This window comes from Bactrocera tryoni, chromosome 1 (genome assembly GCF_016617805.1).
Source record: "Bactrocera tryoni isolate S06 chromosome 1, CSIRO_BtryS06_freeze2, whole genome shotgun sequence".
Taxonomy (NCBI): Eukaryota; Metazoa; Arthropoda; class Insecta; order Diptera; family Tephritidae; genus Bactrocera; species Bactrocera tryoni.
Window position 1 is genome coordinate 79,468,042 of NC_052499.1, and position 144,179 is coordinate 79,612,220.

At 36.3% G+C, this 144,179-nt stretch overlaps 2 protein-coding genes across 6 annotated transcripts; one reads left to right on the forward strand and one right to left on the reverse strand.

Annotated features, from left to right (window-relative positions):
* Positions 1-19,434: 19,434 nt before the first annotated feature.
* Positions 19,435-115,495, reverse strand: LOC120770540 (forkhead box protein O). 5 transcript variants are annotated; one of them, XM_040098118.1, is made up of 11 exons: positions 115,380-115,495; positions 112,240-113,032; positions 91,992-92,358; positions 90,223-90,437; positions 50,629-50,921; positions 46,856-47,077; positions 46,338-46,503; positions 45,988-46,249; positions 44,050-44,168; positions 42,822-43,950; positions 19,435-19,518 (listed from the first exon to the last, which is right to left on the reverse strand). In XM_040098118.1, exons 3-10 carry the CDS (start codon positions 92,203-92,205, stop codon positions 43,591-43,593), a joined length of 1,851 nt encoding a protein of 616 aa, XP_039954052.1. In that variant the 5' UTR covers positions 92,206-92,358; positions 112,240-113,032; positions 115,380-115,495; the 3' UTR covers positions 19,435-19,518; positions 42,822-43,590. The 5 variants fall into 5 exon arrangements, with proteins under 5 accessions (XP_039954052.1, XP_039954059.1, XP_039954042.1 ...); XM_040098125.1 differs by having other exon boundaries at positions 115,418-115,489; XM_040098108.1 differs by lacking the exons at positions 112,240-113,032; positions 115,380-115,495 and adding an exon at positions 112,086-112,174.
* Positions 40,439-41,114, forward strand: LOC120770563 (mitochondrial import receptor subunit TOM20 homolog B-like). Its single transcript, XM_040098145.1, has one exon. It carries the CDS (start codon positions 40,521-40,523, stop codon positions 41,037-41,039), a length of 519 nt encoding a protein of 172 aa, XP_039954079.1. The 5' UTR covers positions 40,439-40,520; the 3' UTR covers positions 41,040-41,114.
* Positions 115,496-144,179: the final 28,684 nt, after the last annotated feature.

Genomic DNA, 144,179 nt, shown 5'->3' on the forward strand with positions numbered 1-144,179 from the left:
CGCGACTGTTTGTACGCCGTTTCAACTGCAACTCACACAAACTTCACTGTTGCTGCAGCAGTTATATTGCTATTACTGCTGCTCGTCCTGTAGCTATTGCTCTGACTCTTGCTGTAGCTTTAGCTGCGGTTTTGGTGCAAAGTTCACACGCGACGTCCACAAGTCCTTGCGGCTCGAGCGTAAGTTACCAACTGAAGTCCGCAGCCATCGCATGCAGTCGTCAAATGCCGTTGCGGCGGCAGCGAACGCCAGCAAGTGCGTGTGGTGAGTTTCACGCATGGTGAATATTTGACTGTGCGAAGCATACTTTTGTGCGTTTACTGCGTACTAAGCGAGCGTACAGGGCGTATGAGTGATATCAGAAGCTGATATCAAATATAACTAGAAAAGAAAAAAAAACACGCAAAAAGCAAAAACAACTACAACTAACGCCAAAATCAGCTTATGCGCTTGCTAAAGATTTTCAGCTGCTTTTATGCCTTCACACGCTCAGCCTTTGGAATATACGCCTATCAACGTACTCCATTGATTGACTGTCAGCTGTGCGCGTATGTGTGTGTGCGCGTGTTATGTTTTGCGACGGGGTATCTTCAGTTAGACACACTTTTGCATTGCAGCTTTTCACCAAAATTGTTGATATGCAAAGCTTTCGTTCACTCTTTAGCGCCGGCTTAGAAATGTGCTCGCGTGTGTGTGTATGTGTGTTTGTGTCTGCGTGAACCCATAAATATGCGCGAACTGCGAGTGAAACTTGCGCTCACGACATTGGCATTGCTTAGTTTGGCTTGACACGCGTTGTTGTTGTGACTCCGTTATTGTTGTCGTTTCATCATTGTTGTTGTGTAAGCAGAGACTGTTGCTTTCTGTGTGGACATAAAGCAACAAATTGTTGCTTCGTGTTAAGAGAAGCAGCACTGATAGCACGGTAGCTGCTATAATGTCGCTGCTTAGTGCTTACCGTAGCACTGTTTAGCACGAGTAGGGGCAATGAAAAAATTGTATGTGTGTTTGTTGTAATTTTGTATAGGTTAAGCAAAATTATTGTGAATTCGAATAAGGATTGAATTTTTTTGAACTTTTTGACTACAAAAAAACTCCATACTTTTTTTTAGTAATATTTTCTAAACAGTAGAAGTATAACTGACTGAAAAATTAATTAAGAATAATTTGGATGTGAGTTCCGTAATACGGTATAATAACTGTAAAAATAAAAACTTCGAATCTGTAAATTATCTTACAAATAAGATTTAATAAAATAATAATTTCAAGTGATCTTCTTAAGCCGATCTTTAAAGCGGTACTAAAGTCCAGAAATTTTGACCAAGTAATTTAAAATTTTTTCGTAATTCGATAGTTTTGATACTCAAATATGCCTTTAAAAGTATTCAAATTATTTCTGTAGTTATATCAGCTTTAGTGACATGTCAGCTGAAGAAGTTATTTAAAATATGGCATGAATATTATCTAAATATTTTTCTCTCTCATGAATCAACAAAAATCGAAATCTTTAATTAAAATAAAAATCGATAAAAAAATCAGTGAAAAATTTACTTCATTTTAAATTTTTTATCAATTGCCAAAAACACACAAAATTCGGATCTCTGGACTTGAACACTCCCAATGTACATACAGTTAAGAATACACACATTTCGAGGTAGCATGTAAATTTGAAAATGCTTTTCAGAGCGCTTGGAAATACAAAGTCAAACCTTAAGGACTTTTTCTCAAAATGGTGTTTTCAAGGTCAGTGACCAACATTATTCGAAAACGTCTAAGCCTCATTGATCGTGTTTTCATTAACAATTTAAGGCCAAAATTTTAGTCAATAATCGATTCTTAGGAACCGCCATTTGGTCAAAATATTTGAATTTGCTTATTCCTACTTTGCTTTACTAGATTTAACATTTCTTTAACGAAATCTGATTGGTTTTTTTCATTTCAGAGGATCCAGTTCTGAGATATAGAGGTCACCGCAAAACATCTTATTTGAGAAGATCTCCCGGAGATTATTTGTAGGTCCTTTCCAAATAAATATTTATACCCTAAACAGGGTATATTAAGTTTGTCACGAAGTTTATAGCACCCAGAAGGAAGCGTCGGAGACCCTATAATGTTTATAAATAAGATTTAATAAAATAATAATTTCAAGTGATCTTCTTAAGCCGATCTTTAAAGCGGTACTAAAGTCCAGAAATTTTGAAGAAATTTAATATTTTTTTCGATAGTTTTGATACTCAAATATGTCTTCAAAAAAATTCATATTTCTGTTGTTATATCAGCTTTAATGACATGTCAGCTGGACTGTTTGAGCCGTGGGCGAAACTCCTCAAGTTCTCATCAGTAGATTTACTTAAAATGTGGCATGAATATTATCTAAGTATCTCTCTCTCTCATACAAATCAACAAAAATCGAAATTTTTAATTAAAATAAAAATCGATTAAAAAATCAGTGAAAAAATTTGCCTTCATTTTTGTATAGCATTCATTTTATGAAACAATTTTTTTTTCAATTTTGCAGCCTCTTCAGATAGCGACATTCCTACTAATCGAGAATCCATTATTGTTTTCTTTTCCAGACGTTCACAAAGGTAGAACTGACTTTTTCCTATCTACTTTAAGGATGTATAACTCAATGAAAAAATAAAATTTTTGTTGAAATTCATTTTATGTGATTTCAATTACAAATAAACAAAAAAGTTTTAAATTCTTTTATCAACTGCCAAAAACACGCAAAATTCGGACCTCTGGACTTAAATACTGCCAATGTACTTATATTTGAGAATACACAGAGGAAATATCATATTGTTCCGCTGAATATTTTCGAGGTATGTAACATGCAAATTTGAAAATGCTTTTCAGAGCGCTTGGAAATACAATGTCAAACCTTAAGCACTTTTTCTCAAAATGGTGTTTTCAGGTCAGTGACCAACATTATTCGAAAACGGCTTAGCCTCACTGATCATTATACCCAGAACAGGGTATATTAAGTTTGTCACGAAGTTTGTAACACCCAGAAGGAAGCGTCGGGGACCCTATAAAGTGTATATATAAATGATAAGTATTTTGAGTTGAGTTGATTTAGCCATGTCCGTCTGTCTGTCTGTCCGTTTGTCTGTATATATACGAACTAGTCTCTCAGTTTTTAAGATATCGTTAAGAAAATTTGCAAACTTCATTTTGTCTTCAAGATGCTGCTCATTTGTCGGAACTGCCGATATCGGACTACTATAACATATAGCTGCCATATAAGCCAAACGATCGGAATCAAGTTCTTGTATTGAAAACTTTTGCATTTGTAAAGATATATTCACGAAATTTGACATGGATGACTGCTTAAGGTAATAATATAATCTTCGAAAAAATTGTTCAGATCGGATTACTATAGCATATAGCTTCCAAACAAACTGAACACATAGTTACTAAAAGAAATGCACCTGCGAAGGGTACACAATCTTCAGTGCAGCCAAGCTATTTCTTGTTTTAGATGAATAAATTTAAAAGTTTCTTCAGAAAAATTCTAGAAAATTAGCTTTTTCGGCCTCTTAACTGTATAAAACCGCTTAAATTTTCTACGATATTTGTAACATCCAAATGGATATATAGGAGGTCCTATAGTGTAAATATACATATAAATGATCTGCGTGAGAAGCTGACTCCATTTAGAAAAAAAGTCGATCTCTCCATCAGTATATTCCCAAACTAATCTTTTAGTTTTTGAGATATCGGCTTGAAATTTCTTACACGTTATTTTCTCATCAAGAAGCTGCTTGTTTGTCGGCTGACATCGGACCTCTATAGCATAGAGCTACCATACAAATTGAACAATCATACACTGGTCATTTTATGAAAAAAATTTTAATTAACAAAAATATGTTCACGAAATTTGCTATAAGTTATTGTCTAAAGAAATGCTACAATACCCGAAAAATTGTTCATATCGCACTAATATATCATATAGTTCTCATACAACTGAAGGATCAAACTCAGGCCACCAATACAATAACAAACTTTCTTACTTGGAAAGGTATTTTTACGAAGTTCTACAGAGATTATTATTCAAGGCAACGGTAGAGCCTCTGAAGTGTTCAAGATCGAATCACAACAGATATGTTTTAAAACATGTTGCTAAAAAACTCGTTTCTATGTATTTATTCAAGCGGTTTTATGATAATTTTGAATATCAAGATTACTTTAACTAGTTTAGGTTAAAAGTATTTTTTTCAAAATAGAAATCAACAAAGCAAAAATATTTTTTTAATAAAAATAAACCTCAGGTTTTAGCCAGATTTTCGAATGCTCTTTAAGGAATATATGTATATTGAAATATTTTAGATATATACATATACAAATATATAAATGTATATCTATTTGATATTATATATTTGTTGGTACGACAAGCTCGTATACACTTTACAGAAGAAAATGCAACTTTCCTAGTTGCTTGTGAGAAACCTGAGTCTAGTTGTACAGTAGTATGAATAGAAGGCAAATAGAATAAGTGCCAACAACAATTCGAATAGAAACAATAATGATATTTGAGATGGAAACGCAACAGCATTAACGCGCTGACTTTCAACTTATTTATTTATTTATTTATTGTTACCAAAGCTACTTTGCTCTATGCGCTTTTGTTGCCACTTACTTAGACTATTGTTTATTTGTGCGAGTATGTGTGTGGTTATGTTTGTGTGGTGTTGTCTGTTGCTGCTGCCGGTTGTCGCACGGGATCCAGTTGCTGCTGTCATACCTGAAATTTATGACAAATTATGGTTGCTTACGCATCTGCACACACATCCAAGATTCATAATCATTTCGTAGAAGCATGTATGTACACAGGCATACATATATGTATGTTTGAATATATAAGGATATAACAAGGTGTTGTAAGTTGAGCGCTAGTTGCCATATCTTCTCTTCTTCCACTTCTTATGCTTGCACATATTGTTGATTCGCATTAGCGCCGTTGCTCCAACATCACAGCCGTGGCCAGCACCGCAACCATTGCCACCGCCACAGTCACAGTAGCGCGCATTAAACTGGACTAGCGAGAAAACATTTTGCTTAAGTAAGTAAGCCGTGACCATGGATTCATGCAAAGGTGGCAAACTCAAAGCAAACACTCTGCTAGTAAATAGGGAATCGCTAAGAAGTCAGCATTAAACGGCCAGTCAGCCTCTGCAATCAGGCGGTGGCAGCAGCAGCATGTGTCGTTGACAGCGTCAGCACCAGGCATTAACATAATCAAGAAGTATGAAAGTTGTTCGGTCTTCCTTTGGCCATTTTATGTGTCACCATGTATACTTATGAGTTGGTATTTGCATATGTATTTGTGTGTTTATATATGTTTTCAGCTACGTGTCTTTTCTTGCACAACGCTTGACGCTCCTCTTAAGCTTAGTCGTTAGTATATACTTCTATGTGTATGTATTGCTAAGGATATCTATTTTGCGCTGCATCGTTTGGATAGTTTTTACTGTTGATTTTCTTGGCACACAGGGTGTTGATACTATGTTATTTGTTAAGAATAGATAAGAAATATTCTGATATTATGAGATTAAAATAGGTGAATCGTTTTATCAAAACATTTTTGAATTAATTCCTTTTTTCTTTTCGATTAAGCCAGTTTAGTGTTCAGAAAAAACTAACTAACTAAATTAAGCAACAATAAAAATAATATCTCTTTTCAGACTTTATTAAGCATATGTACATATCAAACTTACTAATTATGATTATGTTTTGATTTGTCGAGAGGGTCCCGATAGCAACGCTGATTCAAGGAAGGATTCAAGGTGCTCTCGGAAGCAAATTAAAAAACATGACATTCATCTACAAGTAGTACAGTATATAGTATACGTTGGTAGCAACTCACAAACTTTTGTACAATGTAGAAGAGGTAATGGTTTCAACACAAAAATTAGCAATTAATGACTAATAATAAACAAAGTTGTAACAATAACAAAAAATACGTACGTATTTTACAAAATGGTGTTACTGAGAAGTTAGGCGCGATAGTATCCGAGTGCTATCGTGGGTCGAAATGAAAACATTTTCTAGACTGGTCTAACTTTAACATTTATCTTCATTAAAAATAGGAGTGTTTAATAATGGGTTGTCAAGAAAGTCTTGCGGTATTTTTATTGATTTTTTTTTTCAAATTGAAATGAATTTTTGATGACTCATGCCCAGCTCTTGACCGATGCTACGGCTGCTACTATGCGGTCTCTCTCGACCAATTCAGCGACTTTATCGCAATTTTCGACGACAGGCCTTCCGGAGCGTGGCGCATCTTCGGCCACCTCTACACCAGAACGAAAACGTTGAAACCATCGTTGTGTGGTGGAAATGGAAACTGAATTAGGTCCATAAACTGCACAAATTTTATTGGCGGCTTGAGATGCATTTTTGCCTTTATCGTAGTAGTACTGTAAAATATGCCGTATTTTCTCTTTATTTTGCTAAATGATTGCGACGCTTTAACTCACGAACGACTTAAAAGAAACGACAATCAATCAAACACGTGGTAGCGCGTGAAATGATCTTTCCAAAAAGGTATAGCATTACCCGATGCGACGAATAAAACTGGAACTACGCGCTTTCAGCGCCAACTAGCGAAAATACCGCAAGACTTTTTTGACAACCTACTATAATCATATACTACATAAGTAGTTGATACTTTTTATGTTCCTTTCACCCGGAAAAATTGTTGGCCTTAATTTGTAATTCGGTTTATCTCATTCTTTCGCCTAGAAGCTCAAATTTCTGATTTCGAATCGACCATTTAAATCATCAAAATCAAAATCCGTATTGGTTTCAAAGTCGCATTTGCTGAGGCAACAAATATCTGAGACGTAAACATCTCACTGACTTACGCTCAATGTGTATAAGTTATAATAAAGGGTGATACATTTCGAGGCTCTCTACTTAAAAAAAAAACACACAAAAAGTTCAAATTTAATGAGTATTGTTTATTATCAAAATATTCTTTGGCATTTATTTTTTGAAGATTATCTCTTTCAAGTCTTGAACGCATCTACGTCACAAGTGGTCCATTCGTTGAGTCCAATTTTCGATAACTCGTTCGAGCATTTCGACATAACTGGCGAATGGCTTGCGCGATGTTTTGCTCCAAGGCCGGAATCACTAGAAAAAGTCTAACGGTGAGTTATCACACGATCTCGGTGGCCAATCTACAGGCCTAAACCGTGAAATTATCTGCTAACCAAAGTGTTCTCGCAATAAATCCATTGATTGATTCGATGTGTGGAAAGAGGCGCCGTCAGTCTGTCGAATATTATCCAAAAATGAGAGCTGAGTCTCAAGATGGGTGATGGTGTTGCGAATAGTGTGCTCAGTAGGCCGATTATGTACACCATAAGTTGAACGAAGCGCGCGAAACACATTCCTTAGAGAACGTGAATTTTCGTAATAAAGTTGAACAATTTTTAAACGTTGTTCAGGCGTAGATCTTTTCATGATGAAAATGACAAACAATACTGAACAAAAATAACACTCACGCGTGATCAGCCAAAAGAGGCTATTGGAAAAAGTAGTCCTACTGAATCACCCTTTATATCTGACCTCACTTTCAATAATATCTAACTACATCTTTATAAGACTGATATGAGTATCTGGCCACACCTATTCTGAAGCTGATAAAGTTGCAAAGAAAATCACATTTACCTTAATATACGCCGAATGAGCTTGCACAGTCTCTGAAATGAGAGCGCAACAAAGTTTCTTTTTCTCATTTCTATTGATAGTAAGAGGTTATACTTGAATGTACATGTGAAATTCTTTTTTTACTTTCTATCGAATTAGCAAATATTTGAAAATATCCTCCGGAAATTCGAAAATACGATAATATCCCCATCAATTTTTATAATAAATTTTATTGTATTTTGTATTTTAAATAATTTTAAGCAGAAAAAAATGTTAGACTCTTTTTGTGGAGGTTCTACTAGAAATCGAATGCAAATTTTTTCCAAAATAAGTCACTATTTAATGAAGCATACTAAATTTTATAAATGCACATCATTATTCTTTGGTTAGCAAATGAAAATGCATTTCAAGAAAAATTTGAAAAAATATATTTTTACTTGCAAGTTGTTATGCGCAATAACTCATGACCCCTGATTAAAAAGCGGTTAGCAGTTGTAAAAGCTGTTGCAAAAATGGAGTTATAATCTTCACAATTCCTTCCCATCCCTGTGAAATAGTTGGAATCAAGATAATCGCATAAGCAGCTAATAATGGGCTTGCGAGGCTTTTGGATAAATTCGATCCTTAAAGAAATGATCATTCGAAATATATTTACCGTCTCGACAATCGGCCCTAGAGCCGCTAACATACTATAAAAACCAAAAACTGAAATATGTATGCGGAAAATTATTGCTAGCAATTAAAAACCAATTAAGTGTTTCAAAAACCTTTCCTCCACCCTGTATGAGATTATCTAACTTAGCATATACTTAAGTCGATACATAATATTTTCACACTTCCGCACCTACTTTTGCACAGTCATACGCGCACATGATTATTTGTACATAAAGCTGTATAAATTATCAGCAGCAGGAGGAGCAGCAGCAGCTTTCCCATCCTGTTGCTGCATGTGTTTGTGCTTCTGTTACCAACACAAACACATGCCATTACGCAAGTGTCTGTAGTCTTTGCTGCTTACGCTCATATCTGTCTATTTGCCAACGCTGTTCGGCTTTTTTCAACTCCGTCCGTTACTCAAATTATGCAAATTGTCAGCAACAAATGCAGACGCGATTGGGTTAGCCAATGCTGCCGCTCTGCATTAATTCCGACTGCGCTTTCCAACTGGGAATTCCATTACAACGTGGCTGTTGTTGCCATTGTTGTTGTTGACACAAATTAAAATAAAAAACGTGAGTTACATTTACTCCGACTTTGATAGGCATCAGCAGCTGCCCGCAATAGCTATTGGCCAAATGCGACGCAATCTTTATGGCGTTTGATTGAAAAAAGAAAACAAAATAGAAAAGAAGAGAAAGAAGAAGAATTAAAACGTGTCGTTGAGCTTAAGCAGAAAGGGTTTCGTGTGCAGATTGAGACATAATATTAAAGTGTATAAAACGTGCTAACAATGTGTTCACATTCCTTTGAGCTTTTCTGCTGGTAAGCATATCAAACGGAGCATAATAATAACAAGAAGAAACGTGTGCGGCAGTGGCAGTTAGTTATTGAAATATCATGCTCCACTGTGCGTATAATTGCCGTGGCTACCTGCAATTGTATGTATATAGTTTGTAGGCTGATATTGAAATCGAACTTTTCTCCTCTGTTGTTGTTAGGAATGTTTTTCCCACATTTGCAAAATCGCGTGCTCTGGACCATGCTTACCACAAAATAAACTTAATCTGCACCAGCTTTGAGTGCTATAGCATCATTTGTGCTCATACACCAGCAGAAAAAATGTGCTTATGTATTTATCTCGATTTTGAATATGTGAAAACGCTGCGAAAATTCATGCTCGAATTGTAGGCCAAAGCGAAATGGGGGAAAATACCTGTTGCGTGAGGGTTCCAGCGCCGTTGTATGATTATGTGAGCTTAAGTACCATACATGAAGTGTATACAACCGTATGTGTTTGCATTAAGGTGGTTCAAATTATGGTGTCGAATATTTATTTTTTTCGTTTTTTCAACTTCCCCAAATTTAATTTTTTGGTTGAATGTTCTCTCGTCTCTAAAACACAATATGGTATGACATAATGTGTTTGGTAGCACTGGAGATATACGCCTGCAACGACATCTATTGACAAAATGTTAGATTGTCAAAAAAGTCTTGCGGTATTTTCGCTAGTTGGCGCTGAAAGCGCGTAGTTCTAGTTTTATTCGTCGCATCGGGTCATGCTATACCTTTTTAGAAAGCGCATTTCGCGCTAACACGTGTTTGATTGATTGTCGTTTCTTTTAAGTCGTTCGTGAGTTATAGCGTCGCAAACATGGAGCAAAATAAAGAGAAAATACGGCATATTTTACAGTTTTAGATAAAGGCAAAAATGCATCTAAAGCCGCCACTAAATTTTTGCAGTTTATGGACCCGATACAGTTTCCATTTCCACCGCACAACGATGATTTCAACGTTTCCGTTCTTGTGTAGAGGTGGTCGAAAATGCGCCACGCTCCGGAAGGCCTGTCGTCGAAAATTGCGATAAAATCGCTGAATTGGTCAAAAGAGACCGGCATAGTAGCAGCAGTATTATCGGTCAAGAGCAGAGCATGAGTCATCAAAAATTCATTTCAATTTCAATAAAAAAAAATTCAATAAAAATACCGCAAGACTTTTATGACAACTCATTACGAAACCACTTTTTTGACTGCCTAATATAAATACATTACGGCAAAGAAGTACACGTAATTGCAAACTATTTAATTACTCAGAGGAAGACCTCCACTCCGTTGGAAGGACCAAGTGGTTGGAATATCCAATTGGCGCCACGAAGCGTAAATAAGAAACGACTGGCGCGCTGTTGTTAGCTTGGCTATAATCGCGTAAGCGGTGTCTACGCCAATAAAGAAGAAGAAGACTTTGTCGCCTTCAAAGTAGTATCCGCCAGATATAATACACTTATTCCAACGATTTTTCAAGTTCTCGAAAGACTTTTCACTTTTTGGGGTGGCCTTCATGGCCCTCTTTCCATCTCTGTATCACTTGCCTGACTATTTTCAAACACTATCTCTTTCAATATTAATATTTTCATCAATTGAAGAGGTGGTCCCGAACGTGTCATGCCTTCAACGATCTCTTTTGGAAATCATTCGACCATTTTTGGAGGCTTTGTACCATTCGCATGTTTGTGTTTTTGATAAAACTGAATCACCGTAAGTCTTTTCCAAAGGGCTTGTGGCTATTTAGGATGCGTTTCATTGCAATATGGTTACATAAATTATGACCTTGTGCAAAAAAAAAATGTTTTCTTTGTAGTATTAGTATCAAGAAATTATTCTATAAAATTATTGTGTACATAATTTCTTATATATTTACAAATGCTACTTTTCTCAGTAGCATAGTACCAACGCTGTATGGCTCACCCTAATGTACATTCAATAGCATGGAAAAGGTCATAAGTAACCATTATTTTCCGTATTTAGATTTGGTTAAGCCGCTTTAGTGAATAAAAGCCGACAGTTCAACATAAAAAGCAGATTTTCTTTCACAAATGAAAGATAAAGCGATATATTTATTATTTTGCTATATATTTCAGGCAAATTAAATGGGTGTATGATGCGCCTTTTCAGGATGAAAACTTAAAAGTTGCATTAGTGTACACACTGACAAAAGTTTATAAGTATACACTATTGGGGTACTCACAACCCGTCGTAAAGCATCGTAAAATCGCAAAATTATAAATTTTTACACTTGTTTAGAAAAATTGTTGTTGGATTTCATACCAAAATGAGTTTACACATTTACAATTCTCAATGCTATGTTTTCGAATCGTTATAACTTATAACTTTATGAGACTTGTGAAAACCCTATATATATTTACATTGCAGTGAAAATGTAATTTTCTTCACGCTTAGGAATTCAGTATCAAATACTTTTACTATTGTTTATACATATATTTGTTTAAACATCAACCCTTAAAAATTCTTGGCAAAAATTGGTGAACCGGAAGTATTATGTATGTACCCTGCACATACAACACAAAAAGCTCTAAGAAATCACAGCTTTCAACCACTTTTCCGCAAGTTTGCTCAAAGTATAATCGGTTATTGCACGAGAAAAGTAGCTTTTATTCACGCAACTTCGAATTCGAACTCGAAAGCTTCAAGTGATTTACTATAAAAATTAAGATATATGTGCTTGCCATTGGCTGATAATATCATTTGCCATTGGCTAGTTTTATAGCAAAACAATGAACAGCTTCACGCAAACGACGCATAACATTCAAATAGTATTCCTTGTTGAAATTTTGGCCGGTCGGAAGGAGTTCGGAGCGCACCGCATCTCAATAATCGATGAAAACTGTCTACATAACCTTTATTTCTGACCTGCTGTGAAGTAGTTTTTTTTCAAATTCGACTCACCTTCGCCATAGTATTCGGTTAATCGTCTGTTTCCGGGTCTTAAGCACATATTCAATTTCATCGCCACTTATAGTATATTTTGTGAAATCCTGGTAGTTGGAAAGCATCGCTTCACAGACGTGAATGCGACGTGAACTTGGCCCATTTTATGGCAAAATAATTTTTGGAGACATAAAACTTCAGAAGCTCACAAACAATAGTTTCATATAAGGAAATATATAATCTTAACTTATTACATATGTGTATATACACATATATTTTTTATACTCTGGCAACAAAGTTGCTAAGGAGAGTATTATAGTTTTGTTCATATAACATTGTTTGTAAGTCCTAAAACTAAGAGAGTCAGATTATAGAGTTATATATACCAAAGTGAACAGGGTGACGAGTAGAGTTGAAATCCGGATGTCTGTCTGTCCGTCCATCCGTCCGTCCGTGCAAGCTGTAACTTGAGTAAAAATTGAGATATCATGATGAAACTTGGTACACGTATTTCTTGGCTCCATAAGAAGGTCAAGTTCGAAGATGGGCAAAATCGGCCAACTGCCACGCCCACAAAATGGCGAAAACCGAAAACCTATAAAGTGTCATAACTAAGCCATAAATAAAGATGTTAAAGTGAAATTTGGCACAAAGGATCGTATTAGGGAGGGGCATATTTGGACGTAATTACTAAGATTTTTGTACATATCTCGGAAACTACTATAGCTACATATGTCAACCAAACTCTATAGAGTCGTTTCCTTCAGGCATTTCCATATACAGTTCAAAAATCGAAGAAATCGGATAATAACCACGCCCACCTCCCATACAAAGGTTATGTTGAAAATCACTAAAAGTGCGTTAACCGACTAACAAAAAACGTCAGAAACACTAAATTTTACGGAAGAAATTGCAGAAGAAAGCTGCACCCAGGCTTTTTTTAAAAATTGAAAATGGGCGTGGCCTCGCCCACTTATGGACCAAAAACCATATCTCAGGAACTACTCTACCGATTTCAATGAAATTCGGTATATAATATTTTCTTAACACTCTGATGACATGTTTGAAATATGGGTGAAATCGGTTCACAACCACGCCTTCTTTCAATATAACGCTATTTTGAATTCCATCTGATGCCTTTTCTGTATAATATATATGTACATTAGGAACCAATGATGATAGCGGAATAAAACTTTACACAAATACGGTATTTGAAAAATATGTAAATGACGGATAATGAAATCTCGATTATCACTTTATCATGCGAGAGTATAAAATGTTCGGTGACACACGAACTTAGCCCTTCCTTACTTGTTTAATGATGAATTCATAATATTTCTCATCCGATGGGAAAATGATAGAATACCATCTATGGGTCATTATATTGCAGAAATGTGTGGAGTGCGTAAAGTAGAGAATAGGAGCGGAGGAGTAGGAGGACATACAAATTTTGATATTGATTTAAAAAGTAAAGTATATTTTTCTATTCTTTATATACTTATAGTAAATATATACCAACTCTGGATTTTAGTTTTACCTTGAAATTTTACTGGATAGTGATTGTTGATGTGAGTTGCTTCTGTGGTTATGGCTAACAAAGTCTCTCTGGCTTTCATTACCTACCCTCAATTTGTCATGTACAGGTAAGGTTATAAATTTTACTCCGGAAGACTTTAAATATTATGAAGATATTTTTTATCAGCATTATATTTAGCTTTCAAAATGAGACCGCTTTTATAAAAAGCATGTTTTCTGACGGAACATAAAATTGGTCTCAATTTCTTCGCACTTCTAACGTTTGCGCCATTGTAGTTAATATTAAGCAACTTTATCGCTTATATAATCAAAACTTACCATTCAGATAATATTTGTGGACTGTTGAATAAATAACTTACCTGGCTATAGCACTATCTATTTGGCCAGCTAATTGATAAAAACTTTTATACTGCATAAGAGGTAAAAAAAATTAAGCCGGTACAAGTCAAAGTTGCCCTAGAAAAAGTTATGACAACTTCGAAAGTGTATGTTTGATGACATGGATGGTTCAAATTTATTGGTTCCTCTAGTCTTTTAAATGTGTTTGGGTTATTTCAGTCTTTAATGTTTTCTTTTTTGTTTTAAATGAAACCTATGATGATTTGAACAAAACACGCTAACTAAATAGAGAATACTAAGTTTGTCACAACGTTTATAATGAAACGTCGGAAACCTTACAAAGTATATAAACATGTGTAGAAAGAGTGATCCATTTCGAGGTTCCATACCTTTTTACAGGAAAATACATAAACTTCGAATTTTAATTCTTTGGCATCTATATTTTGAATATTATCTCTTTCAAATGATGGTCAGACGATCCGTCTATTGAGTCCAATTTTCGATGAATCGTTCGAGCATTTCTACTGGTAACTGGCAAATTACATGGGTGATGTTTTGCTTCAAAGCCTGAATCAAAACGGGATTGTCCGTATGGGCTTTAGACCCAACATATCCCTACAAAAAAAAAAAGTTGAATGGTGTGATATCACATGATCTTGCTGGTCAATCGACCGGCGAAAAACGTATAATTATCTGCCCACCGAAGTGTTCTCTCATTAAATCCGTTAATTGATGAGATCACGAGCTTAAAAGTCAAATACTTAGTTGGTTATCATGGCGCGATAACGGTCGCCATTGACGGTTTCGTTCTCATTGGCATAATTTTTGAAAAAATATGAACCGATGATTCCACCGGTCCACAAACTACACCTAATCATTGTTTTTTTTTCTGAAATTAATGACAACTCTTGAATCTCTTTAGGTTTCTCTTTGTCCTAAATGCAGCAATTTTGTTCGTTTACATACCCCATGAGTGAGAAATGGGTCTCATCGCTGAACAAAATTTGGCTCGAAAACGTCGGATCTTCTTGGAATTTTTCAAGAGCCCATAGAAGCGATGTCGCTTGCGAAGATCGACTGGCTTCAGTTCTTGCTTAAGCGGGTATTTTGTATGTTTTCAATCTAAAATTTTGAAAAAAATGCGCCAAGTCTTTTCATACGTCAGTCCGAGTTGCTGCGAATGGCGCCGAATCAACTCTCCACGGTTTTTGTATTCACTCAGCTACGGCTACTATATTTTCTTCACTGCGTGCTGAACGTGGTCTATTTGTCACAAGGTGGGTAATGGTGTTGCGAATAGTGTTGACCATAAGTGGACCGAAGCGTAAGCGTTTTCATGCGTAAGTCTCTTCATGATGAAATGCAAAACAATACTGAAGAAAAGTAACTTGAGAGCGTGACATGACTCACACGTGATCCGTCAAACAAAGTGTATTAAAAAATGTACCTATACTATGATCCACCGTTACAACTAAACTTTGGAAGAAACAACTTGCTTCATTAAAGCGGAACAGATTTGCACAGCTAATTGATTGATACTCATTTGTCGGATCCGCTGATATTGATATGGCAAAGATTTTCATTTGACGAGATATTTTCAAGAAATTGGACACAGGGATTAATGTCTAAAAAATGTTGCAATCTCGAAATGAATTATCTTCACAAAACGGCTTAGATAATTATCTATGGCATTGTTAGAATAACCGATATATCCACTATAGTACTGCCAAACAAACTGACCAAACAAAGTCAAGATAAAAATCTTTTTATACCCTTCAGTGCTATTCTAGTTTCGGAGTTTTTCTTGTTTTATTGAAAATACCTCTCATTGTAAGTATGACGATGTTAGTTCTAAGACGACAGTGAATGTCGTAGACTAAACTGGTACATTTTTACTATATATATGTATGTATATCCGTTTCCAAAACTAAAAAAATAAAAATATATTTTTCAAATGTGACTTTTATTGAAATTTCATTTGTATTAATAGGTATATTTTATATGTACAAAATTCTTGCTTGTTTGTCGTTTTACAAAGACTATGCACTTTTAGGAAAAAATTTATTAAAATTAAACTACAAATTTTATATTAGCATACTGCTTGGTTTGAAAACAGAGTAATTATTACTATTTAATCCAACGCTTTTCGGAAATTGTCATAAGGGAGTTGCTGTACATAAGTTAATGTTTTTAAGGAGTTTAAAAAACGATAAGGATGGAAGTAAAATAAGATAATAAATTTAATTATTGCAAATATGGGCACTACATTTTAAAATATTTTTTGAAATATTTAGCAACAAAGCTTTTGATTATTAACTGAACTAAAATCATCACGCGTGTCATTCGCCAGTTACCAGTCAAAAGGCTCGAACGAATCATCGAAAATTGGACTGAACGGAAGCACCAACTGAGACATAGCCGCAGTCAACATTTGATAGTCCTCAAAAAATAAATGCAAACGAATGTTCTACCGAATTATATGTATGATTCACTATTCTGAAATTGTGCTGCACCTGAGATTTCCTCAATTACTTATTGGTTCATAATTGCGGTATAGTTTGTATCTCTATTACGTATACGGGTTCAATTAAAGGTATAACTTTGTTTTTACAGAAAGCCGCACCATTCGGTGAGAAAAATATACAACAAGGGTGGGAGCTTTGTGCTAACTGCAAGACGCCAAAACAAAAGTTATCGGAATTTTATTTTCAGTTTATTAAATTTTTTATAAATTAATATTATCTTTAATTTATCACTAATTTTAGCATAGACAACTTCAAGTGGTCCTCTTTAGAGTTAATTATGGCTTTAGCGACACACATATAACTTTATTGGTTATAGATTTCTTCATAGCTTAATTGTTACTTTTAAAACACACATTCATCGCTTAATTTAACTTAATTGTACATGTATGTGTTTGTAATTGCAGGCAGTTAATTTCTAACTACAAACTCTTTTCCAACTGCTTGCAGGTGCATTGAGAGATATTGTTACTAAGTAAAGTGTCTCAGTGCTTTCCTCTTATTATCTTTATTGGTATATGAATTTGCTTGTTTTTATCTTTTCTTGGTGGGTACTGGTTTATGCTATGGTGTTTTCGTTCTCTTTTTTCTTAAAAATTTTTGGTTTTTGTATTATAAATTCTCAACGATTTCCTTTTACTTACTTTACTTTTAATCTGTCAAAGCAGCTGAAAGGTGCAAAGCTGCAGGATCTTGATCTTGAAAATCTATAATTTTGCCGAGCTCCTAAAGGTATGCTACATTTTTCCAGGCATATTTGTAGCTAATAATAATATTTTTTCATTAAAGTTCGTAAAATATGTTGCAAGTAATTTTCAGTAGAACACGACAAAATTATTTGACACGTCAGTTATCCCTTTGAGGGATATGTCACATGAATTTTTGAAAAACCCACTCCAAAAAAATCTACATATCGTCACCTAAAATGCAAAATAACGTAAAATCACATTTCATAAGTTTACAGGCGAAGGAAAAACGTTATAATGGACACCACTCATATTGAAAAAAAATTTGAGTTTTGGTTATAAAATGGTTATATATTGGTTATATAGTAGTTATACATCGGTTATATATTGGTTATATCTGACGACTGAAACTGAAAATGTTATGCTATATTGATGTAGTGAATGGTAAGCACAAAAAAACTCAATTTCGATTTTTTTGATACGCTGTTTTGCATTTTATGTGACTATATACTCCGCATTGATTAGGCCGCATGAGTTTTTGAGCAAAACCGTGTTTTACAGCTCTTCTAAATTTATATGAAGAAGAAGTTTAAAGGTAATCAATTTGTGTAAATCGCCGTGTTCATATGTGGAGTGGTGTTGTGTCGATCTTCCACATTGAATGGGGCATTTGAATAAAAAAAGCAGAGTTCCAGTTAGTGTTCCTGGACCTAACCTGAGTATTAGGTTAGGAACAATTTCCTGAAAGCTTAAAATCATTCAATCAATATATCTGAAAGAACGAAGCAGAACATTTTCTTTAAAATTAAAAATTTTAAATAAAAGGCAAACAGTAAGGGACACTGCCAGTTTCAATATTAGTGGTATGTCTCTTTGTCCAACTAAGTAGTAACATTATTTCTGTCAAAACTTCGAAGATTTTAGACATCTAAGAGAAAATAGTTGAAACTAATATTCAACAGACTTATTAAGTTGGTGTGGTGATAATTCCTTATGGACTCTAAAATTGTATCTATTTCTGTATACACCATACTCTGCTAACAGATCTCAACTTTAGATTTAAGCTAGCCTACCAATCACGCACTTCTTCTCGCAATATCATAGCCTTAGATTCTGTCTAATATTCAAATTGTAGCAGATATTAAGAAATGGACCCTTAAACGCTTTCATCTCTTCTACTTCTTACCACTTCACGGAATTTTCCGCTCTCTCTCTCTCTCTGCAAATTCTATACAACTACTCACTTTGCTGCGCGCAGCGAAAGCGTTTGAACGCAGCGTGCTGGCGGTTTTTTATAAATTAGACGCGTAAAAAAACAACTAGTATTTAAATTAAATTAAGGTAGGTATGTACCTTCCCAAGCTATGACTACAGTCGCCTGGCTCACTGCACTTCAAAGTAATTAATGTGTAAATATTTTTAAAAAATCTGCTGCTTAACTAAATAACTAAATAAGTTAATAATTTATATTTAATATAAATTTGAATTTCCATTTAAACTAACGCTGCGCATGCGCGCGCTAAGCTCTTGGCTCACAAGTATATATACCTTTTGCTTGTAGTGTAATAAACATTCATCCTTTATTTTTTTGTATATTTGCTTGGCTTACATTTATGCTTACATTTTACAGCTATGACGTGGCCGTTCTACATTTTGTACTACTTAAAGAAAAATTATAAACACTTTTAACCATTTTTTTTATTTTTAACATTTAAATTTATCGCGCTATTTATGCTTACTATTTTATTTTATTTTATCTGAAATATTTTTCTTTTTTATTATTTTGTCACAAATAAAAATATGTTTTTTTTATTTTAGAAATAAGGAAAACACTTTTTTGTTGTTGTAACTTAAACGTATTAACATGTTTTACATTTTATGCTCAGTTTTACTGTTCTACATACTTTGCATTACAGTTATTTTATAAAAAAAAGTTATAAGCAAGACAAAATGAATTATTTCTTTTATTTATGAAATTTTGCTAATTATATTATATTACGTATTACGTTGCTTTCAGGATTCCATTTATCATAATTTTTAGCGTTTTCTTTTCGTTCTATATTTATCATTTATTTTATTTTATTTTATTTAGCACATATTTTAGTACAGCATTTTTGTATTATTTATTTTTAGCTGAGAAATACAAAGTATATTTATTATGTATTAATTTTAGTTTTTGTTTTTGTTACTTAACAAACTAAAGTTGACGCTATAACATGCATATTTACAGAAAATTTATAGTATTGTTGTTGCCTACATTTTACAAACACATTTCTTACTACTACTAGTACTAATCATTATTGTAGCTAATTTCAGTTAATTTTTATATAGATGTCTGTATGTAATTATGTGTATTGTATTGTTTTGCTTCGACCACGGACCAGAAAAATTAGCCTGCAAAGAGAGAAATAAAGAGTGGTTATTAGAAGAGAGTTTCTGAGACTTTGCTTTGAGGTTAAGTATTAATTAAAGGTGGTAATAACGAGGAAAATTGTTTGCATATATTTACTGAATTATAGAATAAGCTGAATACTAAAGAAATAAATCATCATTACATAATAATTATAATATACAGTTTTATAAATATGGAAATATATAAAATTTTTAGGCGATCCCTGCGTATAGGCACTTGAAATTATTTGAGAATATTTTGAGGATATTACTAACCAACAGAAGCTACTCGAAGAGACCTTCTTACAATCTAACACGAGTTCTCATCGAATTATTATGCATATGTGTGATGGATTGGTTTCTACCGTTTCAAAACTGAAAGAGAGAATACCATATTTTCTGTTTTCATTCTAAACAAACTCGAAATGCTATTGTACAACGAGAGAGAAAAGTACGAAAATTGTAAAAACGCCAGATAAGATTTTCTCACGCAAACGCTTCAATCTGGCCAAATGAAACTCTTTATCGAATACCTATCCTTTCTGAACAAATTCATGGTGCACCATACTACGACTAGAACAATGAGCATCACCTCAATTTTCGAGCGGCTTTTGCGTGGTTTTTCTATTCTGCTTTTTCCCCTTCATTCCGATGATTGATGACTTGTTCGATGTCACACTCTTAAACCCATGTATTATCAGTAGTTAAAATGCTCTCCATGTATATGGGATAGGAACTCTCACGATCAAGCATACCCAAAGAGATCTCTTTTTGAGAAAAAAATCAGCTTTATCGGGACGAGTCTAGCAAGACGAATTTCAAGCATCATATCCTTCACTTTTTTAATATTTTCATCAGTTGAAGTGCTCGATGGTCAGACAGAACGAGGGCCTCTTCAACGATCTCTCGACCGACTTTGAGGCTTTGTTACGGTTGTGTTTTTGACAAACCTGAATCACCGTAAGTCTTTTCCAACATTCACAATGATTCCGCATACGAAATTAGGTGAGAAATATAAAACTTGAGACTTTCTCTATATACATATTTGGGTTTCGAGATTTCAAAACTTCTGTGCAATACAAACATTTAAGCCATGCATATAGCATATAGCAAACCAACAACCACAATATATCTGGTCTAGGATTTTGAAAAATCGGTTTTTGCAATTTTGAAAGTTTAGACTTACTATAAAAATGGATGGCAAAAATGTTTTTCATTTTTTTATAATAGTTTAAAATTGCCTAAAAATTCATGCGTCTGTTGCAGGGATCGACTAAAATCATATTCTATACTTACAAGCCGCTAAACTTCACCGCAACTGACAAATCGCGAGCCCCCCTTTTCCAAGCATATCTCCATCTCTCAGCTCAGCTATCACTCGCACTCGCGTTCAAGGGCGCTAATAGCTCGTAACTGCTGCCAAGAAGTACAATTTGTGGCATTTATGGCAGATTTTAAATGCGCAGAATGCGCGACACTTAAGTGTCAACTCGCACATAAAATTCAATTACTTGACAGCGCCGCCGCGTGTCAACCAATGCAGAGCGGCAGGGCGATATGACAAAGAGCAAAGAGCGCTAAGGCAACAAAGGGCAAGTACATATTGAAGTGAAGGGTGATACAGAGGCGTAAAAGTCGCTGAAGTGCTATGATTTTAGACTGGTGGCGGCGGCAATAAAATTGCTTCAACTATTTATAGTACAAATATATAGTTATGTATGTATGAACAGATGTAGGCATAAGCGGCAATAAGACTACTGAATAAGCCGACTCCGCCTCTGCAAACGAATGGGCGGCGCACAGTGGTACTGGAAATTTACGACTATCACCAATTTGCGCGATTTATTATTATTATTGCGCCTAAAAAGCCTTTCAAAATTGTGCTCAACTTTTCATATTTTTATAATTTTATTTGCAGCCATTCAAGCGTGAATATTTTCGCCAGAATTTACTTTAGAATTACGCTTGTGTCAATACTAAATTTTATTGCTACTCATTTCACCCCACCCCATATACGCAGTATTTATGCCGTTATTTGCTGTTAGGCCTATTAAATTTTGTATCGCACGCGCCCAACCGCTTGACAACTTATCTTAAGCGTATTCGCATTTGCATATAAATATTAGAGATTAACTTCTCTTGCGCCAATTTCAACTGAGTCTTCTTTATCGCCAAACACATTTGTGCATAATACCGTACTAGTAGTGTCGTCCACTCCCCATCTCATGCGTTTCTCTAGTCTCTCACTTACTCATCGCTTGTCACTTTATCATTGGCCGCCGCTGTCGGCAGCAGTGGCAAGTGTCAGTCGAATTAATGAATAATTTAGTTGCTGTCCATTTGCGGATTTGTCGCCTAGTTAACTGCCCATTTGCGCTACATTTAGGCTGTTGGCAGTTGTTTTGCGCCTTTGCGTTTATCCTGCGAGGCAAAAAGCCTTTGTTTCCCAAGTTCAATTTGTTACTCTGTTGATAGCGATTTGATGAAGTGCGACAATGCTCATAATTTTGCGCCAAGACGCGATAAGATAACCCATTTTTTATGTAGTGTAGTAATAAAATAGCCTTTGGCGCAAATAAAAAATGGTCCAAATCGTAGGCAGTGCTAGTGGGGGTAGAAATTTCGATACCAGATAGCAATTATGTGGAACACGAGTGGCAAATAGTTTATGAAATATATATGTATGTATATGGTTATTTCAATGTCCAAATTATTTATTTCAAATTTGTAGGTTATGCTCTCTCGTAGCAACAAAAAAAGAGCAAGTCTTTTGAATATGTTGAAAATATTATACGGTTTTTCAATAAGGCACTACAAAAGTAGACCGAAAGGTACGGCAAACGGCGCCATATTTTTCTCGCTCTTTCGACATTTCTCTTCAGTAAAGTTTGAAAGATATACGTTCCAACAACGAGTCGAAATTATGAAAATTTTCTGCCGAAATTCGGAGTCAGTGCTTCAATTTTAAGAGTAATCAATATTTAATAACAATCTAATAACATAATAAAATACTGAAATGATTAAAATATTTTGTAAATGTAATTTTTTTTAAAGGAGAACAATATATGATTGAGTAATATGTCAACGGCTAATGTTGTATAAAAACAACTCAATTACCTAAGACAATTAAGTTGTAATTTTTGCTCAATTTAATTTACAATTAACTAATTTCATTGCACATTTTAATTGCTCACTGGAAAAATTCTTTGTACTCTAACTAAGCATTCTTCATACCGTGTCACAAGGAAATCTGATAAAAAAAAGTTCTTAATTAAGTCAAATGATAATAAAACTGATTTAACAATTTGACATAAAAAGAGGAATTGAACTAATTATACTTAATTCGAAGATGAATTATGAATTTTTTTCTAATTTCACCAAGTGTTGAAGAAAAGCGAATCGAACAAACTATACCAATTATTCAAACATCATCATATGCCAGACCAATTAACGCATTTCATAGGCTTTCCAGCGACAAGTGCTTTCCGAATCATATCAAACAGCGCTGCTGAGGTATTAGCCAGTGTGACGCCGATCAACATCCAGAGAGACGAATTCGCGTGAACACACAACTTATCAGAAACGTCTCCCGCTGCAAAAATAGAGGCGAGAATCAAAAGCTTCGCAATGTGGCAGCAACGATGGTAAACTTCATGCAAAACGTTTTACCCACAGACTGATTCCGGACATACATTTGTCGATAGATAGACAACACGGACTTGGATTATCACCTGATACAAATACTCAGTGACCATGAATGCTATACCTATACAAATCCTACGCAAATGACTTTTGGCCATATTGTCCGACGTGTATAGAGTGTATATACGTGAAGATTCTGAACACGTATTCCATCATTGCCCTCGGTTTTCAAGTATAAGGGGAAAAGCTGAAAACCACACTTGACGGTAATCTCATGATGGAAGATTTGACTGCACTTTTGTGCGAGTTCTCTGTAAGGTGGAAAGCTGTCAGCGAATTGGATGCTGTAATTATGATACGATTGACACATTTACAACATATAAGGCGTCAGCGAGTCCGTACAATAGAAGAGACTACAATGTCTTCTTCTCTCCCATGAACTAGTACTTTGGCCAGTGGTCCCGTGGGAATGACATTAAATGGGAGTTGGTTAGATGTGGCGGATTAAAGTTTAATGTTTGCTCCTACTATAGAAAACAAAAACAATCATTGAAACGAACTCATAGAACTTGCGATGAAACCTTGCGTTAACAAAACATCTGAAACATACGTTATTTTGTGGCACCTATTTCCATAGTGAGGAAATTCTGTTTCTTCCCCACAAAAGAGTTTTAGGAACCCCTTAGTTTAGTTTTATATTAACAAATATAACTGATTTCGTGTCTTAAGTTTTTAAAATCTATAAAAAAAGAACAAATTTTTAATTTCGTATTTCACTTTTCGCATATAATATGTCATTTGAGCTATTCACAATAATGACACTGCGTATAAAATACGCAAACAAAGTTGATGTTAGGACTGAGGATAGCCGTTATACCATTTTGGTGATATGTCTGGATGCTTTCTTAAATCAAGATTTGCAACAAAGTTGAATTTGTTGATAAGATCGCAGCGCCCAAAGATAGTACACAGAAAAAGGTGAATCGAATACAGCTTTTAAAAATAAGTTCTCTTTGGACTGATTTCAATTAATTTTTCTTTAGACAGATAACACTAGATAAAAAGTTATGTTCAGAAAAAACTCAACAGCGACTATCCGGGTTGTACAGTTTATAGCTATCACCAAGCTATGGGAATATAGAGTGTAAGTAAAACTTCATTGCTGACATGAAATATCTTCTCGTTTGATCCTTGAATAAAATCAAGGCATTTGGAAATACGACGAGCAGGATCCGATTTCAAATACTGGGATATTTTTGAATTCGGGGAACAGTGTGACTTTCAGTGAAAAAACAAAGTAGGAAAAAATAAAACTACTTGTCGTATTTAAGGCCGATTTCTCAATGACTGGTTGGCAACCATCTGCCAGTGAATTCCTGGTTAACCAGAACGAAAGGAGTCTTAGTTAAGTTAACCAGAACTTAACTGACAGATGATCAACCTTTTCGAAGGAAGTAGTCTTGGTTAAGTTAATCAGAACTTAACTCACAGATGGCCAACCTTATCGAAGCAAGGAGTCTTGGTTAAGTTAACCAGAACTTAACTGACAGATGGTTAATCTTATCGAAAGAAAGAGTCTTGGTTAAGTTAACCAGTACTTAACTGGCATATGCTTAACTTTATCGAAGCAAGTAGTCTTGGTTAAGTTAACCAGAACTTAACTGACAGATGGTCACCCTTATCGAAGGAAAGAATTTCGGTAAAGTTAAACAGAACTTTACTCTGAAATGGTTACTAACCAGACATTGAGAAAACGGTCCTAAATTCGATTGCCACGTCAAAGATGTAATGCCATCAATCATATAAAATCACGAATACTTCAAAATCTGAGAATTAAAAAGAAATTTCCGCAATTGAAATTGCCAATTAAATATCGCCACAATTTGCAGTCAATAAATTACAAATCAACGCATACAATTACCTAAACAAGAATAATGCAGAGCACAATGAAGCGGAGGATAAGAAAGCGCGTGGAATGAAGAATATAAATTTTTTCTTCGGAAAGTAATGACGGCAAAGTGGCAAAAACGAAGCAGCCACAAATCGTGCATGCGTGTGAGTGTGTGCGTACAAATTGTCGACAATTTAATAACAGTTAAGCTCGAGTGCACGACTAGCGCACAATTGAAAGCATGTGGCTTGGTGGCACGGTACACCACCACCCATAACGTTGCGCAGTCCTTAGCAGAGCGCTTCATCACGCTCTTCATTCACTGTCGCGATGCCTAAGCATGCAACAACAAACATTAAACTGGAGGTAATGTCAATTGTTTGAGATTGTTAAGGTGAGTGTGTGTGTGTGTGTGTGTATGTATGTATGTATGTATGCATGTAGGTGTGTGTGCGTGTTCGTTTGAGTTCAACCACTCATTTGTGTCAACAACCACCGCAAGGGAACACCTCAGCGCGGGCACTTGTTGCCGCTGCCAACACGCAGCAGTGAAAGCAATTACAACAACAACAATAAGCTAGAACAATACTAATAAGAGAGCACGCAAAAAAGGACACACAAGTGGAAACAGAAGGAGCAACATTAAAAACCACAATCACGCCCACTTAATCGCGGTGAAGTGCGCTGAATGGGAGTGCAGTGAGTGGAGACTGGGAGAGCGCTTGCGGCAAGTTGAAGTGGCATTTTGCGACAGGATAGCGAATTGCGTAGACAATGGAAGTGGATAACGATGCACTGCTGGCTTTGTGCATGTGTTTGTGTGGATCTAGGGACTGCGCTTTCCACTTCGCCACTCCATCCGACACAACTGCGTGCTGCCAGCCAGCGACGTTCGCTCTGGAAGCTGCTTAAAGTCCTTAAGGATTTATGTGCAAATGCAATGTAAAATATGTTTGCCAGTATTTATGCGATTATGTCTGTACGTTTTGCTGGCAAAAAAATTCGTTGCGCGATTACCACTTGTTGAATGCGAATCGTGCAGTAAGCATTCACCGCGCCACTCGCTGTCTGTCTGACAGCTTTGCTGAGGAGAAATTGGCATTCGTTGGCTGCTGGCTTCAGCAAAGGGCACAGCAAGCTGGCCAAGTGGAAAATAAATAAGCAAAATAAAACACTTGCACAACAGAATGCGACCTGCTTTTGCCACAAACAACTACAACTACATGGAGCTGTTGCCCCAGCCAGCTGCGCATAATCTGTCTGTCGTTGTTCTAAATACTCGCACAATACAAATGCGAGCGCCAAAGGCGATGAACGTGTTTTTAAGTGTCGTGTCGAAAACAATGGAACAACAAGTACTACAACAAAAGCAACAGCATTATAAGCACAACACTTTGCTTGGTGTGAGAGTTTGAATTGGGATGCTTTGAAATGAAAGTGCGCACTTATGCTCGCATTATGCTGTGCTTGTATGTGTCTGTGTGTGTGAGTAATTCATAGCTCAATGTGTTTGCAGAAGGATATGTGAGCCCTCAAATCAAGTGTGTGTTAAAAAGGTGCTAAGCAAACAAGATAATATGTGTTTCAACCGCTAACGACCTCACTGAACCTCAACAATTGCAAGCGGCATTCAAGTAAACCCTGTAGGAAATACAGAAAATCTTATGAGAGTATGAGAAAACAGTGTAAACTAATTTTTTCAAATTAGAAACGAATAAAAAGTACTCATATATTGATACTTGTCTAACACCCAGACTTTATTATATGATTAATCTTTAATTCCAGTAGTTTTTATGGCAATCAAATAATATATTTTAAGTGTTACATGAGGTTTCAAAAAATCGTTTTTTTTTTTTATTGTCCTTTTAAATTCTACAACACCTCTATAATATTGTCCTTTTCAAGTTGATCCGAGTAACAGTTTCGGAGATACAGCCTTGAGAACTTGTGTGCTCGAGGCTAGCTGGACTAAGTGCGTCATCTTTAATCGCGTTTTTTTCGAAACTGTGTTTTTGAAGCAGGTTGGGAAGATTTCTCTAGAACTATTCAACTGATCTTTATGAAATTTTACACAGGTTTTTGAGATGCGATTCTTAAAGACTTGGATACATTTTTTTTTTCTATTACAACTATTTAAAAAAAATTTAATTTTTTTGTAAAATGTATGCTTTTCGTTGGTTTTTCCTTCGTCCAAGTTCCAAATTAAGATTTTAGCTAAAACACGTATTTTTTCACTTTAGTTGATCCTGTAAGGAGTTATTTTGCCAACGCGGAAGCATCTATTTTCCGAGCGGTCACTGGAAATGGCCTCGCAACGGCGGAGTTTAAAATATTTTTTTCCAAAAATTTCGGAATTTTTTTGTTAATACTAGTGTATGTTTTGTAGCAATAAAAAATTCTAATATTTAATTTTTACATAAGAACATTTTTTTGAAAAAGTGCAGTTTTTTGCCCCTTATGGGGTTACTTGAGTTTCACGGTTTCAAAGATATTATTTTACTATTTTATTAAATTCTGTAACATCTGGAGAATACTATTCTAAGTTCTCAAGTTTATCCGACTAATAGTTTTGAAGATGCAGCCTTGAAAACTTGGATGTCGAAGTCAGCTCTATAGTCACTCAAAACTTTAAAAGCGTTTTTCTTGAAACTATGTTTTCAAAGACGATTATCAAAATTCCTTGCTAACTACTGTACAATTTTTACTTCCAGCTCCTGGTTTATCATATTAATTGAAACAGCTATATTTTCTTTTAACTTGTGATGAACCTGTTCGAAGTTCTGCTGACTGCCCAAAATGACGTAGTAATTAATGTTCGAGTTTTGCATCTTTCCCTTCGATATTCCACAAAAGCTTTGAAAAATATGTGTGTTTGATACAAAAAAAAAGTTGAATAAAATATTTTATTTTTTATATAAAAAAGAAAATTTTGAAAATACTAGGTCGTTTTTTGCACGAGGAAACCCATATTACCCCTTAAGAAATAAATATGCAAATTGATACATTTATGTACTGTTTTTTTTAATAAACATTTAAGCAGTTAGTTTTAAAATATTTTTACTATTATTAAATATTGAGAAAATTAGCCATTTTATTTCGAATAAAGAAAAACTCATTATTATTTTATTAAATTTTTAAAACATACATTTGCCGGCAGGGTCAATATCTCGGAGTAATACATATGTATACATATGTTATGTACCAATTATGTGCCTCGTATGTACCTGATATACATACTATAACTGGTATGTAATTACATTCGCATAACTTGAGTTAACTATTTTCTACGGTAGTTTAAAGAATACTTTTTGTTAAGCCAATTTTTTCTTTCTTCGGACAACACGAGTGCATTTTCATCACTCTTTCCACGGAAGTTGCGTAAATTCCATTCATCTGTTAGTCAAACGCAGTATCGTTTCCTGTTTATCCATTAACTTTCGGCCATTGAAAGAATAGAAGTTTAAGAATAGAAATATAATATCTGACAGAGATTATTCAATACGAACTTTATGTCAGTCATTTACCATCTCGACTCTTAAAGCAGCTATAATTACAGGTGGTATTGAAGGAATAATGTTAATATAAGATGCACGTGTGGCCTTTTTCGACGGTAAATGGGTCAAATATTTTGCAAAAAAAAATATAGATGTCGACCGCACCTACAAGTGGAAATGTCTTCACTGATTGATGAGCTCGATTTATGTACATATGTATTTTTGTGGTCATTAGGAACCTACTAGTATATGTTACACCGAAGTTGAACTGGCCTACACACATTTTTGGGGAAAAAACATAATAGAGACTCGAAATAATGTTAAAAAATTGTCTAAATTATCAACTTTATGAATATTTGTGTACTGTGATTAAAAATTGGTGTCTTAAAATAATGAAATCGAAAAAACGAACTCGATTTCTGCAAATTAGTTTCCAAGAATTTATCTTTTTCTATGAAAGGTCTACTAATTTAATAGGTGTTATCAAGACTGAGTTCAACGTAGTCCAAATGAGTTATAAATTATTCGGGAAAAGATCATAGATCATTGATATAGAGGAAAATGCATATTATGTAATATTTAAAAGTTAAAAATATATGCATTTAGACTCAGATTTTTTTATGTCGTTACAAGGATTGTTTTTGAAAAAGCTACTTTCAAGCTGATTTTCAGTTTGCAAATGGAAAATGCCTTAGATCAGGCGACTACAGAGAATGGTTGCTCAGATAAATCCATTTTCTTTAACAAAAAGCTTTAAATTGTTTGGCCTTCATGTCAAACACTTCTGCCTTTTACTGGAAGTCGAAAAAGTCATTTCGTATTTCTAATCATATTTACCCAATATTTGGTTCAAAATCACCAAATAGTGACTTTATTTATCACTACGTCGTTTTACTAATTTGACGAACTTTTCCCACCAAATCAGCAATTTCACAAGTTTTGAACGACCTGCTTGTGACCATCATTTAAATTCGCAGAACCATTTTTAAATCACGTGTACGACGTATAAACCTGCCGACACAGCATGATTTGGCGTTCCACTTGACAGCTGGTGTCATAATTTGCGGCAGCCACAAATCAGTTGTCAACATGCCACACCAACCAACACACCCCAACTCCAGAACTCCAGAAGCAATGCGCCAACATTTCCCTAGCGGTTATTAATGAGAGAAACTTTGTTGGTGTAGGAATTCCGGAAGCCGCAACGAAGAACAAGGACACAATACAAAAGAATTTCGCGACTCTTTATTATTTTAAAATGAGAAACTCAAAGCCGTCGAACAAGAACAAGCAAAGCACAAAAAGCAAACGACAAAAGCGCGATAAAAATCGAAATTGGCCGTATCCTAGCAGCGTATAATAGCTTTTGTGTGGCAGCGGCAATGAGCGCTTAAAGCAATGGGAAAGCTAAAAATTGAGAAAAACCGCTTAGCGTCCGCGACAAAGTTTGTCGCGGCTTTCAACAAAAAAAAAAAAATAATAATTATTGAAAAAAATTTTTAAAAACTTTCGCTAGCAACCACTGCCAAGTAATTCCCCACTTCATTGCATTTCCCAGCAGAAATGTCGGCACATGGTTTCCTTTTCATGTAGCCCAGTACAATGCCTCTTCCCCACCTTCAATCACAGCGCACGGCAAACGTGGCAACTAAGTGTCAAACACTTCGTCCCTTAGTCATCAACTTGCGACACCCACACCTCTTTCCTTCCTTCCTTCCGTCCGTTCTTCATGCAACACGCGTTGCGGTGAAATTGTGTGGCAAAGTTGGCTTCTTTAATTTTAAGTGGCATGTTGCGAGGTGTGAGCCGGCAAAAAGAAATGAAAATCACATGCAAAAAAAGCAAGTGAGAGAATGAAGTTGTGCTAGAAACAAATTCTTTGGCAACTCGCTGAATAATTCAATCAAATAGAGCACACATAGCTATGGGTACAAAGTTACCGTCATTCTTACAGTCCCTCCATTCACGTACATACATACATATATATTGGTGCGTATGTGTATTTGCGCACGCTGCGCTTCTTTTTTACTACTTCCCATGTGCAGTTCTTTGTCGCTTTTTTTTGTTTTTTGTCCTTTCAGTTGAACCTTCGGGACATCTGATTTAATATTGACAGCGCAGGCGGGTGGTTAATAAAGTTAAATTGTCTCATATAATGTGCAGTGAGCCAAATTGTCGCCCTTTCCATGCGCTCTTGCTGCTATTTTTCTATTCTGCTTTATTCTACTCCTTCCCTAAGCGTTTGCCGTTTTTTGTTGCTTTCTGCTGTCAAGCTCTCCGGTTGGCTTTCGCCTCCAGCCTGTCACAGAGGTTAAGTTGACAACTTTTATGTTCGATTAAATTTTAATACCCAAATTTTTACCTTATTAATAAATTCTGCACGAACTGAGTTAATCAAATGCCGAAAGTTTGAAAGTGTGACAAATAGCGATAGCGCCGGCCAGCTCAGCGATGCCTTATAATTATATTTGTGTGTGTGGGCAGAGATTATAAGAGTAGATCCGCTTTATTATAATATTTTCAAGCAGACTTCGTTCACAGTTAAATCAAGGCAATATAAGGCAACTTATGTTTTTTGCAAATAGTTTTGGTTTTTGAAAAAAAAATTAATTTTAATATTTCTAATAAATTATAGTATATATTCGTACAAAATTGTGGATCTATGTCAGCAGTCGATTGAGATATCTATATTGATTTTTGAACAAGTATTTAGCCCAAAAGAATTTACTCGAATTTTCGAAAAATTACTTTAAGTAAAATAAGTATGCTAAAATTTCATAAACGTATTCGAGAATCTGGTTTGACCGTGAGCTATATAAAAGATTATTAAGATATCAAGCCGATAGTGTAATTGATTTTAAACCCTATCTAAGGAAGAAGCCTCCTTGCTTCATTTGTGCCATTTTTCAATGATGCTACTCACACATAATGACAGCAGAACAATCTAATCACATATAGTGAATCAAGTTTTTTTTTTTACTTAATTTACAAATTATTATTTTTTTTTAAACATTTTTGTACTTTTTATAGTTTTTTCCTTAAAAGACATTTTATTTTTTTTTTGTTCTCTAAAAAAATTATTCTTAATACCCTCACAACTTAAAAAATTACCGATCTAAAAATTTTCAATATTTTACTTAACCCATAAAAATACAATGTGAGCACATTTCCTCTCAAAATTTAATTAATTTGTTGTAACACGGTATAATGGACTCAAGTGGTTTCGTCATGAAGTTTGAAAACTATCTAACAATATAGTATATATGTAGTAGTCGCTAGGAGGCCATTTAACAAAATTCGCTTCATCTATAGCACTGGCGGATTCAGAGGGGGGAAATGTGGGAAATTTTCTCCTCCAAGGGCTAAATAGTTTATTAGTAATTTTACTACTCTGAAAAAATTTAAATATATCGGAAATATTAGCAAGAAATTTGCCATTTTATTTTAGAAACAAAATTAAAGACTGTCTTCGTGTTTGAATATAATAAATAATGCTAAGATACCACAGAAGTTATATGCATATATGTATGCAGAATAAATTGTTAATAAATGCAATCAATTCAGTAACCGAAAGTGCTAAATCTGAAGCGACGGGACTTAATAGAGAACTTGAAATAGATGCTGCATTCAGTCCCATCTGTGATATATTCGATTGATACATTCTCCGCGGTTTATGCTACAAGTTTTCCAAAATAGAAAAATTAGTACCTGGAAAAATAAGGAAATAGCGGGAAAAGCAACGATACTCATCGCTGCCGTCTGCTACTTTCAATTTATAATTGTGTTTTTTTGCCTATGTTATATTCTGTCTCTAACTCTTTCACTTAGCGTAATTCTTCAGAAAAAAACGATCGATTTGACAAAGACATCAAATACACAACAAAAAGCTGAGGAACATTTTCGATCCATATTTTCAGACACGAAAAAAATGGCGGCAGAACTGAAAGTTGACGAAGAAAAACCAAGCCGCAGATTGGCTGACAAACAAAACGAGAAAACTTCTGCGTGAGAACTTACGAAGAATACTACAGGATACTCAGTCTACATACCTCTTTTGGATACAATCGACGAAGATTTAAAGACGGGCTTTTCTAGAGAAGTATTGGATGGATTTCAACTAAGTTTCTTGCTTCCAGAAAAAGTTTTTGCTTTGAAAATCAAAGAAATTGAAAATATTTTTGACTGCTTGATAGATGGATTCAAAGGTCTTCTGGATAATAATAACGTCGTGCGACGTTTAAAACTCAAAGTTGAACTGGATCACTGGCAGTGACATTGGGGCAGATGCAAAAGTTAAAAGACAACAAATTAATACTGCAATGGAAACGTTGAAGACCTGCGATGTAGACAATACACCATAAATCATTGTTTTTTCGCATATTCTTCACAACTCCTGTAACGAATGCGAGCTCTGAACGCTCTTTCTCGACACTTCGCCGCATTGCTGAGGACGAATATGAAAAAATACGTTCGGGTATACATAACCGAAACATACCGGGCTGTTAACCGGTAAAAGACTTGGACAGTCCGGCAGAATTTCCCAAAATTTTTACGAAATAAATTTGAAATTTGTTTAACTTATACAACACCAAAGTTCTCCTGCTTAACTATAAGGCGCACATCTAGTGTCATAGCTTAGAAAAAAAAAAACGATTTGGGGGATTAAAAAAACAAGACAATTTTTATATTAATCGGTTTATTTTGTGTTGGTTTAATTGCGAAATATGTAGTTTTGAGAAAAACGCATTTAAAGATAAACTAATGGAGTTCTAATGAACTGAACGGCTACATTTTAGAAAGCTACGAGTATAACTCACAAATTACTTCAATTATCGATTAAAAAGTTTATCGATTTATAACTTTGTAAAATTGATTTTAAATGTGTGACCTATCGCAATATGAAAAAAATGATTTTTTAAATCAATTTCAAACTAGTTGTGGCCGTTAAGCGCTACAACCCATACCCATAACTACTATATGACATAAACTACGAAAATTTTCCACATTTCTACTATGCAAATCGTCCGCTGAGAAATAAGTACTCTCATAAAGACGCCAGATCTCGTCTCAAATAAAGTTACAAATAAACTGTACAAAAAAAAAAAACAAAAATTAGCTGCCAAATGCAAATTGACTTGCGCAAGTATTCAAATAATTCGCTTAGATAATTCGCTCAAATGAAAGTATGCGAACAAGTTTAAGCGCATTTGGAGTTCCTTTGGCTGCGCTCCCGCTTTTATTTTATTTTCCACTTTTTTTAGCTTTGACTGGACAAGCATGATTTACGTCAAACTTTTGCGACCAAGCAAACACCAATGACGCATCACCGCAACGCCACCAGTCAGAAAACTTTCGATTCTAATTGCCGTATTACACACACACACACACACACACACACACACACACCTACACAAGCGCACAGACAAACAAATAAAAAGCTTGTAAGAATTCAATTTGTCAAGCAAAAAGCGAGAATTACAAAGCGACCAGCAACAAAAAAAGAGCGAACACAAATGAATTGAAATAAATAGCGAGGAAAAAAGTTGGCAGCAAAGTTTTTACAAAGCAAAAATGCGCACTGACAGTTTGAGAAAAGTTCGCAAAGCGCAAATTACTAGCGCCAAGCCAAGGCGAAAAAACCAAAAACAATAAAAAAACACATGCATAGCAGATGGGCAGAAGACACGGCTTTGGACGCTGACAAGTCCAAAGACAGGCAGCGGTGTGCGTAAATGAATTACTGGCGCTTGTCTTAAGCAGCAAAGTGAAATGCCGTTAGGTGCGGGAGGATGAGGAGGAATGTTTGCAGGCGAAAAAATCAAAATCACGGCGCGTTGAAATTGTTTGTCACAAATTAGAGTATAAAAATCTTCATAGAAGTGGCAGAAATGTTGCTGAAATGTGGGAAGGTAGGTTGTGAATTGACTAAGAAGACAGCTGCTGCATAATTTACGCAAGCACATACACACATCTACAAAGAAATATGAAAAAACGCCGCTTTGGCGCACTCAAAGGCCTTTCAGTTGCAGTTCTGACAACAATAACGCCAAAGCCGGCATAAGAGATAAATGGCGGCCAGTCAACCACTTTGAATTCGATCAAATTAAGTAAACGCTTCATTTACGCGCAACAACAACAGCAACATGCAGCGCGAAAAGCAAGTATTTAGTAGATGTGTGTGTGTGTATGTGCAGTTAAGCCATACTTGCACATTCATTGCCCCAAGGATATAATTAAATTTTCAAAAGCTGTCCGCTGACAAGCGCAACAACCGGTAGCCAGCAAGCAGAAGCAGAGCACAAAAAACAAAAAAGTGGCCGAAGTGGCAACAAAGTAGCATAGTCAAGCAGCAGTCAAGTGGCCACCGGCCGTGTGCTCAGTGTTGCATAACATTTTGTAGGCAATCACTTACTTAATTTGCCAAGCAATGCAGAAAATGAGTGCTTCGCGTTGATTGGTGGCTGGTGGTGGCACCCCGCCCTCCACCTCGCTTTTGTCCATTTCGTTGGTAACTCTGAAATTCACCTGCATACCTTTGCTCACACTTCTACTTCTACTCGGCGTCTTGGCCACTTCGCTGCTGGCTACATTTTTAAGTGAATTAGTAGCCAATTACAAATACATACACACTTACAGTCACACACGAACACAATAGCGTAAAGATATTTTTTGTCAAGGAGACAAATTGCCCGTTTGGCGTGTTTTTTATCAGCACTTTCGATACTTTATGCGCGTTGTTGGACTTCAAGTGCGCTTCGGCGTGCTTTTGACGAGCTTCCACATTTCCATACGTTTCGTATTGTGTCGTGTAACGGATCGTTTACATATTTCACTTGCTTGTATAATTTAGCTCACTTACGGCGAGTCGGTAATTGAGTTGCCGATTTAGAGGCTATTTGCGCTCTAATGAGCTCTAATGATGCAGTGATTTGTTTTAAATGCGCTTTTAAATATTTCAGCGAAAGATGATTAGCTGTGACGCAGCTTGATTGAAATGTGTGCTGCAAATTGTGTTAATGTGCTTTAGGAAATTTTAATATTTTAAGCTCAACATGTTTAATGGTACGTTTTGATCTATCTTCGCTGGGTTGAAAAAATCGATTTTTTGAATATTTCTAATAAAGTCATTACTGGAAACATGCCTTACAAGGGATTTCATCGAAAGCATGTTTGTTTACCAGATATCAAGCCTCATATCCAGCATGGCGCTCCTTATTTACATTGTTCTGTCAGCTTTAAACGCGTTTTCCTAAAAGTTTTTTTCAACAGCTTCTGAGAGCTTAAGAGCTTTTAAGCTTTGAAAAATACTTTTTCGATTTTTATTGGTCTTGTTTGCTTGAAAGACATGATCAAAAATTAACATTTTTTAATTCGCTGTCATTTTGTCAGACTTTCAAATAATAAAAAAAACTGGTGTCTGCTATTTTTCCAGTCCATCGTTCAAAATAGACCCAATAGATCGCGAAAGTAGTGGAGCAATACAACGAATTTTAAGATTTCCTATAATTTAAGTGATTATATACCCTTGTGAATTAAATAAACCTAGAGTTTTTATCAATATATTTACATATGTCGAATGTATATGCATTAGAGCGGGCCGATTTTTTTCTATAAAGTCGCGTTTACGAGAAGTATTCTATGGAACATTCTGAAAAACTTTGCATAAGAGACTATGAGTCTCAAACCGGTTTAGAACTGGCGATTTTTAAGGCGAAGTTTACAAAATCTAAATGATCTAAAAGATGAGTTGAAAGCGTGATATTTGATATAGTTATCCAATCTGGCGGATTCCGTCAAGTGATCAATAGAAGATCAAAATGTACTTACGTATTGAATTTCATTCGGATATCTCAAAAACTGAAGAACAAATTTTTAAAAATCCCTTGGAAACTTCGCCTTAAAAATCGCTAGCTGAAAACCAATTTTAAACTCTTAGGCAAAATTATTCAGAATGATGCGTAGAACATACCCCCATATGCGATTTTTTTCGTAAATTTATTTTTTTTTGGCTCCCTGAAAATCGACCCGCTCTAATATAAAAGTATTCGAATATAGTCTCGGAGTTATGATTGTATTTGAGGAAGTTCTTAACTTAGTATAAGATTAATTTAATCGCTTTTATTTTGAAACGCTGTTTTCAGAGAGGGGGAGGAACATTTTTTTGCAACGGTTCGATAAATCGATTTGAAATTTTCATACGATGTTCTGGTATATATTTATCAAGTAGTGATCGGAAGATTTGTAAGATGGAGTCATGTGTAGAAGTTCACATGAGGGGACAGTTCTCTGAGCGCCATTCACTTGGGAGAGTCCAGAAACAATTCTTTTACATATGGCTCAAGCAGCTCAGGACTTCCGATCTTAGATCAAGTATTTTCTGGGTAGCAAAAAAACATCCGCTTGATGTCGAGCTAAGGTGAGTAGGCGAAAGATCCCTCCCCAAGGTTGTATGCAGAGTTTTGAATCCCTCACGTTAAAACACCAACAATGAAAAGCAGAAAACAGCCTCGGATAAAGAAGTGAACGGAAGAATAAGAGAGTTTCTAAGAGATCAGCAAAATACAGAGGCTCAAAAGACAAATTTTTTTTTCTAGGTTTGGTATTTAAATCGCGTTTGCTGTGTTTGCTGCCAAAAAATTTATACCAAAAATATTAACGTTTTTACCTTTAAAACACACAAAAATACTAAAGTCTCCATTTAAATATTAATCTTACGAATTTCTCTTTCTCCAACAGCAAACTTAAATCTTCGAAAGCTAATCTTTTATTAAGTAAAAGCTGCTCTAATGCTTTAAACTCCCCAGCCGCTGCTAGACCAGTACCAACAACTGCGCAGCAAAAGTATGCCAACTTCTCTTCTCGTCTCCACAGAAGTGGCTGCACAAATTTTAAATGACATTTATGCATAAATTATGTTAATAATATAATTTTACAGTGGAAATCTATGAATATGAATGAATGCGCACGCGGCACGAGCGCAAGTGCAGAAGTGAGGCAAAAAAGCAAAAGGAATAAGTGAATGAATGAACCGTAAGAAATTGCTAAGAGATCTTTGGCCAAAATTGAAACTGACTTGCCGACGAGACAGCGGTGCTGGCGACCACTGCAGTGCCCAAAGACACACTTTTAGCACAGACACCCACACAACGCGTACGACTTTGTCTATATACTTGAATATATTTATAGTACTTGTTAGTGTATGAGTGCCGTTATCATATACATCATTACGGTCGTCAACACCGAAGGAAAAAATAATAAAAATGAAAAACCTGCCGCCGTTGGCACAAAATCACGCGTACATTAATGGAGGAAATAAAAAACCAAATTGTCGCAAGCTTACCAACACACATACATACATACATATGTAGATATGTATGTATATACTGCAAAAGACAACCCTGAAAACCACTAGGCGATTTCACCACACTGATTTGTGTGCTTTGCTTTGCTGCGTGTACGACTTTTTGTCTCCACAGCTTGTAAGTTAATGCAATTTCAAAAAATGTCCTTTAAAATCTGTGTGTATGCATGTGTGTGTATACATTACGACTCCAAGCAGCGAACTAAATCACAGCCGCACAAATGTAAGGAGAAAAGCTTACACAAAAAGCAAAAACTGTAAAACGCAGAAAAAAATGTTAACGGTTGTAAAGGAAGACCATTAAACAGGCGCAGGATATGGCAATGAATCTTTTATTCTACGCGTTGAAATGCTTTGAAAGACGGCACACAAATTTATATATTTATATACAAAGCTTCAGATATACTTGTGTACTACATATATACACTATACATATTTTGCACGAGTCAAGAATAATATTAGCTTAAGTAATCATATTATTTTTGGACTTAAATCGAACTAGTCTGAAAAAAATCAAACTCATACCAAATTTTTGGAAATATGGTGTATAACTTGTGGTCCAAGTAGCGTACTATTCGCGACCACATCACCCATCTTGAGACCTAGCATTCATTATTGGATAATGTTCGATCGAATGTACCACGTTCAGCAAGCAGTGAAGAAAATAGAGTAGCCTTAACTGAGAGTGTAAGCGAAGACCGTGGAGAATAGACTCGGGGCCGTTCGCAGTAAATCGAACAGAGCTATAGAAAGGCTTGGCATATTTTATAAGACTTTAAATTGAAAGCGTACAAAATACTTGTGCTTGTGCAAGAACTGAAGCCGCTCGACCTTCCCAAGCAACATCGCTTCGCTCTATGGGCTCTTGAAAAGTTCCAAGAAGATTTGACGTTTTCGAAACAAATTTTGTTCAGCTATGACTGCTATTTCTGGCTCAATTGATATGTAAATAAACAAATTTGCCGCATTTGGGATGAAGAGCAACCTGAAAAGATCAAGAGCTCCCATTTCATTTAGGAAAAACTACGGTTTGGTGTAGTTTGTGGGCCGGAGGCGTCATCGGTTCATATTTCTTTGAAAATAATGCCGGTGAGAACGTAACCGTCAATGGAGACCGTTATCGCGCCATGATAACCGACTATTTAATGCCTGAAATTGAAGTTCTTGATCTCGGTGACATTTGGTTTCAAAAGACGGCGCCACTTCCCACACATCGCATCAATCAGTGTATTTATTTAGAGAAGACTTCAGTGAACTGATAATTTCACGTTTCGGGCCGGTCGATTGGCCACCAAGATCGTGTGGTATCACACCGCCAGACGGAGAAAAACATCACGCGTTCCATTCGCCAGTTACCAGTCGAAATACTCGGACGAGTCATCGAAAATTGGACTCAACGGATGGACCATTATGGATGACTGCGTTAGCCGCGGCCACCATTTGAAAGAGATAATCTTCCAACAATAAATACCAAATAATATATTTTTTCAATGATAATAAACATTGCAAAATAAAGTTGAGGTTTAGTTTAATGTAGGGAACCTCTAAAAGGATCACCCTTTAGTATACTCTTAAGAAAGCATAATTGCTACACCGAATCAGCTTTACCACAATAAACACACATAATCTGAACAAAATCTATCTAAAATGTGTTTCTTTGTAATTAAGTTGAACTAGTCCGTTACAGATCTGTTTGGTCCGTATAAAACCGGCAAATTTCTAACCAAAATCACCATCAGTAGGCAAAAGATATGAATCGTTCGTATCGAAAAAATATGTTCAGAGGAGTAGTTCGGCTTCCGTTTCACACTAGTCGAAAAGTAGTTTGTAATCAGCTGTTTTTACTTCAGGGTTTAAGCATATATATTAAGTTGTCAACGTGAGTTAGTGTGTGTATTTGAAGCCATTCAACGAAAGGAAGAAATCGCAATAAAAATTTGTGGGCAATTATACGCATACAATTATAATAATGCTTTGCGTTCTTAGTAATTCTCATTTTTATTTCATCACCTCCATGCATAATTTGGTTGGAGCAGTCAGCGAGAAGAAAGATTTTCTTTTAAGATAACTGAAGGAATTTTTTTTGTGGAATAAAAACTTTGAAGTGAGAGCTCTATGAAAGCTTCTAACATAAGTTAGATACTCATTTCTTTGACTTTAATATGATATATATCTCCTAAGGTGCTGAATATGTAGACTTCAGTATCTATAGTTGACTTTTGATCGAAAATATCGGCCAATGTATAGCAAATACAATTAAAATTCAATGGAAATCCTTTCGTGAAAATAGTAACTCTGTGTATCAAAAATGTGTTGAATCGGATCAATACTTCTCTTAGCCCTCATATAATCATCCCGAGTCTCAAAAAATTTACTAAAAACTTTCCAACTTATAAGTAACGCAAACTTCACACATTATATACTCAAATGGTGGCAACATCGCATTTCTGTCACCGTACACTGACAAAATTTTTCAAGTAAAAGAAACCACACTTCAAAACAATTTATATCATGAGTCAGAGTAAGCTAGAAGAAGTCAAAATTTTTATTGCCAATCAAATTAATTTCAAAATATTTTTATTTGTATATTTTTATAAAATTGTGAAATCGCTTTCGTATGAATACGCTCAACAAAACGACAGTTGGCATAGCAGCCGGTGTTGCGGGCACACTTTTTCTCGGCTATTGCATCTATTTCGACCGGAAACGACGCGCCGATCCCGAATACAAAATGAAAGTACACGAGCGTCGACGGCGCCAACGTAAATATCAGAATGCGGTACGAAATGCAAGTCTGAATGATTACGAAGCATTGCAGCGCTATTTCGCACAGGAAATCAATTTGGGTGAAACACTAATTGGACGTGGTGAATTCGAGAATGGTGTGGTGCACTTCGTTAATGCTTTGGGTGTGTGCGAACAGCCGACGCGTATACTGGGCTTCTTTCAAGCCACACTTTCGCCGCAAGTATTCGCTATGCTGATTATTAAGCTGCAGGAATTCAGTAATCGCGCCAATGCCGAAATGAATGGCATACCCAAAATAGGTAGCGCCAATTCCATTGACAGTGCGGATAAACCGGTTTGTTATGTTGACGGTTCGCCGAGTACGATTTTGATTGATGATCTGGAATAGTTGTGTCGTCGTATGTGTATGTGTGTATATTTGGTTCGATTATACAATTATAACGCTTGTATATGTTGTTGTGAGAGCATTGTATATACTTTATATTTGTATAAAATTATAATAAATTTTAAAGTAAGACGAAAAACATAATATTTGGAGCTTCAAAGGGATCTGGTATTAGCAGTAAATCCTCCCAGACTAACTATATTTAGATATGGTATAATAGTTGTCTTCTTCTTAACATTTCTCAATACGATATTCTTGAGCGCTGCTTTCTTGTGAAATATTTAAGAGATGGCTACAGCAATGATATTGCGTTCAATACAGAAGAGTAAGCAGATACCTCATATAAGCGGTATAATCACGAAATATCTTCTGTCATCCAAACAAGCAGTCAATGTATTCACGACTTGGCTCGCACGTCACATATTGACAGTCGTAACTTTGAAGTCGTAGATAAATTCGTCTATCTTAGAACCAGCAACAACACCATCAACAATATCAGCATCGAAATCCAACGCAGAATCATTCTTGCCAATGGGCGATACTTTGGACTGAGTAGAAAATTGAAAAGTAAAGTCCTTTCTCGACGAACAAAGACCAAACTCTACAAGTCCCTCATCATTCCCCTTCTGCTATATGGTGCCGAGACATGGACAATGACATCATCTAAAGTGTCGGTTTTAGGAGTGTTCGAGAGAAAGATTTTTGCAGAAGATTTATGGCCGATGGAATGATGAGCTGTACGAGATGTACGGCGATAGACACAGAGTTCAGCGAATCAAGAAACAGCGGCTGCGCTGGCTAGCTTGTGTTGTCCGACTGGAAAAGAATACTCCAGCTTTAAAGGTTTTCGATTCAGTACCCGTTATTCACAGTTAAATATGAAGCGATTTCAGCAAGTGAACTAACTTTATTGCTTGATCGACTTTCAAGCACTTTGAATTAATATTTGACAGCTCCAAGCAAAGTAATAACGTAAGCTGCGCTTTGCATAATGAGAGCTTTAAGGACAAATCCAATGGCGGCTCTTGAATTTGTACAAAAGCTGCCATCTACAGACTTCTTCGCTGAAAACTGCGCAGCAAAATCGACGGGACGACTACTGGCTGCTGCAGAATTTACATATAAAACCTCAGGCATAGCTCGGTGGGTAATGGTGGTTGGGCATGACCCCACTTTTCAACTGAAAAAGGAAAGTTTGCATTAAACGTAGAAAGAGACCATTGTCGTAAACGTATGTTAACTACTCGCAACACATTAAACATTTTTACGGATGACTTGAAAATGGACGATGAGTTTATTCGGGAATATACTGTCCAGGGTTAGGTATAAGTTTACGTAGCCGGACCACTGCAGTACATATATTTCAAGCTGAGGTCTTTGCTATTGCAAAAGCCGCGGAGCTGATTTCTAAGCGCAAGATTGCAAAAGTCATGTACAAAACGGTAGACAGGAAGTACACAAAATTCCTATTGGCAGTCGATAGAAGAGACTGTAGGACCTTGATGGGAATACTAACTAGTCAATGTCTGGTGGTCACGCACGCTCGCAGGATGGTGCTGACAGATCGAGAATACTGTCACACTTGTCCCACATTGGCAAGAGTACGCTCCCCACGGTATGATACACTGGAGGATGAATCGATAGTTAGGCCGAAGAGTCTGTTAAAATTCGCGTCTAGCGCAGGCATACTAAAGCATGACTACTCCTCTTGGAGCTCTTAAAATAACCATATATACAAATATATGTTATCTAAGCTAAAATAATCTAATTTTCTAGAGTACTCACTTTCCATATAAAGTCTGTATGCTATCCGCTCACTGGCAATTATACTAGCAGTTGGTTAGCTCTAATCCGTTTCCAATGTCGCTATTGTCCTTGTTTTGTTTTTGTTTTACTCATATTTTTTTTGTTGTTATCCAACCAATGTTTAAGCTTATTTCATATGACCGTTGTTTTTGTTTTTGCTTTTTGCTGTAATTATTTTTTTCATTTTATTTTTTTATTGTTGTTTTTATATTTATACTCAGTTTTTATTTGTAAACTGATTTTTGTTGTAATGTGGATAGAAGGTAGAAAGCAATTCGTTGGCATTATTTTTACAGTTAGGTTATAGATTAAATCATTTCGTCAACTACCGATTGCTATATGTGTATGTAGTATATATATATATATATATGTATGTATGTATTCAAGTACATAACTCTAGTGTTGAATTGGCATGGCGCTACCAGACTGCCCAACTTGCGGCGCAGATCATTTTACATTAAACGTACATATGTATTTATGTACACTATGTTGCATATTGAATGTCACCTCCACCTCAGCAGTGGGTCATTCGCCATGCTGCACCTCGTTTACACTCGGGTTTGGCGGGCAATCGCTACCAATTACTCGTTATTAGTATGCTCTTTTACTTCTCATTTGCTAGTGTTTACAAAATCCACCGATTAGATTACCACTCTATTTAGCTAATAATGTTGTTGTTGTTATAGTTATAACTAATTTACTCCACATTGCGCGCACTAACAGCCGCTCGCCATGCACACGCACCGCTCTAGTGCACCCAGGATGGTGGCGTCACAACGCTCGCTTGTGAGTATTGTACGCGTGCGTTCAGATTTGTTTGCGTCGGTGTGGCGGTTGGCAACTCTAACATGTTACTATTGTTATTATTGTTGTTGTTGTTATTGCTAGCGATACTATTCAACAGTGATGGCATCAATTGCTGCTGCTGTTGCTGGGGTAACTGAGCCTGCAACTGATTCAGCTGTTGTTGTTGTTGGTGCGTATTATTCGCTCCGCCGAGGGCGCTATTAACCAAATTCGCCGTATCGTTGGCAACACTTGTGGGGTCAGCGGTGAACGGTATATTGATGTCTAACATGCCGTCAATGCTCATCTCCTGCCGGATCAACTGTGGAGGGTAAAATAGAGTGATGGGAAGTTTGAAATATGATGCAAAGCGCTTGACTTTAAAGGAAATTTATTTGGTATTTATTACACTGTTACTCACCTCCTCGAGATTGCAGTCGAGACCAGGTTGAAAGCTGTCCAATGTAAATTCGTCAATTTGTGGCTCATTGTTGAGCGCCTCCATGCACTGACCGATGAGCGTCGATGCGCAGTTATTGTCTGCCGAAACAAAATAAAGCGTATAATTAGGGAAAAGAATATTATTTTAGAGAAGTTTAGTAGTTTGTGTATAAAAATCTTCGAAGTTTGAGGTTTTTGTCGATCGAGTCTTGAATAGTGTAACTTAAGTTGTTAAAATTGTTGTTGTAGCGGTTATCTAGTACCCTTTTGCTTTTAAAAACAGAAAACGTGCTTTTTCGACGGGGTCCAAGGTGGGGGGTGTTGGATGAGTACAGTTCCAGGCATTTTCAGTATCAATTGGCAGTATGGAATGGACACACTATCCACCTGGGTAGTGTTCGAGACCCAACTAATACCTCTGTCGTACTTTGTGTCCGACAACCGGTTGCAATGCAACTCCTCATTCAACTGACAAGGTATCCGTTCTTCCCGCATTTGGGTTTTAACCACATCCACCACGATATTCCCCGAGGGTTCAGTCCGCATGAACAGATTGGAGCAAACTTCAAGGGCGCCTGCTCCCCGTGGTACCAGAAATAAGCCTCCGGTCAGACCTCGTAGCCCAAACTACTACCAGTTAAGCTTCCATACTGCGCTGTACTGGTGACCAGGGGTTGGCTGCTATAGTACGTAGAATGAAATTACGCGAGGGTGGCTCTAGAATCTCGGGGAAACTGGAGCTCTCGGCTGCAGTGGATGGTGGTTTGTCTCCAAATATGCCATTCACATGGAGGGAGTCGATGAAGGTAGCTTCACTGTGAATGACCGTCAGTGTGATTTTAAAGTTTAAGGCGTCCGTAGTCTAATCGGCGTTTTGTTCGATTTCGCCGACGTAATTAAAGAAAGACATCTGGAGTCTCCCAGAACCGGCTCCACTTAAAGCAGACGACTGCAAAGATTTGTGTTCCTTGAGCAAGGCATGTAGGCTTGACTGCGTAGGTATTTGACAGGAGACACCAAGAATTATCGTTTAATGGTACGAAGTGCTGGACTTAAGCACGTCTGAAGCATTTTCGCCCCCGTTTCACTTCATCAAGCCGACCATACCGGTGCAGCACAGTTTTTAAAGTTCAGTCGATTGCCTTGTTTCTTGTCAGCAATGTTTCTCTACACTTTCTCCATGAGCTGCCGGCTAGGGACTTAACGATTTTGTTGCAGCTCGGTATTTAGGCAAGAATCATTATCGTATGAGAAGTGAAGACTGTCATGTGTAAGACCTAAAATTTTAGGCTTTTTGACAGTCGCAATTTTAGCGCCATCGACTGTGATATTAAGATATAGTCTGAGCTCCTTCGTTCAGTTAGTGGATATGGTGACTGTGGACTTAGTGGAGGGAAAGTGTCAAGTTCCTTGCAGGGAAGAAGTGAAAAAAGCGAGCCCCAACAATATCTTTTCTTCTCGGATTTCACGAAAAGAGAGTTCGCCTAGGCTGTGGCAAACGACTAATCTTACCACTGAACTGATATCGAAAAGTTGGAAAATTGTTAAAATCGAAACTTCACCCGCCCTGGCAACTATGCTACATAATGTAATCGAATTGACACCTAAACGTTTATGTTAGGTCTAAAAATAGAAATTACTCAACAAACTTTAATAAAATTTACATTTCAATAGATATACCAGACAGCTTTCGGAGGAAGTGCCAAACTATTAAAGAGTTTGAATAAGCAAAATGTGAGTTAGGCCCGGCGCAACTTTAAACGAACGTTTATCATATGTTAGATATCGTTTAAGAATTGGTATTTTTAAAGTTGCTTATTTATTTAAACTATGTAAATACTGAAATTAACAGTTTCAGACGGTTTCGCCGTTTTCATTTCCTGAAAGACTTCGTTTGATCAAGCAATTAGCGATTTACCTTCCAAATTTGTGTTAAGTGACTGTTGTTGTTGTTGCTGCTGTTGTCGCTGTTGTTGTTGCTGTTGATGTTGTTGTTGTTGCTGCTGTTGCTGTTGTTGCTGTTGCTGCACCATTAAGCTAGCACCGTTATCATTCGCAACGCCAGCGGCATTGGCGGCGTCCAAGACCACATTACTGTAAGTGTTCAAGGAGTCCGACGACGGCTCGCTGTTCGGATAGGCGGGTGACATGGTTGTGGTGACTGAATTTGGCGACAGACCCTGCACGCATAAAGAAACAGGAAAAAAAGTAAATAAAAAGAAATTTTAAGACAACATTTAAGTACTGTAAAATAAAAGGTGGGCTTACGTCGCGTGAGTTGTGCAAGCAGCTGCACGTCAGCGAGCGATGCAACAGGCATTGTTGTGCCTGCAGGCTGTAGCCCTGCGAGACGACCGGTCCGTTCAGGCCGTACGTCTGTGGCGCCTGGTATGGCGGTGGCGGCTGCGTGGGTATGCCGGAGGCAGCGCTAAACCTACTCCAACCGTATGACCGTTTAGTGGTAAAAAGAAGAGACAAAAAATTTCACTTTATTTATCTGCGGACTGAATGGCTTGATAAAAGCTGAAAGTGCAGTAAACACCACTACATATACACACATGCATAACGCACACACACACACATGCTTGCAAGCAACTACTAACGCACACAGAATTCTCAATTCAAATGCAAACTAAAATAGTTTGAGAAACAAAAATTTGCATTTTGCACGCTACTGCAACTCATACACGCACAAAAATACAAAATCAAATAAAAACATACTGAAATAATAAAAATCACATCGGTTTACACAAATAAGAGAGGGAACTGAAAATATGGTCACTGACCCTTGTAGAATATCCTTTGGCAGTTTGACCTCCGCAATTGAGCCAGCGAGTTGCTCCATTGAGGCTGCCTGTGCTGGCGTTATGCTTGTGCTTGTGTAATCGCCGCCAAAACTCCAATCTGGCTCAAGTCCTATGAGTGCTGGTATCGGACTCAGGCGTCCGCAGGAGCTGGCATTCGATGAGGCGCGTTGTCGGAAATCCGGCGACAATTGGAAGTTGCCACTTCAAAATCATCGCAAACAAACCAATAAGAAATCACAGCCGAAATGAAAATATACAAAAAACAGAAATGCAAACAAAAATTGGAGTTAAAAAAAATAATAATTAAATGTGAAGATAATAAGGATAATTTAAAGATAACTTTTTAAAATGTGCAAATAAGGTATGAAGTGCAGTTTAGCTATGAAATGTGGCAACTATTGCTTAAAGATTGTATATATACGATATTTTCAAAATGCGTTCTAAATTTATAATAATGTCGAGAGAATTTCAATTATTGAGTTGAGGGTTTTATGCAAAATTATAAAGATTTTGAAATCCTAAATTTATAATAAAAATTAATAGCAAAAAAAATTATAAATAAATAATTTAAAATATACCACAAACAAATCTATTTTCGACCCACAATCAGTGATCTTAGGCCCAATTTGAAAACGGTTTTTCAAAAATATCTAACAAAATTGTGTATATATTTTCTAATTGTATTTTTCTAATCTCAAATCTCAATGCGATCCAAAATAAAAAGGATAGTTGACCGTTTGCACGGTAAAACGGTATTCCCGCATATTATAACCGGCAGGGGAGTCCGTTATAAAGAAAACTAAGGATAAACCTAATCTTCGAATGAAATATGTAACAATTTATATCATATCATATCATAGAAGCACCGAAGACGACGGACCCAGTAGGGCAGCATGGAGTAACGAGCCCTTGCAGGCGAATATCTCAAGTTGCCGCGAGAATTTAAAGTGAGCGTTGCCCAACTACGTTCTGGAAACTGTAGCAGAATCCTACTTATCCAGAAATGACAGTCCAAATATTGTATATGAACAACGGACTATATTTCATCCTTTTAGTTTGAAGCCATAGAAAGAGCACGCTCCCTAGGCCTGCCGTTAGATGACTTCGATGACAACAAACCCACATCTTACCATTAAAGCGTGGTTTAGATTACCGCTAAGCCACAAACAATACGTCTGTGTTCGCCCGACTTAGCTCAGTTTGACTTCTGGCTGTTCAGCAAACTCAAGTGACCGCTTCGGCAAAAGTTAAATGAAGATATTAAACGTCAATCGCTACGCCCATAAAAAACTATTTCAGAACTTGAATTTAACAATTGTTACGAGGATTGGAAAAATGTTGGCACAAGTGTATTGGAGCTGGACGACTTTTTTTGCAGGATAAATTAAGAATTTTTAATTTATGAACAGAAAATTAAAAACAAAAGAAAAAAACCACATAGTAGTATTGAACTGTTTCTTTAATTATAATATTATAGTTATATAATTATACTAAGAACTTCTGAAATATGTTTCTAGTTAGTTAGCTATTTAAATTGTGCTGCTTTGTATCTAGATAAAACTACTTAAAGGAACATGCTAAATTTTGGTAGAGTTTATAATAAAATAAATAGTTTTTAGAAGGAAACTATACTGATAGCACACAACAAAAAAGCTTAAAATATGCATTTATCAAAAATTCCTTAGTAAAGAAATTATATGTGCATTGTATTTCGAATATAACAGAAACGAGTAAAAATGTTAACTTCGGCTGCAACGAAGCTAATATACCCTGCACAGGTATGTTTCTTTTAGTAACTATGTGTTCAGTTTGTATGGAAGCTACATATATGCTATAGTAAGCCGATCTGAACAATTTCTTCGGAGATTACATTGTTGCCTTAGAAAATAATCTATACCAAATTTGGTGAAGATACATTATCAAATGTGAAAGTTTTCCATACAAGAACTTGATTCCGATCGTTCAGTTTATATGGCAGCTATATGTTATAGTGGTCCGATATCGGCAGTTCCGACAAATGAGCAGCTCTTGAATAGAAAATGACGTTTACAAAATTTCAGAACAATATCTTAAAAACTGAGGGATTAGTTCGTATATATACAGAGAGACGGACAGACAGACAGACAGACATGGCTAAATCGACTCAGCACAACATACTGATCATTTATAGGGTCTCCAACGCTTCCTTCTGGGTGCTACAAACTTCGTGGCAAACTTAATATACCCTATTCAGGGTATAAATATTTATAAATGCACGAGAACCTTTGTCGATTGTGCTTTGTTAGAGATGCGTTAAGAACTAATACCTACCCGATATTAATCTAAAATTAAAAAAAAAATCTAGTAAATTGTTTCGGATCAAGTATGCCGCGAGGAAGAAACCTTTCGGCGCTTGGGCAGGGACGAGCACTAGGTTTGCATGAAAGCGGTATGGAAATAAACGAAATTTGTACATTACTAAACGTTCATAGAAATAAATAAAACCTTCAAAGTATGGTACTAATCAACGCATTGGTAGAAAAAAACAAAGTAGACCCAAACGTCAAATTCAACCCCATGTGCTCGTTTATCGAATGACACGTTCAGAAAATAACGTCATTTGGGTTTAAATGTAACAAGAATGAGAATTTGACAAGTTATACATCAAAAGCTTAACATTAAACACCTTTCTATGGTACCACAACCAGACCTTTTGCCCAGACATATAAGCGCTCGTTTAGTATTTGTATATAAGTACCGATTGTGGTATGAATAGTGGCGAAGCGTGGTGTTCAGCGACGAAAACAGTTAATTTTCGATGGACTAGATGGTTATAAAAAATATTGGCACCATATACAAAACTCTCGGCGTACTTGCCTCTGTCGAGTACACGGCGTGGGTTCTTTTTCGTAGGCAGCTTTTTTTATGAAAGAAAAACTTCAGTATGCTATATATCAACAAAATCAAAAAAAGTGAATGCACCAATGAATTTAGAATTGTTCGATAGTAAATTAATGTAATCTTCGGGGCAATTATACGAGAATAATTGGACTTTCAAGCAAGTCAATGAACCGAACCATATTGCAACTCTTACTAAAAAAATGTTTAGAGTTCAGAAAAATTTCATTTTCGGTGTTGCCAGCAAAAAGTCGGAATTAAAATCCTATCGAGTATCTGTGGGAAATATTATCTGCGCGAGTTTTTAAATATGGACGCAAGTTTACTACATAAAAAGAGTTAAAAACAGCAATACAATGAGAAAGAAGTCAACGCTGAAATCTTTGGTTGCACTGATGTCATCTCGACTGAATAAAGTCAAAATTAATAAAGGTAAGCATATAAATTATTAACAGACTTAATTTATCAAAATATTTGATGAAAATATCTTACTTTTTAACATGCACATATAAATAATTCTATAAAGCACAAGTTTGCTTTTCAATTATGTTGAATATGTTCAAGGAATCAGAATTCATTATTGCTATATAATGTAACTATAAAAATAAATATAAAAACAAACAAACCAAAAAATTGATATTTCCCTTTAATGACTTTGCAGTCGTGCACATACAATTTCTTTACTAAGGCATAAAATATCTAGATAAGAAATGTATCCAAAAGCTATTCTAGAAAGCAACGAAGCGCTTATGAATGCTAAATACTTCTTTGGCAGCTATAGACATACAAATGCTTGTATTTTTTTTACTCTAATATTTGTTATTTTTGTATAAATTAAGTAAAACGCAAGAAGATATTTCGAAGTCAATAGTTACCTGTGCAATGGACTCTCCGAGAAGTGATCTAAACCTTCGCTAACACTACTACTAGGCGACGGTGTGGCATCGTTGAGACCCGTTATGCCCGCCTGACGTAAAGCCTCCACACGCTTTTTGGCGCGCCCCCGACGTTTTTCGTAGCGTGACGTTTCCATAGAGGCGGCACGCCGACGCACCGATTTGCCGGGTTTGGCATCGGGATTCAGCATCCACCAAGAGGATTTGCCAGTGCCTTCGTTTTGTACGCGCATGAAACGATTGTGCAGCGAGAGATTGTGACGTATGGAGTTCTGAAATGAGCAGAAAGCAGGAATAAAGATTATTTATGGCAGAACTATGTAAAAATATATATACAATTCATTATTGTTTTTCAATATTACAGCGTAGATTTGAAAGCATCATATTAAAGTGATGTAAGCGCTGGCATTTTTGAACTTGCCACAATTTAAGTCAAAGAAACCGTTATAAAAATTTGCTATTGTCGCGCAATTATTGCGCAAAAAATCAGTTGGAACAAGCACAATTGTAGCTCCTTCATGCTGTGCTGGCAATCCCCCTCTACATCGGCACATTCATAACATTTGGCGAGACTTTGGTTTGCCCGCCACCCGCCACGGTTAGTTGTCCTCATTTTCATATATCATTGCTGATGTAACAATTTGTAAGCAATTGAAAGCGCTGCGCTGCGACAACATTCCAGTCATTGTCTGCCATTCAGCGATTTCTATTCAACCACCCCAACCAGCCACGCTCTGCCCGCCATGCGACGAAGACATTTCGATAGTCTGCCGACATTTTTATCGCTTTTCTTGCGAGAAACCCCAAGGAACGCCACGCTTCTGCTGCGCTAATTGGACTGTCGTAGCGCACGCAGTGCCATTCAAAGCCATTGTCTCTGCTTCTGCTCATCGCTTCTTTTTGTTGCTGCTCGCATTTGAACATTTGAACTGTCAATTCATATTTTATGACATAAACCATAAATACTGTGCGGCAAGGACCTGTCAGCGCGCGTTGGATGTGGGCTGACAGCAGCAAAGCATATAGGACGCGAGGTGTGGCGCTGGCGTTCGGCGCGTAACCGAGATCAGTTATTGAGCACATACAAATTGAGCATGTAAAAAGCGCCATCATCTAAATACACAAGGTGCGAGGGACTCAAAACAGACTTATATGAAGCATATGCGCCATACATCGCATAAGTATGTGTTTTGTATTATGAAAACGGCGTCACACCAACACCATTTCACCTGCTCAATGAATATGTCGCACAATCACAGTTATACACTCACACACGCATGCATAGATGTTTTGCCAGCCATGCATGACTTACATGTGCGTTTGTATTTCCGCCGACAAGGCAACTAAGCAAATCACGCAGAAAAAAAGCAAGAACGCCAACGCCAACAGGAGCAACGTGTAAGAAAAAGGTAGTAGAATAACGACAGCTTAGCAAAAAAAAATTGCTGTCAGCAAACGGTGTGCAGAAAAAATTTCTAAAACGACAGTAAAACAAACCAAACTAGCAAACTCGTTGATGACGCGCCAGCAAACACGGCATTGAGCGACGGTCTGGCGCCTTTTATCGCCGTGTTACGAAGGATGCGCCGCCATCGCTCCAGCTTCACTCGTTCACTACATGTATAAATATATATATATGTATATATAGACACCGCGCGCTCCACCCCTTCTTCCCCACTAAATGCGGTGTGGCGCGGAGACGCATCATGCCGCAGACTGCGTGGGCGTATATGCACGTAATTTTCTGTATGTATGTATGCATGTGCATATATATCAATCTGTGTTTATGTATGTATGCGTCACTCTAAAAAAGTAAGTATAACTTAATTTTACTTTTTGCTAAACTTTTTCTTGGCGTCACTGCCAATAGTTGCGTCGGCATCCTTTTTGCACGTTTGCACACCCCTTTATGCCAACTACCTTCTTTACTACCCCCGTACTCCACTTTACCCCTCCTTTTTTGATGTCACGGTTGCCGTGCTCAATTTTTGTTTGTTGCCCAGGTCGTCATGGGGTTGTGCTAATGGTTTAGCCTTTGGGTTTTAGTTTACTTTGGTTTTCCAAAAAATTTTTACACACACACATTTTTTGCGGTTATATCCTTTTCACTTAATATAATCATATTTATTTAAATGCTTAAGTGCCAATCTCACATACATAAATATATAAGCGCCGTTAGTTGCGGTTGTGTGTGAGTTTGTGGGGCAATTTTCGACTTGTGACTTTGGGGAAGTTCGTAGAAATTGAAAAGTGGGTAATGTAATGGATTTGCTGCGTGTTAAAGCTTTAAGTGTCAGGCTGAAACAATGCTGTGAGTGATAGGGAAGGTCAGTTTGTAATGAGGTTGCTGATGTTGTTAAGACTTTGGGACGACAAGGAAAGAAATGTTGTAAAATTTTGTTGCTAAAGATTTCTTTCAAACCGAATTTAACAAAAAAATATATTTCTTCTTTTTCAAATTAATTTTTTAGGCTATTCCCTTGAAAATTGCGCCTCCAATTTCAAATCGATACCTCGAATAGTTTCTGAGTTACAAGCTTCAACGCCGAGTAAACTTTAAAACTAAATCTTTCAAATTTGCTTGAGACATTACTAGAAGATATATCATACGATCACAAATTAAACTTTTCAATGCAATTCTTTCTGCATTTTTTGTATATGTAATGGATGTAGTGCTCCGGGTTTTCGGTCTAATTATAAACCAAAATGTAGGATAAACTAAAATACGCCGCAATTTTTTTCGACCGAAAGTCGGCAATATCTTCTCGAGAATTTTTTTTTTATAAACAACCTGTTTTTAGCGCCATCAGAGATCACGTATAACCTGAAAAAATATTAAATTTTTGTCTTCAAAAAGTGTGGAAGTAGAAAAGTTTGTAATCCTCAAAAATAGGCATTTTTTTTAATAATAAGTACTGCTCTGCTGTATTCCTTGATGTCCACCAAGCATTGGACAAAGTCTGTTACCGGATTTATTATTCAAACTAAAAGAAAAACTACCAATGCCTCATTATTTGCTGCTAAAATCTTACTTGCACAATTGGACGATCCACGTTTGATGCTGTGATGCTGAATCGGATTTGAGACCGGCTCGTGCGCCAACGGGGTATACTCGCCCCTGTGCTCAACATTCTTTATACAGCAAACCTTTCAGTGGTCAACACTGACTCCACAATGACGGCAACCTATGCTGATCATACCGCACTGAAGCATCTAGTGGCAACCCTAGTACTGCTTTCATAAAACTGCGGATATAACTGAATGCTCTAAAATCGTGGCCAAATGGAACATTGGTGTTACAAAAATTTCCCTCAAGTGACTTTATATGGTCAGTTGTTAACAACAAACACTTACCGAAACTGTTTTGGGATTTACAATTGATAAGAGGCGCACTTGGAAAGATCACGTAAAAATAAAAGGAAGTCAGCTAAGATTGTATTTGACGCGGCTATACTGGCTCCTTAGGCTAAGATCCCGCCTTTGTCTAAAGAATTAGTTGCTAATTTATAAGGTAATACTTAGGCCGATCTGGACGTATGACATTCAAATCTGGGGTGGTGCAGCGAATTTAAATTTAAAAGTAATTCAAACTTTTCAAACTAAAGTTCTGCGCACCATAGTGGGGGCTCCTTTCTATGTGAGAAACGATGTCAGGCATCTTAAGTTGTTTACTGTAAAGGAAACAATCGAATCGAATTTAACGTTACCTCTGCCGTTTGGAGATTCATAATGCATTAATAGGTGGACCTTGTATGATTGTTAAGGTTTTGAAGTTTTGCTTCGGAATTATATTTTTAAGGTTGTGTTGTATTAAAGAATGTTTTCAAAGTGTCAGGGCTTTTAATTGAACTTTACAGACGTCAATATATATGTGAGTACAAACAACTAATGGCGAAGGGAATTCATCATTGATTATAATGACGATTTAAAAAAAAATTGCATGTTAATGCAGAAAAAAAGCAAGCAAGTGAAATTTGACATAAAAGAGTATGCGGATAGCTCATTAAAGTAGTATATTTTTGCCTTTCTTCAAGGCATCGATCCTTTGTTTAACTGAGTATAGAGTAGTTTTATGTGAATTTGTTTATTGTGAATGGCTCAAGTGAGATATAACTATTAAAATAACATAAAAAATTGTTGTTATAAAACAGTCAAAAGAATAGAATACGCAAGTGATAAAGTAAATTTGTTCATTTCTTTAAATTTGTAAATAAAAACTCGAATCAAACTGAAATTGTTTATAAAAAACAAGGCAATTAGACCGAAGACCAAATATATTATATAATTTTCGACAGTTATTTTTCGGCGACAGACAGTCTGTTTGAACAGCTTTACAATATGCGCAGTTCACGGCTCCCGTATGAAGTGAATGTAAAACAGCTATGGACAGACTACTTCTTGTACAGAGTTCAGAAGTTTGGCATCCAAGCTATGAGGTTTACTCAGAAGATAACGTCGGCAAAGCCTATCAGGTAAACGTATATGGTATATAAAGGGTCAGTGATGGAGAGCTGACTCGATTCAGCCATTGCCATCTGTCTGCCTGAAAACCGAAAATATCAAATATTATTCTCAAATTTCGCACACGCATTTTTCTCATCAAAAAGCTGCTCATGCTCAGAATAGCCGATATAAACTACTATAGCAGGTGGCTGTCATACAAACTGAATGAACGGAATCAAGTTTATGAAAGTGATTCCTTTTTATTGGTGAAAGGATTTACAGCTGCAGTGCCACCGAGTTAGTTTTTGTTTGTTTGTATAATTCTTGAAAAAAACTTAATTATACTATTGTTAACTAGAAATGCTTAATTCACAGAATTATTAAACATTTTACTGCACATATGAGAATTTTTGTTTAAATTTATAAAAGAAAGTATGACTTTTTTATTATATATTATATTATATTATATTATGTTATGTTATATACTTATTGTCTATATCAATTCATGGCATTTTGACCTCCATTCACACATAAATATATATATACATATATATATATACATATATATATATATATATATATGTATACCCAAACGCACGAATATTTAACTAAACATTTAACTTCGTTGTAATTAAACAAAAATATTTGGTGCCAAATTTATTAATCAAACTATGCGCGCTCAAATCTTTCTACACATATGCCGCTTAAACGTAAATATGTATGCTTAAATATGTGTATATGCCGTCACCCGCATCTATCAAAACTTGTGATGACATCACAATTTGCCAAACAATCAACACACGCAGATCGCCGTAAGCCAAACGTGCGCTACGGATAAGCGCTTACATATGTCTTATTAAGTGAACACACGAGTAAGCGTCTACAAACATACAAACGCGTGTATGCAAATGACTTTCCGTATACATGCGCGTATTGCTGCAAACATTTCTGGTTAAACGTGAGCGCGTTAATATTGCGTATGGCCATAATCAAGCAGCAGAAAAAGCAGAATTGTGCGCGCATTAATAGGCCACAAACGCGCGCAATATTCTAGGAAATTCCCCAAAACCAAATCAAATTTGTTGTTGTACAGCATTCGGCGCTGAAATAATTCAACGCGATTTCTAAGCGCCCTTGAAGCGCAATCGGCCTAAAAGAGTTTTAATATATACTTGCACATGAGCATACATATGTGCGTATATGTATGTACATGCACACCTTATTGAAATATACATACATACATACAACTTTGCCAACAGCTGTCTACAAATACCGCCTGTATGTATGTAAGTAGGCATGTGTGGCTCGCACAAATTACCGCCTCGTCTATTAGTTGCTCATACGCCCTCGCACACGCATCACATACATACACATCGCACGCATTGTTGCCAAGCATTTGAATGCTGGCTAGTTACACGCGCGCAAACAAATTATTGGCCTTTTCGCGTTCGCAATCGCGCTGAACAAACAGATCAGCCGACGGAAAAATGTGCACAAAACACACACACACGCAGACATAGAGACATGCAGGGTGTATGTGGCATATTTATGTGAGCATGTGGACATGTGTGCAATGTAAATAGCTGAGAATTTGTAGAGTAATAAATATAATTGACATGCTTATGCGTACTAGGCTACTAGGCAATGTAGCCGTTATATGCCACACGCTTCATTGCCCCGCAACGCTACACTCGCATGTATGCATACGTGTGCCTATCAATGTCAAGCGACCGGTAGTTAAGCGAACGCAAAAAAAACCGAAAAAAATCATGGATTTGGTTGCTGTGGTGGGCGTGTAATCTTACACATGCATATATTTATTTGTGCGCTTGAGTGATTTGTAGTGAAAAATTCCATACAAATAGATATGTGGCAAGTTTCGCCTGTCGTGTTGTGTATTGTATAAGCGTATGTGTTTGAAAAGTAAGCGAATTTGATATGCGCAGGGTTTGTAAGCAAGTCAGTTGACAGGATAATAGCAGCCGACTAGAATAATCACACATATATACAACAAGAAATATGTCTACTAAGAAATATTTGGACAAACTATTGTGAAGTAAAGCAAAATTTGCCGAGTTGCTTGTATATGTGTGTATCTGCCTGCGTCTTTCGGCAGCTGGTGGCAAGCAGAGACGCTGCCAGTGAATGTTTTCCAAATAATTCCTTCTACAATTAGAGCAATGATACAGGAAACCGGAAAGCCAGTGAATTATACTCAAACTCATGCTTGTACTTTTTTTTTGCATTTTTTTGTGTGTATATGTACTTGCATGTGTGTGCATGTGCGGCATGAATAAAGCGGAAATCTCAAAGTGCAGAAAAATTTTTTTTATAAATCTTTCAGCGACGCTGTAACTGTTACTCAGCTTCAGCTACAGTCACTTACATACAAGCACACACATATTTGTCGTTGGAGAAAGGCGCTGCAAAGGCATGAATGAAATTTGTGATATCTCAATTGCAAGTTTTACATATATATCTATATATTCACATATTTATATATACACTCATTAAAGTATATTTTTGTAAAATTTGCATGAATAAGCCTACATGCGCTCACGGTTTAAGCCGCGCGGCTGTGAGTCAGCTGTAAACCGCAAAAATCATCGCCGTCGGCTTTCAGCGCGATAAAGCCGAAAAAAAACTTTCTTATAAATAGTGGCACCCATTTATATCCAAATCTGCACAATTTTATACATATAGCACTTATATATACAGACATCACCCTTGCTAAAATCACAGACGCCACCAACACCACCAATCCGTTCAACAAAGCTACTGCCAGCTTCTGGGCCTTCCCCAAAAAGTGTTTGCGATAGTTTTCCCACTTTCTTTGGGCGATGCCTTGGCGCTGCCTTTTAATGCCATTAACTTAATTTGTTTGCTTTGCTGCTCTGTAATTCGCTAATTTATTGAAATGACTTTATGGGCCTATTTAAATCTGCATAAAATATATTTATATGGATTACTTACTACACGAAAAGTAAGTAGAGGCGGTCGCCAACGACGTCTAAGGGCTAAGCGCTCTACTCACATTTGGATTTCTACTATATTTAATATAACCAAGAAGCCTGTTGGCCATGCCCACCCACAATAAATGACTACTATATAGATATTTCTTAAGAACGATATCGGATGTTAAAAGAGTGTGGAATGGCGTGGGCAGCGTGCGCTTGGTAACCAACTGTCATATTAATATTTAGTGCGCGTGACATTATTAGCTCGAAATTATGCCAAGCGCAAATAGCAAAGGAAAAGTGAAAGTAGTTAGTTAATGTATGTGCAACTTAAAGTGGCAGGCATTTGATGGGCTTGTGTTGAAATATTTATAAATAATATAAATTTCCAATTTTCTATGAAATTTTTATTATTTATCAGCATATTTGATGTTTTTAAAAATATTTCATCATTTCACAGCTGCTCTTAATATTTCCTCAAAAATTTATCACTCAAACTTTTCCAATAATTATGTGCATTTATTTCGCCATCGCGCACCTGCCATCGTTTATCATTATCTAAATTTGATTCTCTCAATTTTTGTGCTATTTTAAAGTGCTTTGTCTGGAATTAGCGGGCAATTTGTATGCGCTTGCATATTACTGTCCCTGCTGCCTAGCAGCGGCATTGTTTGTCTTGTGTTTTACCGATAAAATCCGATAAAATAAAATAGCCAGCTATTTTCAATTGTATTATGGCATATTCTTGCTATAATGCTTACATTTTATCTGCTGTTTTATTTTAGCCGGCACTTCGCTTGAACACATTGAGCCTATTAGCGCAGTGACCAGCTAAAGACACTTGGATGTGCTTATCTCTTCATGAAAATAAAATACCTGGCATTAGCACAAAATAATCGAAAATATATTTGGATATTCAAAATTGTAAGTGGCAAATATGAGAGACTTATTAGCTTTGTTTTTCTATGAAATTATTGCGAATAAAGGACTTATTTTGGATTAATTCATAAATTGCTTACTAAATTGTAGCTAATGAGAACTGATACACATAAATATAATATTTTCTTTACTACTTTTTTTCTCAAATAATGTGACTATTTCGATTATTTAATATAATTTATAATTTAATTTTTTTTTTTATAATTTATATTTTTTTATAAAACCATGTCGAAAAAGTCTTTTCGTATTTTGTCAATAGATGTGGTTGCAGTCGTATATCTCCAGTGCTATCAATCGCATTGTATTGTAACCATATAGTATTGAAAAGGTGAGATTTTAAGCTTCATTTAACCAAAAAAATTTAATTTCCGGGAAGTTGAAAAAAAGTTACAGCTGTTCAAAAATAAGTGAACATATTGAAGAAATTCGCTATATTTTGAAATTTTTGTATAAAAAAGTGAAGAATGCCACGCAAGCCACCAATGAAATGGGTGATATTTACGGAGTCGATGTTGTATCAGTTCGTGTAGCACTAAAATGGTTCGTTCGCTTCCGTTCTGGAAATTTCGAAATTTCGATATACACTGATGGAATAATGTCTCTAGCGGAAAAATGGCAAAAAGTGGTCGGCCAAAATGGTACATATTTACTTATTTATTTATTATTATAAGTATAAAAAAAAATAAGTTAAAATGTGATTAGAAAAACGAAAAGACTTTTTCGACTACCCAATATAATAATTTGTTTTCTAATTTTTTATCTCAAAATATGGGACCATTTTGACATTGTAACATATTTGATTACAAACGTATATTTTTCTTGTAAAAAAAATAAATATATATTTCTTCATGCTGCTCTAAAACCTTTAATACGTCTGAATAAATTGAGAAAGCCGACTAAAATTAAAAAAATAAAATATATAAAGAACTCCCTTAATTATTACTGCCTAAATCTTAAAGCACTATCATGAACAATTTATAGTACTATATATAATACTATATATAATATCCCTTATTTAAATAAAAGGCATTGCTTTAGCAACGCAGATGGCAAGGCGTAAATATATACCACGTTCTAATTCTTTTGTAAATTGGTCTCACTTAAATAAAAAAAAAATGTTGCAATTTTCCTCTGAAAAAATGGCTTTCATCGCAGTTACCATAGAAAAGCCTTAGTTTCCTTTCTGCAGTATCTTTTTCCGCACTTGCTGCTTTCTCACATTCTTCTGCTTTGTGATAAGAAGTCATTAGGTATGTAGAATCGATGAAATAATGAAATTTATGTTACAGATACACATAAAAAGAATAGAAATTGTAATGTGTTGAATTTTAGCGTCATAAATATTTCTAATTTTTCAATTTATGTGTATTAGCAATATTTAAATTAAAGCAAAGGCAATTAAATTTTGAAATTCAGTATTGGCTAAGGAAGTGTTCACACAAATTGCATCTGCGTATAAAACATTTTAACGCAAACTTTTACTGTTTAAAATATACATAGTATATAATTAATGGTTGGAAGGCATGCCTCGTTCTGGATGATCCTCGACCTATTCAACTGATGAAAATATTAAAAAAGTGAAAGGGGTGGTGCTTGAAAATAGACAGGCAATTTTGGAGAGATAGCAAGTGAGCTCTACATCTCTCGAGATTCCGTTCGAATGATTTTGTTGGATATTTTGGGTATGAAACTCGTTCTTGCTCGACTCGTCTCGATAAAGCTGATTTTTTTTCACAAGGAGTAACTTAAGCAGGTCTATTGATCATGTGATTTCCGATCCCACATTCATGGAGAGTATTATAACTGGCGGTGAGATATATGTAGGTTTAGGAGTCTGACATGGAAACAAGTCAACAGTAATTGGAATGGAGGGGAAAAAACGAGCCGAAAGCAAAAAAAAAATATACCAAAGTCGCTGAAAAATCAAGGCGATGTTCTTTGGTTTTTTCAATATTCGTGATTTGGTGGATCATGATTTTGTTCCGGAGGGCCAGACGGTCAATACGGTGTTCTATTTGGCGATACTAAGGCGTTTGCGTGAGGACTTCTGTCGAAAACGGGCGGAATCGTGGAAAAACCATTCATGGATTTTACACGATGATTATGCACCATCGCATCGAGCCACGATTGTGACCAAATTAAAGCCAAAAACTCAATGAATACCAACGATCAAACACCGCATTCACCAGATTTGACTTCGTGTGAGTTTTTTTGATCCTCAAATTAAAATTACCGCTCCATAAAAACCGTTTTCAGTCGATCGAAGAAGTAAAACAAAATTCGCTGAGGGAACTGATCCCAAAAAGTGCTTATGAAAAGTGTTTCGAGGACTAGAAAAAAACGTTAGGTGTATTACATCTGGTGGGGATTATTTTGAAGGCGATAAAATAAATATTGATGAATAATTAATATATGTGCAGAGGATCACGTTCAAATCATAAAATGATTCTGCCGGTAACAGAAAGCTACTTAGCAAATTTAGCTGTATAAAATTAGTTTTTGGAAGTCCCTATTAACGACATTTGTTCTAGATGCTCCCCTTAGCCAAGAAAGCGTGTGCGAATAAAAATTTGTGTCACCACGCCGGCAATATCTACGTGCAACCAACACAAACTCACGAACCACGAGTACACATTATGTCTTTACATACATATGTGTATGTAATATATATAGCATATTCCGTAGATATGATTATCGGATATAACCCAGCAACACATGACATATTTCTTCAAAAAGAAGCACAAGCACACGCACATACATAAATAGTTGACTAAAAATAGACCGAAGGAGATAATTAGCGCTCAACAGTCAGCCAACAGCTGATAAAAGCATGAAATACACATGAAAAAATACAAAATTACTAACGAATATTAAAGTTAAATATTGAAAAGTAAAAGCAAAAACAAAAATTAAAATTATGATTTGTACAAAAAATTAAGAAAATTGTGTGAAATAATAAAAACAACAAAAAAAAATTACACCGTAAATAATTACTAACTAAAACTGTAATCTACGCAGAAAATGAATGGTTACAACAAAAAATAAGCTTTATGCTAAACCCGAAAAATTTCCCTCAACTTATCTAAAAACAGTTTAATGGCACATAATAATAATTATCGCATTTCGATTAAGTTCAAGCAGAGGCCATTCACATAGCAGTCAACCAAACAGACGGGCAATCAGCGCTTCAACATTGTTGCTTTAATACACATATTTGTATGTGTGTGTAGAGCAACATTTGTTAGTATGTGCTGTGTACTATTTTTAGTATGCGTGTTTGTGTGTGCGCGTTGTCTGATAAGCCAGTCAGTTAGTCGGCAGTAGGCTCTGCGTATCACGACACGTCTGTATCTGTTGTTGTTGTTGTGGGCGACTCGGCGATGATAGGTAAGCGCCACGCGAAAGCTTCGCAAAGCGGTGGTGTAGCATGAGAGGCAGGCGGCTGCAAATATGTATGTATATGTGCGTACGTGTAATCTATGTACATATGTATGTATAATAGTGATATGCAAAAGTTAACTACTATGGTATTGAGGTCAATTATGCGGCACTAGGAGGTACTCGTATAATATTTTAATAAACATTTTATTCGTTTATAGTTGTTGTATGTCTCAATTAGTGCGTTAAAAGCCCGAGAGTTATCAGTGAAATGATAGCAAAGGCGATAAGCGTTTGAATTATTTTGAGTAATTTTTTAAGAAGCGAATTTGAGTTGTATAGCAATGCTATAAATAAATTGTAAGCTAAATTAAATTTAATATGAAAAGTTTTTTTGTTAATTTTAAGATTTTGAGATATTTGAGTATAAGGCTGTCAACGCCATTTGGCGTTTTTGGTTAGTGATTGACCAAAAAGTGTAAAATATGAGCTATTTTTATTTCTGAACGCCAAAATGTAGGCAACTTTACAAGAACAAAATTTTTTTTAGCATAATTTTAGGCTCTCAGTTTACGAATGCACAAAAATTAATATTAATATATGAGAATAGTAATAAATGAGTCCCACTAACTAGGAAAACCACATTTTGTTGAAATATCATTTACCCAACGAATCTAAAGTACAATTTCCGTATACTTTTTTGTCACAATGTTTACTATATTAATATTATATATACAAATTCCCCAGTCCTTTTCACTTCGTTTTAAGCAATTGCTGCTAAAAGTTGGCTTGTGCAGCTTAGTTTGATTTCTAAACGCCTAAATGTAGGCAACTTGAGTTCAATTTTATTTGTGTAGCATACTTTTCGGCTATCGGGATATGACCTCGCGATAACTTATATGGTCTATGGTCACTATATTAAATTAACGTAAAAAAAATTAGACAACTTTGCTCACGCCGAGAAGATAAACATTCATTTAGTATAGGTTTAGGCTGTTGAGCACCCAGGTGTAACGCTACATGCACATTTCTGTTAATTATATGTATAACCAGATACTATTTTTCAGGCAAATTTCTTTTACTGTGAGTTAAAAAATTATATTTAGCAAAGTTTTAGGCTGCTGGACTCATTAAGTTACTTACAGCCTTTAAAATATTTTGCATAAAAATTGCAAAATATTAATAAAAATATAAATAGTAATTTCAGTTTATAAGATAATTAGATATTATTTTTCAGGTAACTTTTGCTAATATGAATTTAAATAATATATTTAGTATACTTTTAGGCTCATTCACTTTTCTAAAGCCTTTAAAATATATTATGCTTTAAATGCATAAAACTCGCGAATTTTTCGGAACATTAATTTAAGTTATTTTCAAAGGAAACTATTTAAACAAGAGAAGAAGAACAAAGGTTAGAACGGATGTTTAAAATTTTGCACTTACGAGTAGTAAGTTAGGATGCAGATAATTTTAAATAATTTTGAATGGAATATTACTCATTATTATTGAGTTTTATCTAATCATTTTTAACCTAATTTTTAAAAAAACTAATAAAATTCTGTCAATGTCAATGAAAACAATAATTTTTTTGTAGTGCCAGGCCACTAATTACAGTTACTGCCACTTTGACGCCTTGCACTGTATGGCGTGCTATGGAATGCATGCGTGCTTAAGGCATACCGCAATTTAAATATTTAGTGGTCAAACACCTTCAAAAGTCTAATTTTAGAACATAACTTGCAGGAAAATCAATAAACTACAAACTGGTTTGCAAATATAAAATAAAACAAAAAAACAAAAATTTAAAATAATTATATGCTGCCTAGAAAACAATGTGCTCAAGTTGAAAATGGAATTTTCCAGCCACTCATTTATATTTGAAATATATACATACATATGTATATACATATGTATGAATGAGTTTTCACGACAAGGTAGCTGCAGTCACACACAAGCATATTCTTGTGTTATTAGTATTTTTTTGTGTATTTGTTGTATTTCTATCTAATCTCATTGAAAAAATCATGCCAACCGCCAAGTGAACAGCTGCAATATTTCTCAGCAATGGACAACTGGCGGACCAGACCGGGCCGCTAACCTCGGCTAAATGCGCGCTGCGCAAAAATGATAAAAAATACAGTAATATAAAACAAATGCGGTGACATTCTTTATATTTATACATTATTTGTCGGTTGAATGAAATGGCAATAGAAAAAATCGCTGCAAAAATAAAACGCATTTAGATTCGAAATAAAGATACACGTCAATTTTAAATCAGATGCTTTGTCAGCGTAAGCTCAGAGGTTGTGGGCGAGCGCTTTAATAACGGTGCAAATGAATACTTGAATGGGAGTGCTTTTGTTGAAAATGAATTTAAAGTGTGGAGTTTGGTTATAGAAGTGAATGAATTTGCAAAAATTTTTATCAAATAATATAAATAAATGTTAATAGAAAATATACATTTAAATTCATATTTTTTATGAAGTATTTTTTTGTATTATTATTTTTTCTCTATTTTTCCTTCCTATTCACAATTTTTGATTGAGTTTCCCGAAAATTCTCTAAATATATTTTTATAAGATATGTAAGCCTTAAGCATTAAAGTGTAACATACCTACCCACACTATATTATATCTGAATTACATTAATCGCTAAGTTTGCAGAAATTGCATTATTTATTTCTCGCTCAAGCATTTTTCTCGCTGTAATCAGTTTAGACCTGTGCTGCGCATTCATTGAACTTGTAATTGGATGCGCGTGCGAGCGCGCTTTTCTATCCGCTACTTCAGCAAAAATACATATTTAGCTTTTCTATAAAATAAATAAATAAATGTGAGGCTAGTATTTTGGTTATTAAACTCGGTTGAAATTATTTATTAATGTCGAAAACTGCTTTTGTAGCAAATTTTCAATAAATATTGACTTTAGCGAGTTAAGCAGCAGACTTTTGCTGACATTGACAATGCAAAAAGTTGAACTTGAGCACTTCCTGCTTGATATTTTTGAAGTGATGTTCCCTTACACCTGTGAGTAATGTGTTAATGACCTAATGTATTTGGAGCAAGCATTTATTTTGTGGATTAGGGATAGTAAAAATTATTCGATTGAAATGTTAGATATATACGAATTTCTCTATATGAAATATACTTATGTAATTTCTCATTGATTTTGAAGGTAACTTAACCTTGTATTTTTCTCAAAGAAACAAAATTTCACAACTCGAGCGTTACTGGTTATCTATAGTCGAATATTATTCAGGAGACTGGGTTAGGTTAGGGTAGTTGGCTGTCTTTTGTGAGGCCATATAACAGAAGACCTTCTGTGTTCGAACTTATAAAATAGCAAAACGCTTAGTAGCCAAGTAGCTCGGTGGGATTTCTCAAGGCTTTTCATAAAGGAAGTATTGAGTTGTTTCCACCTCATCTTCTTCCGATCGACCTTGAGCCAAAAGGCTTTTGCGACAGCACATGCACCGATGTTGGCCCAATGCTGGCCCAGCTTCTGCGAATCCCAGCCATTTAGTAGTAGAACACAAGAAGATGCGAGAGCACTGACCCGCTCCCATTGCACCTATAGCCTTTCTACGGTGTCTTATCTTGTTAGTTCATCAACTTTGCAGTTTCCTGCGATTGCGTTATGGCCTGGTCTATCATAAAGTCTTATCACAAAGTCTTACCAAAAAGTCTTATCACAAAGTCTTTTTACAAAGTCACTCGATGCTATTGATAGCGAGGTTAGGCACTCTATGACCATCCCTGAATGCACTGTTGATGAGTTCAATGCTAGTATCGCTGCTCTGCTATCCAAATGGTAGACCACTTCTCTGAAGGAGACTGCACTCCGGAGCAGTAAATCCACTGCAACCTTAATGGCTGCAAAGTCGGCTTGGAAGACACTACAATAGTCAGGAAGTCTGAAGCTGGAGTTGATAGAGAGCTACTGACAGTAAACCCCTCCACCAACCTTCCCCCCAAGTTTTGACCCATCCGTAAAGAAGCTCACCGACCCTCTTCATCAACAGCTTCTTCCCACCCACAACTCCCTCGCCGATATATGGGTAGAGAAGAATTTTAGTGACTTCTTAAAAGCTCTTTTCAATAATACAAAGTAAGAATATAGTAGTTCCAAAGTAAGTAGTCCTTTTAGAGTCGAATTTGGTTACATTTCCATACAGGTTAGATTAGAATACATACACTGGTTGGCTGCCGTGCCTGTTCTCTGTAATGCCAGATGGAGGTTCATTATTCGTTCCAGTTGAAATTTACGTCGTGCAATACATCAGGACGCTTTTTGCCAAATTTAGTAGAGACTTTATATACACTATAATTCGGATATTTATCCAGTCTCTTGAACTATGAAGCTCCGAGTTCTAGATAAAGCCTGAGATAGGCAAAGGAGGTGTTTCAGCATCGCTCGCGTTTTTACTTGCCTTCTATTGACTATGTGGGTCATCGTCAATAATCCCCATACAACTCACATGTGATGGCAGTAAGTTGTGATCTGTGACTAGGCCGGCAGCCGTCCTGCAGTCCTTACGAGACCGCGTGCTAGAAAGCCTGCATGTCGTCTTTTCATATAACGCTTAATCCGCCTTTACTCCAAAACCATGGATTTCATTAAAATAACAATAAATAATAAATTCATTGAATCCAAATCTAAACGAAACACCAAAGATATGATATTCACTTGTTGCATTCTCCATTCTTTAACATCCAAATAGCTACAATCAATGCAAATGCGGAGCCAAAAAACCACGAAGCCATTTAATAACGCTTCACATAAATCTAAATATGAAAAGCTCGCATTCCTTATCACACGCCATTTAACAACCACAAATTGACACAAGAAATGCACAAGAAATACAAAATATAAACATTCAACAAGAATTGCAAGGAAGAAAACAAGAAGAAGAGGAAGAAAAGAAAAGCCAGAAATAATAGAATGCAGTAAATGAGCACAATTTGAATTAAATGCTGACAACTGGCAAGCAAACTGCGCGCTCAACTAGACAAGTGCACTCGCACGAAGGACATAAAAAAGGATATTCATGTGGCAAGTGTCATATTGATTGTGTTGCCACAAACTTGTCCGACTAATACACACACACATGTATAATCTATATTTGTATATTGCGTGGCCATTGCTGTTGTTTGTGCTGCAAATATCTTCCGGCGCTCGTTTGTTGGTCATTTGCTTGCAGAGGAGACGAACAAGCGCTTGCAAAAATTATATGCCAAAAGGAGATCATCATATACATATACATACATTTGTACATACATACATATATACTGGTGGATATTAAATACTAAAGCGTGCAGAACAAGTTGAATAATACCACTACCGCTGCATGCAAGTATATGTGGACTCGTTTGATGTTCGGCTAAAGACGCTCGCGCAAATGTATGCTATTGGCTTTAAGTGCATTGCCCCAAAAACTATACATTGTAGTACATTTGCAGAAGAATTGGCGTAATGTAAGAGTGACATAAATGTGGCAGCGACTAAACTGAGCCAAGTTCAGTTCAATAGTTGACAAGAGGGGGCATCTCCGCACAATAATTTAAGTCATCAAAGTGGATTTGTAAGTCCATTGAAAAAGTTTTCTGCATTGAATGGAAATGGCGTCGTCGTCTAACCAGCGATGGTCAAACAATCAACACTTCCACGCACACACATGTGTAAGTTTGCTGTTGGTGGACAACGCAATGGATTCACTTGTCTGGTTTGCAGACGATTATGTGGATAAGCGCTTGTCATCGAATAAATACTCATAAATGCTTTGGAGGAATTAGTGGAAAATGCGCATTGCACACATAAGTACATACAAGTACATAGAAATTATTTTGTATATGTATATAAATGTACCCTGCAGAGATTGAAACTAGTTTATAACTGGTTCAGGACTAGCGTGGTATGTTATAGTTCCAGCTTTCACGTTCTTTCTTATGCTAGAAATTATTGGCGAGTTTTAAGAATTTCAGCTTTTTTTCTACGCCCAAGTTCTACGTTAAGGTTTTAACTAAAACACGTATTTTTCACCTTAGATGATCCGGTAAGAAGTTGTCCTGCCAACGCTCCTTTTTTCGGAGGGGTCAACGGAAACGGCGTCTCAATGGCCGACTTTAAAACATTTTTTTCCAAAAATTTCAGAACTTCTCTGTCAATAGCGTATTTTTTTAGAAATAAAAAGTTCTAATAAAATATTTAATTGTTTATATGAAAAAAAAAATTTTGGAAAAATGCTGTTTGCCTTAAGTTGTCACTATCTTACTAGCGAAAGCTAGGTTTACTTCCCTGATGACTTTTTTATACTCTCGCAACAAAGTTGCTAAGGAGAGTATTATAGTTTTGTCCACATAACGGTTGTTTGTAAGTCCTAAAACTAAAAGAGTCAGATATAGGGTTATATATACCAGAGTGATCAGGGTGACGAGTAGAGTTGAAATCCGGATGTCTGTCTGTCCGTCCGTCTGTCCGTCCGTCTGTCCGTCCGTGCAAGCTGTAACTTGAGTAAAAATTGAGATATCATGATGAAACTTGGTACACGCATTTCTTGGCTCCATAAGAAGTTCGAAGATAGGCAAAATCGGCCCACTACCACGCCCACAAAATGGCGAAAACCGAAAACCTATAAAGTGTCATAACTAAGCCATAAATAAAGATATTAAAGTGAAATTTGGCCCAAGGGTCGCATTAGGGAGGGGCATATTTGGACGTAATTTTTTTGGAAAAGTGGGCGTGGCCCCGCCCCCTACTAAGTTTTTTGTACATATCTCAGAAACTACTATAGCTAAGTCAACCAAACTCTACAGAGTCGTTTTCTTCAGGCATTTCTATATACAGTTCAAAAATGGAAGAAATCGGATAATAACCACGCCCACCTCCCATACAAAGGTTATGTTGAAAATCACTAAAAGTGTGTTAACCGACTAACAAAAAACGTCAGAAACACTAAATTGTACGGAAGAAATGGCAAAAGGAAGCTGCACCCAGGATTTTTTTAAGAATTGAAAATGGGCGTGGCGTCGCCCACTTATGGACCAAAAACCATATCTCAGGAACTACTAGACCGATTTCAATGAAATTCGGTATATAATAATTTCTTAACACCCTGATGACATGTACGAAATATGGGTGAAATTGGTTCACAACCACGCCTTCTTCCAATATAACGCTATTTTGAATTCCATCTCATGCCTTCTCTGTATAATATATATATTAGGAACCAATGATGATAGCGGAATAAAACTTTACACAAATACAGTATTTGAAAAATATGTAAATGACGGATAATGAAATCTCGATTATCACTTTATCATGCGAGAGTATAAAATGTTCGGTGACACACGAACTTAGCCCTTCCTTACTTGTTTTAGATTCGTATTAATGCGGTCAGCTCATATCACTCTAGCTCATATTTAAAAATTAGTTAGAGATAAACATTTATATATTCACTGTATCCACTTATAGGCAACCCAAATTTGAATCGTGTTTGAGAAATTGTTTAATTTTGACCAAGTTCACTTAAATATTTGTACTTCGAAGCTTCAAATATCAAAAGAAGGGGCTTATACGAAAAATTATTAACAAGCTTGCAAGCGAAAATAAATTAAATTTAAATATTTCTGTAAAGTATTTTTTTACATGTACTTACATATGAATGGAATGACCTTTTTTCCTATTGGGTATGCATGATTATTCAATGTAACTTGTAATTGCATCATATTAAGACATTCTCAATCTTTAATTCAGTAGGAAAAATTTTTATATGTAAGTACTATTGGCACACTTTTTTCCTCTCGCTCGGCAGTCGCTTATAAAGGGAGAGTTGATTAATTGTATACTGAGGCCACACAGGCAAGTCTTCGGCATATAACATATACCCCAACATACACATATGTATGTATGTAGTTGCGCCTGGGCTATGACAAGTAATGATGATTTTCTCTGTCATTGCGTATTTAGAAATTAATTTATCAAACTGTTCAATATGACGCATGTGAGCTTCCAGCAGGTCTTTAAGCTTCTTCAGCATAAAGAAATCAAATACTGAAAAACCAGTTCTTCCCAACATCTTAAGTAAAATTTATAATGCAGGTGTGAATAAAATTGCTACAAACTATTTTTATACTTTTAATTCTAACATGCAACGATAAATTTTTACACACACAAAAAATATGTATGTATACATTTTTAAAACCCTTCAACGATATTTATTACAGAAAAACAGTTTCACCACTGCAATATGAAATAGTTTTTACATTATTGTCTTTTCCGCTGCTGACAACTTCCATCCGCACACACAAATTCCCGGAATATCCGTATGTCCGCACGTAGTTATCTCGGCGGCAGGACGACATCCCTCATTACGGGGCGCCAAGGCGTCTTTGCGACGCCAATATGCGCGCATTCTCGCGATTAATCGAATTGTTTGCTGCTCGCTGCCGAGCGCTACTTTTATCTGCTATTCAGTTTTATCCCAGGCGAAGAAAAGTAATATAATAATATGTATTTATATAATGTTCGTATGTGTGTGTGTGCTACATAACTGTGCATGAGTAACCAGGAAGTTCAGTACTTTGTATGGATTGAATTCCGCAAAAGTTTTGTAACAATTTGCGCGATACTAATCTGTGCAGTTGACTACCCTCAATGCCCGCCGCATAAGCTGACAGAGCGGAGATATGTATGCGTTACATACGTACAAAGTGACATATGTTCATATGTATATGTATATATAGCGAATCTGCTATGCGGTGGGTGGTGGTGAGTTTCTTAGAATTTGCAATGCTGTAAAGCCCCGTCCAATGTTGATAACAATTTGCAAATATACCCAGTAGGGAATTGAATTGGTTTTCTTTACTCATAAGTTTAAATTTTGTTTGTCATTCTCTTACCGATTCTATTGATTTTGACGCTCTTGCAACATTTTGTAACAGAGTATAATAATTTTGTTCAACTAAGGGTTGTTTGTATCACCTAAAGCTAATGGGGATAGATTTAGGGTTACATGCAAATGATCTGGCTGGCGGTCAGTCGAACTGTCCGTGAAAATGATAACTAGATAAAATATTGAGATATAAGGGGTTTTTATTGCAGATGACCGGAATCGGTTTTTTTCAAGAGCCTTTTTTAACAGATCCCGAATGAGAAGAGTCAAGCTGTGATGTAATTTTTGTTCAGTATTATTTGGCATTTCATTATGGAAAGACTTACGTCTGAACAGCGTTTACAAATCGTTCAACTTTTTAACGAAAATTCACGTTATTTAGAGAATGTGTTTCCCGCGCTGCGCTCAACTTAAGCTCAACATTATCGGCCTGCTGAACGTACTATTCGCAACATCATCACCCTTCTTGAGAGCCAGCATTCATTATTAGATAATATTCGACCGAATAGACCACATCCATGAGGAAAATATGGTAACTGTAGCTGAGAGTATACGCGAAGACCGTGAATAGTCAATGCGGGCCGTCAGAAGTAACTCGGACTGACGTACAGAACGAGGTCTTAAATGGAAAGCGTGTAAATACAGCAAGAACTGAAACAATCTGCTCAAACGACCTGCCCGACCGACTTCGCTTCGCTATATGAACCCTTGAAAGTTCTAAGAAGATCTGACATTTTTTAGACCCACATTTTGTTCAGCGAATGAGACTCATTTCTGGCTCAATGCGTTTTGTAAACAAGCAAAATTGCGGCATTTTGGACGAAGTGAGGTTCAAGAGCTGCCATTTCATCGAGAAAAAAAATGTTCGGGCCGGTGAAATCATTGCTCCATATTTCCTCAAAAATTATGCCGATGAGAACGTAACCGTTAATGTCGACCATTATCACGCCATGATAACCGACTATTTGATTCCTGAAATTGAAGCTCGTGATCTCGGCGATATCCGGTTTCAACAAGATGGCGCCACTTCCCACACAGCGCATCCATCCATGGATTTATTGAGAGAATACTTCGGTGAGCAGATAATTTCACATTTTGGTCCGGTCAATTGGCCACCAAGATCGTCTGATATCACAACGTTAAACCTTTTCCTGTGGCAATAAGTAAAGTCGAAAGTCCATGGGCCATTTTGCTTCGATTCAGGCTTTGGAGCATAACTTCACGTGTGTCTTTCACCAGTTACCTGTCGAAATGCTCGAAAGAGTCATCGAAAATTGGACTCAATGGATGGATCATCTGATGAGAAGCCACAGTTAATATTTGAAAGAAAAAAATAAATTTGAAAGAAAATTCTATTCCATTAAATTTGAAGTTTCTGTGTTTTTCTTTTAAAAAAGCAGAGAACCTCGAACCACGATGGAATCATTAAATCAAAAGATAAATGCATTAGAAAAATAAAATGTTACACCCGTGATCATAGGAGAAAGTTTTATTAGAGCCGCTGTCAAAATTTGCCGACGACCTTGGCACCAAGTACATTTAAGTGACCTGCTCGACCGATTTCAACCTCATTCACACTTAGCATTCTCGTATTTGTTATATTTATATCTGTACTCTAATTGCAAATGCAATTTTATCAATTATTTCACTTAAAGCAACCAGAAAAAGTAGCAACTAGTTGGACAAGGCTGTTGTGCGGATTTCTTGGAATTGTTGTCAAGAAAGTTGGCTGCTTTTGCTATAAAAGCAGTAATCACATATTCCAGGGAAATTTCGCAAAGTTCGAAGGCCATAGAATTCATTAAACAATAAGGAATGGCTGCAAAAGAATGCACCTAGTTTGTAGAGTTGAAAACCGCATTCTCAACGCTGAAACATGTGGAGCTATAAACTATGTGAAAGAACTAGAGGAAAGTATAAATGAGAAAAGTAGCAATGACCTAGCCCAAGTTGACATTAGTTAAAGTGCTTGCTTCGCGCTTTCAAAAGCTAAAAAGAACACGTTCCACTCGCTGACCTTGAGTTAGCTATTTGGTCATTTAACTACATTTTCGTGTATGTATGTATGTATGTATGTTTTTATTATATAATTATATTTGTATTGCTGAATTTTTAGCAACATTTAATAATAAAACAACTCTGTCAATATGCAAATGCGTTGAACCCACTCTTACATAAGCGCTTGTGGAAGAGTTGTTTGAAGAATTCTATTTGTATATAAGAAATTATATTTTTTATGCATGAAATACGCGCAAAGTTGATGTCATAACTAAGAATGAATTGTCTTCATAAATAATCTAGCAAAATTAATCTACGAATTATACAACAATAAAAAGAGCATACGTGCCAGAAGCTAGTATACGTAAGAAGGTGTGTGTACTGAGCTCTAAAAAAGATACAACTTTGATATGCTATTATTATATAACATTCTTTTACTTTTTATAAGCTTAATGGCGAAAAACTGGACCAACATGATGTAGGATAATTTTGATGAACAAGAAATGAGCGCCATAAATTGGCGACAACTGAAATGAGAAAATACTTGTATATATAAAATATTTTTTTTTTTTAAATTCCAAAAACCGATCGTCGTTACGCTGCGTATACATATGTAGTCTTATAAATAATTATTTTTAAGAAAACAAAAGACACTTAAAAATCAAAATTATAGAGCGCCTAATCGCTTATCACTAACATTAATATCTTTTTAATAACGAAAGGAATGTAAGGCTGAACGCACAGTGTGCGCCAAAAGTATGGGTGGCCAACAAGCAGACTCTCTCTCGTTCACAAGAGCTGTCTGCCATTGCTCAAGATAAGTCTGTCATTAAGACGCGGCGGCCACGCCAATAAGCATACAAAGAAAAAACACTTGATATGACACACACACACACCCTTACAAGCATCATACACATGTATCCAGTTGGAGTCAACCATCTGACGGCTCACCGTGAACTCAAATAAAATATCAAAGTTTATTGATAAACTATCTGGCTGGCATAAAAGAGCGCACAACGCGGCACTAAAAGATGAAAGCCAACAATAAATGAAAGAATATCATAAAAACAACAACAACAAGAGCACAATCAAATATACAAAGATATATGGAGCGTATGACGAGTGGCACAAGTGCAAAACCGCAAGTTTAAGTGAGGGCAGTGAACAGCAGCAAGAACAAAAATAACAACAATAGCAACAAAAAAATAAGAAAACAACAACAACGTGAGCAGCCACATAAACTTGGCATATATACACGCGTATGAAGCTCGTAAAATGACAACACTTTTCAGAAAGTAGTAAATGACCAGCCGGCAGACGGACAGACAAACTGCGCGCAATACATGGCATGTGTGTGTGGCGGTGTGCGCATGTATAGTTTTGCACAATTCATGTGTGTATAAGTGTGTGTTTTCGTTTTCTTCATTCTGCGCGCTTATAAAGAATATCAAAAACACATTTTAATGTGCGACAGAAATATTTTTATGAGCCTCTCAACAGTTTAAAGAGCAACAAATACAACAACAACAGCAAGCAAACAATTGTAAATGCACATTTAAGTGCTTTTCGTCAATTTGAAACAAAATAAGAAAGAAAAAAATTATGTTTCTACTTTTGCTTGCAGTGACTGACCACAAGTAGAACAAACGAGCCGTTCGGGGGAGCATATACATACATATGAATGGGTGTGAGTTCGCTTAAGGTCGCGCGCGTAAATGTGTAAACGTGCTTTGCTTCCAAATTTTGGCTTTATGACACAGATTATGTCAGGATAATGCCAAACTGTGCGATAATAAAAAAACTTCTTATTTTAATATTGTGTGTAAAGTTTTGCACTGGAACAATTTTATTACAATTTCTCATATGCTGACGCATTATTATATATTTATAGGAGTTTTTAGTAGACAAACTGCTATTGGTCAAATTATGTCCTAAATATTGTAAATAAAAGTCGCTTTTGGGCGCTGTTATAAAGATATTAAGTTGTGAATTGAAGAGTTCATATAATTTTTTTTTTTGTTTTTACTTAAAATATAAAACACTATAAAAGTTTCGAAATTTTTCTATGCAATACAATTTGTTGTGAAATACAGTAATGTGAAAAATATATGCAATTAGGTCTCTTAGAGGCTTCAACTTAATCATATATTTCTTCAGCAATAAGTCATGCCAAATTCTTGTCAAATTAAAGAGGTTTTCCATACAAAACTGGATTTTGATGAATCAGTTTGTATGTCTGCTGCTATATGTTACAGTCATCCAATTTAATAATTTCTTCGGAGATTGCGCCATTGCTTTGAAAAATAATCCATGCCAAATTTCGTGAAGCTATCTTGTCAAATAAAAAAGTTTTCCATGCAAAGAGAAAATGTTGATCGTTCAGTTTGTATGGCAGCTATATGTTATAGTAGTCCGATCTGAACCGTTTCTTCTGAGATTATGCCGTTGCTTTGGATAATAATCTATGGCAAATTTCGTGAAGCTATCTTGTCAAATAAAAAAGGTTTCCAACAAACACAAGAGTTTAATAGCTAAGTTTCTATGGTAGCTAAATGATAACGTTGTCGGATCTGAGAGATTTTTTGGAAGATTATATTATTGTTTTGGACAATAATACATACCAAATTTTGTGACGATATCCTTTCAAATAAATAAGTTTTCCATACAAGGCTTCAATTTTCATCGTTCAATTTGTATGACAGCTATATGGTATGGTGATCTGATATCGGCGGTTTCAACAAATAAGCAGCTCCTCAGGAAGAGAATGACGTGTACAAAATTTCAAATCAATATCTCAAAAACTGAGGGACTAGTGGACATGAACAGATCGACATGGCTAAACTTGTGCCGCTCATTGCGCTATGGATTTATATATACATATATATTACAAAGTCCCCGACGTTTCCTCCTGTGTTTTAAAAGCTTCGTGGTAGACTGAATCTACCCTGTACAGGGTATAATAATTAATAAAACGCTCTCTTTATTTCATTATACCAGTTTATTTGATATATACCAGCCTTCTGTACGATTTGCCACTCTCCAAAGTCTACCAAATCAAAGAGAGCTAATAAAGTATACAAAATCAGCTGCATATCAGTGAAATGTTTTAATTTTCCACGGAGAATATTAAAACTGCGATAAATATTATTTCGACGCAAAAGTAATAAATGTCACTTATACGCTCAGGTGTACATTTGCGAGCTTATTGTTTTAACTCATTAAATGACTATAAATAAGAAATTTCAATGTAGAACTAAAAAAATATAAGTTAATAAGTACAAAGCTTCAATAAACTATGTTTCCGCTTTACAAGTAGTCACGATTTGATAGTAACAAACTCGCCACTTTGAGAACGTTACAATGAAAAACCTTTCCATTGATCGCTCTGATTTGTTACTGTCATTAATAAATCCCAGCGCTACCCACACACCTTGACTTAATTAGCAAATTAATTTTTTCTACAAATCCTTTTCTCGCTTTAATTGAATGCGCGTGGCGATTATGCGCCATACAAATCAATACAAATTTGAATAAAATGCAAATTCAAGCGATTTATGAAAGTGAGCAGTAATTGATCATATAATTATTTATATGATTATCTAGGCGTCGAGGCGATACTTCGAGTAGTTCGTTTTGCAGTCTCATTTTCTGATTAATATTTATTAATGCATATTTGAGTAAGCGCGTGTTGAATACTGGGAACAATGAGGTATGCAAACTGTACTTGAGAATTATCCGAGCGCACTTTATAAGCATTGCTAATCTAAATAGACTGAGTACTTGGTAAATTTGAACATATTTTCATTATATATGTATACACTAACTTTACTAAGAAAACAATAAATTACAATCGAGTAAATGATTATTTGAAATTATCGATTAATGTTTACACTAACAACTGAAATTTTTTTTTACATTTTTTGTTTATAAAAATCGCAAACCCATTTCATTTGCTACAAAGATAACATTGGCGGCTTTTTTTGTTTTTTTTTTTAAGCAGATGGCAACGCTTTGCCTGAACTAGCTATTTAACAATTTATTTAAATTTTTTGTTTACAAAAATCTGAAACAATTTCATTTGATGCCAGAATTGCATAGGTAGCTTTCTTCATGTTCTAAGCAGGTGGCAACTCTGTGCTTAAATTCAAAATTTCACAATTTTTTTATATTTTTTGTTTACGAAAGTCTGAAACTATTTCATTTGATACCACAATCACATGGGCTCGTTTTTTATTTTTAAATCAGGTGGCAACGCAAAGCAAATAATTTCTTTGAAATCACAAATTTCTTCAAATAATTTTTTAACACCAAAGTCGCAATGACTTTTGATAAAAAGGCAGATGGCAACCCTCTCACGATTTTTTAGCAGCTGGCAATCCTCAGCCAATAATTTCTATGATATTATAATTTATTCACTTTAATTTTATTTGACACCAAAATCGTAATGAATTGTGCTCAAAACAAGATTTAACAGATGGCAACTCTCTCACGATTTTTGAACAGCTGGCAACCCTCAGCCCATCATTTCCATGAAATCATAAATTTTTCATTTGAATTTTACTAGACACCAATATAGCAATTAGTTTTAGTAAAAAAAAATTAACAGATGGCAACCCTGTTCCTAAAATAAAAATTTAACAATATGTTTATATTTTTTGTATACAAAAATCTCAAACTATTGCATTTGATACCAGTATCACATGTGTTCTTTTTTTTAATTTTTTAATCAGGTGACAACCCTGTGCTTAAATTAACAATTTCACCATTTTTTATATTTTTTTTTTAAAAAAAGTTCAAACAGTTTCATTTGATACCACAATCACATGGGTGCCCCTATAAAATTTTTAAACAGGTGGCAACGCTTAGCAAATAATTTCTATGAAATCATAAATTTCTCAAAATAATTTTATTTCAGACACTAAAACCGCAATGACTTTTGATAAAAAAAATGTAACAGTTGGCAACTCTCTCATGAACATTTCTCTTAAATAGGAACAAGGCTGTTATTCGTATTGTAAATTTTAATTTGTTTCAACCATACAATTAAACAAACAATTTAAGCAAGTGGAACCTTTGCTTAAAAAATAACATTTTGTAAACACCTTTAGTTTTAACAGATGGCAACTCTCTCAAGAAAATTTTTTCTTAAACAAGATCAAAACAGATATTCATATTAAAACATTTAATTTGTGCAACAATGCAATAAAAAAACTATTTAAGCAAGTGGCAACTCTGTTAAAAAAAATTAAAATTTTTTAAACACCTTTAGTTTTATAACAAAATTTTAATGAATACAGTAACGATAACGATTTTTCTGTATTACATTTTTTTTAAATAGATGGCAACACTACTAACATTTTAAGAAATTTGAGTTTATTTTATATTTTTGTATGACATTTTCACCATAATTTGAATAAGTTTTCACTTAGAAATGGATTCTGTTATAAACTCAAGCGATCTGGCTACACTGTTATGATTCAAAGGCAATGCAGTGGATATAAATATACATAAGTAATAATTATGTATAATTTCATATTCCGCCACTCATTCACCTCTACCCACACTAGAAACCGTTACAGCAACAAAAGTGTTAAATACAGGGTGCTTTTACAGGGTGCTGGGTGATTAAATTTATTTGATTAATTGAGCGCCAACGCAAGCAAATCTTAATGGCTAATCACAAACTAATACGTACATGTGTGTGTATGTGTAATGCATGCTAATCGATGCAGTTTAGTGGCGCAATACAAAAACAAAAACAAATCACCACAGATAATTGCAATGAAAAATGCAAAATATTGCGGCGCAATTGCAACTACTTGGCGCCTGTCAAAGCCGCAATAATAAATATTTACTACACACCGTTAAGTATTTTGCTACGGTCGCTAGTAAAAAGTGCAACAACACACTAGAGTTGGATGATTATTTCTTAATTTATTTTTATTTTAATTTTTAGTGTTTTTGTCGCCGGCAAGCGCCATTGAGTGAGTAAATGTTTTCATTAAAACAACACCAATTACGTAGTATGTGAAGTAAATACGTAAAGGTAGCATAAACAAAAACAGTATGACGTCATTAAGGTTATGCGACTTTTGAATTCAGAGTGAAGACAAGACGCGGGAAGCAGAAGAAAGAGCAAAAAACAATGCTCATTGCTGTTACAACACGTCAGCAGCGCAACGTGCCCACTATTCGCACACACCTACACACACACACACACACACACACACATCGTCAGCGGTCACACCCCCTTTATGCGACACACATACAACACCACTTGCACGTGTGTTGGTGTGTGTGGTTGTAAATATTTATTTTTCATTTATAAATACTTTGGTTGGTAGCGAGTGCACAAACACACACACATATGCATATATAGTATATATCTGCTGTTGCACTTGCAATTCCGCTATTTTGCAAGGTAAAACAACAACAGCAAGGCTTATGTGAATTGCACAACTATTTGCTATGCGCTCGCTGATGCGAGTGCTATTTAGAAGTTGCGCAGTTCATTGCCGAACGGCATTTACGATGCAGAAAGCCACAACACTCGCGAATATGGAACATAAAAATGCGCAAAATTTAAATTAAACAGAAAAAAACGAACTTCAAATTCTTGTGGTCTGAAAATTGGCACGTGCGGTACCTCTATGTCTATAAAATTATAAAAACGTGTGAACGAACGCTTTGGTAGAATCTAGAGAATCGTACTAGTTCTGAACTGTTTTCTTTGTGACATAAAGAAAACATATTTTCTTGATCGGTTCTCGATTTGCAACTTCTTGACGTGCTAAGTTTGCGCTCTGCTTCCTCTTTGCAAGCCATCTAACTGTTAAGTAACCGGTAAATTACCTATTTCTAACAAGTTTTAACTGTTAAATCAACGGTTAATTACCCATTACTTACCACTTATTTACGTTAAAGTTTCAATGAGTTTATTAAGGCCCAATTGACAATTCTAACCAAAACTCTTGTGTACATATAAGCTCTTATGCCTTTATTAGGCAAAGACCTTATAAGTTGCACCTTGTATAAGTATGGGTTAGTTTCCGCGGTTATTATTTCAGTATTTTCAAGTATCGGTATCCAAGATTTTTTTTTACCGCAATTTCCAAACAAAAGCGAGAATAAGAACAAAGTTGTAATTCTTTACGTTCTGTTTGTGCCAGCCTTTGAATTTAGTTTCGATTCAGCAATGCTCCAAATATTTTCATGAAGAGAAAACTGGAATTGAGTTAGGAACAGACACGTCGCATTTATATGAATAACTGATGTTGAAACCTATTAAAATCCCTCAAATGTTTGTCTTTTGAAAAAAACTGCTAATTTATAGATCCTTTATGACGTTAAAAACGCCTTCAGTAGTTCAAGAATTGTGCTTTCAGGCTACAGTCAATAGAAACAGGATTTGTCAGAAAATTTCCACTTTGTTGTAATCAGTATTTGAACAGAAAGAGTTCATGTGACAAGTAATCATTACTTCCGGTTGCAGCGAACTTCGTAAACTAGTGCAATACTTTGAAATCTCTGGATTTATACGTATATTAAAAATATAAGTCAACAAGCTCCAGAGGCAATAAAAGACTTAGGAAAGGGGTGACAGCCAATATTGCTAAGAAATTTAGTGAATAACATAGGACAATTAAGTTAAATTAGCGACTACTAAATAGCCTCGGCATGAAACTTGATAAAGTCCAATCTTGCGCAACCTTTTCAACAACTAAAAGTTTGATAGCTAGTCCAAATAGGAACTCGATCTTCGTAAAAAGAAAATGATTCGACAAGAAAGTCTACAATGTAACTGAATAAAGTCCACTTGTGACAGAGCTAACTTAGTGGCGATAATGGCTTAAGCATTTCTACTAAATTGACATTAAAAATAAAATGGCTGCTACGAGTCTCGTCCAAACAGTAAATTCTCACGCCACTTCAATTCATTTGCAGCTGCTAAAAAAGCGGTACCTGAGTCCATCGGCTCGCACTTTATTATTTAATTCAGGTTTTGAATGCAAGTGCCGTCGACACATGTACCGACTTAAGTATATATGCATGCATATGTATATATTCACGTCCATTATAAGTATGTATATAATACACGGCATTGCATACAAATTGCAAGCGTTATAAAAAGTCACCTTTCAAACGTGAATGAGGTGTGACCACAAAATAATTCGACGCAATTACTGCACTTGCCTATGATAAAACAGAATTCTTAGCGTTCTCAGACACAATTAACTACCGACTGGTTCATAAATATTCTTGTAAGTACGTAATTACATGTATGTATGTATATATACGACTTGCATTTATGCACTTTAGGAAAATTTAACGGTTTTTGTAGCAAATAAAAGAAAACATTAACTTCGGCTGCACCGAAGCTATAATAATCTTTGCAGCTGCATTGCTTACATCACTAAAGTGCAGTTATATGCCATAGTGGCTTGATATGAACAATTTGTTCGAAAAATGTACCGCTGTCTTAGATAATATTGAAGAAAACTTATCCGAAAGAAAGATTTTCATACCGGACTGTGATTTTAACCTATCAGTTGGAATGGCTGCTACATCCTATGGCTATCCGATGCCGGTGATTTCGATAAATCAGTAGTTTCTTGGTGGAAGTTATCGGATCGATAGCTCAAGAACTGAGGGACTAGTTCGCGTAAATATAGTCAGACCTATAGACCCATGATCACTTTAATATACTTATATAATATGTTAGGCTAGATGACTAATCTAGATCGCACCCGGACTGCTACTTGTATATGTATTTTTTTGGGAAACCATAGAAAAGAAGAACTCTTGTGTTGGAATTTATAAATTGACAAGTAGCCAATAAATTTGATCAGACTTTTAATTTTCATTTCCGCCAGTTAAGTGGGATGTCTGAATGGGGTATGCGCTTCCAAGTATTTAAAGAAGTGTTCAATTGTTTCCAACTCGTTTTCTTCCATACAGCTTCTGGTAAGATTACCAGCCTTACAACATGCACACCAATAGGGTAATGGTCTGTTAAAACCCCACAACTGGAGAGAGGCTAATTTTACTAAGGGCGAAGACCTAGCGTTATCGATTTCGGGGCAAAAGGATTTTGCGCAAGCACATGCACCGATGGTGGCTCAGCGCTGGCCAAGATCGCGCGAAGCCCAGCTATCTAGTAGTAGAACACAAAAGCACACCGGAGCAACGACCTGTTTCCATTCTACTGGCAAGTAGTGCTACTCTGCTATCTGAGTGGACACTTCGTAAAAGAGGCTGCACTCAGCCAACCGTAAAGAAGCTCACTGGAAATTTCCTCCAACGGCTTCTTCCCACCCACAACTCTTTCGCCGGTATATGGATGGAGAAGGAGTTCTGTTTGGCTACTTCGTGATCCGGTATGAAGTCAAAGTGTATGAGGATTTGCGAATGTTCAGACACTTGTTCTTTTAGCATCATTACTTTATATGATCTCCATTATATCTTCATTTAGATTTCACAAGCTTCATGGCAAAATTAATATTCCCAGCTCAGGGTATAAGTATGGCTTTAGATTAAAGCGTTTTGATCACTTCCATGCGATCCAATTTTATATATGTGTGGATATTTGACTTCTTCAGCGCAGTCAATTACTCTTAGAGTAACAGTATATACCAATAATTTCTTAAGGAAGTCTCAATTGATAATTTTAACAACCTAGCACAACCTAAACTGTCCATAGCTATAAGACTATGACTAGACTAAACTCTCTATTGTAACATGAATAGCTTGTTCCTATCTTAACTTGTCAAAATTAATCTTGTTTTACAAATCAATGCGTTCAACAGATGCCGCATTGTAAAACCTACTACCGCCGAAAGTGTAGCCTACATTTCGGGGCGCAGCTTTTTATGCAGTATTTATTACAGTAATGTTTTAAAGCGTAAATTACAGTTGGCTGGGAAATCTATACTTGAACACAGCACTTTGCACACCTACCACATACATATATACATACATATAATACCAAGTGGAATGTACAATTTGCATTTTTCATTGAAATTTCACGCAAAACGTGTTGCCGTCACCATTGATAAATCAATGTTGCGCAATCGTAATAACTGGAAATAGCACTAAGCTATACTATTCAATAAAAATTATTGCGCAGAAGTATAAATAATTGCAAATTAAATGAGCACTTACAGAAATGAGTTATAGTGTGGTTTTAATACAAATCTATTCTAATGAGATGTACAAATTGAGGTTTAACTACTAGAGCGACGCTTATGAGGGGAGAGATTATTGAATTGGTATACTGAATGCGGCAAAATATTATATACTTATGTATGTATAAATACACTTTTGAAAACATCATACATACATACTTATGTAAGTAGCAGTATGATCAAATTTGAAAATAAAAATCTAGTTTAGATCAATACAGACACCTCTTCGCAGCCGAAGCACATCTCCGCTTGTGACTCATTAGTATACGCCTCAACGAAATTAATCTGCGCAATTGAACTGTTAGTCCACATATTTGTTTACCAGAACTAAATTGATTAAATTCCAAAACATTAATACAATACCGTCTGTGAAGTAAACAAGACCCTTTCCTAAGAAACGTTTAAGCATTTCACAAACAAAAACAATATGATTTCATACCTAAAACTGTTTAAGGCATAACCCAAATACCTGGAAAACGCGCGCAGACGATCGATAGCAAAAGTATGCGCAAATAAATATTATAAAACTAAACAGACCTGGGCAAAATACCGGAAGTATGATTATGAAAGTAATGACAATAATAATAGCTTCGCGAATACTTTCCGCTGGAAGTATGCAACTAAGACGGAGCTATAGTATATCTTCAGGAAATAGTACTCAATTTTGATTGATTTAAAAAAAGTTCGTCTAAGGCCAATTACTGATAAGTTTTTTTCCAAGTAAAAATATCGAATGTTATCGAAGGTTAAGCGGACGCGCGAAAAAGAGAGCGATAGTGAGTGCGGCGAGCGGCAGCAAGTACTGAAAGGCGTGCTATCAAGGCTCTTGTAATAAATGATTGTAAATCTTCCCTTTATTTGATAAAGTCCGAAAAGAAATCGAAAGAAAGCGATAATTGATTGACCGTTTGATATTGTAAAAAAAAGAAGAAAAAACTTTCCTAAAGCACTTAGATTAACAGCGCGATAAGATACTAAAGACTTAAGATAACGTGGAAAGTATTAATAGCGCTTCATGGGCACTTGGGTAAAAGTGAAGTGGTCAAAATTATATATCTGCAGGGGATTTTTAGCACTTAAAAGCGATCATGAGGGCATATATATATATACTATCTCCCTCTAGCTTCATTTGATCGAAGATTACGCAGCCAAAATGGTAGACACCGAAAATTTCTTTCACTTTGATTCCTCTACTTGAAGAGGACATTGCTGGGAACAGCTGTTCGTATAGAGACAAACACGTAGCAAAGTCATTAAGATTGGATAAATATATATAATATACTGATACAGTCTATGCATATAGTAGGTCTATAACTACATTCGTACGAAGTTCGTTTGGGCCACTCCATAATCAAGTGATCCGGTATGAAGTCAAAGTGTATGAGGATTCTCGAGTCTTCAGATATGCCTTTTAAGAACACAAATTCTTTGAGTCTGATAGCAATCCATAGTTGGAGTGGACTCTAGAGCACCACACATGCTGATGAGCGACGTCCGTTGAACGCTCTCAAGTTTCTTTGAAAGTGTGGTTTTTTCTAGAGCCTTCTAGCACATAAAGACTCCATAGAATATAGTGGGCTTGACTATGGTGTCGTAGAGCGAAAGGACCACTTTAGGTGAGGGATCCCTCCTTTTGCCAATGACTTCTCTACAGGCAATCAATGCCTGTTTTGCTCTCTCTTCGGCTTCCATGAAAGCTTCCTATTTAGGCTGAGCCCTAGATATATCAACAGATCTGCCAATTGCAGACGGATGTCTCTCATTTGCGGCAGTGGTGCCATCTCGGTTTTACTTGGGTTGTTGGTGAGACCACTTCCAGCAGCCCAATTTGTTACGACGCTGAGATATCCCTGCGTGAACCCGTTTACGGTAATCAGGATCTTTCCTTTGAACATAAGTGCTATACCGTCTGTATAGGCAATTATCCGGCAACCACGATTCTCAAGTTTTTAAGCAGGTCATTAACGACAAGGATCCATAGAAGAGAAGAGAGAACTCCACCTTGTGGTTATTGCTCTGGACGGTTTTGGGGTTGAATCAAACCTCAAACACCTCATTCTCAGTCTTCTGTGTTACAGAGTGATTGAAACGGAATATACCAGTACCACTTCATCAGCCTTTCCAAAATGTTTAGTAAGAAGGAGGAGAGGCTGATGGAGTTAAGGTTCTTGTCCAAAACGTGGAAGCTCCTACCATCCTTTCAGGATGAACGTAACTCTGACTTTGACTCTTTTTGATCACATTAGCGGTATATATGTATAATTGCTATAAGAAATATTCTTGGAACCAGCATTAACACCAACAATAATGTCAGCCCCGAAATCCAACGCAGAATAACTCTTACCAACAGGTGCTACTTCGGACTGAGTAGGCAAATGAGAAGTAAAGTCCTCTCTCGACGAACAAAGACCAAACTACACAAGTCACTCATCATCACCGTCCTGTTATACGGTGAAGAAGCACAGACGATAACAACGTCTGATGAGTCGACGTTAGGAGTTTTCGAGAAAAGGTTCTCCTGGAGATTTATGGTAATTTACGCATTGGGAACGGCAAATGCCACAGTCGATGGGACAATGAGCTATAAGAGATATGCGGCAACATTGACACAATTCAGCGAATTAAAAGACAGTGGCTATGCTGACTATATCATGTCGTCCGAATGGATGAAAACACTCCAACTCTGAAAGTGTTCGACGCAGTACCCACCGGGGAATCAGAGGAAGAGGAAGACCTTCACTCCTTTGGAAAGTTTAGGTGGAGAAGGACCTGGCTACATTAGGAATCTCCGATTGGCGCCAAACAGCGAAAAGAAAGAACGACCGGCGCACTGTTGAAAGCTCGGTCATAACTGCGTAAGCGGTGTCTACGTCAATAAAAAAGAAGATAAGAAATACACCCGTCAAAAACATAATAGTTTCGATGCAGTTGAAGTTCTCGTTGTGTTTTGTTTAGGCTTCTGGTATAATGATCTTTAGTCGGCCTTGCCAAACTGTACTACCAATAATCATCAAATATTGCGAAAATCATCAAGAATTAATTACAGTCCTTCGGAATTTTTCATGGGCACTCTTGACAACACGCTACATCACTGCTCTATATAAAAAAATATGAAATTTTCCACTCCAAACATCAGACTGCCAAAGTGTAGAAATATCAATAGCAACCATCGTAATGCACAATTAAAAAAAATGCAATTCACACTCAAATTGTTCACATTTAATTATCTTTCTAAACAAAGCGCATTTATCACTCCGCTGTTACGTGTTAATGACGCTTGAGTAGCGCACGACTGCAATAAAATTGATGACACGGCTTTAAATAAAATGAATAACAGCAAACATAATTAAAAAGCAATAAAAACAAACAAAGACAAAGAAAAATTATTTATGAATTGTGTGCATAATCGTTGACAGTGGAGCATTTGCTACATTTCAGCCACAAATTACAGCAGCTGCAGAGAGGAGCAGTGACGAAAGCAGCAACCAAAACAAACTAACAATAGCAATAACAACAAAAAATTGGTGGAAATGGCTGGGCGGAAGACAACAAGCGCAGCTGATCAAATAAAGCCGAAGAATAAGAAGAAATGAAATGGAAATTCACCAAGCCGGTGAGTGAACCGAGCTGATCCGCCGTCGAATATGTGACGCTAGCTTGCTTAGTACTTCTTGAAAATGTATAAAAACAACAAAACTGAGAAACAAACAGAAGCAAATAAGCGAAACTAACTAACTAAACCAACAAGCCAGCTATCCAAAAGCAGTGGCCCTGAACTTGACTCGCGCCGCGTAAAAACCCACAAGCCAAACAAATAGTGGCCATAACAGCGGTAATGATGATGTGATACAAACACAAACATAAAACAACAACAAAAACAAAAAAACACTATAAGCTAAATATATAAAAAACAAACAACAACACTTTGTCCGTCCGTCTGTCTGTCTCTGTCTCTGTCTGTGTATGTGTGTGTGTGTCGGTTTGTATGAATGCGCCATAAAGCAACAAACCAAAACAAATCGTAAAACACATAAATGAGTGTAATGCGAAAAATGCAAAAGCCAACAACAACAACAACAGCAATGTCGAAGCAAACAAAGCTCATATTTAACTTTGTTGCTACAAAGTAGTACACTTGAGAGCGCTCGAGTGGCAGATAAAATGCATTGCAAGCAAAACAAAAACAAAAACAAAAATATGAAAAAGCTGAAAAAGTGTAACAAAAAACAACCGAAATAAAAACAACAAGAACAACGCCAAAAACAAATAGCAACAGTTGTGCATAGACAGACGGCAGAAGCGTTGACGCTGGCCAGCGCCAACAAAAACAACAACAAGCGTTTTCGTTGCCGTAATTTGATTTGTTTGCTTAGTCAACAGCTGCTGGTCACATGCAACAGGTACGCATGTATGTGTGTGTGTGTGTAGTGGAATATCAAGTTGATCTAACCTAGCGCTTGGGCTGCAATAGGGGCGGTTGATGGAAGCGCTTATCAGCTTAAATGCTTTGTTTCACTTAACTCTTGAGTGCGCGTTATTGTATGTGTGTGTGTGTAAGTGTACGATTTGCACTACTTTACGTTTACTTAAGTACATACATACATATATGGACAGATGGAAAGTTATCACAGTTACTTTTGAAGTGTTTTAACGACCTTAATGATTTAAATTATAATTTATTATTTCATAATTTATAATAAAAATCTAAAACTTGCTAATTGACTTCAATAAAATACAATTTTAAGAGTAACGTAAAAAAATTAAATTTTCAGAATAATAAAAAATAAATTAAAATTTTGAATGATGAAAATAAAAAAATATTATTTGTTTAAAATTAATATAATTATAAATTGTTAAAAATATGTATATGATTTTATTTTTTTTTATGAAGGTTAAAATATATTATTTCTCCATATAAATTAGAAAATAACATTCCATCAGTTGTATAAATATTGAATTAAAAAAAAGTTTATTTTAACATATTTCTACCCAAACAAAAATAGAAAATAGCGTGTCCCTGTCTCTATTTGAAGCCACACATGGTACATACATATGTATATTAAGTTTGCCACAAAGCTTGTAACAGCTGTTACAAACTAGTACCTAGCCTTACTGGTTTTTGAGATATCGTTCTGAAATTTTACACGCGCCTTGAATCACTATAACATATAGCTGTCATACAAACTAAAGGATCTCAGTTAAGTCCTTGTACGGAAAACCTTTTTAGTTTACAAGATCTTTTCCTGAAATTTGACACAGGCTATTGCTCAAAGCAGCGCTGCAATCAGCCAAGACATCTTCTAGATCGGATAACTATATCATATAGCTGCCATACAAACTGAACGAGCTCAGTCAAGTAATTGTATGGAAAACTTTTTTATATCACAAGTTATCTTCCCGATATTTTCCCATGACAATGGCCAAAATCAAAGTTATAATCTGCAAACATATACTTCAGATCGAACCACTATATCGTATAGCTGACATACAAACTGTACGATCTCAGTCAGGTCCTTGTATGGAAAACTTTCTTATTTCGCAAGATATCTTCCTGAACTTTGGCACAGACTATTGCCTAAAGCAACACTACAATCCCCGAAGATATCTTTTAGATCACATTACTATATCATATAGTTGCTATACAAACTGATCCATCAAAATCAAGACAAAGATCTTTTTATACAATTTTATGCTATAAAAATGCACCAATTAGAGATATAATAGCTTTAATGCATCCGAAGCTTATGTATTCTTGTTTTTGTTTTTGTTTATGGCAAAAAATTTTTTAACACACTACATATTGTATTTAATATGTTCAATATACTTTTTTCCAACAAATTAAAGGCTTTACAAACTTTAGCGTCATACAAAGGATCCAATACAAAAATATAGGGAATAATAAAATGAGAACAAAATCTTAAAAACCAACTTAAAACTCAAAAACCCACCAAAAGATTTAAAAAAATTTAAAAAATGTCAAACATTCTTAAAAAACCTAATCAACAAAATGCTTACGAATTTCTGATGTACTTTGACAGGGCGGAGTTGCAAAATATTATTTCAATTTCAATTTCATGGCTTAGATATATTCTAAAATTAGTTTCAATCTTAATTCCGCCGACTCGACAGTGCTTCACCGAATAAAAAATCCAATTACGTAGATACGACTGTCGTGGGAACGGCTTAATATCGGAATCGAAATCATTTTTGTGTTTAAGACTTTATTTAAATATTTTTGAAAAACATTTTCGGTATGCAAATCGGTTTCAATATGAAAAAAATAATTTCCGAACTCAATAATAAAATCATCGCATCATAACTTAGGTTCCCACGAATATGTTCTCTTCTCATAAAAAAGTGTTAATAACACCACAGCAAATCGAGCACACAATTAAATCACACACAGCGCCATATAAACATACATACATACGCGTTGGACGCTAAATTAATTTTCCTGTTTTGCAACAAATTATGCGCATAATATTTTTCCCGCCAATTTGTTGCAAACATACTCATAATAGTTGTTTACAAACAAACAACGTTTACCCACTTCTTCTCACTTATTTGCGCCATTTGCCTTTGTTTATATTTTGATGCTGTTTTTCATTGCACTGTTATTATTGTTTTTGAGATTCGCGCGGGCTTTATGAGACCTTACTTACGCACACAGCGAGTATTTTTTATTAATTGATGTGCCTTTAAGCAAAACACTCGTGTGCAACAACAAAGCATATTTATAATAGATGTATATGTAAGTATGTAAACGTGGCTTTGTACTCACCTTCCAGCCGGCACTGCTATTCGAGTCGCCTTTATCCTTGAAATACGGCACATTCTGCACCATCCACTCGTAGATTTGGCTCAACGTTAGCCGCTTGTCGGTCGCCGAGCCGATGGCGTGCGTTATCAAATCCGCGTACGACAAATTGCCCCACGCATTACGACGTGACGAGTTCTTTTTCGCTGTATTTATATTCTGTATAGTCTGTTGCGAATCTGCAAAGCAAGCAATGTGAGCCAGTTTTTAATTACAATTGTTGCAAATGGAAAATATTTGATAACAAATATGTTTACGAGTAAATACAGTTATATAAGTGTGCAAGTATGTGTATGAGCGTTATCTGTGTGTTATTCGCATTTTATAAATATAAGTATATGTATGTGAATTACTCTCTATGTAAATATGTTGTTGCCATCTAACACTATTTTTTTAAATTACTGTTTTTTCATACTCAACACACTACTGCTTGAGAAAATAATATACATATTTTGCTTTTAAATTTATATTAACGAGTTCTTCAATAGGAACGCTACAGCAGTAGACCGATCTTTAGCTATTTTTCTTCGGTAAGGTTTGCCATTTCATCTTGGAAAAATATACGATCCAACGAGTCGAAATTATAAAAATTTACTACCGAAATTCGGAGTCAGTGGCCTCAACTTTAAGAGCGCTACCTCCAATTTATGGACGTCATAATCGCCCTGTCAGATCAACGACTGAGCGTGTAGTGGAAAAATTTGAGTCCTCAGGCACAATACCAAATGTTCCCGTGCCAGTGAGACAAAAACGTGCCCGTAGTGTCGAAAATATTGCTGCTGCTAGCGCATTAATTGAGGAAGACCAAAATCAGTGTCTCACACGCCGTTCTCAAGCATTGGGCATCTCTGTGACGTCGTTGTGGCTAGTTTTGCAAAAATATATTGCCATATACCCTTATAAGATCAAATTAATGCACAAACTGAAGCCGCTGGACTACCAGAATCGCTGTACGTTCGTGAATTGGGCTGAGCAACAACTTGAAAATGATCCGGATTTTCATCAAAAAATCATCTTCAGCGATGAGAACCTTTTCTGGCTAAATGGCTTCCTCAATAAGCAAAATATACATTACTGGTCAGGCAGCAATCCACACATATCCCGGAGTCACCATTGCATTTCGAAAAAAATACTGTTTGGTATGATTTATAGACTGGCGGCGTACTTTTTCCGTGATGATCAAGACCGGCATGTTACTATGAATGGGAATCGCTACCGCTCAATGATAATCGAATATTTTTGACCCGAATTAGATAATATGGACTTGGACAATATGTGGTTCCAACAGGACACCGCCACAAGCCACACAGCGAATGTCACAATTTCTTTACTAAGAACCAAGTTTGGTGAACGTGTTATCTCGCGAAATGGACCAGTCAAGCGGCCGCGTGCGATTTGACGACATTAGACTATTTTCTGTGGGGCTACATCAAGTCTATGGTCTATGCCAACAAGCCAGCGCAGATTGAAGAACTTTGTACGAATATCGAACATGAAATTGCAGCAGCATCGGCCGATTTATGCTTGAAAACCGTCGAAAATTGGGTTCCCCGTCTGGACTTCTGCAAGACTGCCCGAGATGGCCGTGCAAAGGAAATGGAATTCCTTTGTAGCGCTCTTATTGAAAACCCCGTTTAATTTTTTCACAATGTACTCTCAACCCTCATTATATGTTATATAACCCAAATATCTTACTACCCAGTTCTAATAATTACTAATTTTCTAGCACTCACCTGCGCTCGCCAGTTGTTGATTACTCGCCTTCGTACTGTCCAAATCATCGGACGGTTCCACAAAGTTCTCTGGTCGCGGACATGGCCAGGTATTCGATCTGGCACGCGTCTGCGGCTCAAAACCGCCATCGCCCTGCAATTCGCTGACTAGATCCATGTGCAGGGGGATGTCTGTGGGCGGTGGCGTGGGCCAATCATGCACGAAGCCCTCCATTATAGTAAACGGATCGTTTATGAGGTGCAGGTTTGCAGTATTTGTGTAACTGGTCGGGTACGAAATTTTTTGCGCAATTTTGGCGAAGTCCTTTCTGCAGAGTGGTATCAACTCGTACCGCGTCTTTTTGGATTCTGGTAACAGAGTGATATTCTGAAATGAAAAAAGTAATAAAATTGTTTTTATAAAGAAATTAGAATGTATCTCTACACATAAGTATACTTGAAGTTTTGCTGATTATTTTGCAAATTATTCAATGAAAATTAGTATTAATTAATATTACACGTTCCAACTAAGTCTAGTAGCACTTTGCTGTCAAACAGAAACACACACAAATTCTGTTGAAATAGAATACTTGTTCATTAGTACCTATTACATACATATGTACTTGTATATACATATGTACATTCAGTATGTATTTAAAATATAAAATAATGTCATGGAAAAATTTACGATTTTGCTGATAAATGAAACGCATATTTTCAAATCGGTAAATATTTGTACTGCCAGTACAAATGTGATCCATAAATAGCTAAGCTAATTCAGTAGTATATTATATGTATATTAACAAGTAGTACTATTTAATCGCTACTCGAGGTAGCATATATAAGCAGTTATTTCAGTTTGAATATCTATGAGTGAGTATAGAGGAGTAAATATGATTAATATTACAAGGTAGTATTTTCTTTCTATAACTCTATATATGCAATATCAGACATATAAAATCTGACCTTGGTAAAACAACTAATTTGACTGCACAAGGTTACCTAGATACATTTAATTTAATATTGTCACAGAAAAATTCAAAATTCGTAAAAATTACGATTAATAAAGTAGTTCCTTTGCAAGGAAATAAAGGGTGTTTTTTTAGAGATGGAGATGACAGGTTGGCTGCGACAAACCAGTTCATAATTGACGCTTGTCATTGCGCCTGTCTACTAAAGGTGACCACCAGTAAACAAACCTGTTCATGGTGGTCTAGTAAACTGACATTGCTAGGCAGTCAATTCGCAGGCTTTTCAACAAAGTCAAACGCAGGGGCAACTGGGAGGAATGAAAGCAGCATCCATCAACCTATAAAAAGGAAGTTCGGTCAGCGAAGACGAACAGATTTAGAAAATTATGTGACTACCTATTTTCGGTCCTAGAGGCAGCCAGACTGCACATGGCTCTGTTTAAATGCAAGACTTATATATTACTATTCATAAAAATACATAATGGAACCTATACGACCACCGCACAGTGTTGCGAAACCGGAATTTTTTGGAAATCATATTGCCTAAACTGTAATTTTAATTGTATCGATGAGAAACTTCTACAGATTGATCAGAATGAAATCCCAAGTAGAATGAGTGAAAAAAAAATTTACACCGAAAAAAATTGTTGGGTCAAATTTTCAACAAAAGTAAAAAAAAAAAGTTGTTCGAAAAATTTACAAAAAAAATGTATTTTAATTCTTTTTTTATTTCTGATAAATACCCTATGATTAGTTTTTTAAATAAAGTATAGGGTGGCCCGAACAAGAATTATAAACGTCAAATTTTCATGATTTTTCGATATTTGTTGAAAAACTCTGAAATTTTATATAAAACCAAAATCTATTTCATTTCTTATTTGAAAGGTGGCAATAAAAGCTTTAATTTGATACCGCTTTGAAGTCAATAGCTTCAGTTTTAAGAGAGTTATGCTCATTTTTGTGGAGTGCTAGAATAAAAGTAGAATAAAAAAAAATAAGTGATTCCGAGAATTTCCGTTCTTTTTCTATGGAATAAATACCAAGAGTGATATACAAAAATCGCTATAACTCCCAGGAGGGCAGGTATGAGCGGCTGTTTTTTTCACAGTTCGTTGAAAACAAATTATGTAACATTTCTGTAGTGGTTTGGAACTGGGACTCTCTGGGACTTTTTAGATATTGATTACCTAACCCAAATTTAAAGGAAAAATGGACCTTTAGTCGGGTTTTCCCTCTAAAAAAGGTGCATAAGAAAATGTCTCAAACAACATTCCTTTGTTTTACAGAAGATAATTGTCCGAAGGCAGATTTTTTTTCCGAATCAAAATATCTGTCACCAAAATCAAATGAGATCATTTGGAATACAGCCCTGAAATCCCCTCTTTTCGTGAAAATTTTGATTATTTGAATTCTAAAATCAATTAAAAATCAACGGGGCAACATAAAAATAAGCTTTATGTGTTTTTAGTTTATTTGGAATGTCTGTGACAAAATTGCATCATTAAAAACACTGAAAAAAATAATCGTAGAAAAGTTACTTTTCCACTAGCCGCAACACAGTGCACCGCGGAAGAAACGTACTTCTCGGAGACTGTTCGGAATGACCGACTATTGCATATAGGCAATATCGCTCGTATTGGACAGCTGACAATTTACTCACTACAGACTCAATTAAGTAGGCATTGGCCGCTTTCTTGAACTATAAGTCACCAGGAATAGTTTTCGACCATTTTTGCAATAATTGGTTCCATTTGTCAGTATTAATTCGAAGAATATTCTCTGCTAAAGACTTAATTAGCTCGGACTTATCTACGCAGACAAACGGCTGATCATCATAGCCCTTCAAAAAATGGTCCAAAGGTGTTAAATCGCACGATCTAAGAGGCAACGCCACAGGTCCACATAGCAAGATAATGTGCTCACTAAAAATGTTCATTCAGTAAATTGATTAGCATCGTCTTGTTGGATCCAAAGATCCTCTACAATAACATACTTCACCTCAGGTCCGAAAAGTCATTAATCGTGGCTCTATAGCGTTCCCAATGACTGCAACATTATGACCACCTTTATTTTTAAAGAAATATGGACCATGGCCATAGAGCACACTCAACAGTGACTTTGAGGATCCAAATGCGATAATTTCGTTTATTAATGTAGCCATTCAATCAAAAGCGAATTCTTGTGATAATCGGTAACGGCGGTCATCTCACTTTGGGCCTATTATAACAAAGTTATGCAGTGGGTTTCAATAAGAGAAACATCCTAAAGTAAAATGGTCTAAAGGTTTGCTCTTCTATCATTTTTTGATTATGCTGTGTAGCTTATGTCTTTTGTTAGTTCTATTCGCTACAATCCGAACCGAACAGAGATAATTTTTGGCATAATTTTGTATTGTTTAGACATAGCTAGAAAGACCATATCAGACACATATGTACATATATCTAACAGCAAGACTGATGAGCCAATGATTTATAATGAGTAGCAAACCAAGATTAAATGAAAGTAAAATGAAATAAAATGAAAATTATTAACATGAAAATTCCATGGAAATGCTTCAAATAATCTCTTTCATTTTTGTTACTCTTAAACAGTAAATTTAACCAGAAGGCCTTCAACGCACACGAGTTCAACAAACTTGAAAAAAAAAATTCCCCAATTATTATACTTTCTCTTGTATGTATATATATACATATATATATTTCAACTGTTTTACGTCATAAAAATTCCCGGATTTCTTTAACGAAACTACATATATGTGTCCAGGAACACATATGCATGTATGTAGCGCTGCTAGTCGTCTCTTTGTCTGCTTGTACAATAGCATTGACGACCAATTAACAAAAATGATAATTTCAGGTCAATATTACTTGCTTCCTTATCGCCGCTATGCATTATCGCTTAATGTAAACGAGACCCGAAACACTTGTAAGCAAAATATGCACTTGTTGCTGGGCTAATGAACTGTAAATTTACACTCGTTCCGTTTACACAAATTAAAATTTTATTGGAAATCAACGCCTTTTTTACTTTCGTATAAAAGATGGGAGAATTGTTGGTTAAACATATAAATATGTATAGTATTTTAAAAGCAATTCTCGAATTAAGGTAGGAGTATCCTATCTAATAGATCTCCTACTTTGAACTTCAAAATTATGTTTTCATTTATCGAAAGAAATTCAGGTTCCATATCTTAAGCTTAACTGCCGACCTTAAGATGCTGTGCCATGATATATATACATATGTTAATATACCTATATACATATATGTAAGTACATTTTTACATGTGAAAAAATATACATATGTATGTACATAGCAAGGCTAGTTTCTTTCTTCCATTCCTAATCCTTATCACAGAGTGCTAAGTTCCGCAGCCTTTTTCTTCCATTTTGCTGCTCTACATTTCAAAGTGCAAAAAGAAAAAAGCTTCAATGATAAGATAAGATTTTGTCAGGCCGCAGGTATAAATATTTGCTTAGAAATATAATTTCTGGAATAAATTGTCGAAATTATCAGACATAAGGCACAGACATGACGGCACTCTGATAATTAATATGGAAAAGTGAGAAAGTAAAAAATAAGAGGGAGTAATAAATTTGCAAAAAAACATATTAACCTATAAATCTTATAATCACATATTAAAATGCATACATGCTTGGGTTCTCTCTCGTTAATCTGTTAAAAAAAACCGCAGAAATACAATAGACCTCTGACCAGACTGAAGTTATTTGACAATTAGCCGGGAAACTTCCGATGTTTGTATACAATTTGCTAAATTTTCGGCAGATACTTTTTAATGGTCAACAGATCGGATAAAAAAGTTCCATTCCATTCGCATTCTATATTAAATAGTAGTTCTCCGATGCGTAAAAAAGGGAAAGTAACAAATAGACCAAGCAACTGGTATAAGTCACAAAAATTGGTATAATAAAATGTAGACAAAATAGATACATACGTACAATTGCAGAGAGGTGAACATCTATATCTTTACTTCACGCTAGAGGAAGACGACGATATGGGTTTCGGTCTCTTCAAAAAAACATCTCAACACTAAAGTCTAGCAAAGTATGTGATTTGTCATAAGGCAAACATTTTCTCAAGACAAAATATAATAATAACAAGCAGACAGCTGTCAGACAAAATCTGTCAAATTTAGACTATTATAAAGGCACTTGTCATTGTTATTTTGAAAATCTAAATTAATTAAATTAAAATAAATTAAGTGCTATTAGCATTAAGTCTTTTGATGCATTTTTAAATTCATATTCCAGAAGTAATTTAATTTTACGATAATTTAATTTAAAAAATTATATAAATTATATGTAGAATAATTTTTTTTTTTAATTTTAAGCCTGTTGAAATGTATAAGTTTCATTTATCTAGTTACATTTCTTAAATTGTTTATATATTTTTACTCTTATTTCGTTAGAAGAAACATTCACACTGTTCATATTTTGTTTGCATTCACGTCATGTTTTTGTTTTTTTTTTTTGTGGCTCTGGCGTCAGAGTTGCACGTGAGTTCCGCTAGTCAAGTGAGTAAGGCGATCACGTTATTATTTCGATTATATATACATATGTACTTCATTTCTTATGAAAACTTATCGGTTTTGCAGATTCAAAACAGTCAACTCATACATTTTCAACAGTATGGCAGCGATCAAACACTGTTTTACCATCATTAGATTAAGATAAACTTCATATTGTGATCGATTGCAAATAATCTTATCTTCATGCTAACTATAATATAACAGTTTGAATATAATGAAGTCACAATCACATTATTGGTCAGACAAACAGACTTCGAAATATCTTAATGATGATTACTAATGCTTCTCCGAGTAGAAGGAAAGAGAGTAGAGGTATGAAAAAGAATGTTAAAAAAATTCCAATTCTTTAATATTTCAATTGGTTGAAAAAATATTTTTTTATACAGAAAACATGATAATTCTTTAATAAAAATTAACACAACAAATCCATTTTTACCAGAAATAACATATTCATAGCAACAGGCCTAATGTAGTTAATATTTTTGCTACAAATCCATGGACTCTCTCTCTAATTAAAGCGCAGCAAATACTTGAGGTTCAAATGTTGAGAAATCAGTGATCTTTCATAATTTTTTTCAAAACCTCATAATTTTTACAAAAAGCCCATTAATCTTTCACGACCTTTTAATGTGGAAAATTGAAAGGAATCTACAACGTTCCTAGTCTTATAAAATAAGTTAAATGGAAAAAAATGTAAATTAAAGGATCTTTCGGCACTAAAGTGACAAAACCCGGTACTATAGCCTACGAAGATCGCACTTGACAAGTTAAAACACCGATTCTTACCGACATTTAAACACTTCGGACCGTTTTCTCAATGTCTGGTTGGCAACCATCTGTCAGTTATGTCCTGCTTAACTTAATCAAGACCCCTTCTTTCGATAAAGAATATTTTTTAACTGAATTAACTGACAGATGGCCGCTAAGGAGGAATTGTGAAAACGGCCGTAATGTTTGGAACAAGTTATCAAAATATTGTTTCCAACCTACTCGTCCGTTGCTATGACATACAGTAGGGTAGTTGGGAAGAATATGTCGAGATATCTTCATTCCGCTTTTTTCTAGATAATTTTGATAATTGACGTCAGTCAAACTTACTCATTGTCATTTGTCATGTCAGCATCCAGTTAAAATAACCACAATTGCGGCAAGATGTATATTGTGACAAAAAAGCACTCGGAAACGTAAGCTTAGGAGTAGTACAAAGTCTTCAAAGACGGTTCAAAGATCGTTGAAGGTTTGCCTCGTTCTGGATGACCTTTGTGTCTTATGAGTTTGACATGCAAACGAGTCAACAATTATTGACGCGGACGGGAATAAATCCAACCGAAACCAAAAAAAAAACACGGCGATGCTCATTGTTTTTGCGATATTCGCCGTTTGGTGCATTATGAACTTGTTTCGGAAGGACAGACGATCAATAAAGAGTTCTATTTGGCCGTATTGAAGAATTTGCGTGAGAACATCCGTCGAAAACGGCCGGAATTCTGGAAGAACAATTCATAGATTTCCACGATGATATTGCTCCATCGCATCCAGCCATGATTCAGACCGAACACAAAGCCGGAAATGCAATACATCAACCACCATATTCACCAGATTTGGCTCCATGTGATGTTTTCTTCTTCTCCAAACTGAAATGGCCACTCCATGGAACTCGTTTTTAGTCAATCGAAGAGATAAAACAAAATTCGCTGAAGGAACTGCAGGCCATCCCAAAAGGTTCTTATGACAAGTGTTTTGAGGACTGGAAAAATCGTTGGAATAAGTGTATCACATCTGGTGGAGATTGAAGGCTACAAGAAAATACTTTTTGTCAGAATGTAAATTGCTTAATTTAAAATTATCATTACTCTTAATATATTATAACAAAAAAATCTTAATCACTCATTAAATACATCGAATCTATGAATTTTTTAAATATCTTCCTTTTCCATCTCCCAAAATACTACTATATGTTGTATATACAATTAACTACATATTCATAGCTTGAAAAATTAAGTGACACAATAAAAAGTCAATAAAGTGGACTTATTTTTACCACAATGTTGTATGTATTTATACATTGAAGGTTCCACGTATAAATACATATGTCTCGTACATAATAATAATGATGTTGAGCGAGGCGTGTAAGTGAGCTAATCTATCTTTGGACACACTGTGACGCAGCACTTATGTAGAAAAGTTTATTAGCAAAAAAGACGCGGATTATCATTCATGACAATTCTGCGAAAGCCTACTCAACAAAACTGTGTGTGTGTAAGGAGCCATAAGTACATAAGAACATACATATGTAAGTATACAGACTTGTAATGCTATTTTATAAGTTCAACTGCTATTTATGCTTAATCAAAATATATGTAAATAATTGAAAATACTGTTAAATATATGCATACAAGTATATGTGTGCATGTATAGAAATATTACCAGGTCCAATTATGAATCCACAGCCCGATTGTATTTGTAAGCCTGTACCCAACCCAACCCAAAGGCCTGTCAGACTAACTCGGACTTTATAACGTGTGTGTGTCATGCGAGTGCTTTAAAAAGTATATAAATAAATACATACTTTCATATAAATATATGTAAATATATTTTATATATTCGTATATAAAACTTTACATTCACAAGCTGAACTATGAGTGTGTCAAAGCAGAATTGTGCGTTAAGTTAATAATATCAAGCAAATGAAGAGAGCGAGAATGTGCTCTTGTTTACATATAAATGCGCATACAAACATAAATTCGTACGTGAAATTATTGTGAAAAGAGATGTATGAATGAAAAACTAATAAAATAAATATTAAAAGAACATTTTTTTTTTTGTCATTTTCAAGAAAATAGAAAACCATGACTAAGAGATTATGTTAATGCCTCAACTGATGATTAGTTTCTTATAAGTAAATATATGTAAATTATACATGATATATAAAATGTAGCGAGTAAATTCTCTTTAGTAAAAATAAATAAGGAACTTTTACAATTGTTTCTGAGATTTTTTAATCAACGCTTAATGATTTTTTTTTTTTGCTAGAATAGCAACAGATCACAAAAAACAGATAAGAGTTTCATAACTAAATCAAGCGCTGTAATTGGAACATTTATGTAAGTTTACCCCCCTGTAGTCCAGAAATTAAAAAAAAAAACGAGTACTATTTTTTTCATAATTCCATGGTCTAGATGTTCAAATATACATATCGCCCTAAAAGGAGTTTTAAAATTTCAAATTATATCTAAAGTTATAGCTGTTTAGGTGGCGTAGCAACTGCAACAGTCCTAAGACTGCATCAATAGGAGAATATTATAAGACCTTAAACGAGTTTTTCTCGAAACTACTTTTCTCGATGCAGTTGCCACAATATCTCACATTCGAATCAGCCAATTCACTTGAGATTTGGTACAAATATGGATAGCTGTCTATCACATGAAGTAACAAAAAATCTAAATTTGTAGTATGTTTCGGTCTGTGGTTGACAAAATTTCTTTAAGTGTTGAAAATAGACTTAAATATACAAAAAAAAAGTTTTCTGCGACAATAATATTTTTGGTCTGATCATGCAACTAACTTGCCTTTCACAGTTCTGTTTCCTATTTTTTAACATAACCGGCGGTAAAGCAAATTAAATAAATTAGATAGGAAACTCTCGAACAATTCAACATTTTTTTCTTAGACTTCACGAACTGACAGGCAAACCAAGGTAGTCGAGCAAACGGGTGATCCGAGTAAAGGCACTTTTTTCAATATCCTTTGTTCATGTTATTTTTGCTCAGTTTTGTTTGGCATTACATCATGAAAAGACTTACGTTCAACTTTATTAAGAAAATTCACGTTCTGTAAAGAATGTGTTTCGCGCGCTTTGCTCAACTTATTGTCAACATAATCGGCCTACTGAGCTCTTATTTTCGGTTTTAGCAGCTCTAAATTAGCAAGAAAAAGCGTCTAACATCAGAGTTGCAAAATGTCTGTAAAGTAGTGTAATTTTTGGAATTTTATATGCGAAAAACCATGACAAAGGAATAAAGTTCAACATATTTACATACTTATAATCAGTAATAAAAAGCTAATTTGAAGATTAGCGATTAGTGATGGATAGATTATGGTGATAAGTGCTCTTCAATTACATATGTATGTACTTACATGAGCACACTTTACAGAAAATACCGTTATCGAATGATCAAACAAATACCACGTTATCAAGAAATCCTTATATCTATGTCATACATACTCGTATATGTATGTACTATATACATATGTATGCATGTACACATACTTATGTATGTGTTACATACTTAAAACAATCTTACAAGGAAGGTCAGTACACGCTGAGGAAATGTGAAAATCCCATTAAAACACACACATACACACATACAGACATTATAAGATAAGAAAACAAATCCTTTGACATTCGTGTGTATAAGTCTATACATAAATACTACTAAATACATATAATAAATATACCTTTGTAATAAATGTTCTCAGTCATACCCGATTGCACTCGATTCTGTCAGTTTTATGTGCATGTATGTATGTTTGTGTGCATTCGAGTATATGTGTGTCATAATTACAACGCTGGCTTTATCTAGCATGCTGTCACTCAACTTAGCGCTGTTTCGTAAATAGCAAAATATGAATAACAAAAACGAAAATTAGAATTGTAACCCGCTCACAGCTGATAAGCGTGCTGATCACGATTATGAAGGCGTTGCAATAGCCGTAAGTACTTACATACAAACATATGTACTTATATACATATGTATGTATGTATCTATACTGCTTATTTTTATTTGTTTGGGTAAATAGTATAATCAGAGTACACACGCGCCCTAAAATATTTATGTGTGTATGGAAGCAAATTCCTTGTCTGAATTTTTAGAGATCAAAAGCTAATTTCGAACAAACACACCCTGCAGACAAATCGGAATAAAATATTCGTCGAACTTGCACTACAAAGCGTCGCTATGTCAAAGGATAGTGGTGTTAATATAAAATCAAAAAGGAATTTTCGTCAAAGGTCAAGTCAAAACACAGTTTGAGATGAGAACAAACTTTCATAGCTTTTGTTTTTAAATTTCCAAACAGGTGGTAACCTTGCTTAAAAAAAGTTCAAAAGCTTTTGTTAAAATAATTTAGTTTAACAGATTAGTCAGACCAACATATAGTTATAATATACGTAAAAACGGTAAAAATTGTTTGAAAAAGTTGCCACCCTTTTACAACTTTATTAACAAAAAAATATATATACATATATTGGCATATGAGCACCGTAATAAGAAATATTACTAGAAATTTTTAGCGCACATTTTTATAACAAGCGTTGCCACCTGTGGCTTTTGTTTAAACAATTTAGTTCAACAAATTGAAAAGACTAACGTAAACCTTAATTTATGTAAAAACAGTTTAAAATTGAATACTGTTAAATTTGTTTTTGAAAAAGTTGCCACCCTTTTACAATTTTACCAAATTAAATTAATAGAAATCAATAAAATATTAAAATGTCAGCTACCAACAACGCAATAAAAAATAATTACCAACATTTTTGGCACATATTTCTCTGAGAAGCGTTGCCACCTGTAGTAAATGACGTATTCTAATAAATTCGATATTATAACGTTAGCTTCAAATAGTAGATATTTGTGACAATTTTCATACACATAGAAATACTTTAAAAAATAACGGTATTTTATGAATCGTATTTCCGTTTTCGAAATTCATTCTTTGAATTTCATAGTCGAAAATATAAATAAAGATATGTAAATAAATGTTATGATATGTAAATAAAACAAAAACAAAAAAAGTTTTTTCAAATGTCTCAAATAATTAAATTTGTACTCATTAAATCCAAGTCACATTAAAATATATTTCGCTTGTGTAGTTGGTATTTACATATGTTGTATATTCGAAATACTTGAAGGAACTTTTGTACTAAGGTTACTAAAATATAAATGAAAAAACTAAAAAAAATTGATTTTCTTTAGAACTCTATTGAAAAACTCTACATTATAACACTAAATTTCTTACAGGGTCTATATAAAGTATTCACTTGAAATTTTTACATGTACATACATATATGTACATATGTATGTATATGTGCATACACATGAATAAGCACATTATACGATTAATACTGAAAATAGTTTTATGCGCCCATTGGCACATAAGTGTGCACGGTCATCAAGGTTGGCAAGTCCAATTAGTGGGCCATACAATATGGCGATGTCGGAATTAAGCGCTGAGCGTAATAGCATTATTTTTGATATGCAGACTCTCTTATAGCTTCACACATGTGCGTGGGTGTGTTTCACTGTCGAAACAGACAAATTTTTTTAGATGAATCGGTAGCCCGGTTAAGACATCGCTAGAGGCAACCGTGGCTGGCTGTTTTGAGATGTCGCAATAAAGCGGCCCGATTCTTGGTACTAGCATAGTTACATAATACTGTAATATGCATAAAAGTCTAAATATTTGGAATAATTTTTCAAGATAGTTTGTGAGATTTCTAGTTCGGTTCTTAGCTCTCAAAACTAGCAGTGAAGCCATGTAAAGTTTCCATGAACGTAATTTAAAAGTCGGAATCTCGGCGCTGTATAACTCCAATATAATCCCTCAACGAATAAAAACTATCCGCTAAAAGTCACTTATCATTCCCGTAGTATAATGTGGCATAAGAAATGCACTGGAGTATTTGAAGAACTGTTCTCCGCATATTTTTAGAGCCGTCCGCGAGAGTGATGAGTACCGAAGAAAAAGGAACCAGAAACTATATGAGCTCTACAGAATTTAAATTAGGTTAGATGGCTGATCTAGAGAGATTGTACGTGGACTGCTATAGGTAGTCCTTTGTTAAGCGATAGAAAAGAAGAACTCCTGTGTTCGAACTTATAAAATAGCTAAAAGCTTAGTAGCCAATACAAATTTGCACAGGCGTTTAAAATCCACTCCCGCCTGTTCGGTGGGATGCGTTCCCAAGTGTTTAAGTCTTGAACTTCCTACGGCGGGAAGTCAAGAAGGAAGTGTTGAGTTGTTTCCACTTCATTTTCTTCCATACAACTGTTTCATCTTGTAAGATTTCCATCTTTACAGCATAGACACCAATTTGCCCTTTTGGCCTGTTAAAAACCCCACAACGAAGGAGGGCGAGGTCAAAGAAATCACTAGATTTCTTGCGATCGATTTTGGTCTAAAAGGCTTTTGCAACAGCACATATACCGATGATGGCCCAAGGTTCCGCGAAGCCCAGCAATCTAGTAAAACATAAGAGGATACAGGAGCACCGACCTGCTTCCATTCTACCGATAGCGGTTGGGTGTCTTTCCTTGCTGATGGGTAGAGAAGGAACCGCCAGAGTCCGGTTTGGCGAATTCATGATCCTAATGATCTGGTATGAAGTCAAAGTGTGTGTAGATATCCGCATATTCAGACAAAGTATGTGAGGAAACCAGGGTGGTCAGACACGTTTTCTTTTAAGATCCCAGAATCTCTGATTCTGATGGCTACTTTCGGAGCTATACACCTGTCGACAATGTTAACGGGCACTATGTGCAAGATGGTGTTAAATGTCAAGGTTGGAATGGACCCATTTTCGTTAAAAATTTGCTAAAACTATTGAACAATCGACGTTTTTCTTCAATATTCATTACATTTTCAATCCTGTAGTTTTTTTTTACTTCTAAGGCAGCTTCTTTATCTCAACCTACCCATTACCACTATCTTTCATTTTTACTCACTTATGCTAAAAGCCTCTATAAATTTAAAGTTTGTACCATCAATTTTCTCAAAAACAAACCTTTAGCTTAATAAGTTGGCTTCAAAACCTTAGAGGAATTTGCCATTTGTTTACATTCCGCTAATTTGTCTCACACCACTTTATTAATAGCAGTAAACTTACTCACTTCCCAGCTGATTCGGCTATGCTGAGCAGCTGTAACCGAAATTGTAAATGTATGTACGACATTTAAGTACGACAGAAATCTGTAAAAGCTTTCAGGTGGGTGTCTTGAGCAAGTACTTGCAAAATGTATGTATGTATGTGTTCACCTAGTCATTTTTAGTCGCGTCAGTTTCTACACCGAAGGTAATGACGTGCAGTGGGGGCGTACCACCAATTTCTGAATATATGTATATATACATATGTGTGTAAAAAATTGCTCAGCATAAATATTTACACAGTATTTTTCCATGCTATTTTTAGACTAACAAAATTTATTCTGATTTGAGGAATTTTTCGAAGCCGCAAGTCTTTCATCTCACCTGCTTTGTTAGCACTCTGCAAAGGCCATAACATTTCTCTATAAGAACATATGTAAGTATGCCTTTATTACAACATTACTACACTCCAAACAGTTGTAATTATTTTCTCTTTTTTTCTGTTTTACTTCACTGCCTTGCTATAAAATTTTCCACGCTGATAATTTATTGCATTAAAAGTTTATTAATATTTAATTAAACAAAAATAAAAGCGCCGTCTACAAAAGAGTTTATTCGCGCTCTCTGCTCTATCATTCCATCATGCGCTCACTTGCCATTAACACACACGCCACTTCAACTATTTTATTGGACAGTCTTCGCTATTTATTAATTTACATGTCTACAGACACATACACATATGTACATATATACATATACATACTATATATATTTATATATTTACATATATCTAGGTATGTATGTCTGCATGTGCTACAACGGCAGTTGAATATTGAATGTTTGATTGAGTTAAATATTAAAATGCTTGACGGAAAAAAATTACATAAAAAACAAATGGCAAACGATTCCGTAAATGCTAAACGTGGCGCTGTCGCGCTGCACGCATACTATGTGCTTTGCTATTTTATTTCATTAAATTTTTCTTTTTTTTATTTATATTTTTTCTATACAGAAATCAACTGCGCAGTAGATACGCCATTAAACAAATTACTCGCTGGCGCTCTCTTTCCTAACGTTATTTCATACTCTTGCTCACGCTAGCAGTCTGACAGACTTTGCGCTCACGTTGGCGTTCAAATCAAAACAGTAAAAATCATTAGACATTTGATTAAATCGTATGATCACTCGCTTACGCTCTTTCGCTCAGCGAATGTCAGACGAAAGAGCCGTGAAAATCAACAAAATAAAAGAAGACTTTTTTTCAGCAGCACACAACGAGAGAAAACAACTAGTCAAACGTGCTTACAAACACCACAAGCAAAGTAAGTCAGCAGCTACACAAAGTACTCATGCACACGCCGCGCGCCACCCTGCGCCCCACTTTACGAACGAAACAAACTGCGCGACTGCGGCAAACAGCCGTGAAATGTGTTCACTCTCAGTCGGTGATTTCGGGTTTGGCCTGGCCGTCATGATCAGCGGTCAAATATACCGACAAACACACAAACATATGTATGTTCTTATATACTGAGCATCACATCATCACTGTCATTCTTGCTTCGTCACTGTGCCCCCGGTGCATCAGAAAAAAAATGCCGCGCATGTGTTAGTATCTGCATATAAGTAAAATATAATATGTGTGGGTCCATTGGACCTCTGCTGCTGTTGCCTGGTATTTTATTTGCTGCGGTGTCATTATTCCCTGTTCTCCGATCACCTGCCCAGCAGTCTGGCTGACTTCTTCGACATTTTGCCGACATGTCTACATACGTGTTCTTCCTCGTCACATGTTTAGGCCTACACATACCACCACACTGACGGTTGGCTCACAGATATTGCCTCAATTTATAAGTACGTACGTACTTCTGTTGCTCGGTATGTCGTTCGCTATCTCCGCATAGGCCTCTGTAATGATAAAGCGAAAATTGAACACGCGATTTTCTTTCTTTGCCTCTTCGCCATTCTTTATGACTTTTCTGCTTTCCAACGAGAGCGCACATAGCATTTTAGCTTTCTTATTTTGCTGTCTTCAAAGTATTACCAGCTCTGTTGGACCCACAGCCATCTGTAGGTATTTATTATATAGAAATTATTTATATTTTTTTGTGTGTGCGATCTGATGCTAAACGACTTGTGGCGGTTTCCCGCGGCTTCTTAATACGATATAGAGAAATTAGTGGACTTTGACGGGAAGTATTTCATGTCAGGCATAACCTCAAAAAATTGTTTCATTAAGTTTTGGAATTTCTTTAGTGGGACCGCAACATATGAGTCAGTGATTGATAGTCACCGAGATAAATAGCAGATATTTCAAAACTGTTTGGAATATAGTTCCAAAATCGCTTTAGTTTAGTACCATGAAGGATCTCATGATACTTATATTCCGAAAACTGTTAACTAAGACTTTCCAATAAGAGCTATGAATCTGCAAAATGTCTTCCAAAATAATTTTTTCGAAGTTAACTATTAGTAGAACCTCCATTAGACCAATTGTCATCCCGCACCAGGTTTCATTAGTCATTTACCTTTTTCGATCACGCCGCAATCATTATATTCCCTCTACACTTTGCGCAAAAATTTCTTTGTAATTTTTTTCAATTTTTTAAATTTTATTTTAGATCGCCGCACGGCATCTGTTGCGGCCAAATTTACGTTTATTACCTTCTGGCTTTTCGCTTGACTTTTTGTTTATCCCGTCATAAGGTTGTTTTTGTTTCATTTTTTTTTTTTACGGACACACACACATTTCTTCCACCACTTTCTGCAATCTTCCACACTTTTGCCACTTTTCTTTGAACACACTTTTACTGGTTTCGTTTCATTTCTATTTCGTTTTTCTTTTTTGCGGCATACATTTTAACACTTTTGCTTCGAAACCTGTTCCCCATCACATTACAAGATCATCAGCTCATCGCAAGCTCCAGCAAACACCGAGGCATACAAAGTTTTTGCTTTTCTCCAACAGCAGACGGTCTCATTCGCCTTTTAGCTCTTATAAAGCAGTTCGCATTCGGTGGCATTTGGCTGATTCGAGCTGCTCGTTTATCATCCCTTCCCGTATACAGCGCACTACAGATGCAAATGATCGTGCTGAGTTCTGGCCCACACACACATGCGCACACGTTCGTGTAGATCTTCAGGGGTAAATGTTTGTGTCTTCCTGTTGTCGTTTAAGTTTCTTCACCGGTTTTGTTTTCGCACATACTGCGCGCCGACAGTCGCGTTCTTCATCATTAAGCAGCGCGGCCATGGTCTTCGGCCTCTGCGCGTTTGACGTAGTCGCAGCTTTTGTAAATTAATCGCCTCTAAATAAGATAATCAAAAACGAGTATGTGTGTATGTATGTACATATGTGTGCAGTGCCTTTTCCCTAGTTCGTCCGTATCAGCAACATGTTTTGCGTCACTTTCGACTTGGATTTGTGCCCCCTTTCGGCGGTGCGCCCGTTGCATTGCGCATTGCTCCGTGGCGGAAGGCCGTTTATTGTTTGTTTACTTATTTGTTTTGTTTTTGTCCGGAAGATTTATTTTCATTTTTATTTTTCTTATCCACAGCACACATGCTTTTCTACAATTTTTCACACTACCGGCTTTTTAACCGCATATACTATGTACATAAGTATGTACATACATATACCTGTTTTTCGTTTTCGCCACTTGATTAACAGTTGATAGTACCGAGTTGTATGAAAGATGTGATTGAGGTTAAGTAGTCGCCGCTTACGACGCTGACCACGTTTTCATTGTATTTTGCTATTTGGTGTGCTTTTCTTTGAGACTTCAAGGTTTTGGCTAAACAAGATGTGGGTCTTTATGGGTATGAATTTATTAAAGTTTTGACGAACTGCAGATTCTTTTTAAAGGGTTTTATTAAAAATAAGATGTACTTCAGTTTATTAATAGTTTTTTTTTACGAAGAATCGATCTAACATACAGCGATTGGCGAGTCGAACACGCTTAAGCTTTTCTGAAAATATTTCTCTACGGATAAAGAAAATCTGAGTAAGGACTTTTACAATTTACGTTTACGAAGTGAACGGTTTAAATTACGGGCATCATTAAATGAAAAAATATTTTCGATTTTGGTCCTTGAACTGAATACCTGCGAATGTTCTGGGAATAATTTTGCAATAATAATTAAATTTAGGATTATTTTCAGCGTTTTTAAACATTTAAATTTGATCTGACTTTTAGAGAGGTTCTTACTGTGATAATATGAGACTAAAAACTATGATCATATTCCAATATAACCAATTTTAAGTTTTTCTATATTTTTCAATTGATTGGCATGGTCTGGGGTCCCCACCGTATGACACACCGGACGAGGTATCAATAGTGAGTGCAAAGAGTCTGTTAAAATTCGCGTCAAGCGCAGGCATCCCAAACGATGACTATTCCTCTTGAACTTAGCGAATGAACTCAATCTGGTATCGCTAAGGACCAAAACTGGTCTATGCGTGGCTGATTGGCATACCAGTTTAACCTAACCTAAATCTCTTTTACAGCATAGCAAACTTCAAACTTTAACTTTCTACTGATGATATGAGAATGTAGTGTCAGATGTACTATACAATGTCCACATTTGTAGGATTTCATTTTATGAAAAAATTGACAAAGCAATTTGAAATTCTAGCATGATAACTACATAATATGATCATCTAGTCACGCTTTGTTAGAAGTCACGGTAACATGAACCGTATGGTCAGTTTATCATATAGAGTTGAGATAAATGTAAAGTTATCAATCTAAGCAAGTTTCTTAAAAATGTCCTTCATGGATTAAATATCTTCCGAAAATCTTCAAATAGATCAAAAAATATATCGAAGATTCGATATAAATAGATATACACACTGTCAAGATTTCGGAATTGTTCGATATACATATAATATTTTGTCTTAAATTCATCAGCTGGCGTATTAAAAAAAAAAACATTTAAACATATTTATTTATTAGCAACCAGTGAAACATTTTCGAAATATTTTTAAAATATATTAAAGAATTTTAATAAGCATATTTGACATAAATTAGACATATTTTTCACAAGAAATGACTTTTTTTGGAAAATAGTGAAATTTTGTCAAAAAACAAAATTTTGACTATTACTTCGATCATTGTAGTAAGACTTGTTTGTTAAAAAAGGGTTCTTTGTTTTGGAATAGTTTTTATTTCATGTCGTATCCCAAATCAACTATCTACTATCAAAAGCTATGAAGCTATGTTGAACGAACGCAAATGCCAAATTGGTTCGCATACTAGAGGGACTCTCGAAGCCGATGTGGGTAAAATAAAGTCGTTGGTCGATGCAGCTCGTCGAATAACAACTCGAGGCATTGGTGAAATATTAAATTTGTCTAACGCGATCATTTACAAGCACAAGAAACATCTAGTGTAAATTTCGAAGCTTGACATATGGTGCCTTCATGTTATTATAAAACGAAATTTGCTTCGTCGCAGTAACGACTGTGATTTGCTTATCAAACGTCAAAAAAGTGATCTATTTTTTAAACGAATTGTTACTGGCGAGGAAAAACGGATTATTTATATGAATATTTACAAGTGAAACACCCAATAGCAATAATTTGTTTGGGTATGAGATAATTTTAAGCAGAAAAATCTTCCTCACCGGCATTCTGTTTTCAGAGGTGATGATTAAAGTACAATAAATTCTGTAAATGTACTTCGTTTTTATTAATTTATTAAATAAAGTTTTCTTGCAAAAAAATGTTTTCTGACTTTCAAGTGATTGGCATTTAGTGTCTAGTACTACACTTCACAAACACTTCAGATCTTCAGATCAATGAAATTCAGGAAATGTTCAGCTAATAATTCACAGAGAGACACAAGTCTCGTTATCAAGTATGAACGACAGTGCTGAGTTCAGCGGAAAGTGATATTCTGGAAATCAATAAAAAGTGTGCTCTGAAATTCACATTCGTCTGTTTCCGGATCCTAAGCATAAACCCAAGACTCACCGCCCATAATAACACGTTTCATGACATCTTGGTAATTGGAAAGCATTGTTATTTTTCAAAAAAAATTAGTCATTTTGGAACCCATCGTGCTTTCACTTTTCTTAGGCGATCTCCGAAAATGGTTTTCACTGAACCTTCCGATATTCCAACGATGCCGGTAAGATCTCTGGCTGTTAAGCGTCAATTCTCAAGCAACAATTATTTAATTGCCGTGTTGCTCATCAGTTGATGTTAATGGCTGTCTTGAAAGTGGTACCAAGCAAAAACACTTACTTGCGACAAAAAATTATCACTGAAGGTCTTTTCAAACATTCTAAACCAGAAATTTGATTCCCAACACAACATTTAATGAATAATGTTGAATAATTTCATTCATCGTAAAAATGGCTGAATGCACTGTATGTGCTTTAGAAGGACAAGCGTATGCTAAACAAAGATCATTATTTTGATTTTACACTTGGCATAGATGTCACTGACAGTTATACGAACATAGCAAAAAATATTTCGACAAATGTTAAATTTAAAAGTCTTACTATTTTTTGCCCATTCGTCTGTTTCCGTAGTAAATACATTTATAAAGAACGTTTTGAAGGTTTTCGGGCTGGAAAATATTGCAGTAGTTGTATTAAAAACTAAAAAAAATTAACAATTGTTTTGAGGAACACATAACGGTAAATGAAGTAATTATGAGTTTTAAGAAGCAATAATCCAATGTAAGCAAAATAATTTTCGTTTACGAATATTTAACACCGACTTGCACCTACATCCAAGCACGCCATGCCGTCCTCTGCGTATTGCCGAGCAATCAATATTCAACACTTTTATTACTATTAGTTAAATAAAAAAACAATAATCGACTGCAACAGTTGCGATCTTCACATTGCATTTCTCACAAATGACAACAGGTAGAATACTTACAGAATATAACCTTCAGCGCTGTCACTTCGTTAAAGTGCTGAACCGCTGTTTTGGTGTTTTGGTGCTCTCTTTTATCGCTGATAAAGCCGTGTTAGTTGTTGTTGCCAAGTATTTTATTTCACTTTTAACGTTAAACAGCAGTTTTGGCCGCTGTTCGGAATTTTAATGCATACAAATATTTATTTTTTTGTTGGTTGGCTTACGCTCGTGCATGCTCTCGCTCTCTGGTGTGTATTATTATTATTTCTTGTTTTGTAACACTGGGCTCCAACTGCGCTCAATTCAATTGTACATTTTCAATAACTAAATTTTGTCTGCACTTTGCCACACTTTTTCACTTTTTATTCAACACGCGCGATCTAACTGCATTTGTACGCACTTTTTACGCTTATTTTCGTTTTTTATCTCATTTACGCGGTTATCATGTTATTACTTAACACTTTTACTTGGCGATCGTTTGTCGATTGTCACTTTTTTGAACGGTTGAACGCAGTACCAAAACACATGTGACGTGACTTTGGGGCTTTCCAATGTGGAAAAAATAATATTATTTAGCAGCGCCGAAACTAAGGGACTGGAATCTCAGCAGCCGTGTTCACTTGGCTATGGCGCGGGAGCTTCTTTTATTTAGTGGTAATATTTATTTTTGGAATTTTTATGTTTAAGCCGTTGGCTTGCGCTTTTGCTTGTATTTTAGGCCGCGTTTACACGTCAAACTTTATTTGAAATTTTTTTTTGTATTTTTTCACACACTTCTATAACATTTGACTAACTCCTTCAGAATCTGCAGCACCTGCAAGCACAACACAATCGTTTACTACTTTTTAACGGTATAACGAAAGAAAGAGTAAGGAAACTGTGCACAACCCTTTGGACTGTTTCTTCACAGCACTGGCAAGTTGTTTCGCAATCACAGTGTATTTATATTTTATTGTTTATACACATTTCAATATTGTCAAAAAAAGTGACACAAAATGCTGCTTGTTTTACAATTTGCTTGTCGAAGACACAGCACTGTTCCAGCACAACATCGCGAATCGACTCCGGCATTAAACTGACACTTCACAGATACAAAAAAAGACACACCGCGAAGAAAGTAAAAGATAAGATGTTGGGAAAAAAGTAAAAACTCGTTTTGAGCGCTATGCCTGTTTTTGCTTTTTGTAGTAGTACGCCACTGACTGGCAGAATTACTAAATAGCGGACGAATGGGCAGCGCAGCAGCGGCCGATCAACTGACCGCGCACACACGGTACTTTGGCTGACTGCGGCTGATTACTTGACCGCCTTTCTGCCTGCCTGACTGACTGACTGCCTGACTGCCTACTATACTTCTATACAAACAGACATAAGCACATACATACGTGCCTACCTCATCGACTAGACTGGACTGGACTGACTGGCAAAGTGCTGTATCTCGCCTCACTGCGGCGCACAAATGATCAGCTACGCGCACCGATATTCAAGCTCGTTTTGTTGTCGTGTAGAAAGGAAACAACGCAGTCAGTTCCAATAAGGCAATGCAGACGCTTTAGCAATCGATGCTGCGCCAAGTAATCAACGACGACGGACGAGTTGTAATGGATATGAGTAATGAATTACTGCAACTATGTGTGACTATATGGTGCGCGTACTGAGGACCGGCTTTGGAAATTGGAAAAATTCGAAATCATAGCGGTTCATTTAAGCGAAATCTGCAATGTGCCTTTGGTGACAAGCTTATGCGAGCTCATAAAGGTATGTCGCGTTCATACATACATATGTACGCCTATGCCGTTTGAGCGCAGCGCTTACAATGTATGACAGCATAATTAAGGCGTGTAAGCGTCACGTCATCAATTCCCAGCAATGCTGCATTGATTTTTTGTACGCGAATTGTGTTACGCGGCATAGCGAAACCACAAAAGCGGGAAGCGCTAATGGCGCGCACAACAGATGCGCCGCGGAACCGCAGAATATTGTTTTATTTCGAAATGTGGTTTGGCGCGGCTATGGTTGGAGCCTATACTAAGTGATATAGGTACATAAATCGAGCTCATCTTTACTTTTAATTGTAAAATATTTGTATTTGAGAGATCACTTGTGCTTTCGTAGCCTATTGCTGCTACCGCTTTCAAGAATTCTTTCAGCGCTTTAGCTCAGAGCCGCCAGCCGCCTTCCTCACGAAACGCCTGCTCTGTAACGTGAACTTTGCGCGTTTCCGCTTTACACCACAAAAAAACACGTAAAAAAAACAAAAGAAAAACAAAAAAAAAAAACAAAAAAAAAACAAAAAAAGAAAAAAACCGAAAAAGAAAAGAAAAAAACAAAAAAATCAAAAAATCGCTTGGGCAGAGGTAGCACGATCGGCAGCAGCCAAATTCACACACGGCAGCGCTTGGTCAGCGCATAGCATTGGCGAAGTGTTTTCTAAAAATATTTTTTATTCTAAAATTATATGATTAGGTGATCGTGTTGGACGCGCAATTTGCCTTTAAATCGGTGAATTTATTGCCTGGCAGCACACAGCGCACTACAAACACACGAGTAAGCAAACATTTGCGGTTTTTTCCACTTTTTTTAGAATAAATAAAAATTAATTTTTTATTTTCATTTAAAAAAAACTCCATTTGTGTGTTTTCCGCTGTACAAATTGTTTTTTTTTTTTTGGGTTTTTCATTCATTTGTTCACCGATATTTTCATTTCACTTCTCGCCATTCGCGCATATTTAAGCCTTTTGCGCTTTTTGCTCGGGCGCGCATAAACATACACACACACAAACACATATATGTACAACTACACAGTCACTTAAATGTATGCTTGTGATTTCCTTCTCTTTCTTTCGTCGTTCCTTCTACTACGTGTTTTTATACAATTTTTCTTTGCCTCTCTTTCTCGATTCACGTTCTATGGCAGAATTTTGCAAATTCTTTGAGTTTTTCCGTAAGTTTTCACACTTGGTATTCACGTATATTAATTATTTTATTAGACCTCTGCTGGGGCCATCATCATCATGCGTCAGTTAGACACTTAGGCAGTCATTAAGTCACTTAATCCGGTCGCTATTCAAATTGCCTTCATCGTTGTTGTGCACACTACTCGTTGTATAGTAGTAACGTGTCGTATCGTATGTGTCGTAATGAAAATAAATATCACTCACAAATTGCTAACGCAGCGAACGACCTCGTGGCTTCTTACCGAAGAAACTCTAGTACAGACCCTACTTGCTTTCTGGTTGGATGCGAACAGACAACTGACTCGTACAGCGGATCCCAAAAGCGTCACAGTACGCCTCGCTACAGCAGCAAAAGCAACAGCATTCACACACCGAGACAACAACGATTATACCGATTCATTTTCACTAGCGTATATGCGAACGACGATGTGGATGCCGCCGTCGCGCAGCCAACAACGCTACGCTTACAAACAGCGACCATGTGGATGGCGAATCGACGTCGTTTCGTATCAACCAACGTCGTCGTCGTCATCGTAATCGTTGTCGTAAGTTTCGTCGGCCAGCGCCATATGGGGCGAAATAGCTCTGTGCTTGCACATGCCACAGACAACCGCACGTACGAGCTGGCCATTCAGGCTCCACCAGCTCGTTAACGATAACTGGCTGTGTGTTTCGGTGGTTGCAAAACCGAGTGCAGCGCCAACAATAGCAAATTGAGCGACGGCAAACTGAGCGACAGCGCCACTACCACCACCAGTCGTCGTCGTCGCCAACAACGACAGTTGCGTCTGCGGCAGCGTTAACGCCATCGGCTACTGCGCCGCCGAGGACAGCGAAAGCGCCTTGCGACCCCATCGCCAGTACACACGCGCACACACACAGACGCGCAAGCACTCGTTGAGCCCCACACGCGTTGTTCCCAAACCAAGCCGATTTGGCGGTGGCGTGTTGGCGCTGCCATACATTGACATACATTCCAAAAGCGTTCATTCTTTAGTATTGGCCGTGGGCGCAAAGCTGCTGGCGATGGCTTAGTGGGCGCTAATGTTTGTGTTCATTTCGCTTTTTGCTCTCTCTGGGTAGTGGGTCGCGCTCTCTTATTTATTTTCTGCTTAGCGCTGAGTGACGCTAATCGCGCGCCTATTTTATACTCAGCAAGCACAGTGGTTCACAGGTGCAGTCCCCATCTTATATGTGGGGTCCATGTATTTTTGACTGAAGCTTTTGAAAAAAGGACCATGAAAATAATTTTCCCTTAGCAGCTCGTCACTTTACTGTTTAGGTCACGCTTCTATATAAGTACTGTCAGAAATCGAAGGTTGTGTCTATGGAAGATTGTTATGGAAAAAATCGGTGTAGAACTGTATGGATTCATTCAAGTTGAAAGAACACTTCTTCCTGAACAGTCCATGAATATTATTCGATAAAAGATACACGGTATAAAAACAGAGTTCAATGGTTTTCGGCATTAAGTAAGGATACTAATTAGATGTTCCCTTTAACATGACGGATAAAGTTTAGTGAATCGATTCTTTCGGGATTAAGATTGCAGATGAAGCTTTAGCTGGATAGTAATCAATCATTAAAGACTCATTAAAAACCATAATATTTTAAACAATTTTAAGAAAGAATGCGGACAAAGAGATGTATTTTATTTAGTACGAGATATGCTCTGGAACTTTAATCTCATGTCATCTCCCTTTTTTATGGCATCCTTTATCTTCCTCAGTTGACTTGCATTAAAATGGTTTATTTTAAAGGTACGTCGTGCTCTTAGCTGAACTCATACTTTTTGCGATTAAAGGGATCTCACGTAGTAGATTATCAGATGTCTCCGCTGCCAATTCGCACGACCGAAAGTAAGAAGATGTCAAAGTTTGTCTTTCAGAGACTGGTTATATGCTTACACCTTTCCAAGTTTTGCCTTCCCAGAAATAGCTTCGCTTCACGAACATTTATTCATGGTGATTATCCATTTTCATTTTTTCTTCGCTTCATGAACATTTATTCATAATGATTGTCCATTTTCATTTTTTCCCGAGCTCTTCCCTTATAGTGTATAGACCCGCTACGAAGTAAAGTTTTAGTTCATTCGATTCGGTTACCGCCGCTATCTTAGCCAAGTCTTCTATCATTTGGAGCTTTACCTCTAAACTAAGCGAATAGAAGAGCTCTCAAAGCCCTTATTATTCAACGTTCTGTCTTGAATGGTGTATCGAGATATTCTGTAAAGAAAGAATTCAAGTATTTATATCTAAATTAAATTTGTTCATTTACGTGGAATTGTTTTCTATAATTTTTAAGAAGAATTGAACCAAAGTAAGAGTGCCAAGTTAAAAAGGTCTTGAGAAAAGCTCATTACTTTCCTCGTATCACAGATAAATTGTAGGGTTATATACAAATCGAACGAAACTTCTTCATTAAGACGATTACCAATAGTTTTGACAGAATTCGTCAATAACTCCTCAGCAACATCTTTAAAGCATCCGCCCCTCAGTTCAGTTCCATGAATACTTTCGAACGCAAATAAAGAAGTTTGCTGTTTTTCTTATGGTTTAATTGAATATGGAAGTGGAATACTACCTTAGACATGTATTGCTTTAAGGCTCCTAAATATTAATCTATAAAGAAATCATAAATTTTCAATAAGTTCAAGATGGATTCAAACGATGAATCAAAACACCAAAAACTAGCTTAAGGGGTAATTTTTACAGTCAAAAAAAACCATGATCCCGTAGCCGATCTCCAGAATGACCGCCAAAAAAGGATGTCGAATCATAAGGAAACCTTTTTTTTAAATTACCGCCAATCCGAAAACTAAAAAAAAATACTATAAATCAGTAACGGTGACGATCAAAGGACTAGTCAAAATTTGAATTTTCGACAAAGTGACGGCCCCCAAAAAATTAGTTTTTGTGAAATATTTTTATTTTAGAGTGCTTTAAAGGGTTACATTGATCTACGAGAAAAAATCGTGTGTTTTTAACTTCTACAACATCTCTAGAATATTTTCCTAACTTTTCAAGTTGATCCGAGTAATAGTTTCGAAAATGCATCCTTGAGAACTCGTGCGCTTGAGGCTAGCTAGGCTAAGTGCGCCATCTTTAAACCCGTTTTTTCGAAACTGTGTTTTTGAAGTCGATTGTCAAGATTTCTCGAGTACTACTCAACCGATCTTCATGAAATTTTACACAGGTCTTTGAGCTAAAATTCTTAAAGACGTGAACGAAGGATTTTTTTTCGATTACAACTATTTGAAAAAAAAATCGGCAAATTTTCTCAGAAATTTTAATTTTTTTGTGAAAATGTCTACCAAAAATCCAATATTCAGTTCTTTTCCTTCGTCCACGTTCCTTTTTTCGCTTCAGATGGAGGTTGGAAGGTATGCTGCTAACGCGGACGCATCTTTTTTTCCGAGGGTCACCGGAAATGGCGCCGCAATGGTCGAGTTTAAAATATTTTTTTGCAAAAATTTTCAGAATTTCTTTGTTAGTATTGTATGTTTGTAAGAATAAAAAATTTTGATAAAATATTTAGTTTTTTATACGAGAAAAAATTGCTGAAAAAATTATCTCTTTTAACCCAAGGAAACCCATGCGCACTTTAAGGTTTTGGGAGTCTTAGTTAGAAGATTCTTACAAATACGTTCCTTTCTCCGAAACTATTGGTCGTACCAATCACAAATCTTCCGAGAATATTATGAAACATACATATATATGCACAAAAATCGATTTTTTTGAAATTCATAAATAAGTTCAACTCCTTAAAAGTTACGTTCTACAAAAGAATTAATTTATTAAAACCTTCCTACCATAAAGTCACCAGACAACTCGTTTATGAAAAGAATCTCGTGAATGCTTCTATTCAACGGACATAATTCAATCATTTTGTTATTTGTTTTTTTTTGTTTCTGCCTTTTAGAATTTTATTTCTTTTATTCAAAAAATAATCCAAGTATAATCCTTCTTTATTTATAAATACCTTTTTTAATTATATTTCACGCGCACGCTTTCTTTCAAAATTATTAGAAATGCTTCCAACAGCTTCTGCGGCTACAAACTACGCACGTCAAGTATGTAGGTGAGAGAGCGAACACGAAAAATGTTTAATATTAACATTTCTATAAGAATTTAATGCGCAAATATTCTCGTTCGAGAAGCAACAAAAATTAAATAAATATAATTAAACACTCAGGCTTTGTTATTGTTGCCTGTTTTTGCCTTCCTCATTTTGTCTACTTTGTGTTCGTGTGTGTGTGTGTGTTTACGAAAGGCCAAAACAGGCAGGTATCGGCATATGTATGTGTGTATATATAGAAAGTGCTTTTTATGCCACACACATATGCATATACATACACACATACATATATGTTTATACATATGTATGTATATACATAGAAGAATATGTGCTTTTAGTGCCAACGGGTTTCATACGCAAAAAATAACTTGACAAAAAAGTAGAGAAGAATTTCGTCTTCTACAACTACTAACACCAAAGCAACGAGAACGAGCCCCTCAATTTTATTTGCTCGATCATCGCCTCTTTAACTGCGAAATAAATACTTGACATTTTTTTTACAGTGTACATGGTAAGTACAAACACGCGAAGGTTATTCAGTTCAGAAAATTATCGCCAACAGTGACGCCTTGAAAATGTTAGCTGTATATAGACACACGTACTTACATATATATGTGTATGTACATATATACATGTATACATGTGTGATTGTGTGCGTATTTGTGCCAATAATTAGATTCTTAAGTGAAGTGAAGCTGCGTGCGCACTCCACAAGCTTTTACTTATTCCAGAAGGTCAATATTTCATCGCTTCGGGCAGAACGCTTCATACGCGCGCCGCAGACACAGTCACCCTCTCCGTTTCGGTCTGGGCTTGCTGTACAAATCGCAAGCGTCGAGAAAAAGCGCAGAAGTAAGTTTGCATAATTAATGAAAGATATGTCAAAGACTGGTTTTGCCACACACATCTGTACTTACATACATATATATTTAGGTATTAGTATATGTGTATAAGTTGAAGCAATTATATTTAGTTATTTATATTCAATAGAGGAATACATACATACATATGTACATAAGTCACATTAGCATACCGGCCGACATAACGGTTGGCTTAGATGCTCCCACTAATTTTCCATAAATTCAAGTATTTTGCTCACCTTTAAACTTCCGTCATTCGCTGCGTCATTTCATTATGCCTGTAAAATTATAACAATAATCATAAATTTAACCTAACTTAACCGGTACTTTCAACACAAATAACAACAACAAAATATCTTTAAAAGACAGCTCTTAATTGTCGTTAATTTAATTTGGCGGGTGCTTAACCCCAAAAGGTCCAAGGTGAGACAAATGTGCCGATCTCTCACGAAAATGTTATAGTTGTTGTCATTACATAGAAGATTAACCCCCGTTAAATATTCTTTTGCTACATAAAAAGTTCAAGGTCGAGGCAAAGATCAAGTCCAAATCCAATCAAAACTGTGAAAGCCTAGGTACCGTATGTGTGGACCCCCGTATCTATAGTTGACTTTTGGCCGAAAATATCGGTCACTGCGAGGAAGCTTAAAGCGAAGAACTTTTTGCTCCGATGGCTTCTATAATACTGTTCTGAGGTGTCTTGCGTGGTCGAAACTAAATATTATGGACTAATGCAGACGCTTTTGAAAATAATGAAACAAGACAGTTATACAGAATTTCCCATCGGAAGCGAAAGATAAAATAACAAACATTAAGGGAAAAGTAATTTAACAGCGATCTGAGGTCCTGAAAAGTAAAGCAAAGGGCGTGGCTGAATATTTAAATGTCGTCCCCCTAAAAGTAATCCTCCAATACACTTGTGTCAATGTTTTTTCCATTTCTCAAAATAGTTGTTGAAGCTAATTTGTGGAATAACCTCCAATTGACTCAAAACGTTTTCCGCGGATCGGTCATTTCCGTTTGCTGAATAGCCAGAAGTCACGATATTGGTTGAAAACTTGGCGAAAAACTCACGAATAATTAATGCAGTAAGCGACGATACATTACCGTGGTGCAAAAGCCTGGAGTTGTCGGCCCATAATTGCGGCTTCCTTTAACTTCTTTGCGTCGGACGGAAGGAATTCGAAGTGTACCTCGATAATCGAAGAAAGCTCTCAACATAACCTTGATTCTTGACCTGTTTTAAAGTTATTTTTTCGGTCGACTCACCTTTGCCACGATATTCGACCGATTGATCGTCAGTTGCCGGAGCGCAAGCATAGATCCAAGACTCATCGCCAATAATAATACGTTTCATGTCATCCGGGTAGTCGGAAAACACTGTTTCTCAGACGTTTACGCGACGCTGTTCTTCGAAAAAATTTAGTGGTTTTGGAACCAACCGCGCTTTCACTTTTTTTTGGCCTAAATTATATAATATTTCAAAGTCTTTTTCGCTGATCCTTCCAATAATCCAACGAAGCCAGTAAGATCTATGACTGTTAATCGTCGATCCTCAAGCACCAAGTACATTATTTTGATCATCCGTTCATGTTGATGGCTCGTGGTTCTTCGTCAACGCGTTCCCGATCCTCTTTGAATAATTTGTTTTAATTAAAAACACTTTCTCGCGAAAAGCAATTATCAGCGAAGGCCTTTGCAAACATTCTGAACGTTTCGGCAGCAGAAATTGGATTTCGCACACAAAATTTAATAGAACATTTTTGTTGAATAATTTTACGCATAGCGGCATATATTTGCTATGCCATTACAATTCAAATATGCTAGTTTATAAGTTTCTTCACTGTTGCATGTTCGATTCACCACTCTCCAAAATTTTTGCAGATTTCTTGCTGAGCAATTTCAATCCAGCTTGTAATGTAGAACACAGCAAAGGAAAATACGATTTCGTCATACTTCGTTAAATACCCAAACACAAGAATGTCGTGTGATCATAAGCTCAGAAGATATATTTATTACAAGACGAAAGCCAAACTCAAATCACTCAATATCAAAAAACTCACAGTTTTAAGCTCGCGCTGTTAATGGCGTAATTGAAATTAGATAAATGTGGGAATGATAAGCGTTGAGCTCAACACTTGCTCGGCCTTCAAACATCGTTGTTTGAATTTGAACAAGCCGTGGAAGTTAAATACTTGCTTATGAACCTCTATTGACACTTTTTGCGTGTACGCAAAAGCGATTTGAAGGATAAGTAATGGTTGGAATTATACATAATATATGTGTTGTATACAGGTAGTATATAAGCATATAGTAATAACTGGCAAGCCAGCTTAATGCAGCCGTATACTGTCTGTAGTCGGGCTTAGTCACGTTTGACACGCGTGCCAGTACTTTATGAATTTTTAATTATTTGCTTTTTTCCATGTTTATGCCTCAACTTTGTTTGTAGGGTTTTGAACTTGCTTAGCATACACTATAGGTAAACATATAAATATGTTTGAGCGTAGAAAAAGTTGTGTGTACCCTAGCATATTTATATGCGCTTCTAAGGCTGGCTCCAACAAGCAGACACACACACACACATAAGTGTGTGACCATAATTATAAAAGCGCCCGTAGAACAGCAAGCAAGCATTCTAGCCCTTTTTGCTTTTTCATCGAGGAAGTCAAAATTGCTAATTTATTTCAGGTTTGGAAATTGAATGAGAAAACCTGTCTCGGATTAAATTATTAGAAATTAATTGCCCCTAGCTGGATTTAATGAAATTGTTTTAATAAAAAAGCTAACTGCTACAAAATCTAAATTACCTGAGTTCGAAGATTTATTACAACGGGTTTTGGGAGTCGAGAAATGTGGACTTTTTAATCGCTACTAATAAATAAAAACGCAATTATAGTAAAGAATCTAAGTTCTATTGTTGCCAACGCGAAGATTTCATTCTTCAAATTTTTGATTCGAAACAAATAGTATACATATCTTCGAAGCATTTCAAGCTTTACATCCATTGAAGCTTTCGAGCTGACGAAATTTCATTAAATTCTGTCATTTTATCCGAAAGTCACATTAAAATCAACTCAAGTTATGGCAGTATATTCATTCCGTTATCGATTCGCCATTTTTCTGCTCGGTATCTTTCTAACTGCGCCCTTGTCAAATATTTGAAACGTATAAGCAAGGAAAAAGCTATCGATTTGAATTCGAATTCTTTACCTGCACAAAGTTGCACCGCAAGTGACGACCGCTCGTTCGCATATTAAGTATAGTTTGATCAATTCGCTTGCTCACTAACGTCTAGCGATTCGGACTGCTGTGAATACTTATCTATTTCTATATTTACTGTACTCCAGACTTGTTCCATAAGCTATTGGCAGCGAAGTCAACTCTTAGGCTAGGGTAATCCCTCCCTATTAGTAACTTGTAATAATAAGCTTTCCAAGGCACTTAGTAAGTACCACTTTCCACACAAGCATGTTTGTAATTCTTTACAATTGAACTTAAATTCGGTCCGACAAATTGCTTTACCTGACAGAGAAAAGTGGCCTTTGGGTGAGGTGGACACATCCACAGTGATATATGGTTGGGTTCAAACTAGATAATGGAGTGGGAATCGCCCTACAACTGCCAGACTATTGCATTGTCATTCAAGCGGAAATCATAGCAATTAAACAAAGCCTTCTTGTTCTAAAGTGTGTTAACAACGAGACAAAAATTTATATATAAAGGTAGTGAATAGGCTTTGAAACTACTAAAGTATCTTAGGGTTTCATATAAGATAGTAAGATAATGATAATCCAACCGCTTATTTCACCATAAATCTTGTCTCTTTGATATTCGTAGCAACTCTAAAGCAGATGCTCTCGCCAAAGCTCGAATAGGAGTTCTAACAGCTCATCGTCTCATTGGCAGACATGTCAGCGGACTGGGAATAACAAAAAATTAACGAAAGAAGTAGAAAAGACTTTAGAACAATTGCGGATATAAAACCTTTGATATTGCTGAAATTCATCAGGTAAACAAGGTGGTTCAGAGAGGACATAATAGAATAAGGAGATTTTAGTTTCAGTGGTTTCACAACGGATCTGATTTATTGATTAAGGTTAACGGTATAAAGTCATATAAAGGAAATACTTGATGACTAAGAAAATATTTCGCAAAATTAACGGGTGGTCCAAGGCAGATCACGACTAAGGCGTGTCAATTTTCATGTTATTTTTATTCAGTATAGTTTGGAATTTTATCATGGAAAGACTTACGCCTGAACAACGTTTACAAATCGTTCAACTTTATTACGAAAATTCATGTTCTGTAAAAAATGTGTTTCGCGCGCTTCGCTCAACTTATGGTCAACATTGGTCCACTGAGCGTACTATTCGCAACACTGTCACCCATCTTGAAACCCAGCATTCATTACTGGGTAATATTTGACCGAATTGACAACCATGGAGAATCGATTCGGCGCCGTTCGCAACAGGAATGACTTGACGCATTTTACGTCGAGATCTTAAAGACTGAACGCGCTCGAACTTTCCAACCGATATCGCTTCGATCTATGGGCTCTTGAAAAGTTCCAAAAAGATCCGACGTTTTCGAGCCAAAGTTTGTGCATCGATAAGGCCCATTTCTTGCTCGATGGGTATGTCAACAAGCAAAATTGTCACAATTAATTAGAATAGTAATCCAAAGAGATTCTAAGGCTGCCATTTCATCCAGAAAAAACAACGGTTTGGTATGGTTTGTGAGCCTGTGGATTCATCGGCCCATATTTCCTCAAAAATGATGATAGTGAGAATGTAACCATCAATGGCGATCGTTATTACGCCATGATAACCGGCTATTTGAGGACTGAAATTGAAGCTCGTGATTTCGGCGGCATTTGATTTCAACAAGATGACGCCATTTCCCACACATCGTATAAATCAATAGATTTATTGAGAGAACACTTCGGCGAGCAGGTAACTTCACGGCTTTAGGCCGATCGATTGGCCACCAAGATCGCGTGATATCACACCCTTACACATTTTCTTGTAGGGTATGAAAAGTATAAAGTCTATGCTTCGATTCAGGCCTTAGAGCAAAATATCACGCGTGTCATTCGCCAGTCGAAATGATCGAACGAGCCAACGAAATTTGGCTTCAACGGATAGATCATGTGAGATGCAGCCGCGGCCAACATTTGAAAGAGATAATCTTCAAAAAATAAATGCCAAAGAATATGCTTTCGAATGATAATAAACATTCCCCATTAAAGTTAAAGTTTTTGTGTTTCTTTTCTTTAAAAAAGTAAGAATCTCAAATGGATCACCCTTTACTTGCCCACATATGTATGTATGTAGCTAAAAAACAAAAAGAAAGCAAGAACTTGATGACTAAGAAAATATTTTGCTAAAATATAATAGTCCATCCCTTAATTGTATCTAAATTTATAATCATTGAAATAAGCACATATTATATATACATATGTATGTATGCATGTACATAAGTATATAAAAACGCGCCAATATCTCATTTTGTAACCACAAACGCCATTTGACAGTTGCATTTTACTATTTGCCACTTTAGCCGCCGAAATGGATCATCGCCAAACAGCCACTTTAATTTTATTTAGTAAACAGAAAACTATTTCAATGTTTACTCAACAGTTTGCGCATACACTTACACACACTTGCCAGCAGCCAGAGTGAGCTTTGTTTTCATTTGCGAAACTGAACACGAAAATAAAACACAAACACACACCTACATAGCTTTAACTACAAGCGCACTGCGTATGCACGAAGAATGTTCGTATTTCTATGTATGTATGAGTGTGTGTGGGCATTCGGGAACGCTAATATGCTAATACAAATGCGCATGATCAAAGTGCGCATTAGCTTGAAAACTTCAAGCGCCAATGTGGAATTCAACTTCCGCTTATGGGCGCTTGCTGGCGCGCCGGCTGCCCACCGCCGTCCGTCTACCACCAACGCCCGCCCATACACTCCGCATACAGTCAGCCGGCAAGCCAGACGATCGCTAATCGAACGAAAGCGATGCGAAATTCCAAGCGAAACGACCAGATAACCTCGACGAGTAGCGACTGGCGATTAACGATAGCGATGACGTCGCAAACCTCATACAATCGATCGACAACGGAACGCCAACGTTCGCTTGTCGATGCCGTTAGTTGGGGGGGTGGTGGGATCGGCATTGAGCGCCAACAAGCGACGCAGCAGCCAAGGTAGGCATAAATCAGCAGCAGCAATACTTAGTTGTCAGTGTATTTGTAGCTGAGTACGGCACTCTCCCGAAACATTGCGAATTCATCGTCCACAATTCATTCGGCGAGTTTTTAACGCTGGCAAAACACGTGGTTTTCAAGTTCACCGCGCAAATTGAAGACAATCTGACAATTGGCTTTCTATTAAAGATTTGTTTTCCTTGCTGTATACTATATTTATGCTAAAAGCGTACACATATTTGCATGTAGGCAGCAGCACAAATATACATGCATACATTAGTATATAAGTATGTACTTTCAAATACTATGTACCTACATACATACATATGTATAGGCGCGCAGCAGGTATTTATATTTTTTATTTCCTTTTTACTCTCTCCCATCGGCCTTACTTTCCGATAGAACTTCAGCGAACTATGTTGTCATAGTAGAACAGAAAAAGCACAACAAAGCAAACATAAATGAAATATATGTGTGCATATACATATGTATACACATCTATATACATACATACATATGTGGTAGTTTAGAAAAATACGCAAATCATTTGCATACAGGTAACCCAGAAGCAGAGAGCATTTACTCACACACACACATATAAGTATATTTATATATTTTGTTATATGCAAATATGCTACATACATACTTGTACTATATAGACATGTACATACATATACATACATACATATTTGTTACTATATATGTATTTAGAGGCCTAATAAATTCAAATAAAATATTTGCTCAACATCCACGTCAACCAACGCAACACAACGGCAACGACCAATTTAGCAAAACACTATTGAAACTTTAAAGCCAATGAAACGGAGCAAATAACAAACAAAATAAATAAAAAATTTTAATAAATTTCAATAACAGCAAACTAAGAGATATTCCCCAACAAAGTATCAATTCACTAGCGTTACTCTTAACTATGTTAGTAAGCAGCTAAAGAGAGTTGTCAATTTCTGCACTTGAAAATGTGTGAAGATATTGTGAATTTCGCCCAATATTTATAATATATTCTTGCTACTTGTTGCTACAGGACATGATAGTATATAAACAAAAAATATATATTGCGAAAAGTACCCAGAATTGTAAATAAAACCCAAAATATTCAATTATTCATTAATATTTATTTTGTCGCCTTCAACGTAATACCCATCAAATGTTATACACTTATACCAACGATTTTTCCAGTCCTCCAAACACTTTTCATAAGCACTTTCTGGGATGTCCTTCAGCTCCTTCAGTGAATTTTGTTTTATCTCTTTGACCGACTGAAGACGGGTTCCAGGAGCGGCACTTTCTGCTTCGGTAACAAGAAAAAATCACAGGGAATAAAATCTGGTGAATACGGTGGTTGATCGATATATTTATTGCGCTCTAGGCTTTTAATTCGGTCACAATCGTGGCACGATACGATGGTGCATTATTGTCGTGTAAAACCCATCTATTTTTCTTCCACAATTTCGGCCGTTTTCGGATATTCTCAATATGCCTAAATACCCTTGTAGAACCAACAGGGGTCATCTCGTGACTGATGTCCAGAACATATTAAAATTATTAATGGAAAACTTCTCCAACGTGCTAAATGGCAGTGAGTGCATAACACCAGGAGATGGTGAACCCGATTCCCCAATCGATGACTTTGGAGCGGACTTTCTACTACCCGACCATGAAGAAGTTCCAGTAGCAATTAGAATATGGTCGGACGAAAGCATGCCCGACGATTGGAATTTAAGTGTGCTCTGCCTAATCCACAAAAAGGGAGACCCCACAATCTACGCCAACTACCGTGGAATAAATGTAAACAACATCACATATAAAGTTCTATCGAGCTTACTGCAATGTCAGTAACTGACCAGATATTCCCCATGCGTCAAACCTTAGAAAATACCCGTGAAAAGAGAATCGACACACACCACCTCTTCGTCGATTTCAAATCTACTTTTGACAGCACTAAAAGGAGCTGCCCCTATGCCGCCATGTCTGAATTTGGTATTCCCGAAAAACTACTACGGCTACGTAAGCTGACGTTGAGCACTACCAAAAGTTCCGTCAGGATCAGGAAGGAAACCTTCGAGCCGTTCGATACCAAACGAGGTTTCAGACAAGGCGATTCTTTATCGGGCGACTTCTTCCATATACTTCTGGAGATTATAGTGCGAGCTGCAAAATGTACAGATGCTGGCGTACGTCGATGATTCTGATATCATTGGCCTCAATAACCGCGACTGGATAAGGAAACGAAACAAAAGAGTCTGATAGTCGACGAGAGCAAGACCAAATATTTCCTGTCATCAAACAAACAGTCGTCTCACTCGCGACTTGGCTCCCACGTCATTATCGACAGTCATAACTTCGAAATCGTAGATAATTTCGTCTACCATATTAACACCAACAACAATGTCAGCCACGAAATCCAACGCAGAATAACTCTTGCCAACAGGTGGTACTTAGGACTAAGTAGGCAATTGAGAAGTAAAGTCCTCTCTCGACGAACAAGGTCAAAACTGTACAAGTCTAAAGATCAAGTTGGCTGCGAAAAGAAATAATAAGATCAGCTGTTGTCATCAAAAGAAATTACTTAAAGAACGAACCACTAATTTTCAGAATAATGCGTTTAAAGAAAAACTGTTGAAGCTGATCGAACCGAGGGGGTTACACTTTAGTAGGCTGTAACTGAAATACTATTTGAGATATCGGAAATTTGAGTATGTTGTTCAAAAGTTATTAACTCGACATATTTTAAGATTCGCACTAGGTTTTTTTTTTGAAAAGATTTTATCTGACGATATAAATCACAATTACCATCATGGTAAATAAAAGCAGTACGAATTAAAACGTATATATCACTTAATAGGTCCAAATCTCTACATTTCAGTACCTAAAGCCATAAACAAATATTTAGTTTACTTTTACTCAACAAATGACTAACCTTTCAGCTTGGAGCATCCACAAAACTAAATTAAGGTGAAATGGAGATTCGAAGATTGGCATGTACAGATAGAATATTTACAGTAGATTTTGGTGTAAAGATTTTAGACTTTTAATTAAACTATATCTAGATGTTTTCATAAGAAATAAGTTTTCACCAGTAAGAAAATCATAGATTTTTCATTTTTCGCAACTCAAAAACTTATAAAATTATAAACTTTTCTAACGAAAGGCGGCGTAATTCTTCCACATCTTCAACTCCCTGCTCACCCAAATGCCACCTTCAAATTTGTCTTTCAAAACCAAATATACATACATATGTATATGTATATAGTACATAAGTTATTCAATGAAATGACATAAAAACCTAACCTAACCTAATACAAGTTTTGAAAGCGACATCACTTACTCAATTGTAAAAGCATACATCCAGCATATGCGGTTATGGCGAAGGTAGAACGCGATGCTCAAATGAGAACAAAGTTCGCAAAGCAATGTTTGATGGTTGACAAGCTCAATACACTGGATGATAAAGCAGAAATAAAAAAGAAAACTCGTAAAATGACAACATAGAACATTTGAAATGATAATGGGAATAAAGAGAGGAAGAGAAAGGCACAGATACTACAAAAAAAAGACAAAATAAATTTGTGGTTGCTTTCAGCTTTTGCATACGGGAATGTAATCAACAACACGTACCTAATAGTATATACATCTGTATATCGTACATATACATACATGTATTTATTTGAATTTATTATCAATGATTATTTAGAACATTGAAAACACAGCCCAGTTAACCAAAAGTTGGTTTAATATCACATTGATTAAAAGAGAGAATCTTATAGTTATTCAGACTAGCATATTATTTTTTTTTAATTTTTATGAGAATTTATAGAATTACAACAAACATATGTTGTATTGTTTTTACAGCATTTACTAATGACGGGGGAGGGATGACGTGATTTTGACAGCTCGTGGCAGTCAGGTTTACTTACGGATATGTGTCAAATTTTCTCAGTATGTTCAGTAAGGTCTAGCAATTCATCATTGTCGATTGGGTTTGGAACAAAGCTTGTAATTCTTCCAGTTTATTATGCAAATTCACGTTTTCCGTTGGCTGCTGTAGAAACCACTTTTTATCGAAAAATCATCTTCTCAGATGAGACAAGTTTTTGCTTTAATAGCTTCGTGAACAAACAAAATTGTCATTATTGGAGTGTATAATCCTCGTGTGGTTCAGGAAACGTATTTGGATCCTCAACAACTAGTACTGTGCTACTTTACTCCCTTGGAAAGACCAGGCGGAGAAGGACATGGCTATACTTGGAATCGCCAATTGGCACCACAGTGAAAAGGAAGAACGACTGGCGCGCTATTGTAAACACGCTAAGAACGACGAAGAAGAAATGCGATTTAACGCCTCTAGATTATTTTCTCTGGCTGTACGTTAAATCAAAGGCTTACGCCAATCAACCAGCAAAGCTCGAGGAGCTTGAAGACAACATTTAGCGCACTATAGCCGAAATTCCGCACCGAGCCATGGAAAATTTACGCAAGTACAGGGTTTGTCCGGAAAGTAGTATTACTGATTTAAAAAAATTTATTGAAAAAATCGTTGCAGTTCTTTGAAAACTTTCATTCTCCGGAATAGCCTTGAGAGCTGTGGTACATGCTGCTTGGATACCCTCTGTCGTCTCAAAATACTTGCCTTTCATCGGCCTTTTCAGACAAGGAAACAAAAAAAGTCCGGAAGTCCACATCTGGGCTGTAGGGCGGATGCGGAAGTGTTGGATTGCCGGCCTTGGTTAGGTAGCTGTTCACAAAAAGACGGTGTGAGCCAGGGCGTTGTCGTGGTACAACTTCTAATCGGCTGCGATGTCTTCTCGGACCCAATTGATATTTCGTTTGAGTCTCTTGAGGACTTTCACGTACAACTTGGCGTTGACGGTTTGTCCAGGAGGAACGGATTCATGATGGACGATGCCCTTGAATTGCTCATTCTTCCGTTTTTTGTGCGAGGAAATGCCGGCGTGTGCCACTCGGAAAATTGCATTTTACTGCTTGCCAAAGCAACATCTCTGTCGCAGATTTACCGAGTTTCGCACAGAATTTAATCGCGCAGCTCTGCTCTAAACAACAGTGTGTTTTCGGCTTGCAATACTTACAGAAACAAGTCGCGCGAAAATGTTTGTCCTGATTCTCCAGGTGCTCGGAGACAGCTGACCTGCCGCTCGTTCGTTAGCTAGGAACGCCTTCTACCGAACCCAATCGGTGCGCGCACGCTCCGAACAAAAGTCGCGACGGAAGAAAATCCTGTATGCAAAGTAAGCTGCGGTGGCCATTGGCCGACATTTTATTCAAATCAAAAATTAAAATTATCTTAAAGTTGATGTAGAGTATAGAAAGTCTGCAGCATTCTTATTTCTCTGGGAAGGTACAATTGATAGATAAATATGATCAGCATAAACGTCTAAAATATGGCTTACTGGGTAATAAAGCAGCTGATGAGAGAATATACGCGCTACCCTTTACTATTCATAATCAAAATAGAAGAACAGTGAAAATAAAAAAGAAAAGCACAAATTTTCAGCCTCGTTGAAAAGAGAATATTTCTCATTTTTTCCATAACTCACATATGTAAATACATACATTCATATGTAATATTTCATAGCGGATGCATTGCGTTAATTGTTATCAGAAACCATAAAACATTAATATAATTCACATTTGTTAGCGGAAATTTGGTATGGAGGCCGCGCACCCACTTGTATGATTCCAGTTGCACGTGCTCGCTCTCTTCACAACGCACACATACCGTTACAGCAGCAGCGCACTCAAGTGCGAGCATCAGCGTAATTGGCAGCGCTGTAGCGGCATTCAAGGCGTTCAACGCAGGCAGCGACGTTCCCATTAACAGTTAGCTGGCGCTGCCTTCGCACACATACTCCACGGTAGAGGGTATGAATATTCTTGATTACCTCTCAATGTGTGTGCTTTTGTTGTTATTTTCTTAACACAAAGCTTTTCGACACTTCGACCGCAAGTTGTTGGCACCGAACGCCGCAGTGGAGGTGGCAAATTTCGCATGGCATGGCATGTGTCAGAACGGTGACGCAGCTGTTGTGTGCGCGCTCTTTCTCACCACTTTGCTCTTACTTGCGCGCTCTTTTTCTCTCTCTACCACTTGGCATACAAGTTGCAAGTAATGCAAGTTTCAAAGCATCTTCAACGACTACCGCAAGTTCGTGCAGTGTCTTCGGCAAACTTCGTCTTTTCCGTTGTTAATGACTTTTGGCTTCCTTTTGCACCTTCGCAGTGCTTCTTCTCGCTTACGCCACTGCACCAACTAACTGCTTGCTACATTGTTCACCGTTATTCCGCGAGGATTTCGGTCCGTTCGTGTTTTGTGGGAGTGACCAATTGCGGCATGGCAGGATTCTGCGCAGCTCATGTCCTTGCATTGCCGACCTGTTATAGGTTGACGTTTATGCTTAATTGTTGGATTTGTTCAATTGGAAAATAGCGCGTTCGGCTCGGTCGAGTCGCCTCCTCAGCGCATACCATCGCTTGACTTTTGGCATTTGGTGCCGCATGGCAAGGCAGGCACAGCCCCTACGCCGCAAGGACATTTTCGGTGTCGGCCGTCGGCTCGGTAGAGGCGCTGCAATCAAACACACCCACACATGTATATACGTCTATTTGTGTGTATGTCCTTCATGCTCTCCGTTATATTTGCGTATCGTTGTGTTGCTACCTGTCGCCACCATCTCCTCCCTCTGCACCCGATAGTTGGCATATTCGTGTGGGTGTGAGTGAGTGTGTGTGTCTGTGATAATGAGAAAGTTTATTTGATTGGATGCATATTTTAAAGCGTCGCCTTTGGTGGTTGCTTATTGATTCGTTTTCTTACTATTTCATCTTCAATTGTTTAGAAACTTTTTACGGAACTCATCAGTGCCGCTATAATTCACTTTGAGGTTCTTAAAAAACTTTTTTGGCACAGCCAAAAGAGCATTACGATAGCTCAAAAGAAGAGGAATATTTTTTCTATTTTTTTTTTTCTTTTTCAAATGGCTGTTCTAACCTTTTGATATGCAGATTTCTCTTTAAGTTCTTACTACAACTTTATTTGCACTATTTTTTTCATAAGTGGAGGTACTGAGCATTTGTGTAAAGATTATTTTCTATTTTTAAGTGAGGAGATATCTCTTAAACTGTCGTTTTAGTTACAAAATTAGAAATAATATCTATTGCAAGAGCATATTTTAGTAGTGAAATTACTTGGGTTTGCTTACAAATTGCTTTAGCGCCTTAATATATGCTACTATTTTTAAATTTATTTAGATTTACATTACATAGATTTCTAAGAAGGGTAGGATAATATTTCGGCGTCTAATTGGTTTTCATAAAGTCCCTAAATTCGATGACTTATTTAGCTGGAACAAAGTTAATTGTCATGGCTGTATACGAACTTTATCTAGGCTATTTGTGTATTATGAATTCAATTCCCTAGGTAAAATTAAAGAACGATATTTTTGCCAATAGCCAATAGATTAATCTCTAGGCATTTTCGATTTGCCAGACGTATTTCTCACTAAGAAAACCTATTCCCAATTCACCAACCTTAAACTTTGTGGGGAATCGTTTTTGTATAACGGGTAATCAAAGTAGAGGTACTTTCTCCAATGGCCTTTTTTCGACAGATCACACGTGAATCATGTCAAGCTGTTAACATATGTATGTTATTTTGTTTTCAATGTTGTTTGGCATTTCATCATGGAAAGATATACACCTTAACAACGTTAACAATTCCTTCAACTTTATTACGAAAATTCACGCTCTATAAAGAATGTGCTTAACGCGCTTCGTTCAACATAATCGGTCTAAGGGCACTATTCGATTCTTTCATTGTTGGATAATATTCGACCAAACAGACGACGTTCAGCACGCAGTGAAGAAAATATAGCAGTCGTAGCTGAGAGTGTAAACGAAGACTGTGAAGAGTCGGTTCGGCACCGTTCACAGCAACTGGGACTGACGTATGGAACAACTTATGTGCAAGAAGTGAAGCCGTTCCACCTTCATTATTTTGCTCTATAAGCTCTTGAAAAGTTCCAAGAAGATCCGAGCCAAATGTTGTTCAACCATGAGGCCCATTTATGATTCAATAGGTATGCAAACAAGCAAAATTGCTGCATTTGGAACGACCGTTATCGCGCCATGATAACCGACTATTTGATGTCTGAAGTAGAAGTACGTAATTTCGGCGACGTTTGGTTTCAACAGGACTGCGCCGCTTCTCACATATCGCATCAGTAAGTGCATTTATTGAGAGAACACTTCGCTTAGCAGATATTTTCACGTTTTAGGCTGGCCACCAAGATCGTGTAATAACACACCGTTAGAGTTTTTTCTGCGGGGATATGTAAAATCTAAAATCGGACAATCCCGCTTCGATCCAGGCCTTGGAGCAAAACATCACACGTGTCATTCGTTAGTTATCTGTTGAAATTCTCGAACGACTGATCGAAAATTGGACTCAATCTTCAAATAAAATATGTCAAAGAATGTTTTTTCGAATGATGGTAAACATTCCGTAATAAATTTAAAGTTTCAATGTTTATTTTTTAAAAAAGAAGGGAACCTCGAAAAAGATCACCAAATCGCCAAGTTTACAACTAGATACTTCTCCTTTCTTCGAAGTAGGTAAGCCTCCGAAATCGCAAAAAAAATCTAATGAAGAGTTTTGCATAACCAGCAGTTAGATGCTTTATCATGAAGAAAGATCTTCTACAATTGCCTAGTGTAAAATTTTGAAAGAATTGATTTTGTTTTCATATTTCGATAGTTTATACCTTAAATATTATTAAAATACATTAAATTCTGTTTTAAATGCCGCCATTTTAAATTTTTGTTTCTTTTTTTTTTTTTTTGTTGATCATGGGCCTTAGGACGGCGAATATCTGCGAGTGTAACAAGATTTTTTTTTTTTGTCATCCACGGAGGAGGTCAGAATCACTGCAGTAACAGTAGAGAACCCTTTTTTTATATAATTTTTTTTTTTAAATTTCACTTTTTAAACTTATATAAAACTTATCGTGAAAATTTCAAAACAATCAATACAATACTTTTTTAATTCCTCTAAGTGGGCCCCTAAACTTTGTGTTGATCGCATCTTGAGACCACGATCTCATAATGAAAACAACCAAATTTCTTGTGTTTGAGAGAAGCTTAGTGGTTCTTATAATAAGAAATATTTTTGTCAAAGAAGAGTTCAAAAATATTTATTAACTTTTTGTAAAGTCTCCTTCGAATTTCTATCTGATCAAAACAGTTAATTTTTTAGCTAAATTACCACCAAAAAGAGATTCCTTAACGGAAATTTCACACAAACACACAAGTATGGTATACTCTCTTGATTCCATTCTTAAGGCCTCTTTTACAACACAAATCAGCCATAATCTGTTAGCAAATTCACAATAATATCAAATCAAATATAAGAATATACTAAAAGAATCACGAATGCAGAAAATGCATTCTGGATTTAGAATATTAGAACAGTTGAGTTATATGTATGTATACCCACATGTACGGTATATACATAGGTATACTACATATATACATATAATCATTCGGTACTTTTTGTCAGAGGTTCAGTGGCTCAGCTGAGGAAATTAAACTGGAATAACATACACACACACACACATTCAAATATATGGATTTTTACGAGTACGAAGAATATGTTCATACATGCTTATATAGAGTACAACAAGTTTGCACTCACAGAAACGGTTCAACAAAATTCAAATCAAATGCAAATTTGCATTCGTGGGTTGCTAATTAAGTTGTGAATTTTGACGGTGAAGTGTGAGTGGCATAATTGTTCGCCCCATACAATAAAATGACTAAAATACATAAAATGCCAAATTCAGTATAGCTTTTAGCATTTCGATAGAAGCGTATTGATAGCAAAAGCATATATAGCTGCCATTGTATGTAGAAGTACGAGTGCGGTTCGACAGGTATTTGATTTTGCAGATTCCAAAAAAAATTTCATAAATTCTCCGGAAATATGACTAACTGTCAGAAAGCCATTCGTCTTCAATACCACTAAAAATAAATTTGATCACATTATTATATTTCGAAAGCAGTTTTGACAGCCCATAGATGATTTATCTTTCAATCACATGGTTTATGTCTTAGCTGTTCGATATCCGGATTTTACATGAAGATAATTTATTAAACTGAAAATTTGTTAAACCCGAAAACTTTAACTCGAGTTTATGAACGTGAATGTACTTTAATCGATTCAATTAACGCATATTGATTGCTGTTTTTAGTATGCGGAATATTGCTATCTGGCTTACAGCAAAAAATCGAGTTATTCTTCCAAATAAATACTGAAAAGAGATCGCAAAATGATAGAATTCTTTCAGCAAACTCAAAGCAAGTCGCTCAATTTCATTCATCTATTACCTACCACAAGTCAAATATTCTCTCGCTAAAAATTCTTACAATATTAATCAATTATTTGAAGGTAAAACTTTTGAATATTTATAATAAAACGAAGGATTCCAATAAAAATGGAAAGATAAGCTAGATCGAACAACTAAAAACGGTGTATTCTGCTGTTTTTGTTGTTGTAACGGGTACCTAATACCCGTTAGGATGGTAAGGATTAGATAAGCTGTCGTCCGAGGCATTCAACGGTTGACCCAGGAAACGTGCTGTTTCGACGGGGCCGAACCAAAGGGAGAGGGGTGTCTGATGAGTGGGGTTGGTGGAGCATGCACAGAGTTGCCCAGTGTCATGTGGACACTCATTGCGCGCAGTGGATATATTGGATATGTCGGGGTCTATTCTGGATAAGTAGGAGTTTAACCTGCTATAGTATACAGAACGAAGTTGCGCAAAGCTCACTCTCGTTTCTCCCAGCAACTCGAGCTCTTCGTCTGCATTGGGTGGTGGTTTGACTCCGAGTACGCCGACGGTGAAGGTTCCACTGTGAACGGCGGTCAGTGCTTGTCGGAAGCTATTTGCGTCCTAACTTTTTGCGAAAGCATCCCAGCAGGAACTGCCTGGAGAGGAGTTCATTATGCTCCTTAACTGGAAGCATGTGGACCCTACTACGTAGATGTTCAGCAGGAGACATCAAAAGGTATCATTTCGTAGTCCGGACTGCAGTATTCTGACAGGTCTGAAGCTTCTTCGTCTGCATGCCACTGCATCCAGGCGACCATATTGGTGCGGCGTAGTTGAGAGCCGGCCGGCCGATTGCCTTATAAGTTCCCAACAATGTTTCTTTGTCCTTTTCCCATGTGTTGCCGGCTAGCGATTTGAGGATTTTGTTGCGGCTCTGTACTTTGGCGATGATCGCGGTCTTATGAGGAGTGACCGAGCATAGACTATTCGGAATTTTGACGCCATCGAAGTTCAAGTCTGTACTCCTTCGTCCAGTTTGTAAATATGGTTACTGTGGATTTAGTGGGGGAGAGTATTAAGATTCGTGTAGAGAAGGAGTGAGAAAGGTCGGAGAGAGGTGTTTACCTTTGAATGCATGCCATCGATTTTATTGCCCGACGTCAATCATCAGCGTACGAGGTTATGGAAACTCCCACAGCCACCAGGGGGAGTTTCCAGATATGGAAGTTAAACAATAAACAATAGGAGATAGGGGAGAAGTTAAACAACAGCGGAGAGAGGACACCCTACGGAAACCCTTGTTTGATGCTTCTCAGTTTTGAATTTTTGATTTTTGATTGACGATCGCTCAGGTAGTTCATGGTCTACCTCATCAGCCCTGGAGGAAGCGTAGTTTTTTCGATGTTCTGCAGTAGTATTTTGTGACTGACTGTGTCAAAGGTTTTCGAGAATTCCAACGCTACGAGGATCGTTCTCTCACAGAGTAGTTTCTGGTTAAGGACGCGAACTATCTAGGCGTTTATGACACTAATTGATGTGGTGGTACTGTGCACTTTTCGGCAGCCATGCTGATTATTTACTAAGCTCAGGTGGTGAGTAAAGGTTGGGAGTAGCAAGGCCTCAAGTGTCTTCACTGTTAGGGAGAGGAGAGTTATCCGACGATACGACTCCCCTTTGTTGGCTGGTTTACCAGGTTTCAGTAGTGGGACCACTCTTCCGACTTCCCGCACGTCAGGTATTTGAAGAGTGGTCAGCGACAGGTTGAAGACCTTGGTTAGGTAACTTACTCCCGTCAAGATTAGATGCTTTAGCATATATGTATATGTGTAGCATATAATCCTAATCGGCTTGGACACTTAGTTTAAATAGATTAGTCAGGGTCAGATTTGATCGTGTCATGATGGTATTATCTTTCAAGGCATCAATTCTAAATTTTTAAGTTTAAGTACCCGATAAAAAGGGTAGCTCTTTCATTCAAAAATGAAACTTCTTTGCCGTAAGCTAAATTATTTTTTTAAAAATGTACTGATTCATCAATACACCTTTGTATAAATGAGTGTGAGTGTGTGTGTGTATGGGTATACATACATATGTATATGTATATGCATTAACTTGGCAACGGCCTTGAACCTAATGGAATGTAGTGCGTATGCCTATGCATATAGTGCATATACACACATACATATAGTACAACTGATATGCATACATTGTACTATATGCGTATGTATGTGTGTGCATAATGTAAGTGAATGAGTGTACTTAACAAGAGACTTTATACTATGCTAGAAATGGATATGTTAATAATAGGTACAAATAGGCTTATCAATTACCGTTGCACACAACCAAACGCACATATAGTATACCCAACTATGTATCAATGTGTGTATGTGTGTACTTTGGCATTTTAGAAATTACACTTCATATTCGAAAAGTTGATTATCATAACAGATAATCTTTGTTGGCCAAATATGAGTGTATGTGTGTGTGCCGTACGAATTTCGCACTTTATTGTCTATACTTTTTCGACTTGCTTTGTTGTTTTGTTGCTGCCTCTTTTGGGACTTCTTGTTGTGTGGGCGTGTGTCAAATAGATTTTGATATTCAACATCGACAGCAGATGGCTTTTGTCACTAAATGGCATTCAAACAAGTTACTGTGTCAGTATGTCGAATGTGGAAACAATGGCAATAACAAGAATGGCCTATCAATAGTGGATCAAGCTATGAATAGCGTAAAAGTTTGTCGATTACAAGTAGACGACACACGCACACATACGCGTGCATATGGAAATTCTATACAAAGGATTGTAAGGGATAAACCGTGAAAGGATAACAATATTTGTTAACGTGTGTGGGAAAGTGTGGGCGTCTTTGCATTTAAATAGCAGCTCGTAGTAGTAGAAGACGGGAATCAAAACAAAAGCTGAGAAGAGTGACAAAGTCGCATAAAAAATCATTTGCAGCGTAGGCTGGCCCTTTCATATAAGCATTTACTCACACACAAGCAAGTTGCTATAGAAAAATTAGATTATTCTCTTGATTATCGCAATATTGCATGGAATTTGCGTATTTTGATGTGGGTATTTACACTTTTTCTTCATACATGTAAATATATATATTTTCTTGCCCACGACAGCACATTCTATTCGTGCCCATCTTTCTGAGAATTTTCATATAAATATACATTTATGCATACACATACATACATGCTTATGTATGAATAGACACATGAATTGCTTATCTAATTAACACGCTCTTCTGCGAATTAGACGTCGAGAAATGGGTCAAATGAGAGGTGGAATTATGTATAATGGCGTTGCGTATTATCATACTAAAGTGTACATAAACAGCAAGTATGTATATATTTAGACATATTTATGAACTTGATTTAAAACTATTTCTCGTGCTCTCATTTTGTGATAATAGCAAGCTCTATGAATCAAATTACTATTTTGACGAAAAAAACACTGAAGCATTCTATGACATGGTGATTGAATGTTCGAAAGAAAATTTCTTCATGGAGGTGAAAAATGAAAATTAACTGTTCAGGGTGCGATGGTGTAGCCGGGAACCAGATACTTGCCCTTGGCTTGGATGTGATATCTCTCTTGTCGACTGCTACCAGCTTAGTATAAATAACCAACCTTGGTTAAAGTGGCTTTATAGAGTCGGACCGATCTCTCAACGTCGCATGCAATCTTTTTGATCTGGTTTCGGTATCAACCGGCATCTGCGCATGGTGGTAACGGCCCGTATTGTTTAACAAAAATACCAGTGCCACGCTTGTCAACACGACTTGCACGCACTATCATAGGTATCTGACAGTTTTTACTTTGCAATCTCATTCATCCAACACACCAATAATAATGCAGTTCCGGCCCCAGCAGACGATTTAGCTGGCGGCGCATCCTTTGTCTTTGGCTTTTTGGCTGACGGTTTAGTCTCTTCAGCTCTCGGCTACCTCTGCTGGCGGCTTAAACTAAAGAACCGCTTTCGCACAGTCCGTGAACTCCTGGAGCTCCATTTTAAGCTCCTCATTGATCGACAATTGCAGCTTCACCTTTCTGAGCAGGTAGGCAGCACGACACTTCTCCGCGTCTTTAGCTTGCGGTCGATGATCCAACCTCATCACCTCATTCCTTGGTAAACACACTACAAGCAGCAACACTTTTGGCTTCTCTCTCCTTTCCCTGTACCTGGTGCCACACTTTGGCTACATACATGGTTTGATTCTGGTTGCCGCTGGTGCTTTTGCCTTTTTGGAGCTTTTCATAGCTTGAGATCCACTGTTAGTGCCAGCTTTTCTAGGCGCATGCTTAGCTTCTGTCTTTGTGCTGGCTCTTTTTGAGCTCGGTTAAAACACTGCCCTTTTCTCGCAATAATTAATTCCCTTCTTATTTTATTAGGGAAGACACCTCGTATCCGTAAGTTTCGTTTGAGTATGGGCTATTTAAGAGTCACCAGCCAGGTTGATCCTCGGCACGGATCGCAAGACACCTTGATCTAGTCCTTTTTCTACCCCCGCCATAGTAAAACAACCAAGTCTATATCAAAATATTAATAGCACGATTTCCAATAGGGAGTCGTCTTAATATTTACTCCTTAAACGTTATATATGAAGATGAAGGAATACTGAGTGTAGCCTTATCCATAAAGGTGGTTCCTCCCTCCCCAGGGATGTGCACTGGGTTGCCATATTAAAAATATCCCTCAATGAAAAGGACACAACACCCGCGGATTTCCCAAGCGCTGAGGATGGAGCAGACCTTCCTTTGCCTGACCCTGAAGAAGTTCAAACAGCAATTACCCGACTGGAGAACAACAAAGCGACGGAGGCCGATGGATTGCCAGCCGAGCAATTCAAATACAGCGACGAGGAACCGATAAGGAGCATGCATCAGCGTCTTTGTACAATAGGGTCGGACGAAAGCATGCCCAACGATTGGAAAAAAGTGTGCTCTGCCAAATCCAGAAAAAAGGAGACCCCACAATCTGCGCCAACTACCGCGGATAAGCCTCCTCAACATAGCATATAAGGTTCTATCGAGAGTACTTTGTGAAAGATTAATGGCCTCCTTCAACAATTTGACTAGACCTCATCAGTGTGGTTTCAGACCTGGAAGATCAACAATTGACCACCATGCGCCAAATCTTGGAAAATACCCGTCAAAAGCACACCTTAGCTCCCACGTCACTGTTGACAGTCATAACTGCGGAGTCATAGATAATTTCGTCAATCTTGAAACCAGCATTAACACCAACAACAACTTTAGTTCGAATTATAAATCAGAAATTATGTTCGGGACACAGCCCAATTCTCTAATGACTTTAATCACCAGTTAAATGAAACATCATTTTCCTTCAGGTAACAAAGCTAAGATGGTATAAAAATGCCCGAATGAAGTAGTAATCTATCCCAATATATTTTACTTTGGTCGCCCAAAGCTACTGCTATAACTACCTCCAGGTGTGTAGTATCTACACATTCGTTGTTTAACTGATTCTTTTATAAAAAACTCCCGTTAGGTGCATCTATATTAACATGTGTTTGTGCATAGTATGCGTGTGAAAACTCCTGTTACCCGTTAATGGTAGCAACGCAGCTACACGGCAATCTGGCGGCAAAGACAAACCCACGTCGCGGAGCGCGGATGGATGGAGCAGCCAATAGCCGGTGATAGAGAACGCCATTTGTACAAGTCAAGCACGCTGGCGCCAAACGTCTTGCCAACTTGCCGAACGACGATGGGTGATGCCGGTCGTTGGCGCTGTAAAAGGATATAACAACAACAACAGTTACAACAACGGGAGTATCAAAAGTGCCAAAGGTATTACACAAACGATAATTTATGTCCTTAAAGTTTGTTCGGCGTTGAACGCTTCGAAAATGTTCCGAATTTTGCAAGCGGCAGTGGCAGCGGCAGCAAAAAGTGCCGGTGTTTGCACGCATGTGTGCGTGTGCGCAATTTTTTAATTCTTGCGCTCAATTTTGGTGCACGAAATGTTTTAGAAGAATTCCGAGTGCCCTTTTGCTGTACATCGTAATTTTCGAACTTTATTTTTGTTCGTTTTAGTTTTAGTTTTATCCACATGTAACATGCTGCGAAGAGTAGAATGATTTTGTTCAGCTAACGGCTGTTTTTGTCACCTTCTTCTTCTTTAATGGCGTAGACACCGCTTACGCGGTTATAACCGAGTTTAGCACAGCGTGTCAATCGTTCCTCCTTTTCGCAGTTCGAAAACTTGTAACGCCCACTCATTAGATGATGTCATAGTCCATGCCCATGAGGGACTTAAGAAGTTTGATCTTTGTTTTTCGGGAGAGGACTTTTCCTTTCAATTGCCTACTCAGTCAGAAGTAGCACCTGTTGGTAAGAATTGTTCTGCGTTGGATTTCGAGGCTGGCATTGTTGTTGGTGTTAATACTGGTTCCAAGGTACACGAAATTATCTACGACTTCGAATTTATGACTTACTGCAATAAATTCGAACGGATTCTATCATTTTACTGTAACTAAATCAAGAACCAAACGGCTATAACTTTTCGAACACACATGTACTAAATATGAGGGCCTCAGTGACTGGGAGTGACTTTTTACCGAAAATATTAGCCAATGAATTTAAAAGCGCATCTTTTACTGGTAATAATTCGGTAACTTTCTTGACTCCCATATATCTAATATAAATATTTTTGAACTTTATACCCTTTATAGTGCCAATATTGTAAGATATCGTAATAAAAACAATTATCTTTGAAGTTATCTCCTAAATTAGCTATGTCCTTCTATACTGAGTATATAGCTTTTTAGGATCATAGTTGGTTTTATGCCGAATTTATCGGTCTGTTTTAGCTATATTTATAGTATGAAATTTCTAGGAAGTAATAACTTTCATTTGATGAGATCTAGATTGTAGACCCCACTTTTCGAATAATATGATTTCCACCTCCTGAATGATTGTAATCCACTCACGATTTCGTCTAATATATGACGCTTTATGAGAGACTATATTATTCATCAGAATTGCAAAAGCAAGTAATATTCGGTTGTTCCAGAATTTATTATTTCGTACTCAGTTTTTTCTTCACTCCACTGAAATCGGATGATAACCCCGCCCACTCCGCTTATAACGGTACTATTAAAAACTACGAAAAGCGCGATAAATCAATAACTAAATACGCCAAGAAGATTAAAAATTGTAATAGTTAGACGATGGTCGTAACTTTTAGGTAAAACCAAATATCTCAAGACCTGCTCGACTCAGTACGTGACATCTTTCGGAATATTCCATGAACCCTGGCAAAAGCAACGGCTGGTACTAATCAGTAAGGGAAAGGGATATCCCAACTTGTCATCAACAGCATGCCGTCCGCAATGCATGCTTGACGCGGGAAAGCTGTATGAAAAGCTACTTAGGCCTAGAAACGGCTATCGACAATGCTGAAGGACTTTCCTCATATCACCCTCCCCTCGGCTTTAGACCCGGCAGAT

What these genes read in the sequence shown, in the direction of transcription:
- LOC120770540 (XM_040098100.1), bottom strand. Translation starts at nt 111,893, where the DNA reads ATGTATTTACTACGGAAACAGACGAATGGGCAAAAAATA. An exon ending in TCAACAACTGGCGAGCGCAG is followed by an intron (nt 90,438 to 91,991) that starts GTGAGTGCTAGA and finishes CTTGCTTTGCAG; the next exon opens with ATTCGCAACAGACTATACAG. An exon ending in CCAAAGGATATTCTACAAGG is followed by an intron (nt 46,504 to 46,855) that starts GTCAGTGACCAT and finishes CGGTTGGAGTAG; the next exon opens with GTTTAGCGCTGCCTCCGGCA.
- LOC120770563 (XM_040098145.1), top strand. Translation starts at nt 40,521, where the DNA reads ATGAATACGCTCAACAAAACGACAGTTGGCATAGCAGCCGGTGTTGCG.